The 144179-nt window shown below is 42.0% G+C and overlaps 2 protein-coding genes across 13 annotated transcripts; both read left to right on the top strand.

Moving 5' to 3' along the window:
- Window positions 1-3702: 3702 nt before the first annotated feature.
- LOC144604827 (carboxypeptidase A1-like) lies at window positions 3703-22759 on the top strand. Of its 2 annotated transcripts, none has more exons than XM_078419538.1 (12): window positions 3703-3807; window positions 6455-6525; window positions 10422-10503; window positions 12201-12335; window positions 13319-13417; window positions 14380-14481; window positions 15803-15901; window positions 16323-16433; window positions 17558-17648; window positions 18296-18495; window positions 20643-20727; window positions 21570-22759. In XM_078419538.1, the coding sequence occupies exons 2-12, from the start codon at window positions 6458-6460 to the stop codon at window positions 21755-21757; spliced, it is 1260 nt and encodes a 419-aa protein (XP_078275664.1). In that variant the 5' UTR covers window positions 3703-3807; window positions 6455-6457; the 3' UTR covers window positions 21758-22759. The 2 variants fall into 2 exon arrangements, with proteins under 2 accessions (XP_078275664.1, XP_078275665.1); XM_078419539.1 differs by lacking the exon at window positions 3703-3807 and adding an exon at window positions 6259-6314.
- Window positions 22760-23701: 942 nt separating this feature from the next.
- nrf1 (nuclear respiratory factor 1) lies at window positions 23702-87148 on the top strand. Of its 11 annotated transcripts, XM_078419552.1 has the most exons (14): window positions 23702-23789; window positions 35605-35854; window positions 39042-39156; window positions 39438-39524; window positions 40893-41019; window positions 42390-42530; window positions 47803-47961; window positions 53163-53348; window positions 57074-57211; window positions 59098-59255; window positions 64234-64358; window positions 73562-73684; window positions 83387-83499; window positions 86757-86921. In XM_078419552.1, the coding sequence occupies exons 2-14, from the start codon at window positions 35629-35631 to the stop codon at window positions 86775-86777; spliced, it is 1719 nt and encodes a 572-aa protein (XP_078275678.1). In that variant the 5' UTR covers window positions 23702-23789; window positions 35605-35628; the 3' UTR covers window positions 86778-86921. The 11 variants fall into 11 exon arrangements, with proteins under 11 accessions (XP_078275678.1, XP_078275674.1, XP_078275676.1 ...); XM_078419548.1 differs by lacking the exon at window positions 83387-83499 and having other exon boundaries at window positions 86757-87148; XM_078419550.1 differs by lacking the exon at window positions 83387-83499 and having other exon boundaries at window positions 59107-59255; window positions 86757-87148.
- The last annotated feature ends 57031 nt before the right edge of the window (window positions 87149-144179 follow it).

Here is a 144179-nt window from a genome sequence, read left to right on the forward strand (position 1 = left end):
GGAAGGTTCATATTTCTTGATACATATCAATCCACGTTCCTGGGTCACATTATATTGTGATATTATTGTCAGTTGTGGCAAACTCCAGATCATAAGGAATTTGGAGTCGGGTTGTTGAGGATGGAGGAGGTGCAAGTAACCTGAAAGGACTGTCGGGGTCCCTGGACAGAGTTAAGGAAGGAGGTATAGGGACAGGTGTTGCATCTCCTGCGGTTGCAGGGGAAGGTACCTGGGGAGGGGGTGGTTTAGGTGGGAAGGGATGAGTTAACCAGGGAGTTGCAGAAGGAACGCTGTGGAAGGCAGAAAGAGGTTGAGATGGGAAGATGTGACTATTGGTGGGATCCTGTTGGAGGTGGCGAAAATATTGGAGGATTATGTGCTGTATGCGACAAATTTCGCAATCCAGAATGATTGGAAAAGTGAACATCTATAGAATCCAAGATAGGATAATGATATTTTAGTGGTTTTATATCTAATGCAATCAAATTCAACAGGGAATAATACAAAGTTCCCTGCTTTTTGGAGTACCTCTTAGCGATTTAAACTTGAATATAGTTATGAATGAAAAGAATATAAGAATCAATTAACATAATGCAGCAAATGGTCTGTATTTTTACATTGCACAGTGTTCTTAATAATCAGCAATTACAAAGATAGAAGTGAAGACATAGAAGTTTTTAGAAATAGGAGTTCATCATAATCACCAGCAAAGTAATGATACACATCATCAACAGCACGATCAAGCATATCTTACTCACCAATAACCTGATCACCAATAATCTGATTACCAATAACCTTGATCACCAATATCCCCAATAACCAATAACCCTGATCACCAATAACCCCAATTAGGTCAGCACAGTGGTAGAGTTGCTGCCTTACAGCGCTTACAGCACCAGAGACCTGGGTTAATTCCTGACTACGGGTGCTTGCCTGTGCAGAGTTAGTACGTTCTCCCCGTGACCACGTTGGTTTTCTCTGAGATCTTTGGTTTCCACCCACACTCCAATGACGTACAAGTTAGTAGGTTAATTGGCTTGGCATAAGTGTAAATTGTCCCTAGTATGTGTAGGATAGTGTTAATGTACGGGGATCGCTGGTCGGTGCAGACTCAATGCGCCAAAGGACCTGTTTCCGCGCTGTATCTATAAACTAAACCAAACTAAAACCTGATCACCAAGGGGAGAAATAGATGTGAATCCAGATAGGGCACAGAGAAGAGGAAAGGAAAAAATTCATTAATAAATAGGTGGGGGGTAGAACTAATGTGAACGGGTGGCCTATAGTCAGCATGGACTTGGTGGGCCGCAGGGCCTGTTTCCACGCTCTATCATTGAACTAAAACAAAATAACATGTTCGCACCAATTCCTAACATAGATGGAGCTGTAAATGCCTTTCAGACATGTACAGGCATAAATTACCACAGAATCCTCTATAGGAAAGAACTGTAATTATAAATTCAAAATCAGACCTGGAATGAAATGTCGACATGTTGGTGCATATTTATCACCTGCAAAAACGTCAAAGTACAGTGGCCTCCATAACGTTTGGGACAAAGACCCATCATTTATTTATTTGCCTCTGTACCCCACACTTTGAGATTTGTAATAGAAAAAAAAATCACATGTGGTTAAAGTGCACGTTGTCGCATTTTAATAAAGGCCATTTCTGCACATTTTGGTTTCACCCTGTCGAAATTACAGCAGTGTTTATACATAGTCCCCCCATTTCAGGGCACCGTAATGTTTGGGACACAGTAATGTCATGTAAATGAAAGTAGTCATGTTTAGTATTTTGTTGCATATCCTTTGCAAGCAATGACTGCTTGAAGTCTGCGATTCATGGACATCACCAGTTGCTGGGTGTCTTCTCTGGTGATTCTGTGCCAGGCCTGCTTTGCAGCCATCTTTAGCTTATGCTTGTTTTGGGGGCTTAGCCCCTTGTTTTATCTTCAGCATATAAAAGGCATGCTCAATTGTGTTCAGATCGGCTGATTGACTTGGCCACTCAAGAATTTACCATTTTTGAGCTTCGAACTACTCCTTTGTTGGTTTAGAAGTATGTTTGGGATCATTGTCTTGCTGTAGAATGAACCGCCGGCCAATGAGTTTTGAGGCATTTGTTTGAACTTGAGCAGATAGGATGTGTCTATACACTTCAGAATTCATTATGCTACTACCATCAGTTGTATCATCAATGAAGTTAAGTGAGCCAGTACCTTCAGCAGCCATACATGCCCAGGCCATGACACTGTGTTTCCAGATGAGGTGGTATGCTTTGGATCTTGAGCAGTTCTTTCTCTCCTCCATACTTTGCTCTTGCCATCACTCCGATATAAGTTAATCTTCATCTCATCTGTCCACAAGACCTTTTTCCAGAACTGTGGTTTCGCTTTTAAATACTTCTTGGCAAACTGTAACCTGGCCATCCTATTTTTGCAGCTAACCAGTGGTTTGCATCTTACAGTGTAGCCTCAGTATTTCTGTTCATGAAGTCTTCTGCGGACAGTGGTCATTGACAAATCCACAGTCAATGGACTCCTGAAGAGTGTTTCTGATCTGTCGGACAGGTGTTTGGGGATTTTTCTTTATTATAGAGAGAATTCTTCTGCAATCAGCTGTGGAGGTCTTCCTTGGCCTGCCAGTCCCTTTGCAATTAGAAAGCTCACCAGTGCTCTCTTTCTTCTTAATGATGTTCCAAACAGTTGATTTTGGTAAGCCTTAGGTTTAGCTGATGTCTCTAACAATTTTATTCTTGTTTCTCAGTCTCTTAATGGCTTCTTTGATGGTGATGGAAAGACTAGATGCTGAGAGCTCTTTTATACCTGCATTAAGGAGGCATTTAAACACACCTGAGCAATTACAAACACCTGTGAAGCCATGTGTCCCAAACATTATGGTGCCCTGAAATGGTGGGACTATGTATAAACACAGCTGTAATTTTTACATGGTGAAACCAAAATGTATAAAAATACCCTTTAATAAAATCTGACAATGTGCACTTTAACCACATGTGATTTTTTTTTTCTATTACAAATCTCAAATTGTGGAGCACAGAGGCAAATGAATAAATGATGGGTCATACGGTTAAGTAAGCGATGTTCTTCAGAGTTTTGTTCAACGTGAGGGAGAAGTGGGGAATACCGCAAAATTCCTGATAAATCTGACCAGGGTGACAATGAAAGCGCTCGAACACTCAGAACAACATACAAAGGTTTAGAAATAGTTGTAGGAGTAGGCCATTCGGCCCCTCGAACCTGTCCCTCCGTTGAATAAGATTACGGCTAATCTTTTACTCCACTGTCCTGCACTAACGCTACGGTCATTGATGCCTTAATATTTAAAAAAATCTGCTGATCTTCCACTCTGGGTGAAAGAGTTCGTTCCCATCTCAATCCTAAATGACTGGAGCACTTATGGCTGGAATGATTAAATCCACTGGTGGACTGGGAAGAGTGCAGAAATACACTCAAGAGAGGAATTAGTAGGAATTGGTACAGAATTTTCGAAGGCTTCATAAATCAGATGCCACACCTTTGGGCAAAAAACAAAAACAAAACCTCTCTGTACGCGGAATGAACTCCTGCAGCCGTCAGGCCGTGATGATTTATTGCATTACCTCAGTAAACTTGTTTTTGGGAAATGCAAACGGCAAGTTTGTCAAGCGCCGTGGTGTCCGCCCCCCTCTCGGCGTTGGGCAAACAGCCGTGGGACAGCGCGAAGGCAAAGCTTCCCTCCCACGCTGACGGCGCGAACTCGCTGCTTGGACCTTCGCTCTGCTCAGCCCGAAAGCTCCGCTTGACCGAGGTGCTCCTTCCTACCAGCAAGTTCAGGGATGAATGGCTTTGTTGCTTTGTACAGGCGGCTCAAGGGGGAGGTGGGTGGGACCTTGGCGGCGAGTTTGGGTGTGTAGTGGGTGGGGGGGGGGGGATGTTGTTGTTGGTTGACCTTTATGTGGCGACCTGCTCGCTCGCTTGGAGGTAGGTCCCATGTCCATCTGTGGTGGAGGAATTTCTTGGCCTGTGCACGTTCGACTGTTGACCTGGGGGGGGGGGGGGGGGAGAGAAGTGCCGGATTAACTCAGCAGGCCAGGCAACATCTCTGGAGAATGTGGATAGATGACGTTTTGGGTCAGGACTTCTTCACACTGATTGTGGTAGGGTTGGGGGGGAGGAGGGAGAAAGTTGGAAGAGTGGAGGGACAGGTCAAAGCTTGGCAGGTAAAAAGGTAGAAACTGGCGAAGGAGTTTTCTGATAGGCAGATGGTGGGCAAAACTACAGCTGAAAAGACAGAGGGTGTCAGACAAAATGATTGAAGAGTCGTGAACTGTTTAGCTGGAGAAACGAATGTAGGTGGAAAGGTAGGGGGGTAGGGGAGAAGTAGGTGCAAGTCCAGGTGGAATGTTCATGGCATTGGGTTGTCAGGAACTGCACATGGTATGTACAAAAAAGGAGACAAAGTGCTGGAGTAACTCAGCGGGTCAGGCAGCATCTCTGGAGAACATGGATAGGTGATGTTTTGGGTTGAGACACTTCCTCAGACAATTAAGAGCCTGTGTTTCTTATATTCATCTTGTTAGCCAGCCCAGATCCCTCTACTCTACAACACTCCCCAGAATCCTGCCATTCACAGTGAAGGTCCTGCCCTGGTTTGACTTCCCAAAATGCAACATCTTGCACTTATCTGCATTAAACTCCATTAATCATTCCTCTGCCCACTTGTCTAACTGATCAAGCTCCCACTGTAATTTTTGATAAACATCTTCGTTATCTACCACACCACCCACTTTAGTCCTCTGTAAATTACTAATCATAGAAACATAGAAACATAGAAAACAGGTGCAGGAGGATGCCATTCAGCCCTTCGAGCCAGCACCGCCATTCATTGTGATCATGGCTAATCGTCCCCAATCAATAACCCGTGCCTGTCTTCTCCCCATATCCCTTGATTCCACTAGCTCCTAGAGCTCTATCTAACTCTCTCTTAAATCCATCCAGTGATTTGGCTTCCACTGCCCTCTGTGGTAGAGAATTCCACAAATTCATAACTCGCTGGGTGAATTTTTTTTTCTCACCTCAGTTTTAAATGGCCTCCCCTTTATTCTAAGACTGTGGCCCCTGGTTCTGGACTCGCCCAACATTGGGAACATTTTTCCTGCATCTAGCTTGTCCAGTCCTTTTATAACTTTATATGTTTCTATAAGATCCCCTCTCATCCTTCTAAACTCCAGTGAATACAAGCCTAGTCTTTTCAATCTTTCCTCATATGATAGTCCCGCCATCCCAGGGATCAATCTCGTGAACCTACGCTGCACTGCCTCAATTACAAGGATGTCCTTCCTCAAATTAGGAGACCAAAACTGTACACAACACTCCAGATGTGGTCTTACCAGGGCCCTATACAACTGCAGAAGAACTTCTTTACTCCTATACTGAAATCCTTTTGTTATTAAGGCCAACATTCCATTAGCTTTCTTCACTGCCTGTTGTACCTGCACGCCAACGTTCAGTGACTGGTGTACAAGGACACCCAGGCCTCGCTGCACCTCCCCCTTACCTAACCTAACACCATTGAGATAATAATCTGCCTCCTTGTTTTTGCCGCCAGAGTGGATAACCTCACATTTATCTATATTATACTGCAATCATTCTCATTCTCATTCAATCATTTATATAGAGAAAGCAGAAGGTGTGAGACTGATTTGCCGAATACTAGAATAGTCGAAGACACACAAAAAGCTGGAGTAACTCAGTGGGACAGGCAGCATCCCTGGAGAGAAGCAATGGGTGATGTTTCGGGTCGAGACAGGAACAGAGATGCTGCCTGTACCGCTGAGTTACTCCAGCTTTTTGTGTCTACGGTTTAAACCAGCAACTGCAGTTCCTTCTTACACACTAGAATAGTTGAGTCTGAAGATGAAAGGCATTGAAACGTTTCAGGCAGTGGCAGAGAGCAACACGTTTTGGCAGTATAACTCAATGCAATGGTGAAGGGGAGGATATGGGGCCAGAAGCCTAGCTCAAGACCAAACAGGAACCCTGAACTCAGTTACTAGGAAATTGACTTTAATAAACAAGTTGTTGAAAATTATTTTAAAAAGATGCGTATGAGTATTAATGTGTCAACAAGTATATTGCGGTGAAACTTCCTTTCCTGTTGGTGAGCACCATTGAGCAATGGCTTTTCTTCCTATTTATGCAGTGGATGTGTCCTGGTCAAGTGAAAGAGGTTTGCCCAAACTCCATTGATTGGTCTTACAATCATCCCTGAATTCTAACATTTTTAAATGGAAAAATGGCAGGATTCAAGATCAGGTGATCAAGATCTTGACTCCACTAGAATTGTAGAAACCCTGAGAAGGGAAACTAAACTAATGATAATAGTGTCCAAATTACCAAGAGAAAATATGTGAAAAGGTTTAGTAATACTGCTTTCCTGTTCTTTATTTTCTCAGACAATGAAGACATCCTGGCTTTTACTCAACATTGTTCTTGTGGCTGCTCACAGGCAGGTGACTTACATCGGGTAAGTAATTTCCCTTGATCATTGAATTATCCTGATCCATGATTGTTGATGGACAATCATACCCTCCCTCTTCTAGACCCTGCTCATAAGTTTTACCTCCCATGTCCTCCTCCCAGGTCTATATCCTCTTAAGAGGTAGTCTGGTAGTCAGGGTTGACGTAAAAAATCATTAAGGACATTAAGCAAGAAATTAATGCTTTTTGATAATCCATATTTTGTGAGAGCATGAGTGCATGATGACTTAGGCATCATGGCCTGGCTTTGGACTGAAGAAATTAAACATTTTAGAAAGATTAGCAGTGGAAGAAAAAATGAACTAGGATACAAGCCTTGTTTTAACACACTTCATCTTAGAACACTAATATTGCCTGGACTTGTCTATCAAATCTCACCTCACTGTGTGCGATGTGCAAGATACATCTTCTGGATGCACTGGGACGCATCCTCAGTGATGTGACCTGGAGTCATCGGGTGTTTCGGGTCTCACAACATCAGACACCCTCGCCCAGGCGACCCAGCCGGGGTTGATTAGGCCCCGACTTGCGTCCCAGGAGTAACTGCCCACGGATCAGCCCTCTTAATCCAAAGCCATCTAGTGGCTTTCTCTGCGGCTTCGCTTGCGGATTGAATGGCCCTCTTCTTTCATCATCATCATCATATACATACAGCCGGAAACAGGCCTTTTCGGCCCTCCAAGTCCGTGCCGCCCATTGATCCCCGTACATTAACACTATCCTACACCTACTAGGGACAATTTTTACAATTACCCAGCCAATTAACCTACATACCTGTACGTCTTTGGAGTGTGGGAGGAAACCGAAGATCTCGGAGAAAACCCACGCAGGTCACGGGGAGAACGTACAAACTCCTTACAGTGCAGCACCCGTAGTCAGGATCGAACCTGAGTCTCCGGCGCTGCATTCGCTGCAAAGCAGCAACTCTACTGCTGCGCTACCGTGCCGCCCAGCCCCGTAATGCCCAATTGGTTGAGGACTTTGCAGAGTGAGCGTCCTGCAAAGCCTCTACAGCCCACCGCTATGGGTTCACTGAAGAAAGCGATAGAAAGGCACTTAAACATAATAACAGGATTGAGCAAAGAGAAATAATCTATATTTTACTAAAAACTCTCATCTTGTATATTTGTGGGTTTGTGGATATATTTGTTTCCAAAATACAGCCAAAACAGTACACGATAGCGTGACAATTTTAGGCCCACCTTACTCACCATTGTCCTGGGGTTCAAATGGTTGTCATATTTCAAATGTTTTTCACTTTTTAAACTTTAAAAATCACTTTTAAAATTTTAATAAATCCCCTTTCACTTATCCTGCCCGTCAGCCGCACCTGCCTCTGTTTTCGACGTCATACTGGGAGAAGGTCCACGCGTGCGCAGTTGGGAGCTCGGAGGGGGGCAACCCAACCCACCCGAGTGATGGGAATGGTGGCCAATCAGGAGGGGGGGGGGGGGTGAGGAGAGCGCTCCTACTGCTGGGCGCCGGGACCGGAGTGAGTGGCTCCTCTCTCCCCTTTCCTCTCCCCCCTCGCCCACTCCCGCACCCGGGGGAGTATTGAGGGGTGGGGGGGTGGGGGGTGGAGTGGGTGAGGGAGAGGGGAAGAGAGGAACCGCGGGGTGGGAATGGCAATCAGGAGAGGTTTGGACCCAATGTGCAGTTGGCAGCTCGGAGGGGGGCGGGATCCGCCCAAGGGACGGGAGTGGCGGCAAATCAGGGGGAGGTGACGAGCCGCGCTGCCCGCCGGGAGGTTTAGTCCACGCTCCCGCCTGGCCCCAGCACCCCGGCCCATCACCGGACTACAACCCCCATCGGGCAGCACGGCACACACACACATACCTCCAGGGTAATAATAAAAATAATAATGACATAATATAATAATAATACAAAATATAATAATCTAAGAATATAAAATATTATATTGTATATATATTAATATATATGGGGGGTGTGGGGGTCTGACTGATGCCCGGGTTGAGGGGGGGTGGAGTGGGTGAGGGGGTGGGGGGGGAGGAGCGGAGCGGGGGATAAGAGGGGTTGAGGGGGTATGGAGTGGGTAGGTGGGTGAGTGGGGGGGAGGAGGGGGAGGGGGAAGTGGGAGAGGGGAGGGTGTTAGACCAGTGCAGGAGAGCTTTGGGCCCAACGGGTCCACCCTATTCTAGTACGATAAATACAGCAGCATTTTTTTAAAGTTCTAACCAGTGGAATAGAAATGGGGAAACCAATGAATGCGATGTATTTGGACTTTAAAGTGGTCATTGCTAAGATGCCATACAAGGATTGTTAAATAAAATGAGAGTACATGAGATAGGGAGTAATTTACAGGCATGGATCAATTAATGGACAATATAACAGTTGCAATAAACTGATAATTTTTTGGTTATGAGGTTGTGGGATGTCACCAGGTTCTGTGCAGGGATCCAGGGGTCAAGATGTCTATATCAATGATTTGGGAATCTTGAGAAAAGCACAGTGTTGAGCACCTCCATGTTTGACAATTATACTAAACCTAGTGATATTGTGAATTGTGAAAATTATATAGATAAGTTTTAAGAGTTTTAATCAGTGAATGGTTGAGGAAATGACAACTGGAATATAACATGGAAAAATGACAAGACTGTCAATTATATTCCAGGTGAAATTTTGTCGAGGGAATAGAAAACCAGAGTATCTTTCAAATGTAAAATTGAAAATCTAGGAGTTTCAAAGACCAATGAGTCCTTGTAATTAGATCATTTCCAGAAAATAGGCATTTAATTGAAACATACACCATTTTTATGAGGCTTGTGAGGGTAGGTACAGGAATGGTGTTTTCCCTTGGTGTCACAATTTAAAAATAAGGGGAATAAGAACATTCTTCACAGAAGGGCACTGAATTATTTTACCCAAGCAGTTTGTGGAGTTCAAGCCCAAAATATATTCAAGACGGATAAAAACAGAAATGCTGGGAAAACTCAGCAGTTCAGGCTGCTGAGTTATAACACCTGCAGCTTATTTTATTTTCAAGACTAGGAATCTCAGTGATTCTCTTGCCTCCACCCTACCACCGATGGGTGTCCAACATGCCATTCGCACACGTTTCCATCCCAATCAGATTTTTGCTAAGCTGCTCTTTCAGAATCCTACAGTTTCTTGCAGCAAAGTTGTCTTTAATACTTGGAGTCAGTCCAGGAGAACTGTTGAAAGCAATTTTCCTGGGTGTGATGTGGAACATGGCATTTGTTAGATTGCTCTCTTTTTTTTCCAAGAAAGACAATAATTGTCACCAGAATCCCAATTATTTAATTTGTTCTCAAGACCTGACCTTTTCTGGCAATTCATTCTCTCCCATGGGCTGAGGCAGCATTTGGTTAAATGCCAACTCTCTTTGTTGCTGAGAGATACTTTCTGATACAGAGGATAAGGTGCCAATTAGGTGCGATTACAAGGCATTGTGAACCGCAGTTCCTCCTGCCTGGCTTCTGGAGTTAGAGAAAGCCAATAGTTTGGCATTTAATGCCAATTCTTAATTGACCTGAGCGGGTGGCCAATCTTCAACAGTGTAGTATTCGCTGAGACATTACAGAAAAAGTATGAATGACTTCAACGAATGCTACTTTGCTCTGAAGAGCCTGTTCCAATGACTGGCCTCTTATTCACTGATGTATTGTTTGCATTGATTAGTTTTTAGTACTTACCTTCTTTCAGCACAAGTTGCAAGTCTAATGATCCATTTATCAATATTAATTGTGAAGTTAAGAGCCAAGCTCTCTATTTTATAAATTTAATAGCTTTGAATGGCATATGGCTGTCCTCACTGTTTTTGATTTACACATCTATATGTGGTGTAATTTGATTTTTATAACCTTTAATTCAATTTTTCTTATTCAAAACCCTACCTTTCAGTGACCAGGTGCTCCGGATCAGTGCTAGCAGTCAGAAACAGCTTAATCTGGTGAAGGCATTGGAACAGTTGCAGCATCTGAAGGTAATAGAACCCTTTTATAATGTGGCTTTTGTGTCATTGATTGTGACTTTTGAAGAATCTGTAGCCTAAATCCAGAAATGAATACGTACCGACACATGCAGGAGATATCACCACATCTTTATGTCTCTGCCTTGCCGAACTATCCTGGCTCCAAATCTTTAACAACTTTTACGTGGGTCAGGCGTTGGATGGGTCTTGCTTGTTATATGATCTCTTAAAAAACCAAAATCATTGCCTTGTACTAAGAGCATGTCTTCTGTGATCCAGGCTGAAGCATTGTGGTGATGGAATAAAGAACTTAAGCAGTCATGGTTTGATGTGGAAGAGTAAGAGTCTTCCTATAAAGGAACCGGTGGTAAAGAGACTTGTACTTAAATGATGCCTTTCATAACCTTACCATGGCAATTCATGTATAATAATGCACTCTGAAGTTTTCTAACTGTTGTAGAAAATACAGGAGCCAATTTGTTCAGAATAAGGTAGTATCTTTAGGAATATTTCACATCCAACGGGAGGTGAGAGGGGTTTCATGTCTCCTCTGGAAACGAGGCTTCTGGGAGTGTAGGAGGACTCTGAGATGACACCATTGATTGCCCTAGGTATCACAAAATGCTGGAGTAACTCAGCGGGTCAGGTAGCATCTCTGGAGAGAAGGAATGGGTGATGTTTCAGGTCGAGGCCCATCTTCAGACTGCCTCCCCGGGGCCTCCACTGTTGCTGCCGCCGACTTCCAAGGCCTCTTCGCGGCCGCTGCCACCAACTCCCACGAGGCTACAACCGCCGCTGCCGCCGACCCTCGCTTCCACCCCAGCCATCCGCTGACCGGGCCGACTGATGCTAAGACATCAGTCTGAAGAAGGGTCTCGACCCGAAACGTTACCCATTCCTTCTCTCCAGAGATCCTGCCTGACCCGCTGAGTTACTCCAGCATTTTGTGATACCTTCGATTTGTACCAGCATCTGCAGTTATTTTCCTACACCATTGATTGTCCTAAGTCTATGCACAGCAGCACACTGCCTGAGCTTTCCCCTCATCCACCAATTCAACCCAGTTACCTTGAGTAGGTCTCACAATGCAAATGTCCTCCTGGAAATCTCCACTTGCATGGATGATAAAGCCATGCCCCCAAGCCAAATCAGTGGGCAAAGAGTTTGAACTTTTAAGAGCACCTCTGTCATTCACAGACATTCAAAAACTTCCAGAATCTGTTGGGAAATATTTTAGTAAATAAAATTAACAATAAAATACTGAAAATATGTAATTACACACATGTACATTAATTCAAAACTCAAAAATTGTAAATTACTTAATATCCCTCTCCCTCCCTGATATTTCTCTCCATTCAATGAATGGGCTCTCAGTTCCTGCATGGGTTCATCACATAGATTTCCATTGTATATTCACATGAAACTGCCAGCATTTCTGCAGATGGTTTAGCCATTATGTTAAGACTCTGGAATGGGACTTAAATCTATAACTTTCAGATTCAGAGGCAAGTCACCTGAGGGGTAGTTGATAGGGATATGGAGAAAATTGCAAATGGGATGAGAGTAAATAGGTGTTTGATGGTCAGCAGGGATACAGTGGGCTTGGATCTGTGCTGTAAGACACTTCATAAATGCTTTGATAGGCTCCTTTCTGCAACACTTTGTATGGTACAGACAATACTAAACTTCCCTTTCGATCAACTTTGCAGCTTGATTTCTGGAAAGAACCTGTGAGGAGCTCCCTCCCCATCGACGTACGAGTTCCTGCGAAGCATGTCAGCACAGTCAAAACATTTTTGAAGACTAACAACATAGCACATTCCGTCATGATCGAAAATCTGCAGGTAATCTGGGAATGGGTTGGGTACCTGATCCATGCTCTGCCTGTTGTCAGGGACTGAGTGCAGGAGTGAACTGATGATGGAGAATTGTTTCATGGGTCACACACTCATGGCAAAAACTAAATCCCTAACTAAATGCAAAGACGGATCAGTAAATGTCAACGCAACGTGACTAGGCTACTTGGTCAACAAACAGAACAATGTGATGCATAACATCAGATATAACAAATTCCTTCATGAGGTCAATTAAAAACTGTATTTTGCCTCTGTTGCGAACCAGTCTGGAGCAGGTTTGGTGGGCCACTATTAGGATCAATCTCTATAGAACGGAAGGTTAAGGGGATATTTAATAATGGTACTCAAAATTAAATAGGATTTTGATAGAGTACACACAAGAAAATAGGAACAGAAGTACGTTGGCAGGCCCTTCATGCCTGCCCCATCATTTAATGGCTGATCTATGCTGGCCTTAACTCCGCTTCTGAATCATTTCTCCACACGCCTCTATTTGATTTATCAAATATTTTTCCATCTTCACTTTAAATACTTTTAATAATCTAGCTTCCACCACCCAGTGGGACAGAGAATTCAAGAGATTCACCACCTTCTGTGAGAAGATATTTTGATGTTCCACAATTCTAAATGACCACCCCTTACCTTCAATTTATTTTCCCTTGTTCAAGACTCCCACTAGTGAAAACAGGAAGAAACTGTTTCCTCTGATAGAGGGATCATTAATCTTCAGCGGTGTGGCCAACACTTCACCTCAATGAATACAATCTCATTCACTGCTGCTCACTGCTGATCACCAGAATGAACCGATGCAGAATGATGCAATGATTTACTAGATAACATGAGCAACTGAGATTCAGCAAGCAATTTGTCAAGTAAATAGGGTCTTCACAAAAGTGATGTTCATAATAAATGAATCTTTGGTCCTGTTTATGTTTTTTGGAAATTAATATGCGTCCAACTTTATTTTTCAGTCATTGGTGGATGAAGAGCGCATAAGCACATTGATTTCTGAGCTGAGACAAAATGGCACCTCCAGCTTTAACTATGGGATCTATCACCCGCTAAAGGAGGTGAGATATATTGGTTCGTTTGCAGTGTTGGCTGCCCTGCTGTCAGTGAGGCATGTGTATCCACTGGGGTGACAACATCCTGCTAGGCCTGTTCTGATCAATGTACAATTACACAATTCACAGGTTCAACCAGTCTCATTTTACATAGTAAAATACCACACATGTTCACTGTAGCATTATACACAATATTTGGACATAGAGGAGATCATTTTTAAATTACCACAGGAGGAGGTAATTTTAAGTATCTTTGATGGGAAGAGAGATTTAGTGGAGAGGTTTAACATGCGAAATTCAGGTAAATTATAAATAATCAAGAGGAAGAATTGCAGAAGACAGAGTGTTGCGCAGAAACAGGGAGAGGAGAGAACAGAGAGGCACAGGGGTGGGGGGGGGAGAGGGATGTGAGCACATGGCTATGAGCCAGTATACATCACTGGATCCAGGGAAATGGGTGAAATGGACTTAATATATGTTTGTATGTACTATACAACATACTAGTTGTCAGAGCCAGAGATGCTACCTGTCCCGCTAAGTTACTCCAGCATTTTGTGTCTATGGTAGTTGGCAGTCTGTTTTGGAAAACATTGGATTATTGTGTATGGAGGAAATAAAGACAAGACCTGACATGGGCCAGACACAGTGGATGTCACAAAGACTGAAAATGGCATCCTTGGTAATATGAAGAATATGGGGGTCAGAGGTTCTGCTTGGGGTAAAGTCAGATACCAAATGGCCCTTGGGAAGCTTATAGCCTCATGACAGTGAATAAATAAATGCAGGTAGTTGCCATTCAGAGTCTCCATTTACCACAGTGGTGCACAGCACCCTGCAAAGTGTTGATAAATCCTTAATCCGGTGGGTTCACTGTTCTCCCTGGCAACCTTATAACAGACATGACGCTGCATTACCATGGTATAAGGGAGCATATATGTGATTTACACATTTTCTTGCTACTTTCACAGATTTACAAGTGGATGAAGAATCTTGCTCATGAAAACCCACGGTTGGTCAGGAGAATGAGGATCGGTAGAAGTTCCCAAGGTCGGGCAATTCATGTCTTGAAGGTTAGTCAAGAAATTGAGACATTTAATGCACTCTGCTGGGTATATTTTCCCAATTAATAGTTAAACAATGGCCTTTGAACAAATTGTTTGTTCATCATCCAAACCCCTTCCCTCGGGTGTTCCATTATAATGGCCAACTGTCGCCATTAATTTTTTAGGCAACAGTCCCTGACTTCTAACCATTGGATTTCCATGGATATGCGTGCTATTTGCTCAGAATGTGGAAACAGGACAATTGTCCTTAAACCATTTCCCGCTGCCCATCATTCTTTTCCAGAACTGAAAGTCTGTGAAGGTTCTCAATTTCTTCAGCCTTCTCTTCCTAGGAATAAAGCAAATATTATTTTTGATTTCTCTTGACTTTTCCTCTGCTCTGCTTCACATTTGTGCTATCTTGTACTTTGAAAAATGTACAAGTAGACATAAAAGCAGATGTCTGATCTGAATGATTTATATGGCATATTATTATATATCCTTCATATGATGGTATTAGTCTTCATAATCTAATACAAGATTGAAGATTAGACATCTGTAAAATACCATTAATTAATTCATGTCCATAAGCTAGCAAACCATTCATGCAGTGCCTATAAAATAAAGATACCAAAACTTGGACACAAATCAAGGACTCATTTAGCATGTTACAAAATTCACCTCGGCTGTTTACATAAGCTTCTGTGAAACTAGATTAGACCTCTTGCATGCTTCTAAATTGCTGCAATTTTTTATATATTGTTGATATAAGGCAAATTAAGTTAACTTAGTTAACACTATTGGTTGTGCATGACTTTGGTGTGTCTTGCCATTTCAGACATTCACCACATGTGCTGCTCAGCTTTTAAAATCTGATGGAACCATTGTTGAATGGGTCTAAGTGTGGATGTTTTCTTTAGATTTAGATTTAGCGATACAGCGCGGAAACAGGCCCTTCGGCCCAGCGAGTCCGCGCCGCCCAGTGATCCCCGCACAATAACACTATCCTACACACACTAGGGACAATTTTTACATATTGCCCAGTCAATTAACCTAATTACCTGTACGTCTTTGGAGTGTGGGAGGAAACCGAAGATCTCGGAGAAAACCCACGCAGGTCACGGGGAGAACGTACAAACTCCATAACAGACGGCGCCCGTAGTCAAGATTGAACCTGAGTCTCCGGCGCTGCATTCGCTGTAAGGCAGCAACTCTACCGCTGCGCCACCGTGCCGCCCCTTGTTATTGTTATTCTATGTGATTTGTCTGCACTTTTCCATCGTTCCTTTCCCCAATCTGCATCGGAGAACACTTAATGGGTATTGTTCTGTATTCCTCATGGGGACAGTTTGGCACGGGGCACAGGCGGCCTGCCATATGGATCGATGCCGGTATTCATGGCCGCGAGTGGATAGCACCTGCTGTGGCAATATGGATGGCAAAGAAGGTAAGTGACATTTCTGAAACTGTTTCACTGACCATTTCATTCCATTGTATGCCTTAAGGCTCAGCTCACTCCAATTCATACTGGTACATATGAGTAGAATCCTACAGTCTTAAAGCACAAAGGAGGACTGTTCATTTAATTCTGCTTCTGCTGACCCTTTGGCACAGTTGTCCAGTTTCGTCCACTCCCAACATTTTCCCATAATCTTGTAAATTCATTCCTCTTGAAATAGTCCCTTGTAAACCACAAAGAAATTCAGATTAGTTTATTGCCATATACACTGGGGTGCAATAAAATTCCTTGCCCACCGGCTCGACAGCAGAAACAACGAATAAACTTAAACCTGTAAGAGAACCAACTCAATAAATGCATGAGAATCCTCAGACATCTGAATGCCGTACTTCTTACTTTATTTCATTAGATTACTATTGACTATGGAAGTGACACTTCCATCACATCACTGTTGAATAAAATGGACATCTTCATGGTGATCATGGCGAACCCTGATGGATATGTTTTCAGTAAAACTAAGGTATGTGGACCAAGGTTTGGCACCTTGCTATTTCATAAGTTGTACAGCACAGAAATACTCCTTTTCAACCCACCTATACTGATACAACCTTGCCCTTCGCTCTTTGTTCCCTTCTCCCTAAATGCATCAAAAATACCTTGCATTTCTGTAGCAGCTTTTCTGTGTTAATAAGCGAGTTCGATATCTCCACCGCGCATGCGCAGGTCATAGGTCACGAGCGCTAAACATTCTCGCCGGCTGAGCTGCCGCTTGTGTACAGACCTGCATTTCATCCATATTTTCCAGTTTTGCTTTTTCGAGGTAAGAAAATACTGCTTTCAAAACTATTTATTAGGTGTATTTATGGTTAATTTGTACAAAACTACGAGAATTTTGTAGGTTTTATTACTTTATGCTTCGGTGAGTGAGCGAGATCGTGACGATTTTCTTTTGCATTGTAACTTGTACTGGAGCTGCTCCTCAAGCGGGAATATGTCGCACTTCCCAAACCAGGAGTTATTCATGGTTTTCTCAATCGTTCTTGGATTGACGGCGATGCAAAAGAAAAACAAACGTTTGAGTGAATGAATTGCAGCTTTGTGCGGGCGGGCGGTGCAGGCGGTGGCTACAGTCCGGAATGCTAATGGATAACCACTGTAAATATGAAGCTGCTGTCCGTGCAGCGATTAGACAGCTGCAGAGGTCAGCATCCAGTGGAGCGGTTTGTCTGATCAAATCCTCCCTACAATATCACCCAGAAACACATCATTCCGGAAGACATGAAATGCTGGAGTAACATACCGGGACAGGCAGCATTTCTGGAGAGAAGGAATGGCTGATGTTTCAGGTCGAGACCCTACAGCTCAGCCAGCGAGAATGTTTAGCGCTCGTGACCTATGACCTGCGCATGCACGGTCGAGATACCGAACTCGCTTATTGGGGCAATGCCCTGTTTCTGTGTTGCAGGGTCTCAGTAAAATAATTGCTTTAATGTAATGAATAGGGATCTTTAATCAGAAAAGAACTATAACTAGAAATTGTAGATTAATCATTTTTCTTTCTGAATGCTGATGGACTACTGTGCATTTCCAATAATATTTAGTTTCAAAAACTGAATGAGCTAATTGCAACTTTTTTCATCCCAGAACCGCATGTGGCGGAAAACCATGTCCAAGAGGCCTGGATCTCGTTGTTTTGGAGTTGACCCAAACAGGAATTTTGATGCAAACTTTGGAGGTGGGAAATTGCTTCTGGTATTCTGATTCTACAATATTCACAAAAGTTTCTGAGATATTGATTACCTAGAGCAGGCACCTCAAAGCACTGGAGAGATATCACCAATACTATCTCCACAATATCTTACTAATGAGGGTACGCAGACTAATACCTTTTCCCAGGCAACATCCCCAAGATCAAGGTTCCAATTGCACTTAATCAACATTGATTGGATGGGCTATTCACCATGGATGGGGGACGGATCGGGCTATGTGCAGAAGGGTGAGTGTACCCTCTTCTGTTCATGTTCTCGTTGTCTATGAGTTTCCTTTTCCATTAGTGCCCAACCTGCTTGCTTGGCTCAGTGTGCCCCTAGCTCCTGACTCATCTTGCTTGTCATCATCCTTTATTTGGAAGTTTCTTTGTTCCTGACTGGAAGTCAAATTGAAATTTATCACATCCTCTAAAATTGGGAAACACTGTGAATGGAACATTAAATATCAATAAAGTATTTGGAACTCTTATTAGCAATTCCGCTACAACAGTCTGCATGGGTGTATTTACAATCGATTTGGAAATTGTTTGGGAATCAGATATTTTGGATGTGAAAGGGACAAGGTTCAATAAACCCAGTGGTAAATGAATAAAGGCTGTTTTTTCATTGGCAGGGAAAGGCAGCAGCAGAGTTCCATGCTCAGAAAGTTATTGCGGGCCACATGTGCACTCCGAACCTGAGGTCAAAGCTATTGTCAATTTCATCAAGAAGCATGGCAAGTTCATAGTGTTCCTCACCCTCCACAATTACTCCCAGCGCTTGATGTATCCTTATGGATATACACAGGAAACTCCAGAAAACGTTGAAGAACTGGTATGATTCTCTTTTTTTTACAGTAGTTTAAAATCCACTCTTCTTCTGAAGGCATTCATGAGTATTGACGTACACCAATACACTAAGGGTTGGCTCACAAAGCACTTGGCATCTGTGAGTTTATCCCCACGATTCACTTTAATCAGTGGGCGGTTCCACGTGTGCCCCAGACAGTTCATATTGATCTGCAAGTATCAAGTTCAGAAGACCTGTAGGAAAGCAGAAGTCCCAAACTTGTATGAATTCACATGGAGGTTTGCTCAATTCCCAGGCATACACTGTGGAAATCTGCCCACCAACTTTCACTAAGTCAACCCTGAACAGCCTCTGCAAGCCTCTTTATTTGAATGGAAATTAGCATAAAGGAAGATAGGTAAGAGGGAAAAGGTATAATAATGCAGATGACAGATATCTGAAGTAAAAACAAAAAATGCCAGTGATACTCAGCAGGTCAAGCAGTGCCTGTGATGAAATTTATAGTTAACATTTCAGGTCAGGAGAACTGTTAGTAAAAGTAAAGTAAGCTATTTTCCTTTAATTTTGTTTTCTTTAATGTTTTTTTAAAAACTATTTCAAATGCCTTTTAGGTGATTTAATTATTTTAAATAATATTTAGATATTTGAATTGTTTAATGGAATTATTTGGGAATAATTCGGATTGGCAGGAACAATCAAAAACGTGACAAATATGTGATAAGCTAGGAGTGTGAGTTTGTTGTCTGTCAAACATGTTCCAGCTGGGCTTATATGAAGGGCTTGTTTTGAACCATTAACATAATCACAACACATCATACAAGCCATACGCAGGCTCACTATCTTAGGAACCAGGCATAGCCTTTCACAAACAAATAAGGTGAAGATGCAAATAATTCACAGAGTTCTGAGACAATGTTTCCTGATCGAATACATATAGAGGAAGGTCTTCCTCTTTTACACTGAGGAGTCAAACTCTTGTTACAGAATTCAGGAAGGAAGATCAGATTGAGAAAGGAATTCCCAACAAGAGAGATCATTCAGATTGGAATGATAAAAATAATGTTTAATGATAATTAAGAATGTTTAAGAAAGTAGCAATGAAGGGAGATCTGAAGGGTACTGAAGTTGGAAGAAGATTGGATTGAAAAAAGGAAGTTCTGTAAGATCCCCCACGCAAGAATTTCCTTTCTTTCATTTGCCTCAACCATGAAGATCAAATTCTACCCCATTGTGTTCAGCCCATGCGTGATGCCCGTTAGGTAGATTGGCAAATTGTTCTTAAATCTTTGGGGTCTGAGCTTCAAAGTGTACCAAGATAGGAGAGTTGAAAACCTGTATCTGCCGTTTTATGGCGACTTGGGCAAAATCTCACCATCATGTATGTGTCTATACGTATGTGAGCACGAAGATAACTGTCAGTTGTAAGCTGCCATTGTCAATTCAAAGATGGGGAAATCAAGAATAAATGGATTGGAGCTCAATTCCCTGGTGTTTATATTATCTGCTGAATTTAACACAGACCAAACTCCACTGTTAAAACAGGGAAAACATTGCAGAACCTCAGCATTTTAATGGACCTAGCACAAGGGAGTGGACCTGAAAAGTCATTTTGATTGTTGCTTACATAAATTTTCTCACTCTATTCATTTCCATTTTGATCTTGGATCTTTCATAATACATTCTGTAGCTTTTCTGGAAGGAAAATAAATAACATAAAAGGAAAGGCTTGCATGTACATCTGGACTTTTGTGATCTCAAAAGCACCTCAAAACCAATAAAATACTATTGAAATGTTGTGATGGAGGAAACAGTCAATTTGTTCACAGTGGTTTCCCATAACATCAGTAAGAGTTAATGATCAGATTTTATTTCTAGCAATATTTTAATTTATTAGCCAGAGGCACTTCCTGTTCCAACTGAGAAAGCAATTAAACCCTTGTTTTAAAATCTATCTGAAATGAAGGATTACCAGCAGTACAGCACTCCCTCTAGAAGACACTTGCGCGTACATCTTGGAGGTAATACTCTGATTTAAAACCAATGCTACCACCATAGCTGCAGCTAACAATTCGCCAACTTATGTAGATGTTGTTCTAAGCCACGAGTTTATTCCGAATGAAAGCAAATCACTTTCATACTTTGATGATTTTCGTGATCTCTTTCTGCTACAGGATATGTTGGCTCATGAGGCCACTGAAGCTCTGACCTCCCTGTACGGCACTCAATATTCGTGTGGAAGCATTGTACAAATGATAAGTAAGTAATCTACCAGAAACAATGGTGCATTGTGATATAATCAAACTCTTGCAAAGTCCAGCTGCAATTGTAGGGGTTTCTCTGGCATAGCTGAACAGAACAGAAATAGCTGAACAGAACAGCAAAATGCAGGTGCACCCTGAAACTTGCTTGACTGTTAGAGAGTACTCTAAAAAACCTTTGGGATAATGGAGAGCAAACTCCATTAAAACACTGAGGTTTTAGTTTCACTCTCTTTCTCACCCTAACAAGTGGCAGGAAACTACAAACCTATTTCAGTCCGTAAACCCATCAAAAGACAAGTAGTCTTGACTCAAGGTCGCCAGCTTCAAAGGGCCAGGCCTTCTTGGGTCCAACCTAAGATACTAGAGGAACAAGATGGACTACTCCATTGAAATCGCCTATACTGAAGTGTAGTACGCAACACAGCCATTTTAGTAGGCAAAACCTGTTGTTCGCTATGCCTCTCGCAGTGTAATCAGTGTTTTGGGGGGACAGTATGTGTGATGATACCATTAAAATGCAGAATATATCTCATCTATCAATTCACAGATTTTTGTTATTTTTCTTTTTAAATGTTTCTGCAAGTTTCTGCCTACTAAAATGGCGCAATGACATACTACGGTTTTTAGGGTCGAGTGGTCTATCTTGTTCCTCTAGTATCTTTGGGTCCAACCCTGTCAATGCCACATTATAATTCTGCTGTCTTATGAAACATCGTATGATTACATAAATAATGCCACGAGTTACCAGTTGGCTTCAATACAATTGACATTGCAGAATAGTTAGATATTTAGACTCTGCGTGATCTTCACATGTACTTTTCTTCCTCCCACCTTCAGATGAGAATAGTGGAAACAGCATTGACTGGAGCTATAAACAAGGTGTTAAGTACTCATATGCCTTTGAGCTGCGTGATGAAGGTCAATATGGCTTCATGCTTCCACGGAGTCAGATTGTCCCGACTGCTGAAGAAACATGGTTGGCTGTAAAGAAGATAATGAAACATGCCTGTAATCGCTTGCCTTAACTTTGCATATGTTGCCATGTTGATTTACCAAGACATTCTTGGTGTTTAACTGCTGTGTCGCTGTACTGTTCTGAAAGCCTTGCGCATCATGGTTATATATTTTTACTGTATTACGTAACACAAAAATTAGTGCAAACTTTCTGCCTTACATCTCTACCTTTGAGAATTTACTGTAAACTCTGTGTTTGTCAATGTAAAAGCAAACAAAGAATTTAAGACCTACCCCAATCTAGATGTGTAAGAAGTAATTGCAGATACTGGTTTAAACCGAAGATACAAAAAGCTGGAGTAACTCAGCGGGACAACAGCATCTCCGGAGAGAAGGAATAGGTGATTTCTCGGGTCGAGACGTCACTCATTCCAGACGTCACACATTCAGACCCAGAGTCTGAAGAAGGGTCTTGACCCGAAACGTCACCCATTCCTTCTCTCCAGAGATGCTGCCTGTCCCGCCCAATCTAGATGTGTTAGCTACCTTGGTCACAGAGTCAGGAGGTGATCCCGGTTCAACATGTAACAGTTTGAACATTGCTTAGACTGATGGATTGATTGAGGGTTAGAGTGAGGTTATTTGAATCTGAGTGTAGGTTGCTTGAGTGAAAAGTAACTCTGCTCTCCGTGAAAATTATCCTTAATTGAGGCCTTACTTTTACCCTCACATACATATTACGTTAATCCCGGAATTAGGGATTACTCAGATCCTTGAATGAGGGTTTACTCTGAACCACGAATCAGGGGTTGCTTCCCTCTCTGTGTGAGGGGTTAGTCTAATCCTCGAATGAAGAACTACTCTTACCTCTGAAAAACCTCATCCTCAATTAATTGATCCGAAAATGAGCGTTTGCTTGGACCCCTGAAGGAGGATATGTTCTAACCCCTCAGCGAGTGACCTCGAAAATAGGACTTTCACTAATCACCGAACACTGGGGTTAATCTCAATCTCCAAGAATCTGTTATACACATACCTCAATCTGAAAGAAAATTTCAATTTCTTGATTTATACTGGTACCAATTTCAGGTATCACAAAATGCTGGAGTAACTCAGCAGGTCAGGCAGCATCTAGGAGTGAGGGAATGGGTGACGTTTCGGGTCGAGACCCTTCTTCAGACCCGAAACGTCACCCATTCCCTCTCCTAGATGCTGCCTGACCCTGCTGAGTTACTCCAGCATTTTATGATACCTTTGATTTGTACCTGCATCTGCAGTTATTTTCCTACGGTACCAATTTCAGGTTAGGAATCTACCAAGTTGTAAGGTGAAGATAGAGACCAAAAGCTTGAGTAACTCAACGGGTCAAATAGCATCTCTGGAGCAAAGCAATAGGTGAGCTTTCGAGTGGAGATCCTTCTTCAGACTGATAAGGTGTTTTGCACATGACTTGGTGTACAATGAAGCGAAGAAATACAAATGGGTGACGTTTCGGGTCGCGGCCCTTCGTCAGGGGAAAGGGAAACGAGAGATATAGACTGTGATATAGAGAGATATGGAACAAATGAATGATAGATGTACAAAAAGTAACGATGATCAAGGAAAGGTGGCTCCTACAATGGTAGGGAGAGGAGGGGTGGGCGGACGGTCGGTGCCGAGGCGCATGCACGAGCGTGCTGTGCAGGAGGAGGTTGTGTAGGAAAATAACTGCAGATGCTAGTACAAATCGAAGATATCACAAAATGCTGGAGTAACTCAGCAGGTCAGGCAGCATCTGGGAGAGAGGGAATTGGTGACGTTTCGGGTCGAGAGGGGCGGGCCGGCAGCGTAGCGCCTGCGCGGTGGGGGTGGGGCGGGCCGGCAGCGCAGCGCCTGCGCGGTGGGGCTGGCAGTGCAGCGCCTGCGCGGTGGGGGTTGGGCGGGCTGGCAGTGCAGCGCCTGCGCGGTGGGGGAGGGGCGAGCTGGCAGCGTAGCGCCTGCGCGATGGGGGAGGGGCGGGCTGGCAGCCCAGCGCCTGCGCGGTGGGGGAGGGGCGGGCTGGCAGCGCAGCGCAGACACACAGAGACAGACCGAGTTCCAGGCCTTCGGCGCAGCCGCTCTGAGGTTAGTGCGCACCGCGCATTCTCCACATTTCGGCCCTGGCGCAGTCGCAAATCGGATCCCAAAAGTCGCCCGGTCGCGCAAACGGGTGTTTTGCTTCATAAAAGGACGAGAAAGAGCCGCCTAACCGAATTTTAGACGGCGGGGAAGACCTTAAAGTGCAATGCGTGAGGGCCTAGGCCGCACTAGGCCCGCCTGTTAGCAGGGCTGGATTTTGGCGGGACTAAGGGAGGAGGAAGAAAAGGGGATTCGGGGGTGGAATAAGCTCCAGAGCATTGAGCACGCTTTGGAGTAGGAGCAGGTTCCTTGTCCCTGCCACGGGCCCCTGTGCCGAGCCAATGCTCCCCTTTGGATGTTTTATAAACCGGTTGCCGCTTCAGGACTCATTCCTGTAGCTTTCAAACTACTAAGTATTTCTATTCAAAATGGGTCCCAGGGCGGAGTTTTTGAACGTCGTGTATTTCCAGGTTTACCGAGTGATTGGTAAACGGTTGTATGTTAAAAAACAATGATAAATCGGGCAGGAATTCAGTAAAAAAAAAAAAAATCAAGGTTTACGCGCGTAGCATAATTAAGCAGGAGGATAAACAGCCTCGACTTTGCAGCGATTTTGCGTTTGGATTTTTTAGAGGTAGAATTGCAAGATTCACTATTATTTAAGTTGGACTAAAATATTCTTCTATGTAAGGTTGGAAAGAATATCAATTTTGTCAAAATCAATTGGAATGTTTATGTGTATCACATGTTACATCTGAGTATCTTGAGTGTTTATTTAAAATAAAACTCCCTTCTCAATGTGCATTAGAAAGTTTTTTTTAATTAGTTTTAATGCTTTTTGGGGGATAAGGTTTGTATAAGGACACAAGGTTTGTATTGTGTTTGGGGTCCTTACTGTCCTTCATCAGAATTTTCGAAATCGAATTTTTCTTGTGATGGGCAAGCAATTTTGTTAACATAAAACTTTGATTTGAAGCACTGAAAACAAATTGGAGAGGGGCAATTTAGTAAGAACGGTAAAAAAAACTTGTGGTTATTTGAAATGGAGTTTTAAAGTAGGTGCAGTTAAGGAAAAGGTTTATTCTTTAAAGTATTAAAATGGGAAATATAGATTTTAATAATTACCTATAAGTACTGATTAAACCATGATTAAAAGAGTACCAGACAGCCATAGTTAGCCACTGTTAAAAAATTGTCTTCAAAATGGTAGTTGAAAGTAATCGGTGAATCTCCAGACATAGAAACTCTGGATTATAGAACACTAAGTACATGTACTTAGCTTAGAGCTTTTGGAACTAACCATTTCTAATTTTACCCAAGGACTGGAATTATATTTGAGTAAGCTTATATCTTCAATTATTATCTAGAATAACTGAATTTATTGTGCAGTATAGTGTTGCATTTAATGTACCTGTAAAGCTGCAACATTGTTGTACAGATGAAATAAACACTCTTTGAAGAAGGGCCTCGTGCTGAAATGTCACCCATTCCTTCTCTCCAGAGATGCTGCCTGTCCCACTTAGTTACTCCAGCTTTTTGTGTCTATGGTTTAAACCAGCACCTGCAATTCCTTCTTACACACTCTTTATATCTTGATTAGCACCATGTATATTCAACATTGCAAATGCATCCTTAGGTGTATATGAAAAAACGCAGTTGCTGGGCCTTTGAACTACAGAGATATTAAGACACATAGCTAACTGAGTTAGATATAGTTCTTGGGGCTAACAGAATGAAGGGATATTGGGAGAAAGTAGGAATGGGGTACTGATTTTGGATGATCAGCCCTGATCATATTGAATGGCCTACTCCTGCAGCTATTTTGTATGATTCTAACCATGACTGAAATAGGACTACTGAAGAAGGAAGAGAAGTTATTGATATTTAAGGCAGAAATTTCAGTTTATTGCCTTTACACCTGAAATTCAGGGCACTTGTGCTAGTGTGATTGCATTTGGAAATTTTGTGGGCAGCCAATGTTCTTGGGGGTTATTTGAAAACAAAAATCTGAGCTGTAAAATCGAAGTTACCATGAACATAGCTTAAGTACGCATGATGAGTGAACGTGGGTATGTTTTGGATGATTTTGAAGTGAATAGAACTCGGAAAGCTAGTTGGAAATGTTTTTGATTAGTCATAATTCAAGGGAGCAAAGGCATAGATGAGGATTTAAGCAGCAAAGGAGTTTAAAGCAAGGCTTCAGTAGTAATGTTATGGCGGTGGAAATAAATAGTTTTGATAAGGGCACAGATGAGTTCCAAAATTCAACTCTAGTAAATATTAGATCAATGTTAGTTTAGTTTGGTTTAATATAGTTTAAATATGTTTAAATCTGCACGATCAAAGATGCGTATGCTTCGGAACTAAGCTTTTGAAGAAGTTGGGGAGAAAATGTCAGTCTTTCATCTGAATATTTATTTGGAAGCTATTTCAATTCATCCAACACTTGTCTCAGGCAACCAGTTGAACTGTTTAGAGCCATTTATAGAACTTGCAAGAAGTGGATGGGAATAAGCCATTGACCCCAGAGCTACAAGCATAAACAATGCTAGACATACGGACTACCTCCAGCAGCATCAATGGAAATAAAAACTAATTTAATATTTCAAGTTATTGCCAGAACCAGAGGTAAAAATTAGTTCTAAAGTGGAGAGAAGTTGAAAGAAAAGATGGATACAACAGAGGGTGTTGGAATAAGTTGCTGTGAGGCTGAATTTTCAGGGTCTTCTGGCAAATTTGGTTAATGGAGACATTTGATAGTGCTGATATGGACAAAGAAGAGTAGTGCTTTGCTAATAACAGGACTCGGGAATATGCCAATAGGTCAGACCGTATTAATGGGGGATAGAAAAACAGATAACATTTCACAGAAATAGCCAGTTCTGATAAAGATAGAGAATTTGAGTTGCCAAAAGTTGGAAAATTCAATATTGGGTCAGGAATGCTACAATACATGTGACATGCTGTTTTCAAGTTTGCATTCTGTCTCATTATAACAGTTCAGGAGGCCAGAGACAAGTAGGTCAGAGTGGCATGGAGAATTAAAGCGGTAATCTGCAGGAGGGTCAGGTTGACTTCTGTGGAGAAAGGATGTTTCACAATTTGGTCAAATGTAACTTATAGTGGCCCTGCAAGCACTTGCATAATGAAAGGCTCACTGGGAAAAGTGTGTCTAGATGGCATAGATTTCTCAAATAAATGTATTTGACTACTAAATGGCCACTATTAAAAAATAAAAAAAAGAATTATGTGGATATGTTGGCCATTTTTTTTCAACAAGCATTAGCAAAGTACTGTATTTCTTTTGCACGTTGTGGAATCTTGCTGCTAATAATTTGCACAAGTCTATCTTTGACTTTAATTCAGTGTAATTTACTTTAGTACACTAATGACATTTTTTCTCCTTGCACACTCATCATTTGGATGAAATTGGTATCTGAAAAAGGCAGGTGTGGAGGAATTAATTTGACCAGTAGTTCAGTCCGTAACTAAAAGACAAATGTTAAAGTAATTGGACATTTACACATCAGTACAATAAAAATATTTTTCACTTGAGTTAACATCTGCTATGCATTATTGAAAGGGTTACATTACATTGAATTACAATTTCCAAACCGAATAAGTTCATAAGTTCTAGGAGCAGAATTAGGCCATTTGGCCCATCAGGTCTACACCATTCATTCATGGTTGATCTATCCCTCTAAAACCCATTCACTTGCCTTCTCTCCATAACCCCTGACACCTTTACTAATCAAGAATCTGCCAATCTCATGATATATTATTGAAAAAGGGAAATTGCAGAATTAATCTGGTAGGAACACAAAGTTGGATTCATTGGGCAATAAAATGAGCTAATACACAATTTCAATGTCATACAACAGTTCTAGCCCGAGATCTGAACTGGAACTTTACAGAATGTTGTTTAGACCACTGTTGGAGCACTGTGTACAGTTGTGGCTATCTCTATAGAACAGATGTACATCAACTGAAGACAATGCAGAGGAGATTTACCAGGATGTTGTCTGGGATTAAGTGCTTCAATTATCAGGAGAGAATAGGTAGGATTAAATTTGTTTTTCTAGGTATGGAAGAGGCTGAGGGGAGATCAGATCTGGAGTTATGAGACGCATAGGAAGGATATGTATTAAGAATGTTTTCCCCATGGTAGAGAAATCTAGAACTAGAGGATGTAGGTTTAAATAAGGTTTAGAAGTTTAAAGGTAACCTGAGAAATAAATATTCTTCCCAGAAGATATTTGGAATGGTGGTGGCAGGCACTCTTGCAACATTTAAGAAATATCTAGATGGCACAAATTGCTGCAGCATTGGAGGTCATTGGAGACTTAAACATAGTACCAATCAATGTGAGGATAACATGGTATGACAAAAGGCCTGTTTCTGTGTTATATGATTTTATGATGCTGTGACTTTATAAGGACCTGACAGTATTGTGGTTCAGCTGAGTCAGTATGGTTTAACAAAAAGGAACTTTGGTTGTTTTCTCAAATGTTCTTTCCAGGTGCAACTAGGAAGATAGCTAAGTGAAAAGGCACGAATAGAATACTTTTGGATTTTCAGAAAGCATTCAGTAATGCCTCAAATGTTAAGTGGGTTAGGGCTTAAAAAATTAGAGATGATGAATTGCAGATTGGTTAGTTAATATAAATGAATAAACTGGTAATTTTGGAATACTGTGACATGACTTATGAGGACCAAGGGTAAGTGGCTTTTACCTATGTTCAGTCTTAATCAATAATTTACAGGTGACCTAGTGTAAGATATCCAATTGATCTGGCTGAACTTGTGTACGAATTGGAGACTGCACTGTCAGAAAAATGGCAAATGTGGGAAAAGTATCTGCATCAAGCTTGTCCAGTCCTTTTATAATTTTATATATTGTATAAGATATATTCACTAGGTTAATTCCTGGAATGGTGGGACTGTCGTATGTTGAAAGACTGGAGCGACTAGGCTTGTATACACTGGAATTTAGAAGGATGAGAGGGGATCTTATAGAAACATATAAGATTATTAAGTGATTGGGCACGTTAGAGGCAAGAAACATGTTCCAATGTTGGGGAGTTCAGAACCAGGGGCCACAGTTTAAGAAAAAGGGGTAGTCCATTTAGAACAGAGATGAGGAAAAACTTTTCCAGTCAGTTGTAAATCTGTGGAATTCTCTGCCTCGGAAGGCAGTGGAGGCCAATTCTCTGAATGCTTTCAAGAGAGAGCTAGATTTTTAGATTTAGAGATACAGCGCGGAAACAGGCTCTTCGGCCCACCGAGTCCGCGCTGCCCAGCGATCCCCGCACATTAACACTATCCTACACACACTAGGGACATTTTTTACATTTACCCAGTCAATTAACCTACATACCTGTAGGTCTTTGGAGTGTGGGCGGAAACCGAAGATCTCGTAGAAAACCCACGCAGGTCACGGGGAGAACGTACAAACTCCGTCAGGATCGAACCTGAGTGTCCGGCGCTGCATTCGCTGTAAGGCAGCAACTCTACCGCTGCGCCACCGTGCCACCACGAGCTCTTAAAGATAGCGAAGTCAATGGACAATAGACAATAGGTGCAGGAGTAGGCCATTCAGCCCTTCGAGCCAGCACCGCCATTCAATGCGATCATGGCTGATCACTCAATCAGTACCCTGTTCCTGCCTTCTCCCCATACCCCCTCACACCGCTATCCTTAAGAGCTCTATCCAGCTCTCTTGAAAGCATCCAACGAACTGGCCTCCACTGCCTTCTGAGGCAGGGAATTCCACACCTTCACCACTCTCTGACTGAAAAAGTTCTTCCTCATCTCCGTTCTAAATGGCCTACCCCTTATTCTTAAACTGTGGCCCCTTGTTCTGGACTCCCCCAACATTGTGAACATGTTTCCTGCCTCTAATGTCCAATCCCCTAATTATCTTATATGTTTCAATAAGATCCCCCCTCATCCTTCTAAATTCCAGTGTATACAAGCCTAATTGCTCCAGCCTTTCAACATACGACAGTCCCGCCATTCCGGGAACCAGGGGGTATGGGGAGAAGGCAGGAACGGGGTACTGATTGTGAAAGGTCAGCCATGATCATGTTGAATGGCGGTGCTGGCTCGAAGGGCCGAATGGCCTACTCCTGCGTCTATTGTCTATAAGATCCCCTCTCATCCTTCTAAATTCCAGTGAATACAAGCCCAGTCTTTCCAATCTTTCCTCATGTGACAGTCCTGCCATCCTGGGGATTAACCTGGTGAACATACGCTGCACTGCCTCAATAGCAAGGATGTCCTTCCTCAAATTAGGAGACCAAAACTGCACACAATACTCCAGATGTGGTCTCACCAGGGCCCTGTACAACTGCAAAGGGACCTTGTTACTCCTATACTCAAATCCTCTCGTTATGAAGGCCAAAATGCCATTAGCTTTCTTCACTGCCTACTGTACTTGCATGGTTACTTCAGTGACTCACCTCCTTCAGGGAAGGTAACCAAACTGCATTCAATATTGCAGGTATGATCTCTTCAAATTAAAGCAAAAATTCTTTGAGCCCTTCCAGGCAAAAATATACTAAGAATATCCAAGGGACATGAAATATGCTAAAGATGTCGACGGGATGTTTCTTGCATCACAACCTTCTGAAGTTTATTTTACCTTGAAATATAGATCTGAGGGGCTACATTTAATATTTTTACTTATAATTTTTTAATTATAATATTTTACACACATTCTTCAATTTGGAGTATGCCTCTAATGTAAAATGTCATTTCTCCACGGTAGAACAACTTTTATCTACATAATGCCTTTAAGAATGTTGTGGAGTCATTCAACATCGAAATAGGCCCTCTGGTCCAACTTGCCCACGCTGATCAACACGCCGCATTTAAACTAGTCGCACCTCCCTGTTCATTGTCCATAACCCTCTAAGCCTCTGCTGTCCATGTATCTGTCCAAATGTCCCTTAAATGTTATAGTGACTGCTTCCACTACTTCCTCCGGCATCTTGTTCTATATACTGGCCACCTTTTGTGTAAAACAAAAAGTTACCCCTCGGATTCCTATTAAATCTTTCCCTCCCTCCCCCACCACAAACCTGTCCCATGGTCCTCCGATCCCCTATCAAGGCAAAAGACTCTGTACATTTACCCGATATGTTCCCCTCATTATTTTGTACACCTTTATAAGATCAGCCCTCATCCTCCACTCCAAACGAATGCAGTCCTGGTCTACTCGACCTCCCCTGTATCTCACACTTTCGAGTCCTGGCAACATCCTCGTAAATCTTTTCTGTATCAGCTTGGCAAGATCTTTCCTATAATTCAGTGATCAAAACTGAACACAATACTTTAAATGTGAATTACCATTGTCTTATATAACTGTAACATGTCCTCCTAACTTCTCCACTCAATACTCTTTCTGATGAAGGCCAATGTGCTAAAAGCCTTTTTGACCACCTTATCTACTTGTGATGCCAATTTCAACCAACCTGTACTCCTAGGTCCCTCTGCCCTTTAACCCCCCCCCCCCCCAGAGCCCTACTATGAACTGTGTAGGTCCAACCTTTGTTAGACTTCCCAAAATGCAACACCTCACAATTCTCTGTTAAATACTATTAACCATTCCTCAGTCCACCTGCCCAACCATTCAACATCCTGCTGTAATTTTTCACAACCGTTTTCACTACAGTACCTCCCATTTTAGTGTCATCTGCAAACTTGGTAATCATGCCTTCTGTGTTCTCATCCAAATCATTGATATAGACGACAAACTGCAATGAGCCCAACACCGAACCCTGAGGTATACAGGCCTCCAGTCCAAACAAAAAACAACCTTTCATCATTACCCTGTGCTTCCTTCCATGAAGCCAATTTTTTCTCCATTCAGCTATCTCTCCTTGGATTCCATGCGATCTAACCTTCTAGAGCAGTCTACCATGTGGAACCTTGTTGAATGCCTTGCTGAAATCCATGTGTACAACGTCTATGGCTCTGCCCTCATCAACCTTTTTGGTTACATCTTTAAAAAAAAATCATATTTGTGAATCATTTTTGTGCACAACCCGCAGGCATTGCCACTTTCATTTCACTGCACATCGTGTATGTGTATGTGACAAATAAATTTGACTTGACTTGACTTGACACTTACAATATTTTGTTTGAGCAAGACTGAGTTTGGAGATAGTTCCATATTATAGGACTTGAGGTTACCACTCGTAGAGCTGTGGTAATAGTTGAGAGTATTAAACAAGGCAGTAAACTGCATTTGGTTGGCTGTTCCCCATGAAGGAATTTCACTTCCAGGGTGCGATTGGCAATCATTCTGGTTGAGTTGCACAGCATTGTTGTACCATGGTGCATAGTTTCCCATTTATAGACTGCGCTGCAGCATCTCTTTAAATACACTGCCAGTGACTCGCTGATTCCCGGCAGCATGTGCTTGTTAACACTACTGAGTTCCACCTGTACCTGAACTGTCCTGACAACCACATTCATCAACTGTTTTTCAACAGGGTTGGGTGAAAATGCTGGAACATCATAAGCTCCTGGCAGTACCTTCAAGTGAGCTGCCACAGTTTTCAATCAAGGGCTATATTACAACCAATAACCTTATCCCCAGGATTAAACAAACAGTGAGGTTCTTGCACTTTATATTTACATATACACTTTACATATACATTTCCCTTCTCACTTTGTTCAATTCAGCTTCTTGCGCATACTGAAGGAACAATCACTCGAGTCTGATACAGGGTGCCACTCTGCATCCAATTTTCTGCCATTGGCTTCTCAAGTGCAGAATAACAATACCAGTTTGACATGTCACGGTGTGCGACGGTGTTGGATGTGGTCATATATCTGGTATCCCTGAAAGGAAAAGGGCCTGTGTCTGAGCCTCTTGCGCTGGTTTCTGTTAGGGTTGTATCTTGGGATGATTATTCTATTGTAATTTCAAGTGGAAAAATCACTGGGTGTTTCTACTGCAGGAATACCTAACAAATTGTGCCCATTGAAGTGGTTAGTTACAATTCCAATTTCTATTTTTTTTAAAACCATATAAAATCATCCCCTCTAACTGCAATCAAACCAAACTAATTATTTCATAAAGATTTGTGTTCATTTGTCCTGTCAAGAAGTATTCCTTGCTGAATCCAAGTGATAATCAAGTGTACTTTTATTAATAAAGATTGAAATAATGATTAAAGTTTAATGTTGTCCAATCCTTGATCAATAACCAACTTCACTTAAGATCATTGGAAATAAATAAAACCAGATAATGCTGCAATTACTCAACAGTTCTGGCAGCCTCTGTTCTCACAGAAACAGAGTTGATGTGTCAGGTCAATAAACATCCCTTAGAATTTTAAAATGTGCAGATTGAAAAAGTTTCAACTTTGATGGCTCGGTCTGTGCTAATTGAGTTCAACTATGCTTCACTTTGCCAATGCACCTAGCTGCAAAATCCCTGATTTAAGGGGAAAGAATATTAGTAATTTGAATGACTGGCAGGCAGACAAGAACTTGAGTTTAGGTACAGTGAAAAGCTTTGTTTTGCATGCTATCCAAACGGATCAGTTATTACCATGCATAGATACGATCAGTTCAAACTCAAGTACAATAGATAGAGCAATGGGAAAGATACACAGTAGAGAATATAATTATCAGCATTATGGTGCATCAGTTCCTTGGTCAAAGTCCAATCTCCTGAATAGGGTGGAGGGGAATCATTCACTACTCTAGCTTATGGAAAGAAATCTATTCAAAAGCCTGATAACAGGGGAAGAACCTGTTCCTGAGTCTGATGGTGCGTGCTTTCAAGCTTCTGCACCTTCTGTCGTACAAGAACAGGGAGAAAAAAGAATGACCGGGGTGGGACAACCCTTCGATTATGGTGGCTGCTTTTCTGCAGAAGTTTGTATGCGTCACTGGAGACGTGCCAAATATCCTCAGTACCCTCGGGAAGTAGAGGCATTGGTGTGCCTTCTTGGCTGTTGCGTCATTGTAAGTATTCCAGTATTTTGCATCAATGTGGTTGGTCCATGGCAGATCGTTGGTAATATTAATGCTGAGGAACTTGAAATTCTCAACCATTTCCACATCCATACCTTTGATGCTGATGGAGGCATGTACTCCACAATGTTTCCTGATGTCAATAACTAGCTCCTTCATCTTGCAAACATTAAGGGAGAGGTTACACCATGTCATTAAGTTCTCCATCCTCCTTTCCGTACTCCATCTTGTCATTTTCTGTGGTGTTATCTGCAAACTTGTAGATGGAATTAGACCCAAATTTAGCTGTGCAGTTGTGAGTATATAGGGAGTATAGGACTTCAACCAGAAACGTCACCTATCCATGTTCTCCGGAGAAGCTGGAATTTAGAAGACTGAGGGGGGATCTTATAGAAACATATAAAATTCTTAAGGCGTTGGAGAGGCTAGATGCGGGAAGATTGTTCCCGATGTTGGGGAAGTCCAGAACCAGGGGTCACAGCTTAAGGATAAGGGGGAAGTCTTTTAGGACCGAGATGAGAAAACATTTCTTCACACAGAGAGTGGTGAGTCTGTGGAATTCTCTGCCACAGAAGGTAGTTGAGGCCAGTTCATTGGCTATATTTAAGAGGGAGTTAGATGTGGCCCTTGTGGCTAAAGGGATCAGGGGGTATGGAGAGAAGGCAGATACAGGTTACTGAGCTGGATGATCAGCCATGATCATATTGAATGGCGGTGCAGTCTCGAAGGGCCGAATGGCCTACTCCTGCACCTATTTTCAATGTTTTCTAAGCTGCCTGACCTGCTGAGTCAGCATTTTGTGTCTTTCTTTGGTAAACCAGCTTCTGCAATTCCTTGTTACTACTTCCACCAATTTACTTCAGCATTCAAGAACAAAAAACGGATCCATTATTATATACCTCAACAATTGAACAATAACAATATAATTTTTATTCAACTAATTTTTTTGTTCTCCCTAATCTGCTGTTAGGTTATAAAACACAGTCATAACTGTAAGGTATTTTGGATTGCCCCTAGGTGCATTCTTACCCATTCTTGCTTCAGATTCTTTATCGCAGCGGGCCTGAAGAAAATTCCAGAACCATTGCTAATAGCCTGGTTGAGGTCAGCTAACTAAAAAAGGCTCCTTATTGGACACAAGGTGCTAGAGTAGCTCAGCGGGGCTGGCAGCATCTTTGGAGAACGTGGACAGGTCATATTCAGGTGGGACAGTCCCAACCCGAAACGTCACCAATCCATATTTTCCAGAGGTGTTGCCTGACCAGCTGAGTTACTCCAGCACTTTGTGTCCAATAAGGAGCCCTTTTTTGTTAGCTGACCTCAACCAGGTTATTTGTGAATCAGCATCTGCAGTTCCTTGTTTGCAGGGCTCCTCATTCAATATGGATATCTTGTCTAAATGGCTCAGTAATTCACTGCTTTGGCTCACTGAGTTGCAACTTCATACTTCCTATTTCGTGCTGGTGATTTTAATCAATAATTGACTATTTCAGTTAAAGACTGAGAACAAGATAATTTTTCTGTGCATTTGCCTTCCAATCAACAGTAGTAACTCAATCCTACAGCAGTTCCTCCATTTTGTTGCAATAAACTATTCAGAAGTCCACTCAGACGTTGAAAAACCTGATCAACCTCATTGTTCTAGTTGAGATTTTGCTTTTAGCAAAGCATTTATTTTGAGATTCTCGCAAAATATTCCTGTGTTGCAAGCAAGGAGACTATTCTGCACTGGTTAATGGATTTGAGATATAACAGACTAAATTTTAGATTACCTTTAAGTTTTGATGTGTTTCTATTCTTACTATTCATCTCTTTGAATCAATCGCAGTTCCAGCCTTTTGCAGCATTGTTGATGGAAGGACACGAAATAAGTCAAAATCACGGACACATGACAACCATCGAGGCCCACGCGGTTGCCCAGCAGGTCCAGCAAGTACATGTGGCCACGTACACAGACCACACCATCCTTAGTGGGGAGGATGACTCGCCCTCGTCGCCCGAAGAGACCTCCTTTGACGATTCTGACATCCTAAATTCAACTATCACAGATGAGGTTACAGCCCATCTTGCTGCAGCAGGTGAGACTCTGGAGTGTATGGGAGTAGGTGTTTACCACGGCTGGGTGGTAAACTCATAAGGTCAAAAGCGATAGGAGAATTAGGCCATTCGGCCCATCGTCTAATCTGACATTCATTCATGGCTGATCTATCTCTCCCTCCTAACCCCATTCTCCTGCCTTCTCCCCATAACCCCTGACACCCATACTAATCAAGAATCTATCTATCTCTGCCATAAAAATACCCTTTGATGGCCTCCACAGCCGTCTGTGGCAAAGAATTCCTCAGATTCATCACCCTCTGACTAAAGAAAATCTTCCTCTAATTCCTTTAATTCTGTCGCTTTGACCTCTAGTCGTAGACTCTCCCACTAGTGGAAACATCCTCTCCACATCCACTCTATCCAAGCCTTTCACCATTCTGTACGTTTCAATGAGGTCCCCCCCTCATTCTTCTAAACTCCAGCCAGTACAGGCTCAGTGCAGTCAAACGCTCATCATATGTTAACCCACTCATTCCTAGGATCATTCTTGTAAACCACCTCCGGACCCTCTCCAGAGTCAGCACATCCTTCCTCAGATATGGTGCCCAACACAGAGTGCTGCATGTTTTTGTTTTCTTCATTCAGAGTCATACATCATAGAAATAGGCTAACTCATCCACACCGATTAAGATGCCTGTCTAAACTAGTTCCATTTGTTCAAGTTTGGCCCATAACGCTCTAAACGTTTCCTGTCTGTAGCTATCCAAATGCCCATTACATGTTATTGTCCCTGCCTCAACCACTTCCTCTGGCAGTTTATTCCATTTACAAACCACCCTCTGTGTGGAAAAGTTGTCCCTTGGATCCTATTAAATCCTTCCTCTCTCATCTTAAACCAATGTCTTCCAATTCATGATTCCCCTACTCTTGGAAAAAGACAGATAGCATTCACCCTATCTCTGCCCCCTTATAATTTTATACACCTCTATAAAATCACCCAACAGTCTCCAGTGCTGCAATGAATAAAGTCCCTATAACTCAGTCCTTCAAGTGTTGGCAGCATCCTTGTAAATCTTTTATACACTCCTTCCAGTTTAATAGCATCTTTCCTGCTGCAGGGTAAACAAAACCAATCACAATATCCTGAGAGTAGTCTGCATAACTGCAACGTAGCACACCAACCTCTCCACTCAATTCCCTGATTGATGAAGGCCAGCAATGCAAAAACCTTTCTGAAACTCCATTTGCCATTCATTGGCCCAGTTAACCAACTGATCAAGATCCTGCTGTACTTCTTGATAACCTTCACTGCATACAATACCACTGTTATCTACAAACGTACATACCTTGTACATTCTCAACCAAATCGTGGATATGGATGACAAACAATTTCCCGTTACCTTTTTGCATTCTTCCCCATTGTCCTGTACCTTTTCCCAATTCCTTAGTTTTCTTCTCTTCCAGACACTGATTTTTCAATGGACTGCAGTTTAACTGCTATCTGCAACCCTCCATCTCATGGTTCAGTAGGTTAACCTCTCCATGCACTTGATAGCACAGTCCAAGCACTGCCTGTGAGAATGTAAAAGATTACATGGAGTTATTTTGAAGTAACCTGATGATGGCTCGGGCGTGTCCTGGCTAGTATTTCACCCCAATTCAATTCTTGAAACCGGTAATCTGATTATTAATGTTGTTGCAGTTTGTGGAAGCTTACTCTGTGTAAGTAGCTTGCTCTTTTGTTAAGCAATAGTGGCAAAGTTTATCTGCTATATCTCTTTACACATGACAAGAATATACCAATACCAAACTCTTCCCTGCTTCTCTAAAATACTATGCACATTGGCTCACCGCCTGAAAATGTTTTGTATTTTCACAAATGGAAGCTGGCCACTTGAATGAAGCACTAGAAAGGAACCGATAAGAGTTCATGTCTCAAGAAGGGGGAACAGAATTGTGCTGGCATAAAAATAAGTTTGTATAATGCATTGTATATCAGGGCCAGCAGATGGTGCTAAGAAACCACCAGAAAATTAAGCCAGCTACCTTGGCGCTGCCTCGCGTCAGCCAGCTTGGCCACAAGAAGGTGCAAATCCGGTTCTGGAAGTGCTCACTGCTACTATTTAAATCCTTTTATATATATTTGGTTTCCTGTAATTTTCCTCCTGAATGTCATTCCTTTTCCCATTCTAAAAGTACCAACTCAAACTAGATACCCAGTCATCATATAGAAATCTGCCTAGTGAATGTGGCCCTATCCTGTGCCCATTTAATGTTCACTTACGCCATGCAGCAGAGCTACTGGATAAAAGAAAAGGGGGTGAGAGTGAGTAATGGGGAGGACTCCAATCTTAATTTCTTTTTTCCCAGTGAATATGTGCTCCCCTATTGTCCAAATGTAAAGATTCTAAGGATAACTGGAATTCTGCATCACTCAGACTGATGTCTGCTAACAACGCAGTGGACTGTAGCTTGTTCCTTGGAACTTCATGATCTTTATTATTCTGTAATGAATTAACTACTGAGATATTAGGCCAACTATGGTTTCACGTTCTCTTATTTCTTTGTATGTTCACACGACCTGTGTCTTGTTAAGTGATTGATGTAACTGCATCTTTGGCAATCCCAAACACAATGAATTTGTTTAGCTGTTGGGTCACACAAACCAAGGAAGCCTTCTATTCTAGTCTCCATTTCAAATTTGTGTTGCAGGCAGACCGCAGGCACTTGTACAGAGGGAAGTACAGTTGATTGGAGTGGCCTTATTTAACAAAAGGAATATGTTCCCAATGATCCCACTCCTGATTACCCTGGCAGTCCCCTCATCTTCCCACTCAATAAACTCCTGCGGTTCATTTCCCCCTTTATCATCGCTGCAACACAAATGCATTTGCCACCATGTCAACCACTGAAGATCTCTTAAAGTCATATATTTTCTAGCACCACCTCAACTAATACACCCAAGGCAGTCACAGAGAGAAATACTAAGTTGGAACATTAAGCTAAGTGTCTTTCTGCCTTTTTTATATGTGAAGCTTTTGGTGGAATTGTGCAGAGTTGTAACTTCAGATTCAGGGATCTGCTCTATGATCTGTGCAAACTAACAGGTACAGTCTTGGCTGACCCTTTGCCCAAAGACCGGCACAGTGACGAGTGGCATCACAGGTGATTTTCATTGCCGGGAAAGCTGTGGGGCTTACTGACCTTTCCACTCTTTGCTTTCAGGTCCGGTTGGAATGGCAGCGGCTGCTGCCGTGGCAACGGGCAAGAAACGGAAACGCCCCCATGCTTTTGAGTCCAACCCATCAATACGCAAAAGGCAGCAGACACGCTTGCTACGGTGAGACTACCTCTGTGGCTCAGGAGCCCCAGCCCAGAGCACCAGCCACCATGTATAAGTTACCTGTTCGTAGAGATACCAGATTAGGGCATCAGTACTGGCCCCATATGTAAATGGTTGAATTGAAAAGAAAAAGGCCTAGAAAGAATGTGGGGAAAAAGGGGGGAGAGGGTTCACTGAGAATGGAAACTGTTCAATAAATGTTATAGGTTAGGTTAAACAGTAGATTTAAATTTCAAAACATAAAGCTGATGTAGAATTTCCCTTTTTTTTCAAAGCAGCCCCAATGGTGTAGTTAGTAAATACACTGCCCAGAGCCTGGCCGTGCATCAGGAAGATCCCTGCTTCAAATCCACGTCTGTAACTGAGTGAGTTGATCTTCTGAGGTTAAGTCACATTGTTAGAGTGGAGGAAGTTTCACACTCCATCTATATTCAAGCCTGGGAGTGAAATCAGACAGTGAAATCATACATAGAAAAGTGTTATTCTCGGGGTGAGGGACTTGGGACTGAACATGAAGCAGTAAACTAAGCTGAATGGTGGGTTTCTTGCAATGATTTGATCTGAGAAATGGCAATTTTCATAGCCGACAGATGAAAGGGAGCTGGTTTATCTGTTGATCAGTCCGTTGATTAATTTGACCTGGTGCTACTCAGTTTATTTTATACATTACAGAGAAATTCTTACTGGCCACAGGTTAAACAAGATCTCTTTTTGTGTATTTACGTGCAATAAGCAAACCTCGCAACACATGCTTGCTTTCCATCATGTTTGACTTTCCTCTGGAGGGCTCAGCTTTTATTTTCCACAAAGCTCCCTGAGCCTGTTGTTTGTGTGCTTTCCACCTGTGCTGCATCATTCAGGAGCCTTGATTATTCCCTCTATCCTATGTTTGGGGACAATGACCTCAATTATATTTGCCACACCACACCTCCAGTAGCGATCAGTCTATTCAGCACAGATTATGGATCAGACCTGGGATTTTTCTGACCTCTGGTTACATACCACACTGGGTAGTACATTTGTTAACTGTTACTGGAGAACCTTGTGCTCTATGAATGGTTTAGAGGTACAGAGCTTATAGGGGATGAATTCAGCTTCTAACTCCACCTGCCTCCAAGTTCAATATTTTGAGATGCATTTGAGACTTAAATGAACCCAGTTTGAAAGCCACTCCTTTCAGTCAAATCTATAGCTGCGGTATAAGCTCCAAGCCGTTGCAATATATATGTTGACTAACTGAGAAGGATTATTTCTCTAGAGAATGCTTTACATTGGTCCTGTAAAAAAATGTATTACATTGACTTAGAATCCATACCCAATAAAATCTTCTTTTCCTGATGGAGCTCTTCCTGAAAAATATGGTAATCTGTAATTCTTCTATAGAAAGTTCATTGTAAACGTTTGGAGTGTTTTAGTCATTAAGTAAATGTTTTTTTGTGATCATTGGATGACAGAAGAATTAAGCTGAGTAAAAATATAGTCTTTCTATTTGTGTGCTCTGGGCTTGTTAGGATGAGAGAATTAAGGGCTTGGGTGTCTCCAAATGTTAGGATTTAGGACATTGAAAGGCAGCATCTGCAACTTTCACTCGAGTATTTTTATTAGATGATAGGATTATAGCATGGAGACTCAATATCCCAAGTGAAGCTGGTGTTGAGTTCTTTACTTCAAAGCCAAACTTCCATCATCTCATCTGAGTTTCTGTTTTCTCTCTCTCTCTCTCTGCCTCACAGAAAACTACGAGCTACTTTGGACGAATACACAACCAGAGTTGGTCAACAGGCGATCGTGCTCTGTATCTCCCCATGCAAACCAAACCCAGTCTTTAAAGTGTTTGGAGCTGCTCCTCTGGAGAATGTGGTAAGCAACGAATGACTGTTGGTTTTCAATATTAGTTTTCTTCTGTTTCTACCTCATTGGCAGGTGGCAAGTTTAGCTGTAATTCACATGCAAAGGCCCTCTAGTATAATTGGGGAGGCTCACCTTCATGGGTATGTTTAGAGCTGATTCCTCAACAAACAATTCTAGCCTGCAATAGGAACAGCTTTTTACCTATTTCTCCACATAAATCCAATAGAGAAGGTTGACCTTTAGCTGAAAAATCCTCCCGTATTCACAAGAGCAGGTCACTGGATTGTTGTGAAAGGTAACAGTGAGTTGGGGGAGGGATGGATTAAGCGTGGCTGGACTGAAGGCTAGAGGGTTTATTTGGTGCTGAATGATTGCATTATAGAAAAAGGTTATGTGACGTGTAGGTCAAAGGTAGGACTGCGCTAGCAAATGCACAGGTGGATGTGAATTTAGTTGTTAGGGAATTTCCCCTGGGGGTTGAGGCAAGCATCTGCTTTTGAAAAAAAAAGACTCGGCTTTGCTATTAATTGGGGTGTGGTTAAGGTTCAAGTACAGGCTATAACTAAGTATGAAATCATTGCTTATTTTACTAAAAGGTTTTTTTTTAAGCCTTCCCTTCAATTTCCTTGCATTGGTGTAAATGTCAGCTGTAGTTACCACTCTATATTTGAATGCGATCAAAGCTTCACTCTGGGTGTTCATACAGTAGGTGTAATTAGTTTTTATCTCTCAATGTTAGTTAGTTCAGTATTATCTCAATTCTGTTCTGTACAATTCAGCACTGTTCCATACAGCTTATTTTCCATCACAAGACCATTATAAAACATTATTTCTGTTTCTTTTTGAGGGGACATTGCAGCTAATGAGGCCAATTGGGGACTTTCCCCATGACATCTGCTGATAACTGTTCACTGAAATAATCTTAAACTATCCGCATGGGATACTCTGTTCCCTTTGACTGACCCTTGTGATCTGGGTGCAGTGATTTGAAACAATGAGCATGGACAAGTCAATAAGCAGCAAATAACTTGTGATGATTGATCATCCACATGAAAAATCCACTCACAACATGTAATATTGGATCTTGGGCAAGGCGTATTACCTGCCGTCTTGGTGATATTTACAACATGTTTCCCTTTACATTGACGTGGCTATTTGGTTCTCTGGCGGTAATTTCTCATTCCTGTTTGCTTGATCCAGTTAGCAACCTGTCTCTCCTCTCTCACTGCATTCCCTCTGAAGTACAGAAGCAGATGCGACCATGTTTTGCTAACACAAGACAGTGCCACAGAGCACCTGGAGCATGTTGTTGCTTCGCTGTAGTTCCCTTTGGTTGCCACTTTACAGATTGTTTACCTAAAACCTCTGCCTTTCCCTAGGTACGCAAGTATAAAAGTATGATCCTGGAAGACCTGGAGTCAGCACTAGCAGAGCATGCTCCCCCGCCTCAGGAGTCTAATTCCGACCTTCCACCGCTCACCATTGATGGAATCCCAGTCTCTGTAGACAAAATGACACAGGTGAGCCAAGCCTGTGTTGCACTGATGATGCATATGGATAATGGAAAGAAGGAAGCAGAACAGTCTACTGAAAGTTTCATCCTTGCCCTCTATTGCATATTCCATACTCCAAAATGCTCTAATTACTAGTAATCATTTGTTTCCTCATATATTCTGCCTCAGGCCCTGCTTAACACTTGATCTTTATTCTGAGCGTTGCCAAGTATGGATGGAGTACTTTTTGAGCTAGGTTTTAATTTTGTTTCGCATACAAAGTTCACTCTTATTACAGTGAAATAGTAATCCAGTTGTATTTATCCAGAACTTTCAATGCCATTTTTGTTTCACTTTCCAGTAAAAGGTAACAATAATCTGTGTGATACTTCACGATTTAAATTCTTGGAGTCAAAAGAACAGTAGAAAGAGTAGGCATTTTAGCCCTTCACACCAGCTCCATTGATCTTTTGCCTCATTACCACTTCCCTGTACCAGTTCGATGTCCTTTGATATTCTTAATATGAAAAAATATTCAGCAAATGAACCTTCACAACCCTCCTGGGTAGCAAATTCATAAGATTCAAAAACCTCTAGGTGAATAAATGTTTTCAAATCTCAGTACTTGTATCTTGCGACTGTGACCCCCCCCCCGATTCTAGACATCCGAGCCAGGGTGATTATCATCTCTGTATCTTGCCTGCCAACCCTGAAAATCTGTGTTTGTTGCAATTGGATCATCCCTCACTCTTCTAAACTTGGGAGTATATCCTCTTGTCCTTTTAACCCCATGTCTTTGCATTCCTGGAATCAAACTCACGAGATTTCATTGCACACAAAACGCTGGAGTAACTCAGTGGGACAGGCAGCATGTCTGGATGGAAGTAATGGGTGATATTACGGGTTGAGACCCTTAGTCATAGAGTGATACAGTGTGGAAACAGGCCCTTCGGCCCAACTTGTCCACACTGGCCAACCCTGTCACAGTTACACTAGTCCCACCTGCCTGCGCTTGGTCCATATCCCTCCAAACCTGTCCTATCCATGTACTTGGCTAATTGTTTCTTAAACGATGGGAACAGCCTCAACTACCTTCTCTGGCAGCTTGTTCCATACACCCACCACCCTTTGTGTGAGAAGATCCTATTAAATCTTTTCCCCTTCACCTTGAACCTATGTCCTCTGGTCCTCGATTTCCCTACTCTGGGCAAGAGACTGTTCGTCTTCTGTGCACCCATCAGAGTTTCGTGTGTCGATACATGTGTCTAGTGAAGGCACAATCTGGCTTGATTTGATTATTTCCCAACTCTTGCCAGCACAGGTCACATGTGGAGAGGGACTGGATAGATATTAACATGCGGCTGCATCCTAATGTGACCAGGTGCCTTTAGGATTATTAGGAAAAAGAATGTATTGTTCGGATGCTTAAAAAAAATCAACGATCAAAATATTTCCCCAGCTGCCATTATCTCTCTTACTCTTCCTGCACAAAGTAAATAAAAAGTGCCAACTATGTAGGGACTTATTTAAGAATCCAAAGTTGTCACCAACACTAGTTTCATTGGGCAACACACAGCTGCCTCAATTGAATCACGCCGAGCTGAGTAAATGAGCTCAGAAGAAATGAATGTCTTGCTTACTAATTGCACCTAGGGTCCCATGGGAGATAAACTTGTTGCTGGTTGCCATTGCGTGGCACTTGTGAGCAGGTGTGACGTGCGCTTGTGTTGGTCCTAATTTCAGTAGTTGCTTGTGTTTAGTGAATGCCAGCATCACAAGTGTATGTGTTTTATTTTCCTTGTTAATGAATGAGCCAGGTGAGACTGCCGTGCTGTGAGCTTCTAATTAAACTTGGGCTGAACCAGGTATGAGGCTGATTGTGTCCCCTGTGGATTAGAAAAGGACCCTCTTAACAAGGGCGTCAAGCTGCTGCAGCCCATGTACACTCCCAATGCTGTAATTAAAACCATCTGGAAAGTGGCCAAAGGATCCCAGGAGAAGATAGGGGGAGGAAGTTTGATTTTTTGGGGGGGAAAAAAGAAATGCATAAAGCAGGTAACTGAAGCTAAAATCTTGTGTTAGAAATTAAGCTTTATTAATCCAATGAAATTACTATTTTATGCCCGTAATTGCTAAACCAGATTCAAATACATATTAAATTGTCTTTATCCCACTCTCACCTGTCTTTCCGTCTGTAGCATTTTTTGCCCTCGATCGCATATGCTTCACATATAATGTGCTACCTCGAAATACATGTGCAAATAGTAAGCGTGGTTGCTAGTTTGAACCCTGTTGAACACATGCCTAATAGAAAACAAAAAAATGCTTGCCCATGGATGTCCAGGTCTGTTGTTGCAGACATTGTTTCATGTTTATAGTAACAAGACGAAAGAACTGGAGTAATATAATGACTATATACTGAGCTATTGTGTATATCATTCTAGACATACTATTTTTTGCTTGGCGTGTGGGTTATGCTGGCAAAGTTATATTTATTAGGCAATACCTAATTGGCTGGCTACTTTGGCTAACTGCAAACACAAGTGAGTGGTCAGGGGGATATTCAGTAAATGGCGACTAACACTAGATTGACTTAATTTCAAAGGTGAGAATTATTTTTTTAACAAGAGTTATTTGGGACAACTGTCAGACTAAGTGGAATTGGGTCACTGATTGGCCGGGACTACATTGAAAAATGGAATAAGATAAAGATTAAATGTCCTGCTTCAGTTTCCGTGTTTTGTATGGTCCCTGTGAAGAGTAGTGAATGTCACCAGTCCACATAAGAACTAATCAGAGCCTCATATTGTCCTTTTGTCAACTCCAGAAGAATAATTTGTTTATTCTCCTGCGTATTCCTGCACACTCAAAACTCAGGAAACTGAGTTGAGTTGTGCATTAAAGCATAACTATTGTTTCAGCTATTTAGTGAAACCAAGCCTCACAGCGGTCTTGAATTTGTTTTTCCAGAAATCTGTAGAGCAACTTCCCTCTTCCCTTCCTTCTGTCTAAAACATGACATCTTTCCATCATATGTTTCAGATCTGTTTATTTTGCAAATTTGCGACAAACTCTCCTGAGCCGTCAATTTTAGTTCCTGGCCAGCATTTAGTTGTCATTGAAATGTTTTGTCTGTGTCCTTTCCTTGAATTCTTGTTAAATGTCTGCACAGTGACTCAAACTCAGAAAATATTCTCGTCTGGTGTTACCAAAACTTCCACGGCGCCACATAATCAGAGTTTAACTGTTATTGTGAATCGCAAAATTGAGAGTGATAAATTGTAGCAGGATGTGAACTAGTGGTTCAATGGGCAAATATAACAAATGAGGTATAATGCTAAGTAATGTGAGGTAATGTTCTTTGGTAGGAAGGAGGAGGAGAAGCAGTATAAAAAATAAATTATACTGTTCTAAAAGGGGTGCGGAAGCAACAGGAACTCGATGCGTGTCATTGGAAGTGGCAGTTCTGGGCTTTATCAATGTAGGCTTCTAATACAAATGCAGAAGTCCTTCTGAACCTTTACAATTGAAAAACTTGTAATCTCATCTAAAGTAATATTTAATTTTGGTTGCCTCATTATAGGAAGGATTTGAAAACACCGGAGAAATGTTCCTGGGACAAGGCATGATGGTTATAAAGCTGGATGGGGCAATACTGGAACCAATGCTTTGGGGCCATATTTTCAAATTTGCAAATGACACAACATTTGAGGAGAAATTAACTGTGATGTTGAGAGCAATAGATCCCAATTAAATGTTGACGGGTTATTGAAATGGGGGGGATAGGCCAAGGACAGTATGAGTGAAAAATTCCTCTTGGACTTGACAATCCAATGCCAGGAAGAATGGTCTTGACCCAAAACGTCACCCGTTCCTTTTATCCAGAGATGCTGCCTGTCCCGCTGCGTTACTCCAGCATTTTGTGTCTATCTTCAATCCAATGTCAGTTTGGTTACTGTGGAGTATTGTGTTCACTTTAGAAACAATGCACAGGCTTTGGAGAGGGTGCAGAGGAGATTAAGCACACTGATTCTACAAATGAGCGATTTTAGTTGAATCGATGCACTGGAGAGGTTCGGTTTGTTCTTGTAACAGAGAAATTACAAGGGGATTTGAAAGAAAATTTTAAACCAAGAAGGATATAGACATAGATTGAAACTGTTCCTTTTGGCAGAGGAATCAAGGAAACATTGAATGAAGATAATTGGCAAAAGAACCAAAGTGATATAATAATTTTTTTTTACCACGTTGAGTCATTAGAATGTGGAATGCACTGCAAGGAGTAACATTGGAGACAAATTCAATTGTATTATTGAAAACAGATCAGGTAGGTATCTGAAAGGAAGGAATTTACAGTGCTAGGGAGTGAGGGCAAGGAATTGGACCCGTTGAATTGTTTTTACTCAGACAGTACTCGACTGGCTAAATATAATCATTGTATGGTTTGAACAACTAATCTATCTGATTGGACACAGGTGATCCAATTCTAATTCAATTGGTGCTTTAATCCACTATGAATGTAATTAATCTACTTCAATCAATAGATGAGATACAATTCGTTTCAAGCCCTGCTTTGTGATGAGAAAATTGAATTCAAAATAATGTGAACTAATTTATCGTGTGCTGTAGATGCTATTTATATCTAAAATTGTGAAGCTTTCTAATTCCCCATACTGGCATCTGCATGGAATCTCACAAAAACAACGGTAAAGTTAGGAATATAGGTTGATAACACCCATATATTGCACAACCTCCAGTCTTAGAGATTTTGACACCATCTAGCTCAATAAATAAAGCATAGGTGTCCTTCCAACCCCACCTTCACTGCATCTCCTTCACCAAATAGAGTCAGAAACAGAGAATAATTTAATGAGCTGGAGTCAGTATATTTGTCTTAGTTGGCAATAAGTGTGAAGTGCACGGGGCAATGCAAAAGGATTTGCAGATGCTGATTTACACCAAATGTAGACATAAAATGCTGGAGTAACTCAGCGAGAAAGGCAGCATCTGGAGAGAAGCAATGGGTGATGTTTTGGGCCGAGATGCTTCTACAGACTGAGAATCGGGGAGAGGGAAACTAGAGATATGGAAGGGCAAGATGTGAAATCAGCAGATCAAAGCAGACGATGGCCAAGGAAATGTAGAATGGTTCAATGCTTGTGCTTGTGCAATTCCATTTTTTAAACAAAGCATTGGCTATCTCTTGGGTGATGTATTTCCCCTGTAAGCCTGGGAATCTAATTATTTTCAAGTGTCTTTTAGGTCAGATTCCAATCTCTCTCCATCTTGCTTCTTGTAGGCACAGCTCCGAGCTTTTATTCCAGAAATGCTAAAGTACTCAACGGGCCGTGGGAAACCTGGCTGGGGGAAGGAGAGCTGCCGGCCTTTGTGGTGGCCTGATGACATACCATGGGCCAATGTTCGCAGTGATGTTCGTTCAGAGGAACAGAAACAGCGGGTAAGGAGGTTGTTAGAGGGGTGCTGGACCGTATTATATTAGATAATGGAAGTTTCTGAAATGAGTTGAATAGTAAACTGCAAGATAGCGAAAACCTCTGAAATATAAATAACTGCAATCATTTGTTTTCCGGCTGTTAATTTTCCATTCCATTGTGATTCAGGTGGTCTGAAGCTGCATCTGCTCCTTTTCTTGTGGGTTAGATATTTATACACAGTGGTGGGTGTCCGGAATGCTCTCCTAGGGGTGATGCTGGAGGCAGATATAATAGCGGCATTTAAGAGGCTGTTAGATGGGCAAATAGATATGCATGGAATGGAGAGATATGGATCGCGTGCAGGCATAGGAGATTAGTTTCATTTAGCATCATGTTCAGCACAGGCATTGTGGGCAGTAGGGCCTGTTACTGTGTAGACACAAAGAAATGCAGATGTTGGTTAATGCATAAAAGGAGACATTAATGCATAATGCACAAAAGGATTGCAGTTATTTATGTTGGAGCAACTCAGCAGGTCAGGCAGCATCTCTGGAGAACATAGGTTGGTGACGTTTCTGATTAAGACGTAAAGATGCAGGCACAGCAGGCAGTGAAGAAAGCTAATGGCATGTTGGCCTTAACAAGAGGATTTGAGTATAGGAGTAAAGGGGTCCTTCTGCGGTTGTACAGGGCAGTTTTGGTCTCCTAATTTGAGGAAGGACATCCTTGCTTTTGAGGGAATGCAGCGTAGGTTCACGAGGTTAATCCCCAGGATGGCGGGACTGTGAGGAAAGATTGGAAAGACTGGTCTTGTATTCACTGGAATTTAGAAGGATGAGAGGGGATTTTATAGAAATGTATAAAATTATAAAAGGACTGGACAAGCTAAATGCAGTAAAAATGTTCCCAATGTTGGGGGAGTCCAGAACCAGGGGCCGCAGTCTATGAATAAAGGGGAGGCCATTTAAAACAGAGATGAGAAAAAACCTTTGTACCCAGAGAGTTGTGAATTTGTGGAATTCTCTGCCAAAGAAAGCAGAGGCCAATTCACTGGATGAATTTAAAAGAGAGTTAGATAGAGCTCTAGGGGCTAGCAGAATCAAGAGATATGGGGAGAACGCAGGTACGGGTTACTGATTGAGATGATCAGTCATGATCACAATTAATGGTGGTGCTGGCTTGAAGGGCCAAATGGCCTCCTACATCTATTTTCTATGTTTCTTATGAGACTGAAGATGGTTGAGAGTCTGAAGGGTGAATGAAAATACATGGCAGCCAGCTCATGATTTCTCTGACTGGTTGGGGTTGGGGGGTGGTAGTAGCCAAAAGTATGTGGAAGCTTCCATGTTGAATTGTTAGTCTGTGTTGAAATTGATTTCTGTCAGACAGGGCAGGAACTGCATTGAACAATCATGAATTAAATAAGAAGTCATTACATTTAAGATAGCTATTAACAAACTCAGAAAGGTGTTCAGGTAAAACCTTTGTTAGACAAAGAAAGGTTCCAAAATATTAGCGTTCACATTCTCACATGTTATCCATCTTTTGCTACTCACCTTAACAACTGCATGTGGTAACAGGGTTCACATTCCAATTACACTCTTTAGTTAAAGATATGTCTCTAAGGTTCTCTGATTTATTAGCTGCTGGTTATAATTGGAAATATCACTATTGCTAACTTCAAACACATTCAGAATCTTTAAAGGTTACCAGCAGATAACTTGTCTTCTCCTGGAATGCAACCTTGACATGGTGGAGAGGCTTGCGTACCTCCAGTGATCCTGTGAGCTATGCCGGATGGGGTTTTATATCCTTGGCAGGTTCAACCAAACCTGACAGGTCATGGATGAGGAGGCAGACGAAGCAGTCCCTGGTCCTCCAAGTTGGGCGGTGGGCATGGGGTTAACTACCCCACCCTGGTAAAAAGTATGAGTTACAGAAACTTTGACGATTGAAAACCAAATTATACATTTGGTTGAAGAAGGTGCCCCAGCGATGGGGAACATGACTCTTCCCAGCCAAACCCGCAAGGGCGCTGGGAAGATGACACCCTTGTGACGCCAAAGAAATCCATCCTTGTGGGGACATGGAACATCCAAACCATGTTCCAGGCTGCCACTGTTGCCAAGGAAATGGTGCGCTACAATCTCTCAGTCCTGGGCTTGGCAGAAACAAGATGGACACAGTCAGGGGAGATCAAATTGGCCAGTGGGCAGTCCATTATCTACTCTGGAAAGGAAGATGAGAAAGCGAAACATACAGAGGGAGTGGTCACTAAGACACTAGAAAAGCTCTAACGCCATCCGCTCCAGCCTCATCTCCACAACCTTCAAAAGTAACAACAAGAGAGTGAAAGCCCACATAATACAATGTTATGCACCCACCAACAATGCACAGGAGGAGGTCAAAGACAGGTTCTATGACAGCTTGAACCACCTACTTGGTAGTATTGGAGCCTGAGATCTCATTATCCTGATGGGTGACTTCAACGCCAAGATTGGAGACCAAAACGAGGGATATGAGGCAGCAATAGGAAAATGGAGTGGGCAAAATGAATGAAAATGGCGAGATGTTTGCTGAGACCTGTGTTAACAATAACCTAGTGATTGGGGGAAGTGTATTCCCCCATAAAACAATCTACAAAACAACTTGAGTGTCATTAGATCATGTCACAGAAAATCAAATTGACCATATTTGTATCTAAAAAGTTCAGAAGGTCCATGGAAGATGTCAGAACAAGAAGAGGAGCAGATGCAACTTCAGACCACCACCTCCTGGTAGGGAAATCAAGCTAAGGCTGAGGAGACACTACCGGGCCAAAAGCCAAAGAGCGAAATACAACACTGAATACCTCAGCAGTGCTCAAGCGGTGAAGAAGTTCAAGGATATCCTCTCAAGGGAAAATACAGAACTACAGCTGAGAAGGAAGGAAGGATGGACAATAAATGAGGAGTGGGAACACCTAAAAACTGCTTGGAGCTCAACCTGTGAGGAGGCCCTAGGGAGAAAAGGAGTGGATAACACCAGAAACCTTCAATGCAATCCAACAGAGGAGAAAGTTCAAAGAGGTTAACAAATCAAGAACAAGAGCTGAAAAGGCTTTGGCTCAAAAGGAGCACAACAGATGCCACAAAGAAGTGCGGAAGAACATCAGGAGGGACAAGAGAACACAGGTGGAGAGGCTAGCCAAGGAGGTCGAAATTGCGGCGACTCAAAGGAACATGAGGGAGTTGTATACCATCACAAGGAAATTGTCCGGGACATACCTGCACAGTAATAAACCAATTACAGACAAGAACGGCCAACTGCTCTCAACCCAGGAGGCGCAGCTCGCCAGATGGGTAGAGCATTTCGAAGAAGTCCTAAACAGGCCACCACCGGCAGTGCAGCCACATATTCCCCAAAACAGGATATCACTACATATTGAGTGTGATAGACCAACAAAATCAGAAATGAAGGCTGCAATCAATCAACTAAAAGCTGGCATGGCTGCTGGCCCTGACAATATTCCACCTGAAGCCCTTAAAGTAGATATAGACTCATCAACAGACATGCTCTACGGCTTCTTTGGGAGAATTTGGGAGGAGGAAAAGACACCCACAGAATGGGCAGAGGGATACCCATTGTGAAACTGCCAAAAAAAGGTAACCTAAGAAAATGTAACAACCACCGAGGGATCACCCTACTTTCTGTGCCCAGTAAAATTCTCAACCGGGTCATCCTCAACCGTCTTCAGGAAGCTGTAGACGAGAGGCTACGGGACCAGCAAGCAGGAAGGGTCGCTCATGCACAAACCACATAGCAAAACTACACATCATCATTGAACAGTATTGAATGGAACATGTCCCTGTACATCAACTTCATCGACTTTGAGAAAGCGTTTGACAGCTTAGACAGGACAACACTATGGCGCCTAATGGACCACTATGGAATTCCCACCAAGATCATAAACTTAATCAAGAACTCGTATGAAGGAACCTCATGCAAAGTTATGCATGCAGGCCAGCTCTCCCAGAGCTTTTGTGTCAAGCAGCGATGTCTACTGTCACCATTCCGGTTCCACCTGGCAATTGACTGGATCATGATGGAAACAACTGAAGGGAAAAGAAATGGAATTCAGTGGACAATGTGGGAACAGCTAGATGACCTTGACTTTGCAGACGACATAACTCTCCTTTCACACACACAGATACAAATACAGGAGAAGACGGACAGACTCTTACAAAACTTGGTCTTACACCCAATACAGCAAAGACACAGGTGATGAAGACCCACTCCAAACCCAGCAACCCTATCAACATGCACAGCACTGCCTTGGAGGAGGTAGAAACATTCACATACCTAGGCAGTGTTGTGGCACTACTGGAGGGGCTGATGCAGACATAAAAAGCAGAATCAATAAGGCGAGGGTGGTGTTTAACATGCTCAGGAAGATCTGGAGCTCAAAATACATCTCAATCAACACCAAAATACGCATCTTTAATTCAAATGTGAAGCAGGTAATGATATATGGATCAGAGACATGGAAACAACAAAACACACAACAAACAGGCTGCAAACATTAACAACTGCCTCAGGAGAAAACTAAACATCTGGAGGAGAGACAAAGTAAGCAATGTGGACCTGTGGAAAAGAACAAGCCAGGATCCCATTGACTTACAAATGTGAAAGAGAAAATGGAATTGGATTGGACACACCCTCAGAAAACCTGCCACAAACATCACCTGGCAAGCCCTGAAATGGAACCCCCAAGGAAAAAGGAAAAGAGGTTGTCCCAGGAACAGCTGGAGAAGAGGTGTCCAGGCAGAAATGTCTGGGAGTGGGTTCAACTGGGGAGATCTCGAAAGAACCGCCAACAACCGAGTGAGTTGGAGGACATTTGTCAATGGCCTATGCTCCCTAGAGGAGCAAAGGGCTTGAGAAGAAGAAGAAGAAGTAAGAACCAGATAACTTTTGGGAAGCTTGTAAATTCAATGAAAAGATCATCAAACAATCCAGTCAGGATGTGCCAGAAGTTTCTTTACTCAAGGCGTGGTGAGAATGGAACTTCCTTCTGCCAAGAGTATTGAAGCAAAGAACTTGGATGCATTTAAAGGGAGGGTGTTCAAGTATATACAGTAAGTGGGAATAGACGGTAATGTTGGTTGGTTCAGTGAAGTAAAGATGCGAGGAGGCACATGATATTGTATATGATTGTATGTAAAGGTTGAATTTGTCGCAATAGGTATCCTGGACACAGGCGCTGCGGACGATAGTTAAGAACTGTTACAAACAGCATGGAAGAGAGGATTTGTTGTATGCTTTTGAAGATCAGCAGACTCATCCACAGACACACATTGCCCATCTCGTCCCTTCTCAGACCGTGGTACAGACAATCAGTAACCCAGATGGGACAGTCTCCCTTATACAGGTGAGTTTAGAGTTTTATGTTGCTTCTCACAGAATCATACCGTATTATATGTGAGAAATAAATGCAGGAGTTAACCTTCAATCCTACTTCCCCATTCATCAAGATCGTGGTTGATTTTCTATTTTCTATTTTGTGAGGAAGGGCATCCTTGCTATTGAGGGAGTGCAGCGTAGGTTCACGAGGTTAATCCCCGGGATGGCGGGACTGTGAGGAAAGATTGGAAAGACTGGTCTTGTATTCACTGGAATTTTGAAGGCCTCAAAACAGCATTCACCCCCAAATCTGTGCCCATCAATTCTGCAACTCCTTTTTAAAAAACTTTAACAATACTTTGGCCTGTGCTGCAAAATAGAAATAATCTGCATCACCATCCTAAATTGTTACTACTGTGACAATGATGCTCTGTCCTTTGTAGTTTAGTTTAGAGATACAACGTGGAAACAGGCCCTTCAGTCCTCCGGGTCCTCATCGACCAGCGATCCCCACATATTAACACTACCCTGCAAACACGAGAGACAATTTTTACATTTACTAAGCCAATTAACCTACAAACCTGTACATCTGGAGTGTGGGAGGAAACCGGAGATCTCGGAGTAAACCCAAGCAGGTCACGTGGAGAACGCATAAACTCCATACAGACAGCACCCATAGTCGGGATCGAACCAGAGTCTCCGGCGCTGCATTCGCTGCAAGGCATCAGGCGGCACGGTAGCGCAGCGGTAGAGTTGCTGCTTTACAGCGAATGCAGCGCCGGAGACTCAGGTTCGATCCTGACTACGGGTGCTGCACTGTAAGGAGTTTGTACGTTCTCCCCGTGACCTGCGTGGGTTTTCTCCGAGATCTTCGGTTTCCTCCCACACTCCAAAGACGTACAGGTATGTAGGTTAATTGGCTGGGTAAATGTAAAAATTGTCCCTAGTGGGTGTAGGATAGTGTTAATGTACGGGGATCACTGGGCGGCACGGACTTGGAGGGCCGAAAAGGCCTGTTTCCGGCTGTATATATATGATATGATATGATATGATAACTCTACCGCTGCGCCACCGTGCTGCACTTCTTGACTTGACTCCAACTGTTGATCACAGCTCCTTCTGCAATATCTGTCTGCGATTTGGAACAATTGGCCCCATTGTTACCAGTACTAATGTTCCCAGAGAATCTCTGCAACGGCATCTTTTCCTTCCTGCTCTTTAACTGCTTCAGTTGATTGTGGATTTATCATGGCTCCTTCATGTTTCTGAACTGCATACTGGCTCTCAGTGATATTATCCACAAACATAATGAACCACATATTTGCTGCTACTAATCATCTGTACCTCATCACCATTCATCTTAATCTCTCCACATTCTCTGATTTGTCACAAGTGTAATGTCCTTTTTGGAGGGAGCTGATTTTTTCTCCATTTAAAAAGAGCAAACCCATAATCTTCAGCCTTATGTTCATTAGCTACCTTTATCTTCTTTCACTGTCACTCTCTGCACTCAAGTCAAACTATTAACATTTCCAACATCCTACGGATCCCATTCGCTCTTCATCGCAAAGGTACTGACTAATAAGATGCCTGTAATATCATCTACCTTCAATCCTACAACATTTCATCTGCTGCTGAAACTCTCATTGTATGTTACCTCCAGATGCAATCATAGTTCTCCTGGGCTCAAATTTCCCACTTGAGTTCATCAAAAACTCAGTTACTTGTAACTATACAAGTCCTCTGCTTGCTGACTTTGGCTTCCAGTCCAGAAAAGCCACATTTTTTAAATTCTTGCCTGTAATTTAAATCTCTCTAGCTCCTTGCCCTATATGTTTCCTAACTCAGTTGGCCTATCTGAGAACTCGTTATTCCTCACACCTTGCCCCCTTTTTGATATACCTCACCTGTTTCACCGTGCCGTTGGTTTTCATGCATTAGCGAGATGATATCGAACTCTTTCATTTTCAACCCTTTGTCTCTTTCTTAAAGAAATTCCTTAAAGCAATTTCAGTGATTAAACTTTTAGCCTGCTGGTTTGGTATCTCTTCCTTTGCTTTGATGCCCAATTTCTGGAATTAAAGTATTCCCATGAAGTTCCTTTTGGACATATTACTATCTCAAAGAGGTCTATTAAGGCCTGTTGTGTAAACGAAGAATAACCTTGTATTTCAGTAGTCCCTGATTAAAATGATGTTCATTTTATGTTGTGAAATAATGAATTATGTCAGAGCAGCCTTTGCAGGGTCAAGGGCAGGGTTTGTCTGTAGCTGATCAGCTTTGAACTGTCCTTTGTGGTTTATGTTTCGGTTTGGGCTAGCTGTAAATGTCTGTTTGCTACTTTGAAGAAAATATGTTGGTTGAATCTGTTGCTCATATTTTGCTTGTTACATTTCTTCCCAGTTCTGTTGATGATTTTGTAGAACCTTATCCAAAAGTCATTCTTCATTTGAGCCATTTCGCAAATCTCAAATGCTTATTTGACAGTAAATAACCGTGTTATTACAAACCTCTTTAAAATGCATTTCATTTGTAGTAATCAGACACTACTGTCTCTTTAAGAACACAGGTTGCTAGTTAAGCTCAGGGAGGCCACTGAAAATGACAAGCAATTGCTTCTCGACACTGGGGCAATGGTATTATATTAAACAATGATCACATTGAATGGTGGTGCTGGCTCGAAGGGCCGAATGGCCTCCTCCTGCACCTATTGTCTATTGTCTAAACTGCCATTAGTATTTTTTAGCATGCAGTGACAAAAATATATTTTTAGCTATTAAAATGAACTTTGTACTTGAAAAAAACGTTATTTCACGAAGTGACCACTGGTTGATTGGAGTAAATCCCTTACTCTGTTACAGTGGACAGTTGGCAATAACGAACTCCATTCCCCCCTCCCTCCCTCTCCCCCTCCCCCCTATGGTCGGTTATAATAAGTGTTATCTGTATTAACAAGTATTTCGTTTATAGTATTCTCTACTCTGATTTTGGGGTTGTGAGTTCAAGTTCATGACAGATACTTGGACACATTATCCTGCCTGAATCTCCAATGCAGTACTGAATCTGTGCTGCAGTTTCAGAGTTACAGCTTTTGCAGGGAATTTTAAAGAGTCTTGGTTTGCCAGTTAAAATGTAAGATATAAAAGATCCTCTGGTGCAATTTAAAGAAGACTGCTCTTGGTATCTTGCCCAATAATTGACCTTCAATCAATGTCCAACAAGGCATTTATCACGTCGCTATTTGTGGAGGTCATCAAATTATTTATTGCACGTATTGCGTTCTTACAATAACTATTCTTTTACAATTATAATTTAGGTGTAGAATAGAGAAATGCATAAAATGCAGTTCTTTCTTACTGTCTCTCTTTTACAGAGGGTGACACATATGTTTCTGATCCTTACTTTCCCTGATCATTCACTCCTGTCCTGTGGTGGGGTTGTGGGTTTATATCCTGGAACTACAGATGATTTTTGTTTACTCACACTCTCTATTTGGCTCTCTATCTATTAATAGAAATGTGTTGATTTAAAAGGAACCTCGTCTCATTCCCCCACCCGGCTCAGAATAAAGATGGGAAATAAGAATTTCCCAGATTTTGCAGCTTTGCGCCAGACCACATTCACTAAGTGGTCCTGAGGCACTGATTGATTTATTTTTGAAGAAGGAACAATTTTTGCAGCAAAATGTGTAGGGAATACAGGTGCCTGCTGCACATTAAAGTGCTCTTTGTTCTTGTTTGCCCTTGTTTGCAGGTTGGCACGGGTGCAACAGTTGCGACTCTGGCCGATGCATCTGAGCTCCCGGGAACGGTAACTGTTGCTCAGGTGAATTATTCCACTGTACAGGATGGAGAGGTGAGGGCAGCAATTGCTCATGCGTTCTTGGGGAAGGTGGGTGAGATATTGTTTCCAACCTCCCATTGAGCACCACGCATTCTTAGAATCCCTACACCATATTGGGTGGCAGCCATAATCTCCACTTAGATATACTGAGGGTTTTTTAGAATAGAAAGGCATTGGACAAAAGGGTAAGAATGGAATAAAAGATGTGAAGACTACTCAACCCCCTGAATCTATCTTGCTTTTCATTCATAATCATGAGCATACGAATTAGGAGCAAGAATAGAACAAACTGAGGAACACAAGCCAATCCAGCCTCCGTGGATGGTGAATTAATTATTGAAAAGGTTCTGAAGAATAAGATGAGCGATGTAGAAAGGGACAAATACAGCAAGAGCAATCAGGGTGTATCATACCTAAAATATGGTAATGAAAATTGCTTGCAGTACTATAGCTGTTAGTCATCTCACATTCTGTCTTGGCTGTAATATTAAGTACTGCTTTTGCTGTTTAATTACCTTTTCTATTTATGCTGCAATCTTCTGAGATTTTGGCCATATACTGTAAGGTACCTCTATTCTTCAATCATTTTTCAGTGACCAACTATTTGATGTGCATTTCCTTGCAATGTTTTAATTTTCCAAGATTAAATACCTCATTTAATTATCTCAGATTAATTATTTTAGAATTGATTTCTGGCTGATCATTTCCTGTATCCCAGACTAGGCCATTGATATCTTCTTCCAGCTATCTTCCACAATTTCTCTCTCTCCATGTGTTGGATGATTATTGTAGCATTGTTTCTATATTGATTAGTCAACTATTGAAGTTAAGGCACAGGAATTATTCATTGAAACCAATTAGCTTTTGTTGCAAATATTTAGTCATATCGTCCATTATTGCAAATTTAGTAAGGAATTATTTTTGCAGCCAATGGTATCTCTCATTTTTCCAGTCGGCTCTATAAATCGTATTAGTGCAAAGGGGCATTTTTTTAATGTACAACCCGACAAATGCTGTGCGCCCTTAGCATAACGGCTTCTAATCCCTTGAATGTTCTTATCCATGTCAGGCAATTTGCACTGTGGTGCAACATATGCAAGAAGGAGAATAGTGTTGACTCCAGATATTATATGAAGCTTGTAAATTGAGGAGGCTGCCAACAGCATTTGTGTTTGGATTATAAATGATTCCAGCAGAGAAAGATGAACGAATTCAACAGCAAAAATAAACCATCATAAAGAATGCTTCAAGTCATCATTGGTTCAGGAGAGGAAGTTATTGAACTTGGCTCTTGAATTATAGCTGTTTGTGTTTCTGATACAAAGTAGATGATTGGGCAAGGGAGGCAGAACTATAAGAAATAGGCTAGCAAATTATATTTGAGGATTGAAAATAATTTTAATGCTATTTCTTTCTTATTAGGTGTTCCTACCTGAATCATGCCCTGTTTATCCATGCCGCCATTATTCTCTGACCTGAACTAGCTTCTGGTCTGGAACTTGCCCTTCTTTATCTCTAACTTCCTGCAGCCCTACAACTCTGAGAACCTGCATATTTGCGTATCCAGTCGAGCCATCCAGAAATATGTTCTGATATTAAACATTTGGGAGCTCGATAGACTATAGGGCAGCTTTTACTTTTGCTTAAGTGTTTCTTTCAGATCTTAATTTTTTTTTATATTGTCACTGCTTCAAGCTGCTTATTAAGGTTCTAAAGATGAGCTCTCCGAATCTGTATTAATTCTTAACCAGTGCTCATTTGGTGACAAACTGCACATTTGCATCATCCTTCCCTACCTCAGAATAATAGTTTTCAGAATAATCCAAAATAACTCCATGTGGAGGAAGAGGTGTTCGTTTTTGTTTTGCATTCTGTTCTGTACCTTTTTTTGCTTGGTTCTCCTCTCGATGATATTCTGCACTTTCTTTGTGCAGGTTGAGCAGAATTGGGCCACGTTGCAAGGTGGGGAAATGGCGATCCAGACGACACAAGCTTCTGAAGCCACCCAGGCTGTGGCCTCTCTGGCAGAGGCTGCAGTGGCTGCATCCCACGAGATGCATCAAGGAGCCACTGTTACCATGGCGCTGAACAGGTGAGTGTCAGCCAGAGGTGCTCAAAGATAACATTACAAATTGTTCCTCTCCAGTTCCCGTTGCAAGCTCGATAATATCTGAGACTCCTTCAGTAATATACTTTAGTTTTTAATTTTATTATTTTAAAGAATCTCTCATTCTTGCAATTGAATTGATGTGCCTCGTTAATTTTTAAAATTTGGATTAACTGGAAGTAAATAATTCCTCTTGGCACAATGCCAGTTTTTCCGATTCATCCACCAAGTCACTGATTCTGCTGATTTGGGGTGGTGTGGAGGGAATGTTGACTCGGGGAGGGAGAGTCTGGGTAGATTGAAACCTGAGCATTCTTTTCAAGATTTCTTCAGCCCACTTCGGAACCAACTAGATTTGGCACTGTGGCAGAAATGGTGAACTTCTAATCTTGACTATATTGCAGGGATGCAGCACTTGAGGTTACTGGGAGTGTAATTACTTAATTTGGCTGGAGTGGTCTGCTTGGGGTAAGGCAGGCAGAGAGAATAATAGCTTGGGATGAGCGGCAGTAAACGGAGAAACAAACTTGTGAACGTGTCCGTTGGCCACAAGCTCTTTCTTGAGAGGTTTATTTGCAGCAGCTCAGGACAGAAAAATGTAAGTTTGATGCTTCCATTGGTTGATCTCAGTTGGAGGAAGCCAAATAGGGACCTGAAGATAGTTTTTGGACCTCGGGCAACATTGGCTCCTACCCTTAAAATGATTACAGTAGAATTAATAAGATAATTCAAAACACAAAGTGCTGGAGTAACTTTGTGCTTTCCTCAAAATTCCTGCATCTAAATTTCAATGTGTCTTCTTAGTAAATTAATTGCCTGAAACATATGTGTACTCTTTCTCTTTGTAAGTATTGACCAATTGGTGAGTGTTATCAGTAGTCTCTGGTTGTGACTCACATTCAGTTTTTGTTTCATTGCCTTGGGATTTTTCTGGATTAAATTTCTGGAGTTTTTCCCCACAAATGTGATTTCCCCCCCCCCCCCCCCTCTCCAGAATGTATTGTGTTACTCCAGCAACTCCTATGTATTGAACCGTCGATGGGGTCATGGGATACTCCCTGATTCTTCGTCGATAGCTAATCACTGTTCATGAACATCCGCCAAGATTGCAGTAAGATGCTGAGAAGTGTTGAACAGTCTTTGTCCAAATTTCATGATCAGAGGTCAGATATTCCTCTGTGACATTCCCATTAGAATGTCGGTTACAAATCTCAAAACAGGTACTCCCTGAGACACCTACTCTTAATTATAGATTAAGATTTCCTGGTATAATGTGAAGAGTAGAGATATCCTGGTCAACATTAATCGCTCATTCAGCCTTGCTGAAACTAATTCTGGTTACTACCATGTTGCTGATTATGAGATCTTTCTGGGTGCAATTTGGCTGCGGTACTTCTTACTTTGTTGGCTGAAGCACAATCACTTTGGCTTGGGAGGGCCTGTGATTTAACTCATCATTTGTCCATGGATAAGGAATCATGTACCTCTTGCTGCTGTTTGACTATGATTCCTTAACCATGGACAAATGATGAGTTAAATCACAGGCCGAAGTGATTGTGCTACTCGTGACTAAACTTGGTCATCCATCCAAGTACATTCAGTCATCTTTCAGCAGAACAAAACAAAACTCTATTTTGGAATTCAGCCGTAAAGCATTGAGATTTTTAAACATGTAAACTGCTGACAAGATAGTCGCTTGTGGTTGAGCCCATAGCATGTTTTTCGGTTGTGTTGTTCAAATCTCATTATCCAAAATAACACCAGCTGGGTGTGTTTTCGGAAACTGGTTACTGAGGCATGTGTTAAGTAGAATGGATGGGGTGGGTACATAAGCAGACTGGATTTTAACCATACTACTTTGATCAGATAAAGCAAACCTTAAGTAGACGTCGAAGATAGACTCAAAAATCTGGAGTAACTCAGTGGGACAGGCAGCATTTCTGGAGAGAAGGAATGGGTGATATTTCGGATCAAGACCCTTCGGACAGTCTGAAGAAGGGTCTAGAGCCGAAACTTCACCCATGTCTTCTATCCAGAGATGCTGCCTGTCTCACTGAGTTACTCCAGCTTTTTGTGTCTATCTTCAGTTTAAACCAGCATCTGCAGTTCCTACCTACACACTTAAGTAGACTTCCTCTGAGCGTTGAAGCTAAGTAAAATAGTAAGTGGTATGTCTTGGTTTCTAATGACACTGAAAAGGAATAGACTAAAGTACTCTAGCCAGAACAACTAGTCCCTTTGCTATTGATACTGGGGAAACATTAGTTATGGAAGTTTAAAAAAAGGGTGTGAGACTGGTTAAATGCTAAAATTGTAGTGTCATATGGCACGGAAACGGGCCTTTAAGTCTAACTTGTCTATGCCAGTCCAGATTTCCCGTCTAACCTTGTCTCATTCAGCCATGTTTGACCCATATCCATTTGCAGTACTTTATTTTGCGTTGGCTGTGACCAGTCGACTAAATGCAGATAGAGGAACGAAAGTGCAATAATTATGATGATGGACTAAAAATGTTTTTAAACAAAGATAATTAGCCATGGATATAAACAGTTACTTCATTTTGTGTTCCAATCTTGATGGTCCCTAACTTTAATCACGGCAGACTCACCCCATGCTGAGATCCTAAAACAATGCAGAGAAGTAATTTCTAATTTGCAGACAGACTACAATTAGAAGTGGCTTAGAGTCCCCTTCAGGGGCATTTATTGAAAGTACTGCTACTGGACAAGCATTCTTATTGGGGCTGCTTTTTGAGTTTCCCTGCAGATTATTATGGAACAAAACCTAGAGTTAAATACTACGGATTTTGCAATTTAACGTGGATGTTGAACACATTTTGTTGGTCAATATTAAAAAGAATGAAGTAACAGCGATCCTATGATGTCTCTGCCTTTGAATAGATCAATTAACCACACTGCTTTGCTTTGCACAATGATCTTTGTACTTAGCACACAGGTTAATCTTTCTGCATTCTGTTGTTACATAGTTTGAAAGAAATATCACTTTATTGCTCTGGAAGGTTTGTCATTGAGTAAGAGTGCTGTTAATGTTGCCTGGATGCAACAGTTATTAAATAGAGTTGTATTTCAAGACTTTTGTTTCCCTTAGGTAAGCTACATCAGCTGCAGGTAGCCTTTGTTGAGGGGCACACATATCCATCGCTGCTAACTTTTGACCAGCCACTGTCACCACTCGCCTGTCAAAGCTAATACATTTAACAATATTCTCTTGGATGCAACTAAAATCAAAAAATTCCTGTGACATAATTTTATACAAGGATTTACATGATGTCAGGTGTTGGTGACAAAGTATATTAAAACCTCTTAGCTTATCTAGAACTTCAAAAGAAATATTGGTCTCAATAAAATCTTCAGTCTGTTTTTCTTTTTAAGAAATTCTTTTTCATGGAGCCATTAATTCCAGTAGATGGCAACACTGACTGGCATTTTCCAGCCAGCATGAGGAGTTTCATTTGAAAGTACAAACCATTATGCACATTTATTGTCACAGTATTCTTCCCTTTCATTACAGTAAGAGTCTCACGCATTTAAAGCATGATCCCTGGTGGTGATATTACAAAGAAGATGCATACACTCCATAAAACATACTGTTTCTCTAAACCATTTATTTCCCCAATTCGCCCCATCTTGCTTTTTATCTTAACTGAATCTGAACTGTGTTACAGTCCCAGCACACGCATGCTGTGAACTGAGGCTCAGAAAGGCATGGCATAGCATGCTTTTTTGGGTAGACTGGGAGATTAAGAGATTTGGTTCAAGTGCTTCCTGGTCTGTTTTCTGAATAATACCTTGTCATTTGTGACATTTGAAATATTTCTTTCCTGATGAGAAACAAGTTCGACATACTCTTGGAACAATGCAGCACAGGAACAGGCCCTTCTGTGCCAACCATGTTGTCATGCCTCATATTTTGCTTGGGCAAATTACATCCCAGCAATATGAATATTGACCTCTCTAACTCTGTAGCCCTTGCCTTCCCTCTCCATCCCTCCCCCTTCCCAGTTCTCCAACAAGTCTGGCTGTCCTCATTTACATTTTTATCTCTGTTTGCTTTGTTGTTACCTTCTCCAAGCGAACAATGATCTATTCTACATTTTCCATGATCGTCATCCCCTTTGTCTTGTTTTCACGCCATACACTTCCTTATCTCTGTATCTCCCTCTCCCCCTGACTCGCTCTGAAGAAGGGTCTCGACCCAAAACGTCACCCATTCCTTCTATACCAGAGATGCCTGTCCCGCTGTTGTTCCTTCCTACAACATGTTGCCAATATAAACTAATTGCATTTTGCCTTCTCATTGTCCATATCTCTCATTGGCCTGTCCATGTACCTGTCCACATGCCTCTTAAATGTTGCTACATCTCCTTTCATCACCTCCCCCGACAAGGTGTTTCTAAGCACTACCATTCACTGTTTAAAAATAAACTAGCCATGTAAATTTCCTTCACATTTTCCCATTCTCACCTTAAATTTATGTCCTCTTGATTTTGATATGTCTCCTGGGGGAAGGGGGGGGGGGGTTCCCTTGGAGCACAGGAGCTTAAGATGCAATTTAGTGATGGTGCTCAAATGATAGAGCTTAAGGTACAAGAAATGGCATCAAACTGTTACTATTGGCCATGCAGATTTAAGATATTTGGTAAATTAACTGAAGATGATGAGAGAATTTTATGTAACAAATTGTGACCTGGCCTGCACTCTGGAGAGTGCACTAGGGGCATATAATAATAAATTAGAAAACTGCCACCATCTTTATGCTACTCCCTCCACCATATCAAGTATCTAACCGATTCCCTTTTTTTGACCACTGCCTTTGCTATGTGCTTCTGTATGTGGATATGTGCTTATTTGTATTTATGCAAGTATGTTTTACTTGTGCTGGCGGTTGTCAGCATTAAGAAGCCCATCGTGTGCCCAATACGTTTTCCCTTTCTCTGTTGCAGTGAGGCTGCTGCTCATGCTGTGGCCACGCTTGCAGAAGCCACCCTTCAGGGCGGAGGTCAGATTGTGCTGTCGGGAGAGACCGCTGCAGCTGTAGGTGCACTGACTGGGGTTCAGGATGCTAATGGTAAGAACTGCTTTTATTTTTATTGTAAAGTTTAATTTAGACTGGTTAAGTTTGAAGTTGCACCAGTCTTACTACCATTGACGTTTAGTATCAATAGATAGGATTTTGTCCCTTCGCCTTGTCCCTCCCTCACTCATACAGCCACATTTCCACGGGCCACATTCAGTCTCTCAACACCAGCTTATGGCTTGTTTTTTTTACCTCTTCTGCTTCTCTGTATCGTTTGCTCTTTCAGCATTTTATTCTTCATTTTCTTGAACTCTCGACATCTCCATGTCTTACGTTTAAGGTCCTCATCAAGACCATTTTCTTTGCAATGCTTTTGCCTGCTTGCCTCCCTTTCTTGCCTTTGTTCTGCAGAACTTTCGGAGATTTGCCTCTGCACGCTGAGTGCAAAAGAAATGTAAGTTAATTTTTTTATTTGTAAATAAAATCCTTTACGGCATCTGTAGATTCTTTTCCTGCCAAGTTAGGTGAGCACAACATTATACCCAAGATTGCAGACAAAGAATAACGTAGAAATAAAATATTTCAATCCATTGCTTCTTACTGATACTGGAAAGTGCTTCAGATCCAATAAATTGTTTTAAGATTATAGTTACTGCTGATATGCACCAACGCAATGAATAACTTTGAGCAGCTTAGAAACTAAAATTGACTTCAGGAGTTCAGCTCCTTAAGTCAAAAAGCTCCTAGCGTGGATTCCAGCTGGGGGTCAATATGGATGTTCCTCGACATAATTGTAACTGCAACTGTGCTTCACATGTACTTAATTGGCTGTAGAGTGAAAGACACTAAATCCAAATCTTAAATCTATTTTTGGCTTTTTGTGGTGCGCTGTCCAACGATTAAAATTAATTAATTAATCTCTATGGGATTTATAGTTTCTTCCATGGTTACATTGTAAGGCAAAAGTGTGCCCCTGTTCAATTTAGCAATATCAAACTGTTTGCTGTACAACATCCATTCTTATATGGACAAGCCTAAACACCATTCCAAATAAATGGTAATTGCTAGTCAACTGCATATTGAAGTCTCTCCTAAAATTGGTTTCTCCAGTCCTTCTGCCTAGACATAACAAAAGGTTGTTCAATGTTTGCTTTCTAGGTCCTGTTAAGTGACTTATTTAAGTATATGCCAACCTTTTATCAAGAATTCGAGTTTATTATATATTGCTCATCCATCTGGCACAGGAGATTAACAAACGTAAAGATTTGGATTGAATTGAGTGGATCATCAGTATTTATATTTGTCTAAATAAATCAAAATGCTGTGGCTATTTCTGCTGTAAATTTAACTGCACAAATATTGGAGGCTGTTACTTCCATTCTCTAGGCAATCCAGGACCTATTGGTCCTGAACTGATGTCTGAAGCATTACCGGAATAAATATTTAAAGACAACAAGCTGTCATGAAAGTTTTATGACCATATCATCATAACGTGATTTAAACTTAATTCATAAAAACTCCTCAACATTTCAACGCACACATATGTCTCAAGTGTGTCCGGCACTTTAGTCAGCCATAACTAATGAATGAAGTGCACTAGGTTCAATAAAGATAAGTGCTTCTAGAATTTGACTCTAGGAGTTTGAGCTGGAAGGGGAAAGAAGGACTGGAACTATTAAGTAATTAATGCAACTAATTCACTCAAGGAGTTGGCTTCTAGGAATTATTATGATAGGTGCGAAACCTTGTTTTAGTGTAAGATTTATTGTGGTGTTTAATGGAATTAATACTATGGAATAGTATTTTCCACTATCTTCCATGATCTGGTCCAATATTGCCCAAGAAATCTGCCTCTTAATGAAAATATCAGCAATATATCCATGTGAGTCTTGCTTTATCCGCACCCTCTGGTTTAAGCAGAGGTGCCAATATATGCCAGGTTGCATGCATTTAAAATTGGTTTGGTTCAAACCAATTTAACAATACGTTAAATTGAGCATGTGAGGACCCCAGAGATGAAAAAATGAATTTGTTAAACCCCTGTAACCTTTCATTCTCTCATTAGTGGACCTAAAATAAATCTGCTTGGTTAATGTTTGTGGATATCAACATCTCTGAAATTCTGGGCTACATTATTTGGCTTTTTTGGAAGTACATTGATTTAGGATCTGGAACACTTGCCTTAAAAGTTGGTTGCAATGACTTGCAAGCCCATCAAATTAGCAGTGGAGATTTCCCAAGAGACTGCCTTAATCATATTCATCTTTACACGTGCTAGAGGGAGACGGCACAGAGTAGTGGGAACTTTTGTATATGTGTTCCTCCAAAGCAGTGCTGCCTTCCATTGCACAACATTTTGCCATATAGAAACAGTTCTTGTCAATTTTTCCACTTGGGATTGCATTACAAGATGCAGCATAAATTATGTAATTGAGTGCAGCAACTGTTCTGTAGTGTGTACCAGCACCACCCTATCGATAGCAGTCACTGTATTTAATGTTTTATTAAGTGCATGTAAGAACGTCTGGGTAAATGCTGGTTTGTCACTTCCCCTTCAGTGCGACTCAGCTCTGCGATTCTTTTATAAATGTTTTACAAGGTTCTCACAACATCCTTTTATGCAGCTGCACGAACAACACAATTTTATCTTCCTTTTCACATCTGTGTGGCCTTGAGGTTAGGCAGTCACCTACCCATCCTCCAGATAATAGTGTAGTGTGGTGTCATGACCTTTTAGTTACTTGAATGTAATTGAAGAAATATTGTATCAGTGAGGAAACAATTACTTATTTTTCTTAACCTCATCTTACTCCCCCTCCCTCAGACTTATTCCATCCAAAAATAGTTGTCTCTCCTGAGCGGTTTTAAAGAGCTTTGATGCAATCCATTAACGGTCACTAGACTCAGCAGAACAGCTGTCACGGGCAGTTTTGCCTGGCCCTGAGAAACAAACGCATTCTGTGATTCCGGGCAATGGCTAGAAGAATGCACGTAATTGAAAAATAAATCTGCTCAAGAAAACTAACTATGACATGCAAGATACATTGACTTTTTTATGCTAAATTCTGGAATCTTTCAAGATGTGAATTCAATGTCCCTTCTATGTGTACGTATGTCTCTATATCTGGTCATTTTGACATCTCTCTCTTCCCTCTCTCTTTTTCCCCCTCTTTCTCTGCTTGTTGGTCTGCCTTAAATGTGCAACGGTTTAAGAGACGATGGTTCTTATTATGGGAATCTCACATTTAAAAATATTATGTGCTTTCAGTAAAGGTTGTAGTCTCACAGGTTTAAACAGATTTTGGCTTGTATGCCTGCTGATGAATCTCAAGTTGCTCCCTGTGGTACACTAAGCATTTATATACTTGGAACAATAGATTGGGCATTTGAGGGGGTAAGAAAAGACAGGTTTGTGTTGAACAACATATTCTTTGTCAAAATCTAATAAGCAGACACCAGCAGGGAGCCAGCAACCATGGAAACATACTATCACCAATAGAAATCCATGTCAACAGGGTGTCAGTGCCTGTGGAATCACACCACAACAGGAAGGCAGCAATAATGATGATAACTCCATGCCGGTATGTTACTACAGGTGGTGTGTGATTCCACAGTTGCTAACTTTTTGTTTAAAACACAAGTAGTAGGAGCAGGGTATTCCATGTGGGTACTTGAACTCGTTGGTCATTGAGTAAGATCAAGGGTGATCTGACCTTGGTCTCATCTCCACTTTTGACCCCTTCCCATAACCAACAGCACTCTGTAGATCAAAGCCAGAGAATCATAAATCCTGAAGCATTTACCCGAGAATGATCTTGTCACCGTGACAGCACAGAGCACGGCAGGTAATGATACTTCCGGGCAGTTTTGGTGACCTAGGTTTGATCCCAACCTCTGCTGTTACCAGTGTGGAGTTTCCACTGTTTCTCTGTTACAATGTTGGCTTTTCATGGGTGCTTAGTTTTCCTCCCATATCCCAAGACATACAAATATATGTGTCACTTTTTGTGAAGATTCTTAGGCCTCAGAAGAAGAAAAAAATCCTTCTCATCTGTATCTTAAATGTCTTCTGAAACTATGCCCCCTTGTTCAGGTTGTGTCTCAGCTTTGATCTTGTCATGGTCCTTTAGAATCTTGTATATTTCATAACTCTTTCATATATTGTCCTCAACTTGTCCTCACAAGACGAGCCCTTCATTCCCAAGTATCAAATCTTGTTATACTCCATCTTCTTTGCAGTGAAGGTTAACATTCTGTTAACTAATTACCTGCATGCAAACTTTCTTTGTTTTGTCTATGAAGGCATGCGGATCCTTCTAAACTGCAGCATTCTGAAGTCTCTCTCTGTTTAAACAACATTCTGCGTTCATGTTCTACCGAAGTGCGAAGTTTCACATTTTCCCTCTTGCCACGTTTTTGCACTTCACTGATCTTTACCGCTCCATGCTCTTTGCATCCAACTCTCAATTTAAAATTTTCTCTGCCCACCTTTCTTTGCATTGAGAAAATGTTGTTTCAATCCATTGCCTGACTATAATTCTACAGTTCTGAGATGGTGGCTCCCCATTACTATATGTTACCATGGTGTGTAAGATTGATTATTTTTCTCTGCTTGGAAAGCATTCAGAATGAATTGTTTTCTCCATTGCCTCATTCCTTGCTCCCAGTTTCACACTATTTTGTGGATTTTCTTCTTTTTTAAAATTGAATTTGATACTACTGGAGTGAGGGGGCTTCCAATTTCAGTACTGGCTGCTTCTGCCAGAACAATCAGAAATAGTCATTCAAGGTCCAACAGGCTTTCCAGGGCCAGCATACAGACTACATTATGTCATCACCATTAAATGGGTGTGCAATGACTATTTGCCTGAGACTCTTAAAATATGGTGAGTCCAAAACTGAAAACACATTAGGAAAAAGGAAAACATGCCAATGAGCGTGCAGCATTGACACACAAACAAATGACAAATGAGAGGGAGAAATGGAACTCTATTTAAAACAAAAACAAATAGTGATTTTGGTTTGGCATAGCTATTTAAGATACGAAGCCTCTCAGCAATTTAACAGTGTGCACCACTATACAAAAAAAAAAACATGTGAATGTCCATGGTCCTCAGCATAAGAAGTTAAATAAAGACTTTGTGTGGCATCTTTAGTATAAGATAAGAATGAGGGGAGGGGAGGTGATCTTTGGTCGAGAACAGTAAACAGCAACTTTGAGACCAACATTATAGAATCATGTTGCAAGGAGTTATTTATCTTACCAGACAAGAAGAGCTAACTAGCCTAATTCCATCTCCCAAAGCTTGGTCTGTAGCTCTTCAAATACGCATGCAAGAACTTTTTACAGATATGATAAGTGTTCTGCTTCTACAGAAAATAAGTTACACCTACAATCTTTGATGGTAGAGAAACATTGTCATCGTCTTCCCTCCAATTCTCCTCCTTTCCATTGCATTAAATCTGACTCCACTAGTTTTTGCCTCCTCTGCCAAAAATGCATCCTTGTTTGTATGGACCTGAGAGATTTTTACATAACTCAGCTAAAGAAGACAATCTTAATCTTTCGAATCTTTTCTAAGCACTAAAATCTTCCAGTCCTGGTGACAACCACATATAGATCTTCTGCATCCACCCTGCATTATTCACAATGTTGTGCCAGCTGTATGTTTTTACTGAATGAAAGATGGGACAGTCCATGTGTGACATTTCTCTTTTGCACTGAAATGTCATCAGATTTTGAGTTTGGAATTTTTAAATAAACTTTTAATTATTTGAAAACAGGGATACTTAAACTAGAAAAGGAAATCATGAGCTTCATTTCAGCTTCAGAGAACAGAATTGTGTAGGCTATCTTGTTAGAAGAAAGTGCATTCATAGAATCTTGCAACACATCTGGTCGATATTTATTTAATTGTCTCTGTGCCAGCTCTTCAAAAATGATGTCTGGTGAATGACTCTTCTATCATCTTTCTCTATTTTCAAAATCCTCCTCTTTAAGATTTTATTCAGTACTTTTTTGAAGTTACTATTGAATGTGCCAGGATCACCCTATCAGACAGCGAAATCCTGATTATAACTTGCTGTTGGAGGGAAAAGTTCTCATCTCTATTGTTCAGCAATTTTGGAGAATTGCAATCTGCAAAAAATTCAAGAGATTTCTTCAATTATTTACTAATCAGAATATAATCTCTGAACCCCACACCCAACTGAGCACTGACTCTGTTCCAGTAAAACTGTCCACCATTAGCTTTGGCGTGCCACCAAGAATTGAACCTTGTATCTACTGGCATTTATAATTTCTCATTCTTCTTATGTAATCCAAGAGAATGTGGTACATTGGATCCATCTTTTTGTATTTGTGTCAGATAGCAGAAGATAATGATTGATATGTGATGTGACTGGATGGTTTCTGCCAAGGAGTTCCACAGGGCTTTGTACCTAGTCCCTTGCTTTTTTGTAATAATCCTTATTGATTTTTGATCTGAATGTAGGGAGTATGATAAAGAAATTGCAGGTGTTGTAAAAAAAATATCCATGTAACTGGCAGTGATGAGGAAAACGTTGACTGCAAGAAGATGTGGATGCTCTAGGCACAAGGAACCGAGTATTAATTATATCTAAATATTGGTTAAGCTGATGCTGTTTTCCTCAGAGCACAGATGGTTGAGAGAGGATTTAATGAACTATTTAAAGTAAGAGTCCTAGATAGGGTGATGTGGAGGTTTGGGAGGATGTTGTCAGAACTAGGAAAATTGTGGTCATCAGGATGTGGGATTGTTTTCTTTGGAACGTTGTCCTCGTTCCCTCTGGATGGAGAGGAAGTGGGAGCAGAACTATGGGACGACCGGTGTCTCTTCCATCTATGACAGCAGGATGGAGCTTTGTTTACAAAAGAAAGAGGACATCTTGGATGTCCTAGAATGGAAAGTCTCATCTCGGGAGCAGATGCAGAGGAGACGGGAGAAATTGCGAGTAGGGGGATAGCGTCTTTGCAAGAGGCAGGGTGGGAAGATAACTATCGGAGTCAGAGTTATACTATGAATGGCCTGGTTACAGAAAAATAAGATGGACCTCTTTTCCTTAGAAGAGAGGTCAGGTGACAGGCGATGTAGATTGAAAGTCATCAATAGAAGGTTTAATAATTTTCACTTAGAAAGTGATAAGGATCTGCTCGAGGTAGAAGCACCTGATCGCATTTGAAAGGCACTTTGATGTGTACTTGGAAGAGGTGTGACCTACAAGGATTCTGGATCATGCGCAGGAAAGTGAGGCTTAGCTCTTTTTTAATATGCATTGGCAAAATGGGCCTAATGGCCACTTCCTGTGTGTCATAAACCTTCTTTGATTAAATTTACTCTGGATTCACATAGTTCTTTGATTTTACATCTCTTAAAAATCACCTTGCTTTGCATGCCATGAGTGTGTGCATGTGTATATGTTCCAAGCTTGGCTATGCATGAATTGCATGTTACTTTCTTGTATACTCACATCTATGCGGGTAATTTTTTATATATACTACTGATACAGGACTATTTTTCTTCGAGGTTGAAATTCACCAGCTTCAATCTAGTACAGCGTTTCCAACAGCTAATCAAAATCCTGTCCCATTTATTCCATATGTTTAAGCAATTGTACATCCTCTATTATACATCTCTTGATTTGACACAGTATTGGACCCATTTGACACAGGATTATACTTACAGTTTTCGCTGCTGATATTTTGCCTAAGACCCAGATCATTTTGGTGGGGGGGGGGGGGTTTCCCCAGTTGCTGCATTTCCCTGTAGTGCAGAAGAGTAAGCATAGATCTAATTTCAATTCCAGCACGGACTTTGTTGAAGCTTTGTCTGGCCTTTTCACGTGGAAGAATGGGTGAAGTGTTTAAGTAATGGTTAAATTGCTCCTAGGCCAGAACTGGGGGGAAAATAATATTAGACGCCATATTTGTCACTTAGGCACAGATAAGTCCTTACAGTGTGTTTGTGTGTCTCTGTGCTGGAGTTGTCACTGGGAATGTTCAGATTAAAGTGTACAGTGCAGTACATTGATCAAGTGAAAAAGAATAGGAAACATTGGGATGAGTAGAACAACCTGGCCACATCAAATGTCAATTAAAATTCTAAAAATTGAATGAGGAAGAGGTAAATGACTGTGGAACATGTGAACTGCACTTTGGCAGGTTAAAGACATCAAAAATAGATGAATCTGCCCATTCTATACCTCCGATCTTTACTCAGCTTTGCATAGAAACCTCACGCTGACTGTAGCAGTTCCTGACAGCTTGCCTTGTTCTAAGTATCTCACATGACCACATTAATCTGCAGCCTGTAATCACCAGCAGCAGAGCTGCAGAACAGATCACCCCTTTGTCCCACACTGTAGATATTCAATTCAGGCCCCTACTCTGGCCTTCTCCTGGGTTTTTTTTCTGAGCTCAGTTGCTGTGGAATTAAACAAATTTTACTTTTGAGTTTACTTTTTTTTAAAAGCATATTCCAAAAACCTTACAAGTGGCTGTGAGTTTATCCAGTGTAGAGTTGAGCCAAGAAGGTTTGGGGTTTGATTCCTATTTTTTGCTGAATTACCTAGTGTCAGGTCAGTGTGACGCATTTAAGAAGGCAATTTAACAAAGCTTCTTGACCCTAATGGATATACCGACAGTCCCACTTGTCAAGTTCCCTGTTGGAATGTGTCCTTGATTTGGCTTGCTTCCACACTGAGTAATTGGTGTATTCATTCTGTGGGCTAGCGCATATCACTTGGCTGTTTGGGTGGTATGTCTCCTTAAAGAATTGCCTGGTGTTTAAAAGGCAAGCTTTCTGAAGAAAGTATACCTGGTCATGGTGGCAAAGCATAAACTGGTAATACCTGACCCATTGTAGAATGTCCTTGAGGTACGTAGATTTTGCAAGAAAGCTGCAATGATGATCTATCTGGAACGCATCAACAACTTGCATTTATATGGGCTCTTTAAATTAATAAACATTGTAAAGCATTATACTATTCCTGTGTTATCAAACAAAGTATGATTCACATAGGACATAATTAGGATGGCTGACCAAAAGCTCAAATTAAAGGGTAATATCAGTAGTGCAGAAACGTTTAGAGAGGAAGCTCTAGAGGTTAGGGCTTTGGTAACTGAGGGTGCAGCAAAAGATAAAGTCAGAGTGCTTATGCTCGTGGTGCTGGTTTCATTTTGCGTGTGTCAGTGCCATTTCCATCATATTCCCCTCTCATTTTGCAATTCACAGTGGCCTTGTACGTTCCTGTAAAGGTTGCCGCTTCCCAGTTGACCGCTGTCTGCCGCAGTTCCATGGGCAGCAAACAACAGAAAGCCCATGAGTTCAACAAACTGGATCGAGAAATCAGTGTTGGTAAAGATTCAAACCTGTGATATTTAGTTCATTTTGAAAATGCTGAATATAAGAGGTGCCATGCTTGGATGGTATCACCAAAGTTAGAGGTGCATGATCTAGTGAAGTGCCCACAGTATGAAAAGGGAAGATACTGAATGTTAGTGCGATTTCTCTAAATTGGTTATGACCTGTCCTGTAAAAGAAACATTTCAGAGATTAACATATCCATTAACCAGCACCATACAAACAAATTATATGTGAGCTTGACCTAATGGTTGCATTCTTGCCTCTAAGGTTTTAAACACGGTAGGACGTTAAAAGAAAAGGTGCATCCAGGGTACTTTGACGTTTTGGAGGCATAAGAATACAAAAGCAAGGAAATAGTGCTAAAACTAATAAATTGCTGATTAGTGGAAGTGTTGGTTTCCACTCGTGGGCACAACACTACAGGAAGTATGCAAAGAGGATTCTGGGGAAATTTAAGAAGACACCGTTTTAAGGAAGGAGAAATGAGAAGATGGGGTTGTTTCTCAGAAAGCAGGGTACGGTTAAGAGACGATTTAATGCAGGCTGATAAAAGCATGAATTGTTTAGATAATAAGGAAAATTGTTTCCAGTGTCAGAAGACTCACCAACCAGAGGAATCAGATTTAAAGTGTTGGCAAAAGATCCGGAGGTGAGAGGTTTTTTTCCCAGAACAATCAAAAATTAGTGTCACTACAAGAGCTCCCTGGACTTTTCAGAAATATCCCATAAATGGTTAAAGAAATTTTCAATGTAGTAATAATGTTTTATGGTATTTATTAACAATTAGATACATTATTTATTCCATTAGTTTAATTATGGGTGGTGTTAGGATGAATATTCAGACCGTCATGAAAAATGTGGGGGAAATCAAGGACAGGAACAGCAACAATTAAAATTTTCAAACTGCAATCACTTTAATACAGCATGTCTGGTGATGTCTGTAATGGAATTGTTAAATTAAAATGACAGGAATGAAGGCTGATTGTCGAGCAGAGTAATTGAAAATAAAAAAATGCCAATTGCATTAAGACAGATTTTTTAAATCCATCTACACATCTGAAAATAATTCCAAATGGAGACAGGTGATCAAGAGTGACAGATTTAACTGCTTTTCAAAAAAAAATGATTAGCAGAGGAGTGATTATTATAATCAACTCATCTCCAGATTGTGTTGCCTGGTAATCTTTTGCAGGCTAGCTACTGTCAGCCATAGTTTAAGATATAGGATAATGAGCTTTGGAGCAGCAACAGCTGATGGGCTATTTGCAGCCTGGTTCCCTCATAGCAGGGAAATCATAAACTGAATGAGCCAGTCCTGATAATATTATCCTTTGCAGCAGAATATATTGATGTGGGATGAAATGTTGGTGTAATTTGACAAACTTAATGATTTTTATTTAACCAGAAAGCACTTTCAGTCCCATTAAACATAAGTTTTATTTTGCTCGTTTGGGCAGCCCTATATTTATTGAGAGCATGGTGTTAGATTTGTAAGGGCACATGTTAAAATCTAGAAAGAATGAGAGTTTTATGGCATTATATAGCAATTTATATTCGATTTTTTTGAATATTGCAATTTTTGAAATAAATGTGACCATTAAGCTGCTTTAAAAGAACAAAACTAATGTACATTAGAAAGGAAGTCTTCCACCCTAACCAGTCTCGTCCTGTTCCGGACCAATGCAGTTGACTTTTAACTGCCCTCTGCAGTGTCCCAGTGAACTATTAGTTGTGTCATACAGCTTCAGAGATTCACAAACACAGCCCATCACCGTCAAGAAACTCTGGGTAAATAACATTCTAAATTTTCCCAAAATACCACATTCCAAAAACATGAGACATAACCATATTAGGCCCTTCGATCTTTTGGGTGTAAAGGAACGTGGAACTTGTCTACTCAATCGCTTGTCACAGAATAATCCCTCATCCCAACAAATCAGTCTACAAACCTTTATTGCACTCGCACGAACGTAAAGTTATACTTCACATATGGTCTTGCCAAGGTGCTATTAATTATAGTATGATTTATTTGCTCTTGTACTCAATCCATTTATAATAATGACTAATATCACATTTGCACTTTTACTCATTGTATCTGCATGTGATTTGATTTGCTTGTGATTTGTGTCCAGGACATTCAGGTTACTGTGTATTTTAAATTTCCTGTTCTTTTGTTATTTTAAAATAATCCTGCTTTCCTTTTACTCCTACTAAAGTAGATAACTTCAAATTTCACTGTAATGAGGCAAAAGTTGCTGGCTAGAACTGCCGACTTTCAGCCTTGAAATTTCAATCACATGCTGAGGTGTGAGACTTGCTGAGTTAGAGATTGTGCCACCATGAGGTATCCAGCAGTGAACCACTGTCTTACTGGGGAATCACCTCTCCAAACTTAATTTGGTTTAAATCTGAGGTAGGATCAGAGACCTTGTTGATGTGAATGGGGATTCCAATCCACTGGATTAGAAGGGAAAGTAAGTAATTTATCAATAATTTCCCGTGAGCCGCTTGTTTCCTCAGGACAGGTACTAATGCCCTATAAAGAAAAACTGCTGTTTTCCCACATCACTCTTTCAGTCACTTGTCATCTGTTTGGCAAAAAAAATCCAGATTTCCTGTGCTTCCATTCATATTTCTTTCAGGTCACTTTCAGCGTCTGCAATTTCAACAATTTGTATACCTCGTTCAATAATTCTTTTGCTCGTTTCTATCCACTCCTTTCTTTCCATTTAACAGAACAGAATTCCTCAACCTGTCTTTTACCCCAAATTTAGTCTGCTTACTAATACAATTAGTGCAGTATTTTCTCAGATGTTGTTTCTCCACCAAATAATGAGTATTTGTGGGTTATGGTTGGAAGTTCTCTAACTATCTTCAGTTGTCCACTTCGCAGCACAGTCAATTAAGCACCTTGAGAGTTGATGAACTCCCGGTTGCAACTCTGTGAGAAACTTACCAATTCTGCACCTGCATGTAAACCTGGATGTGAAATATTCTGAACAGTTAGATGTAGGTGTAACGTTAGGTTTCAGTAAACATTATATTCTGACTGGCCTCATGATATTTTTCCATTCCTGTGGTTTGCTAGCCTGTGGAAAGCTTTGTTTTCGCACCAATAAGATTGTATTTAGGATAATCTGAAGGTAACCTTGGATCTGGAATTGAAAGACAGTCACTCAGCATTTATAAACTAGATAATAAAGTGATCATGGGCCTTATTTCCAAGGGATAGAGTGCAAAAGGTGAGATTTTGCTAAATCTGCGTTAAACACTAGTTCAACTCTAGAAAGGATATTGAGAGGCAATAATTAAGCCACTTGTGACTAGAATAGACCCCCAAAAGGCTATTCTTGATACTTGCTGACGGGAATGACATCCCTTCACTGTTAAACATCCTGTACCTTGGCAGGCCGTTCCCTTTCTGTGCAACTTAAGTTTCTCTGAAAGCGAGGATGGTTTAATTACTAATTAGCTGAATGGTCAAGGCAAGTGCCTCAATGCTAATTTTGCCCCAAGCTCTATCTCCAAGTTCTTAAATACAAAGAGAGCTAGCAGTGTTTCTGCTGCCTGTTGCAATAAACAGTTTGCATTTGTACAATCCTTCAACACATTGTAATGTCCTAAATCACTTCACAAAAATATAATCGGCCAATATTTACCAGCAAGCCATATAGAATGGTGTCTTGTGCAAAGGTAGGTTTTGAGGATTGTCTTAAGGGTTGCAAGCAGTTTAAGGAGGAACATCCGGAGCTTAGGGTTTAGGCAAGTGAGGATACAGCTAGTGATTGGCGCAATGACCAAACTGGGTATAGGCACGGTTCAAGAATTGGAAGAGCAATGAGGCAAATGTAAGTGGAAATTGAGGGATTTGAATACAAGGATGCAAATTTTAAGATTGTGGGATTGCTTGATTGGGAGTCAGCAGGTATGGGCCCGATGGGTGAGCAAATTAGGATGCAGGCGGCTGCAGTTTCAGATAATCTCCAGTTTATGACAGATCGGATTATACTACTAAGTATTTTATTTTACTCCCTTCTTTATGTTCACAGATTTTATATGGTACTCATTCTGGCATATCAACTACAGTACAGTCAAATTGACAAATCTGATATACAAACAAGTACCTGATAAAGCATATGCTTATCAAAGGCCCACTTTGGCTGCCAGAAGTATGTTTTTCAGTATTCATCATCAGCCGGCCATTAAGTCTGTTTGGTTCTCTAATGTTTCAGAGCCATACCCTGGTGAAATTCACGACATAGAATGAAGAAATATTCTCCACTTTCTGATTTTTATATGATTTTTGCAATACCGTCCCCTCCCCCATTTTCAGTGATTAGCCCCAACCCCTTTCTTTTTAAGATTCAACTAGAAGCTTTGTTGCTGAGCACTGTTATTGGGTGAGTGGGTTTAATAAAAGTACTGAATCCAAGTCAGTCTAGGAGTGGAGTAATGAGCTTAAGTGCAGAGCTTATGACGAGCCAGTGGCTCTGTCCTATTCACAGTCTGGCATGTTTCCTTGTTCCTTATAAAGTTGGCCTAAGTGCTGTGCTCCTCACATCTGGGGATTCCAAAACATAGTGACTTTTATGTCCAATAAGGAATTCCATAGAATTTGTTTTACAGTGCACATGTTGAAATATAAGGCATCCTTTCGTAAGGGGTAGCTGAAGTGATTAATGTTGACACATTCAAGGGGAAGCTGAATAATCGTTTAGGGAATAAAAGGATAGGCTAATAGTTTCAGATGAAGAGGGATGGGAAGTAGCTGATGTGGAGCGTAGAACTGCATGGGCCATATTGTCATGTCTAGAATTTTATTCTTAAGTGGTAAAAATGTTCCTGGTTACGATCTAATTTGTTTTTGCTGACATCCAGCATTTCAGTAAAATTAGAGTTTGACAGGACATGTCTGGAAATAATGCTCTTGTAATCATTCATCCTCAACTGCTTCCATTTTAACGATTCTTAAACTATAGTGGAAGCTTACTGAGTCAATGCTGGCTCTTTGAAAAGCAGATGTGATAGGTTACATTTCATTACCCTTTATACATAACTCTGTAATATTCCTGCTTCTCAAAATCCTCACCAACCACTCTTAAAAAAGTGTTTATAGAATCAGCATGCAGCACCCATACAGATAGAATGCTTATCTGATAATTCCGAATGGAAAACATTCCTAGTTCACTTCTCATAAGATGTTGGGATAGTGATCTTGCATCCATGATTGTTGATTAGTAATCTACTTGTCAAAGGGAATGCTTGCTATCTATCATTATATCCCTCATTGTCTTGATAAACCTCTATCAGGGCATCTCTTAACCTCTCCTCATAGGTGAGCAGTTCTCCCCTTTCCAGTCTTTCATGGTGGTTGTCTCTTATCCTTCGTGAATCACCCCGTACCCCGACATTACTTGATTTGGTGTCCAGAATTGTCCTCGGTAAAACAACAGGTAAACCCATTACTACCTTTTTCCAGTAGCCACAGGCGATGGTAGGGTCAGATCTTACAGTTAGGAGAACCAGGAGTAATCATGCTCCCTATTCCCCAGTGTGTGTATGTCTATTAATAGCTACTAATTATGTCCACTTCATTTCTTTTGAATGTTGTGCTTTGGTTGTGTATGAGCGTCAGGGTGGGTAAGGGGGATTGTGGATAAGAGATTTTTAAAAAAATATACTTTGAAAGCTTGTCATCTCATGTCAAGGTGAAGTTGTAAAGATTAGCTTAATTTGTGGTTGCTTCTAGACATATAGACAGAAGTACTGAAAAAAAACTAAAAGCTCCGTCTGTTTACAAATTAATCATCAATTATATAACCCGTAGGATTAACTCTGCTAAATCATTCACATGGCTAGGTCCTCCAAATCTTTCAAAATGAATTAAAAATAACTTGGCACGGTAAAACCATGCAGACGTAGCTCAGCATCTAACCTTATTACACAAGGAAAGATATTTAAGTATAAGAGATTTTGGCAGACTACGATTTCCAGAAAAAAAAATTTGCCCAATAGTGCAGCCAAGACAATTCACAATACAAAATGTTGCAATGTACATCTATGCTGAACCTTTCCCACTCTCCAGATATGCTGGTGCCTCTCACCGTCTAGCAAATAGTTTAGTTTAGAGATACAGCACGGAAACAGGCCCACCGAGTCCATACCCACCAGCGATCCCTGCACGTTAACACTATCCTACACACGCTAAGGATAATTTACACATACACCAAGCCAATTAACCTACATACCTGTACGTCCTTGGAGTGTGGGAGGAAACCGAAGATCTCGGAGAAAACCGAGAGAACGTACAAACTCCTTACAAACAACACCCGCAGTCGGGATCGAACCCGGGTCTCCGGCACCACAAGCGCTGTAAGGAAGCAAGTGTACATCTGTGCCACCGTTCCGCCCCATTAGCCATTTGGATGAGAGGAGAAAGATTCTTGCCATGGGCGCAGCAGTAGAGTTACTGCCTTACAGTGCTAGGGACCCAGGTACGATCGTGATTACGGTTGCTGTCTGTACGGAATTTTTATGTTCTCCCTGTAATCGCATTGGTTTTCTCCGGGTGCTCCAGTTATTCTCCCTCATTCCAAAGGCATGCAGGCTTGTAGTTTAATTGACTTCTGTAAATTGTCCCTAGTGTGTAGGTTAGAACTAGTCTACGGGTGATCGTTGGTCAGCGTGGACTCGGTGGGCTGAACGGCCTGTTTCCACGCTGTACCTCTAAAACTAAAACACTTACCTAGTGCCAAACAAGTATATTCACAGTTCACAGTGCCACCTGTATCCATTACTGTACACATCACTCCTGAAGACTTCACCTGTTTGCTGACATTCAGTTATGCAGCCCTGTGTCATCAATTGCCAATTCTTCACAGTGAGTAACAGCTGGCTGCCTGACCTCTTAGATAGCTCAGTTGAACCGATGAATACTACCCATGTTCAGGGCTCCATTTGGATTGTCATCAGAGACAGATTTTTTAATCTCCCTCCTTTCCTGAATCAGATTGACAAATTTGTTTTGTTCAGAGCTGACCATTTATAGACCGTGGGCCAAGGTGCCATTTCATGTCATGACCCACATCCCATATCTACCTGTATTTATTACATATTGTGTACAAATATTATAGAAATTATATCTGAAAATCATCAAGAACAAAACATATTTTTAAAATATGGAAAAAAACTCCAAAATCTTATTAATTTTCTGAGTAGTAATTGTCCAATCAAAGCACATTTGTCATTGAGTCGGACGCTAATTGACCAATCAGGCTAGCTAGGCAGGGAGCCCACAGGGATCATGGCGGAGAGTATTTTGTCCATATTCGGTTTAAACCAGCATTTGCAGTTCCTTCCTACATACTAGCACAAAGGAAGATGTTGTGGTGACTGGTGGTCATCTCAGCCACAGAACATCTCTGCAGGAGTTTCTCAGCTTCGTGTCCAGGGCTCAGCCACATTCAGCTGCTTCATCGATTACCTTCAGGTCAGAAGGAGGGATGTGCGCTGATGATTGCACAATGTTCAGCACCACAATAGGTGCAGGAGGAGGCCATTCGGCCCTTCGAGCCAGCACCGCCATTCAATGTGATCATGGCTGATCATTCTCAATCAGTACCCCGTTCCTGCCTTCTCCCCATACCCCCTGACTCCGCTATTCTTCAGAGCTCTATCTAGCTCTCTCTTGAATGCATTCAGAGAATTGGCCTCCACTGCCTTCTGAGGCAGAGAATTCCACCATTTATGACTCCACAGATACTGAAGCCATTCTACGTCCAAATGCCGAAAGACCTGAACCATATCTAACAATAGGCTGATAGGCTGCAAGTAAGATTCACCCACATAAGTGCCAGGCTGTGACAATAACAAACAAGAAAATCCAACTATCATCTCCTGACATTCACTGGGATTTACTTAACCAAATCTGCAATATATAAACCAGAAACTGAACTAGATTAGCTATTTACACAAAGTGGCTAAAAGAGCAGGTTAGGGGCTAGTAATCTTGCAGCAAGCAGGGTGACGTGGTGGTGCAGCAGTAGAGTTGCTGCCTTATAGCACTTGCACTGCCAGAGAACCAGGTTCAATCCTGACGACGGGTACTGTCTGTACGGGCTCCCCGTGACCTGCGTAGGTTTTCTCTGAGATCTTTGGTTCCTTCCCAAATTCTAAAGACGTACAGGTTTGTAGGTTAATTGGCTTGGTAAAAATGTAAATTGTCCATAGTTTGTGTAGGATAGTGTTAATGGTTTGGTATAAGTGTAAATGTAAATTGTCCCTCGTGGGTGTAGGATGGTGCTGAGGAACGGGGATCGCTGGTCGGTGCGGACTCGATGGGCCGAAGAGTCTGTTTCCACACTGTATCTCTAAACTAAATTAAAGCAAGCAACTCCCCTCCTAACTTCCCAAAAGCTGTCCCCCATCGACAAAGCTCAAGTCAGGAGCATGATGGAATACACTCCATTTGTCCAGATGAGCACATCTTCAACAATACTCAAGAGCATATGATACCAAACAGGACACAGTAGTTCTCTTAATTGACACCCATTCACATTCATCCACTCACCCCACCCCTGACACAGAGTGGCAGCAGTTTGCACCGTCTACAGGATGCTCTGGAGCAAGTCATTGAAACTCTTGAGAAGGCACCTTCCAAATCCATAAGATGGACTAGGGCAGCCAAAGCATTTAGACACCACCTCCTGGAAGTTGCCCTGCTAGCCAGACACCATCCCCACTTGGAAACATGTCGCTGTTCCTTCACTGTTGATGGGTCAAAGTCCTGGAACTCACTCACTCACAAACAACACAAGGATTGCAGCGATTCAAGAAGGCAGCTCACCTGCACCTTCTCAAGAGCATCTAGAGATGAGTAATTCAATGCTGGCACAGCCTGTGATGTTCACATCCCTTGAATGAATGTTTTAAATAAAGAGTGCATTCACTGATACCAATTTAAGAACGCGAATTCACAGGTTAAGAAGTTCTCTGTCCAATTTAGTTTTCATATCAACACAAACAGAATATATCTGCAGTAAATCCTGGCAAAACCCTGCAGTGCGTGTCCAGAATTCTCTCTCTGAGCTCCTGGAAAGTCGCGGAGAAGCCGGGACCGGAACAGGCCAGAGCGCGGTCTCACGGATCGACAGAGCCTGCGTCTGACTTTTTCTAATTAGCTTAATTAATTAGTGTGCAACTTTTTGCACCGACGAGTTATGAATTCCTTCTCAATTATTTTTGTAATCTAAATCTGTGCCAAATTTCAAGTAGATGGGTCACGAAAGTCAAAATCTAGACACATTTTCGATGTTTGGCCCGCGGTCTATTAGTAAAGAAGCAAGCTCTTCTTGACACTGCTACCCAACTATTCTTATGCTGAGGGGAAATATCCTCTGTTCCTCTGGCAACAGAAATGCTAATAGTTATTAAAAATAGTTAACAGAGGATAACCTTTGTTTCTTTGAGTCCAGCAAATCCCATCTATGTCCACCAGAAGCTACATGTGAACCATGACCAAATTGAATGGGAATTAATTTTGCTTTGGTTTAATATTGTGTTTTAGTTTACTTTAGTATTTTAAAACATTTAAATTATTTTATTTATTTATTTAGTTCAACATTGGTAGTTTTTAAAAGTCTCTGAATGTTAGTGACATTTAGGTATTGTTAAAATGCGTGACAATTTTTATAGCTGGTGAGGCCCAGCTCTCCTGGTTGTTGGAAGATGTTGGGTGTGTTTTGGGCACTGCCCCTCTTCACTGTGCCACAGGAGTCAGTGAGAGCGGCCCTCTGCATTCAGCCCAGGTAAGTATGAGTGTGGGTTATATTGCGGGCATCTGGTTCCATTACATTCCTCCTATGTACTTATTCATAATGGGGGGAGGTTCCCAGGAAACATACTTTCAGAAAGCATACTTTCAGAAAGCTCGGGTTTTGTCAGAAAGTCAGAAAGTGATTGAACAGCATCTACATAGCACGTACTTCAGAGCATTTTCCCGTCTGCTTCACAGAAGGGAAATGCACATCAAGCAAAACTGGAGTAATTAGAGATAACTCAAGGCAGGAACCAAACCTACAAGATAGAGGGGGGGTATTCTAGAAGAGAGAACCAAGTTGGCTGAATGTTCAGCCACTAATTCTAGAGGAGAGGATTAACAAGTAATTAGCCCTGGAAAGCAGAGGACGGATTAGAAATGAAGGCTGAGGAACATTCCATGCGGAGGTTTATGGCAAGGAACTACCTGGTTAGGAATGATGATAAAAGTGTAGATTGCTATATTTGAATCTATCACATCGTAACTTCTTGTCTGAAGGGAGTTTGAATGTGAATGTCCGAGAAATGTAATTTTTGTATTGGAATTGAGGAACTAATCCAGAATGTTAGAACATAGAACAGTACAGTACAGGAACAGGCCCTTCAGTTCTGTGCCGAACATGATGCCAAAACCAACTTTTATCTGACTGCACATAATCTATATCTCTCCATTCCTTGCATATCCATATGCCTATTCAAAGTCTTTTAAATGACACTATTGTATCTGCCTCAACTACCACCCGTATTGCAGCCGTTCACCGCCCACTGTGAAGAAAACATATCCCACACATCGCATTTAAAGTTTGTCCTTCTCATCTTAAACTATGCCCTGCAGTATTTGATTTTTACATCCCAGGAAAAAGATTCCAACTGTCTACCCTACCGATGCTGCTCATAATTTTTTATCAGGTCACCCCACAAAAAACAATCCAAATCTGTCCAACCTCTTCCTATACCTAATAACTCCTAATCCAAGCATCATTCTGGTAAACTTCCTGTGCATCCATTCCAAAGCATCCATGTCCTTATAATGGGGCAACCAGAATTGACGCATTACTCCAAATGCGCCCTTAACCAAAGTCCTATAAAGCTGCATCATAACTTCCTAACTTTTATACGCAATGCCCCGGCCAAGGCAAGCATATCATATGCCCTCCTTACCACTCTTTCTACTTGTTTTGCTACTTTCAGGGAGTTATGGACTTGGACCTCAAGATCCCTCTATACATCAATGCTGCTAAGGGCCATTAATTGTATATTTTCCCATTGCATTCAACCTCCTAAAGTGGACAACCTCATACTTGCTCAGATTAAACTTCATCTGCCATTTCTCCACCATCTCTTTCTCACTGTATACTGACTGCCTTCCTCACAATCCGTGACCCCAGCTATAGACCCACTAACCAACCAGTCTACATTTACGTCCAAGTCATTAATATATATCATAAACAGCAGAGGTCCCAACACAGTTCACTGCAGAATTCCACTGGTCACAGACTCCATCCTCAGTATTGTCCTTTCACTGCAACCTTCTGTCTTCTATCAGTAAGCCAGTTTTGAATCCACATGACCAAATTACTGTGAATCCCATGCACCTTAATCTTCTGGATCAGCGTACCATTGGGAACTTTATTAAATCGCATACTAAAATCCCTGTAGACGATATCCATCGCACTACCCTCAATCAAAATAGGAAGGTATGACCCGCTGTGTACAAATCCATACTGACTGTCCCTAATTATCCCATTCTCTTCCAAACGGAAATAAATCCTATCCCGAAGAATCCTCTCCAGTAGCTTCCCTACCATTGATGTGAGGCTCACCAGCCTATAATTCCCTGGATTCTCTCTACGTCTCTTAAACAAAGGAGCAACATTAACTACTCTACAGTCCTCCGGGACCTCGCCTGTTGCTCGAGAAGATGCAAAGATTTTCATGATGGCTCCAGCAATCTCCTCTCTTGCCTCTCACAATAACCTGGGATAGTTTCCATCAGGTCTTGGGGATTTATCCACCTTAATACTATTCAAGAACCCCCAACACCTCCTCCACGCTCTCAAACTGCCCTTGCTTTTCTGTTTGACGCTGCCTTTTATTAAATCAAATAATTATTCATTTCGTACACTGCACTGTAACTTTTATTCTTGCATTTTGTACCTGTTTTATTTTAGCTTGTTTTTATTTTCTATTCTCTTTAATGACTGTTTTTAATTGCTTTTAACTGCTCTTTAATGTTTTATGTAAAGCACTTTGATTTGCCTTGTTGCTGGAATGTGCTACATGAATATACTTGCTTTGCCTTGCTTAGTAGTATTCTCCACACTGATCTCACTACCCCCTTGTCTTGCCCCTTGAAAAAAGATGCAAAGTACTTATTTAGTCTATCACCTACACCCCTTGATTCTAAGCACAAATTCCCTCCTTTATCCTTGAGTGATTTTTATCTTCTCCCAGGTTGCTCTCTTATTTTTAATGTTGGTATAAAAAGCTTTTGGATTTTCTTTAGCCTGACTTCATTACCTTGGAAATTGGGAAGTGCTTATCTTGAACTTTCTCTCAGATGAAACCATTAATTGTATAGGATAGACAATAGACGATAGCATGTATGTGTCCATGTCTATGAGTGTGTGTGTTTTTTCTGTCTGCTTGGTTTTTGTTTTAGAGATACAGCGCAGAAACAGGCCCTTCGGCCCACCGGGTCTGTGCCGACCAGCGATCCCCGCACATTAACACTATCCTACACACACTGGAGACAATTTTTACATTTACCAAACCAATTAACCTACAAACTTGTATGTCTTTGGAGTGTGGGAGGAAACCGATGATCTCGGAGAAAACCCATGTAGGTCACGGGGAGAACGTACGAACTCTGTACAGACAGCCCCCGTAGTCAGGATCGAACTCGGGTCTCTGGCGCTGCAAGCGCTGTAAGTCAGCAACTCTACCGCTGCACCATGTTCTCCTATAGCTGCAGAGATACACCCTTGACTCTTCAGTGTTCCAAATAACATTTCATGATCACCATCTTTAAAATGAGAAAGAAATGGGTTTTTTTAAAGAAAGGGAAGAATAAAATGAAAGGAGATAATGTTTCAGGTGGCTTTCAAATGTCCTATTGGACCATAATTGGAGTTAACAACCTATTTGGTGATATTGACAAATTGAATTGCTTCTTCAGAGGGAAATGTTGGTGCAAGGACTCTTGTCTGCATTGTTAACTTGCTCTTTCCCTTTCCTTTATTTTCAGGCCTGGTGCAAATCCCAGTGAGCATGTACCAGACTGTTGTGACCAGCTTGGCCCAGGGCAACAGGCCCGTGCAGGTTGCAATGGCCCCTGTCACCACTCGAATGACAGAAATCCAGTCGTCTGGAGTAACAATGGACGGTCAAGCAGTGGAGGTGGTGACACTGGAACAGTGAGGACTTACCAGTGGCAAAACAACTTTTTGTGTACTTCAGAAGTCCAGCTTTGGAGTCCTGCAATCAGGTGTCTTGTGTCTCAACAGTTGGCCATAAAAGTAAAAGTAGGCCATAACTCATGTGGCTTTAGTGTTTGAGAGAGAAAAGGTAACGGAAGAACCTATCTCTAATATTATCTTCAAAGAGATTTCAAGCTCTTGTATTTACTGTTTTATATGGGGTGGGCGGGTCAAGGGAAGGAAAATGAAAAATCAGACCTATTTGTATGCGTTTCTCTGTATTTATGCACAAAGTGTTTGTGTCTTTGACTGAAGATGGCGAAGTTGTCTTGTTTATTAGTGATCTTGATTGGGGAACTTTATAATTGTGGTTCCAGAGGTTTGGAATGACATGTGGAACTAGGGGTGGATCTCAGCATTTTCCATCTTAATAAAAGTTGGCGCAGAACCAGAACAACAATCCTTTTACATACTAATCTCTGATTGGTGTGCAGATTTTTACTTTATTGCTCTTTCACTTGTTTTAAATATTCAAATTAAAGCAGAAAGTTTTACATCCCTTGTCTCCGCTGTGTTCAACTCCACAGCATGGGAGTGGGTTAATCACAATTCTCCCTTCCTATCACTCCCCAGTGACCCTGTTTGTGTGTATAAAAGTGTATATCTATCGTATGTTATATACATATATACATACATAGAGCAGTAGGAGCAGGCGAATGTGATGCCAAGACCAACAATATCTGCCTGCACATAATCCATATCCCTCCATTCTCTCCATATCCATTTGCCTATCCAAAAGTCTTTTAAATGAAGGTATCGTATCTGCCTCCACCACCACCCCCAGCAACCACCATGTGTGTAAAAACTTGCCCCACACATCTCCTTTAAACTTTGCTCCTCTTACATTAAAGTGGAGCCCTCTAGTATTTTATATTTATATCCTGGAAAAATGGATGTCCTTTAAAAGCAGCAGGGAATCTAAGACGTAAGTAGTATGAGGTTGAGTTAATCTTTTGATCAGATTCTGCTCTGGATTCCCACACAAACGTCTTCAGGTTTTGGGTCCAGGAAGGCCACTTCTTTGGCCAGAGGGTTGAAAACACCAACCAGAACCTTTGGGGAAAAGAGAGGGGGCTAAAAAACTGGTAGGAGTTTGAGCAATGTGAAGACAGGCAGGATCCATACGAAGGGTCAAAACAAACTAGACCAAGGAATTACTTTTGGAGACCATTGGAATTGCAGATGCTGGAATTTTGAGCACAACACAAACTGTTGAGAGAGCTCTGCAGATCAGGCATCTATGGAAGGAATGGACAGGGTCCTTTTTCAGACACAGATTACTTTTATTGATTTTCATTTTCCATAAATTTAATTCATTTCCCATCAGTTCCACAGGCAATAGACGTAAATAGAAAATAGATAGATAGAAATAGAAAATAGGTGCAGGACGCCATTCGTCTCTTCGGGCCAGCACCGCCATTCATTGGGATCATGGCTGATCGTCCACAATCAGTAACCTGTGCCCAACTTCTCCCCATATCCCTTGATTCCACTAGCCCCCTGTGCTCTATCTAACTCTCTCTTAGATTCAGTCAGTGATTTGGCCTCCAATGCCCTCTGTGGCAGAGAAATTCCACAAATTCACAACTCTCTGGGTGAAAAAGTTCCTTCTCATCTCAGTTTTAAATGGCCTCCCCTTTATTCTAAGACTGTGGCCCCTGGTTCTGGACTCCCCCAACATTGGGAACATTTTTCCTGCATCTAGCTTGTCCAGTCCTTTTATAATTTTATATGTCTCTATAAGATCCCCTCTCATCCTTCTAAACTCCAGTGAATACATGCCTAGTCTTTTCAATCTTTCCTCATGTGACAGTCCCGCCATCCCAGGGATCAATCTCGTGAACCTCCGCTGAACTGCCTCAATTACAAGGATGTCCTTCCTCAAATTAGGAGACCAAAACTGTACACAATATTCCAGATGTGGTCTTACCAGGGTCCTATACAACTGCAGAAGAACCTCTTTACTCCTACACTGAACTCTCGTTATGAAGGCCAACATGCCATTAGCTTTCTTCACTGCCTGCTGTACCTGCACGCCAACTTTCAGTGACTGGTGTACAAGGATACCCAGGTCTCGCTGCACTTCCCCCTTACCTAACCTGACACCATTGCGATAATAATCTGCCTCCTTGTTTTTGCCGCCAAAGTGGATAACCTCACATTTATCTATATTATACTGCATCTGCCACGCATCTGCCCACTCACTCAACCTGTCCAGGTCACCCTGCAACCTCCTAACATCCTCTTCGCAGTTCACACTGCCACCCAGCTTTGTGTCATCTGCAAACTTGCTAGTGTTACTTGTGAATTCCTTTGTCCAAATCATTAATATATTTGGTAAACAGTTGCGGCCCCAACACAGAGCCTTGCGGCACTCCACTCGCCACTACCTGCCATTCTGAAAAGGACACGTTTACTCCTACTCTTTGGTTCCTGTCTGCCAACCAATTCTCTATCCATGTCAACACCCTGCCCCCAAAACCATGTGCTCTAATTTTGCTCACCAAGTTCCAGCAGGGCTAATATCTATAAAGAACGGTGTTGCAGTAAATATTGGACACAAAGGTACCAATTTGCAGGTTTTGAACACTGTCAAGGACTAAGGCTCTAGGTCAGAAGAGAGGGACAGATTCCCAACCACTCTCTCCCGTCATGTTCACAAAATGAGCAGTCAAGATATAAGTTGAGAGTATTTGCCTTTAACATTAGTACATAAACCAAGGAAGAGAAAGTAGGCAGCTAATCAATAATGGAGCCTTGTGTTAACAGAATGCTCTCACTTGTACTATTTAGGAAAATCTGGCTGGATTCCACGCAAATGAATATGCAGTGCAAAATTGTTCTATCCCATAACCCACATATTCATATAAATTAATGTGATACATATTTTAGATTTCCATTGAAGCACATTTGTCAAACAACGTGAATGGTAAGCTGGCTTTTCAAAGCCATGGTATTGTGGTCTGCAACATGTTCCTGGTGTTTTTCTGGGGGAAAATAACTTTCGGTTGTGGAATTTATTTTCTAAATGAATAGACAAACACACATAAGTAAAATTAGAAGTGAAGCTAAGAGTTAAATATGGGCTTTATTTTGGCATTGTCCAAAAGACCTGGACAAATGAGAGACAATATGTTGCATTAGTGACTGGGGCAAGTGATGGAATTGCTCTCGCTCATCCTGACATATCAGAAGCAAAGATATCGATTATCTTGTTGCATGGTGTAGATGCTGTTGTCCATACCTAGTGATGCATGCAAGGTATTGTGACACAGTGATTAATTCTCCTCTGTCGTTATGGGTAAGTGAAGAGAGCTTAATAAAGTCAAAATACTGTGGAGCTGGATGTTATTTAAGCTGCTTTGATATTCCTTGTCATTAACTTTTCTTGGTCTTGGAACCAGACTGGGAAACTGCACTGCAATGTTGTCACTGGGTTACTTGATGCTTGCCCAATGTTCTATCAGGAAAAATAAATTGCACTTGAGCTAAGGTGCCAATTTGCTTTTTGTGCACTACATTACTTTGTCACTCCTTATAGAAATGACAGACATGTGCCACAACCAAGCTTTTTCACCTTAGTGTTGAGAACCATTCTCCAGTTCAGTATTTGGAAGGATAGAAAATCTGCAGTGAAATAGCTGGATTTTGGATGTAGAGCATGTGATGGTTTTCCACAGTTATCATCACAGTTTATTAAAATAATATTCAGCATAATTTCTTAATTTCCCATTCCCCTTCATGAAGAATCGATGAATCACTGTGGCACAAAGCTATTTCATTAGGTTTATTGAGACTATAACAGCACTAGTTAAATTCCATACAAAAGCTTGTTGACTTTGTTTCTGGATAGTGAGTGGGATTATTAGGAGAAGAGGCTTAGGGCATAAGTTGGTATCCACATAAATGTATTCCAGTAATTGTGAAAAGCAACCTTAATCAACAAGCTGGAATAGATTGAAAATTACTCCTATAAATTTTGAAAGATTGGTTCCTATTTGTTCACTGATATTTTATTCAATTAGTAAAGTCGACCAATGGTTACTGCAGAAGGTGGCCACGATATTATAAGGTGACACATTGCAAAGATTGAATCTTCATGTAGATATATTGTATATATGATAAAGAAAACATTCTTTTAATTGCTGAAAGTGACTGCAGGTCGTAGAAGTACTGTGGTTTGTTTGCTACCATATTTATTCCCCTTGGATACTCTTGAAAATGTAATTGAATGAAGTAATTTGCATTTGATTTTGTTTGCCATGTTACTTTTTTTTTTTTTGGGAAATGTGATTTGCCAACTAAACACCGACAGCTTTTTTATGGACTTAGCAAGTTCATGGTGTGTAATAAAGTTGTGAATAATCCTGGTAAGTTGGAGGTTGATGGCCTTTGCTTCGTTTATTGCAGTCACACAATCTCTTTGCTGTAGCGCCTTTGGCCAAGAAACATATAGTGAATAAAGTAGATATCCAGCCTTTGTTGAGAACTGCTGATCCTTTACACCAGGACAAATAACTTCATTGGGGATCAGAAAAAATGGCCAATGTTCAGCAGGTTAACTCAACCCCCCAAAAGTCCTATAATTGTGTCCTCTTTGATGTGCCTGTCTCTCTTTCTTGTTTCCTCTATCATCTGTGTTTGTTCCCCCCTCTTCACATCCCATTTGTAAACCTTCCAATTACTTTTTCTCCTCTAAATGGTCTCATCCCCTTTCATCAAGATTATTCTTGCAACTCTTTATCTCATCCCATGCTGCTCTCCTCTCCAATTCTTTCTTCCATCAAGGTTCAAATCCTAAATTTATCTGGATGTGAGATGTATAGATTTTAAACTTTGCTCTGCTTGCATTGAATTATTTAGTGGGACTAACCATTGCTGTGTGTCCTCATTTATTTCGTAAAGGTACTGAATCAGTAAGAATTTTTTGCCCCATTGGTCTATAATTCCTCCCTCCCCATTCTCCCTATATATCATATCATATCATATATATACAGCCGGAAACAGGCCTTTTCGGCCCTCCAAGTCCGTGCCGCCCAGTGATCCCCGTACATTAACACTATCCTACACCCACTAGGGACAATTTTTACATTTACCCAGCCAATTAACCTACATACCTGTACGTCTTTGGAGTGTGGGAGGAAACCGAAGATCTCGGAGAAAACCCACGCAGGTCACGGGGAGAACGTACAAACTCCTTACAGTGCAGCACCCATAGTCAGGATCGAACCTGAGTCTCCGGCGCTGCATTCGCTGTAAAGCAGCAACTCTGCCGCTACCGTACCGTGCCGCCCATATATAATACTATTATGATTGTTATTTCATGTATTTATACTGGTCAGACTTAACACAAATCCCCATAGTTTATGATTGACTGATTTGGCACTTCTTGAGTGTCTAACTTAAAATATCATTAAGTACATATAAAGTACAAGAGATTAAAATGTTAAAGTGTTATTTTCCATTGGGGATCATTAAAGGAAGATTTGCATTTCTATAGTAATTGGATGATCGCCCATTTTAATGAAATTCTGCCTTTTCTGGAAAAAACAGACAACAGCTTTGCTCTGCACCTCATCCACAATGCATCAAAACTGACCGTCAAAGGTAAATGCGCATTACTATTGTGCCTTCTAGAGTGCTAACATCCTCATCTCTGCTCAATAGTATCTCTAAGATAAAATAGACTGCTGAATTTTTGAGGTTTTTTAATTATAAATTAAACCAACAAGAAGTGCAAAGAGTTTGTTCAGTGATAAAACTGGGAAGATTCTCTATTAACGAAAGAGGTATGAAATCAATCAGTGACAGTGCTCCCATGAGATGGCGGAGTCTCTTATGAGATGGTGGACTCCCAAGCATGGTGTTGAACGCTGAGCTATAGTCGATGATCAACAGCCTGACGTATGTGTTTTTATTATCCAAGTCGTCCAGTGGAGAGCCAGCAAGATCGCATCCCTTGTTGATCTATTGTGGCGCTAAGCAAATTGTAGCGGGTCCAGGTTCTTGCTGAGGTAGGAGTTGATATGTGCCATACCCAACCTCTCAAAGCACTTCATCACCATGAATGTTTGTGCTACCAGTTGGTAGCATTACTCTGCTTGGGCACTGAGTATTATTGATGCCCTTTTAAAGCAGGTGGTAATCTCAGACCTCAGTACTGAGAGGTTGATGATGTCCTCAGAAACTCCAGGAGGTTGGTCCACGCAGGTTTTGGTAACGTGAGCAGGTACATCATTAGGTCCAGACGGTTTCTTACAATCATGTTTAGACAAACAAAAAGGTACAGATGTGGGTTCCAGGTGCAGGTGAGCTGAGGCCAGAGGGAAAAGGGAATGTTAAAGAGGTAAAAGTGGATGGTGTCGATGAGCGATGAGAAACTCATTTTGGAATTAAGTTGACAATGGTCTAGTTCGGCCTCAGCCTTGGTAATCACTGGACTATCGTGCCAAGATAATGGAATAAAGAAACAAGTGGCAATAAGAGGGGGAAATGGCAAACTAATATTATTAATGCAGTTTGTGCTCCGTGAATTACCGCGTGTTCATTCAAAAAATTCTGGCTAGAATATTTTCCATTTTCAGTGTACTTTCCAAAATTATGTTATTGGAATAACAAATTTTTGGAGGTCATATATTCATCAAAGAAAACCAACAATAGCTTTTGTGAAGTGAACTTTACTTAATTCCATTAAGATTTAAAAAATATGTGCAACCCTTTGCTAAAGTCCTACATACTTATGATATACTTGTTTCCTGAGTTGATGTTTAAACTTTGCTAAACAATGAAATTTGAGAATCTTGCATTCCTCAATTCGCATACATTTTATATAGCATCAGTCTTATCCTGTGATGGTACAATTTTTAGTTTTTTGAAATTCAGCATGGAAGCAAGCTTTTTGGCCCACTGAGTCCACCCCAATCATTGATCACCCGTTCGCACTAGTTTTATGTAATTCCACTTTCTCATCCACTCCCTGCATGTGAGGGACAATTTACAGCAGCCAATTAGCCTACAAACCTACACTTCTTTGGATGCAGGGGGAAACCAGAGCACCCGGAGGAATTTCGCGCGGTCACAGGAAGAATGTGCAATCTCATCGCAGACAGTACCTGAAATCAGGATCAAACCCAGGTCTCTAACACTGAGACAACAGCTACCAACTGTGCTGCCCACTGTACTGCGTGGTGAATCCATTTCTATGGTTTTTGAACCAAATTTATGGAATAATTTGAGATCCGTTTATCTTTCCAAAACACTCTACTTGATTAAAAAAATTGTAGTGAAATATTTAGAAAGCAACTTTGCTTCTCGAAATATGTTGAACTTCATTTATTTGCCCTTTTTGTCATTAAAAGTAGAACCTTTCAGTATCGAACTTCAATTGCCCAAGGGACCACCCTTGAGATTGTGGATTTGAAATGTGAAAATATTACTTGCACTTACCTCCTGCTTCTTTATTCCAAAGTGTCCAAAAGTGCTTTACATCCTACAAAATATATTTTAATATTTAGCCACAAGTAATGTAGGAAATTTAGCAGCCTATAGAAAACAAGGAGCTGCAGAGGCTGGTTTACAAAAAAAGGCACAAAATGGGAGTAACTCAGCGGTTCAGGATGCATCTCTGAAGAACTGATGGGTGATGTTTCAGGTAGAGACCCTTCTTCAGACTTGGGCACAGCAAGCTCGCAAAGCGATAGAATGATGGTGGGGTTGATTGTTTTGAGTGAAGTAATGCTAGTTGGATAATAAACATTGTCTTTGACACTGGGGGTGTCAAAACTTTGTGCTCATCAATTCCACCTTTGTCTTGAAGTCATCTTTAAAAAAATATCTTGTAACTTTTTTTGTTAAATAAGGTAATGTGCTATTGAACTGTGGATAGGGTAGGGACAGGGGGTCAGGGGAATGATGTTTGAATTACAGGAGCTTAGAGAATATGTTTTACTTAAGTAGACAAACTAATTAAGGCTCATGTCCACTTGGTTCAGCTGTTATGACCAATAGTGAGAAGAAAGGTTTATCCTATTGATCTAAATCTGAAACATGAGTTCTGATGCACGTCATTCAGTCCCACCAACCAGAGTCATACTTTAAACTCAGTTCTGCGGTCTTGGATGCAAAATGAAGCTGTGTACACCTCTGGTGCATCTGTGCATGAGTTAGGCAGTTGGCCTGTTTTGTGTAAACAATCCCATCATTTAAACAGCTGCCTCAACTTTTTGTTATTTGTTTATATTAAACAACCAACGTCTAATTCAGCCTTTCATCCATGGAGTTGAGCTTCCTTCACTTTTAAAGGGGTGTCCTTTCCTGCACCACAAGCCCCACCCTTCATCTAGAATACTTAGCTGAAATTAGTGGATGTACTGCGTGACCCTGCGAAGCTTCACCTAGAAGTTAATATAGAGCGATTATGTGAACAAAACAAAGTGCCAGAGGAACTCAGCAGGTCAGGCAGCATCTGTGCAGGGGACAGGGAACCAAATTTCAGGTTGGGACCCTACAAACTGATTGGATGGGGGGGGGGGGGGGGGGTGGAAGGGGAGGGGAGGGTAGAAAGCTGGAAAAGTGGTGGGGGCAGGATTGTGGCCTGGCAATAGATAGTAGATACAAGTAAGGAGGAATGATTGACAAATGGGTGCACTAAGTAACAAAGGCTAAAGTTGAAAAGGAGACAAAGGGGTATTGGGCAAGGTTTAGCTGTCTGAGATACCAATGGTGCAAAGGATTGGTGGCAATGAGAAGCACCATTTTCTACCAGACAATCATCCTCTGGCAAATTTCCCCAATGCCGAACAAAGTGCTGCTTTGAGCAGACTTAGTTAATGGCAGACAGACACAAAATGCTGGAGTAACTCAGCGGGACAAGCAGCATCTCTGGATAGAAGGAATGGGTGACGTTTCGGGTCGAGACCCTTCTTCAGGCAGATTAATTTTTGTGGTGATTGGAAGTGTGATTTTGAGGTGGAGAGACATTTGATACGATCTGGCATACCTCTTTCCTCTCCCCAACCTGGGGAAGAGGGTTCCAGGAGTTCAGATTGTACTCGGCTTGTGTACAAACAGCACCAGCAGGAGATGGACCCATACTCAGGTTAGCAAAGCAAATACAAAGGTCCAACCGTTCTGTTTCCCCAGCAACTCAGCTTGTGGTTGGAAATAAAAAATCCTTCCCTGATAACTGGAAATAAACATACCTCAAAATTCAAGCGGGTGCAGTTAATACAATCCTGTTCTTTCCTGTTTTTACTTCCCTCAGTAACAACTGCTGGCATTTACAATTTTTTTCAACATCAAGTGGAATCTTGGCAGCACTGTGCAGCACAGTGACACAGCTGGTAGAGCTGCTGCCTCACAGCGCCACAGACCCGGGTTCAGTCCTGACTATTGATGCTCTCTGACCTCATGGGTTTACTTCGGATGCTCTGGTTTCCTCCCACATTCCAAAGACTTGCAGTTTGTAGGTTAATGGGCTTCTGTAAAAATATCCCTCGTGTTCAGGATAGAACTAGTGTATGGGTGATCATTGGGCGGCATGGAGTCGATGGGCCGAATGGCCTGTTTCCACAATGTATCTCCAAACTAAACTAAAAAAGGACCGCATGGATTTCCTCCGGATGCTCCAGTTTCCTCCCACGTCCCAGAGACATGCAGTTTTGAAGGTTAATTGGCCTCGGTAAATTGCCCCTCTTGTTAAGGAAGTGGATGAGAAAATGGGATAACAGAACTAGTGTGAATGAGTGATCCATGATCAGCGTGGGATGAAGGGCCTGTTTCCATGCTGTATCTCTGAAAAGTGGCTAGAACCTGGAATGCATTGCCAAGGGAGCAATGATGGAGACAAAATCAAATTATTTGAGAACTGAATATGTGTTTGAAAGCAAAAGATTGGTAAGTCTCCAGGGAAGAGGGCAGGTGGCCTCCCCTTACATAGAGCAATAAGATGGGTTGAATGTCCTCTACCTCAATAGGACATGCATTTCTGTATGTTTGTGAATCTGATTCACTTAGCACCTCAAATGTAATAAAATACGTTGAGGCATTTCACAGGAGCATTAGTCAAAGAAACCTTGACATTGAATCAATATTGGAGACATTTGGGTAAGTAACTGTAGGCATGGTGAGAGCATAGAAACAGGCCCTTCAGCCCACTCAGTCCATGCTGACCATGGATCACCCATTCACACTAGTTTTGTGTTATCCCACATTCTCATCCACTTCCTTAACACGAGGGGCAATTGAGGTGCTATTGAGGGAGTGCAGTGTAGGATGGCGGGACTGACATATGATGAAAGAATGGGTCGACTGGGCTTGTTTTCACAGGCATTTAGAAGGAAGAGGGGATCTTAGAAACATAGAAAATAGGTGCAGGAGGAGGCCATTCGGCCCTTCGAGCCAGCACCGCCATTCATTGTGATCATGGCTGATCGTCCCCAATCAATACCCCGTGCCTGCCTTCTCCCCATATACCTTGATTCCACTAGCTCCGAGAGCTCTATCTAACTCTCTTAAATCCATCCAGTGATTTGGATTCTTATAGAAACAGAAAATTCTGAAAGGTTGGACAGGCTAGATGCAGGAAGAATGTTCCCGATATTGGGGGAGTCCAGAACTAGGAGTCACAGTTTAAGAATAAGGGGTGGGTCATTTAGGACTGAGATGAGGAAAAACTTCTTCACCCAGAGTTCTGAATCTGGAATTTTCGGCCACAGAAGGCAGTGGAGGCCAATTCACTGGATGTTTTCAAGAGAGAGTTAAATTTAGCTTTTCAGGCTAAAGGAATCAAGGGATATGGGGAATGGCAGGAATGGGGTACTGATTTTAGATGATCAGCATGATCATATTGAACGGTGGTGCTGGCTCGTAGGGCTGAATGCACCTATTTTTCTATGTTTCAATGTAGGTTTTAAGCAGAGAAATAGATTGTTTAGGGAGTAAATGGCAGAGCTTAGAGTCTGGGCAAATATAGGCGGCACAGTGGCGCAGCGGTAGAGTTGCTGCCTTGCAGCACCACAGACTCTGGTTCGATCCTGACTGGGTGCTGTCTGCGGAGTTTGTATGCTCTCCCTGTGATCATGTGGGTTTTTCCCAGGTGCTCTGGTTTCCTCCCACATTCTAAAGACCAACAGGTTTATAGGTGAGTTGGCTTTGGTAAATTTGTCCACAGTGTGCAGCATAGTGTTAGTGTACAGGGATCGCTGGTAAGCACAGACTCGGTGGGGCCGAAGTGCCTGTTACCGCGCTGTATCTCTGAAACAAACAAAACTGAAGGAGTGTTTTGATTGCATGATTGTTAACTTAGCCTATTGCCAGTGCTCCCCTGAACATTCAGGAGTCACTAATAGCAGGCTTCTGCATCTAATGCATTGGCTTAACATAATTCAAATAGCAGGGCATCAAGCAAAAAATTAAAAAGTATAAATAGCCGATTAGTTGAGCATGGTACCAAGCTTAGTTTTCTTTAGACTTTTAGAGAGTAGAATAGGAAGATGAAGAGAATGGAACAGCTCGAAGCTCCTTCAGAAGATCCTAACAAATTAACTAAATGGATCCATAACTGGGGCTGTGCAGGCAAGATGAAGATGACAAATTCCTATTCCTAAAGCACTTTAATAAATAAGTTTGGGTTTACATCAATTCAACAGCTCACAGTCACTTTTGTTGTTAAAATGTTTATTGGTCCATAGTTTGGTTTCATTTTCACTCATGAAATATTAAGTGCAGATTTTCATCTCTTTTTTGCCATCTCTGAGTGAGTCAAATTCTGGTTTTCTCAATATTTTCAGGAACTGGATTGAATCTCCTGTAACCATTTTATTCTACAGCTGACAACAGACTGATTCTATGAGTCCTCTCCATGTGGCTCGGGTTGACCCAGAACCACCTGTCCTGCTACAATATACAAGCTGTCAAGTGCTCTGAGCCTTTGTCTCTGTACTGATGTTGAGCCCATAATGATAGCCCTGAATGAAGAAAGTAAGCGCAAAGCTATAATTTACTTTTAAGACCAGGGTTTTTTAATCCACATTCAGAATGTCACTCTGATGATTTATGATATCATTGTAGTAAAATAACAGCCTTGTTGCTCATGTCTTTCCCTTTCTAATTGGACACTGCTTTTTCTTTTTCATCTGTTTCTATTGTCAGTAATGATTCGTTTGATCCTGTTTATTAACCCCATCCCCACCTCTATTTTATTATGGACTGCTGCACTAACAAACACAACAAATTGCATTAATATTGTATGAATATAAAAATTTCCAATTTCAGGTAACCCAAACTCTCACTGCACACCTCTCACACATTCGCCTGTCCACCTGGTTTTCCTCTTCCTTTGTTCATCCTTGCATTTACTCTTCCCGCTTGGTTCCATCTGCCCATCATTCCCACCCCATCTGTCTCCACTGATCATCCACCAGCTTCTGCACTGCCCCCACTCCCCCACCTGCCCATCACCCCCTCCGCATCTGATTCCACCTATCACCTAACAATCTCTCTCCCAACCCGTTATGTGCCACTATCTACCGGCAATCTGTCCCCTTCCCTTTCAGTCCTGATGCAGAATCTTGACCCAAATCGTCGACCTAAAGCTTTTACCTCCACCGGAGCTGCTTGACTCGCTGAGTTCTTCCAGTCTTCTGTTTTTGTTCTACATCCATTAACCACTCTTCTAACTTTGTCAGCTCTAGACCCTTGCAAACAATCAAGGATGATGCCATAAATATAAGGAATTGCCAATTTAGAAACCTGCTCACAGAAGATCTGTGAAGATTAGAATCGGTTTCAGGAATAAATTGCAAGAACTTTGCAAGAATTAACTGTAAATGTGAGTGTAAAGATGTTTTTATATCTGGCTGTGGAGATGCCGTTATGGAAGGATGTGAGAGTCTGTGGCTTGGAGTGAGGGTGCGTCCACAGCTTCGAGTGTGAAGGGTGTCTATGTCTAAGAGTGCGGCAGATGTCTGAGTTTAGGAATATGAAGATATCTGCCAGGGTCTGTGGCTGACCATGCCTCGACATAGTAGGCGTTCCTGTAACTGGAATAGACGGGAAATTTAATGTCACTTTTGTACGATTAATGATCCGCTGCAGCAACAGATCATCATCTCCTTAAACCATTTCTCTTGTCCTGACGCCAGGAATCCAGTGCGAGTGATATCATCCCTGCTCATGACCACACACAACATCATGCACACCACAGGTGTGTATCTCAGGATTCATTGCATGTTATATGGGTCTATATTTGTTTATGATTTTACATGAATGGGTTCATTTGTGTAATCAAGTATATCAGTGTGTTTTAAATGAGTGCCTAAGTGTGTACATGCTCATTGTGGAACTGTGCCAGTGTGCAAGGATCTGTTCATATATGTATTTATAAATATTTGTCTTTTACATGTATGTGTGCAAATTTATACATTCAGCTGTGCGTTGCACCTGTACATTGTGTGTGCATACACATCTATATTTGCTTTTCTGTACACGTATTTGTGTGCATTCATGTTTGTTCTGTGAGAGGTAGATCAATAAACCATTGTCATTTTTCATGAATGTACTGCATAGCATTTGCAAAATATTCATAACTCTGACACAGTTGGAGCTGCAGTTGGTGAATGTTTCATGGTAGTAGTTTATTTAAGTTTAATGCAGGTGCAATATCATGGAGCAAAGTCACAGTAACTGACACACAGTGAGCAGTTACTGGGTTGAATACTGCTTCAGGGTGCAGAATCATAGTTAATCAGAAGAACAATGTGCACAGCATTCGGAAGACAATGTCCTTCCTGAACCAAGCCTACATCTACCTGCATAGCTCTATACAACATCTCAGCTGAAAAAAAATCCCTCCATCTCCCAGTTTAATAAGTGGGTAAAGACACCAACTGGGGTAAAACTAATCTAAAAAAAATTAGCTTCATTTCATAATTGGGGTTAATTAGGTGATTTCAACAACGGGAGTAATTTTCTTGCTGCCTTCAGTGTCGGTGAGCCAGAACCAGCCGGGACGCTGCTGCTGGTCCAGCGATTAATCCCCCTTGTTAATCATCCAGAGTACTTCAACCCACCTGGCGGGGATTATTGAGAGTTGCCAGAGAGGATTAACTTGCTTCATAACTCCTGTCACAGACGTGTCTGGAGCTAATCCAAGATTCCCAGATGGCTTCCCCCTCGATAACCCTAAGTTTAAGGGAAATGCATAAGAGGTTCCAGGGATCAGATGAGAGGCTAGATATCTGAAACTGAGTTACTCAAAGGGGAATACAATAGTACAGTGTAATGGCTCGTTTCCCATTGATCTAAATTCTTCCATTAAGTTTATCTCTACAGGGTGTTGTCCAAAGACCCGGATCATGTCCTCTGAACATTTAGCTAATTTGCATCAAGCTGCTATGACCTGGAATGTGATGCCTAGAAAAAATATGGAAAGGGAAATACTGAAATGAATAGACTTGGTTTATAATAATTTTCAATGATTCAGTGAAGTAATTTCCTGGGTGTGGTTAATATTGAGATATGTGGTGGAAGGAGGGAGACACTTGGGGGATATCTTCAGAAGGGTCTCGACCCGAAACATCACCCATTCTTTCTCTCCAGAGATGCTGCCTGTCCTGTTGAGTTACTCCAGCATTTGTGTCTGTCTTCAGTTCAAACCAGCATCTGCAGTTCCTTTCTGCACGAGATACGTGGGGGCATGATTGGTGCATTGAAAGATATGATGCAAAGGTAGAGGATCTTGACGAATGTAGTGAGAAAGGGGGTGGATTTGAGGAATATGTTGTGAGTTTGGGTGGTGTCTACCCATTTAAACAGAGTGAGCCAAACAATCTACTGTTGCTTTATTTTCTCCAAGGGCCAGACTCTCTCCAGAACTCTGGTTGGGGAGAACCGATCACTGAATGTGCAGACAGCTGGGACCAAACCTTTTGTTTGCTGTACTGGAATTATTAAGATTGGTTACGAAAAGACTCGAGTAAATTTCACACTTGACACAGTCAGCAAATTAATATTTTATTTTAAATTATGCCAGCAGTTTATAACTGGATTTGTGAAGTTACAAACATTCAATGTTTCTGTGTAAACCATGACTTTATTTACTATAACCTTCGCTGGCAGTTTTTTCAATAATATTCCCATGTCTCACTAACACACCTGGAGAATATGCTTGCATTGCATTAACTCACCTGATGTGTTTGTCCTCTAACACACTGTCCAACACACTTGATGTTTGTGCTTTCCTATGGCACACTGTCGAACACGCCTACTGTGTTTCCTGAAACTGCAGCCTGTACCTCTACAGGTATGTGTGTCCATCTACTCTAAATTGTCTATATACTGCGTATGTGTGCAATCTAATGTCACATCATCTAATGTGTTTTCTCATATCTTACATTATCATATGTGTCTCATATACCAGGTGTGTCTATGCCTTCATGTCGCACACTAACACATCAGGTGTGTTTTCTGATATTGAAACCTGTCTAACTCAACTGCTACATGTGTCTTTGTGTTGTGTATTGTACATGCACCCGGTATGTGTCTATTCTCGTGTTAAACATTGTCTAACATCTCTGGTGAGTGTGTTGTATACTATATCACACTATCCTGAGTGTTAAAATCTAAATCTGATTATCGACAGCCACAAAGAGGCTTGATGCTTTGTCTTTCAATCTAGTTGCAACAGTTGATCTCTTGGAGAAACTGCTTTCAATCCCATCATGGTAATGACTACATTTATTGGAACAGGAATGTGCCGTGTGTTACAACAATATAACTCTGTGTACTGGGGACAAGGTGTAGAAGCAATCACTTCACCTGTGATATTATTTTCTTTTAGCCCCAGAAAGAGCGGATTAACTCTGTGATACTTTGCTAACTAAATGGTTTGAAGATACCATGCTTTCAGCAATTTGAGTGCGAACTTCCATTCTCCATTCCTCCCCCCCCCACTGCCAGGTTAGTGTGTATGAGAAGGGGCACTAACTCCTACATCAAATAATTAAACCAATGCTTACTGACCATGTGGCGTCCAAATAGAAGAGATGCTCTACCACCGGTGCAATCTTCACCTGTTTCCCTCCCTGTTGTATCTGCCAAATGTAGATTCTATAGAAATCAAGAAAACATAAACTTAGGATTGGGACTCTATTCCTTGGAGCGTAGACCCTCCAAGAGGGGTGATCTTATAGAGGTGTATAAAGTCATGAGAGGAATAGATCGGGTAGACGCACAGAGTGAAAGATTTTTCAAAATATGTTCAGCTTTTGAAAAACTTAATTCGTGCTGGGAATTGAATTATTAATTGCACTATGAATCTAATATCGGTACTAAAATCAGTCTGAAGAAGGGTCTCGAACCAAAGCATCACCTATCCAGGTTCTCCAGAAAAGCTGCCTGATCCTCTAAGTTAGTCCAGCACTTTGTTTTTTTTCTCAAGTTTCCAACATCTGCAGTTCCTTGTGCCTCCATCCACCACTACTCTCTGTCTCCATCACCAAGCCAATTTTCATCCAATTTGCCAGCTCGTCTTGGATCCCATGTGCCTTGACCTGGACCAACCTGCCACATGGGACCTTGCCAAATACCTTACCGAAGTCCAAGCAGGCAATGTCTACTACTCTGCCTTCAACTACCTTCTCAAAATACTCAATCAAATTAGTGAGAAAAAGGTTATATGCTGCCCATCCCTGATCAGTTCTCAATGTATTTAGATCCTATCATTTCCCCAGTAATGTCCCTGTTACATCATACTCACCAGTCTGCAGTTTACCTGGCTTATCCCTGCTGCCCATTTAAAATAAAGGATCAATATTAGCTATCCTCCACTCTTCTCTTATCTTACCTACACCTAAGGAAGAAGCAAAGATTTCTATCAAAGCTTTATGATTCCCATGACATCTAATGCCTCCTCCTTAATACTGACCTGCTCCAGATTATCCACATATCCTTCCCTAACTCACAATCTTCCAGGATGAGGAGCATAACATATTGGAGGTCATGGTACTGAGCTTCAAATCTCATCAGTTTGCTCTCAAAGTTTTGCTGTGTAATGGCACCTCCAACAGAAACAGAAGGAAGCATCCAGCCTGTAATCTATGTGCAGGCACGGCAGCTGTGATTACTGCTGTCCCACATCTGCCTATTGGTTCTCGGGCAAAATTGGTTTGGAACCTGGAGTTGAGTAACGAAGGATTCTTCTTAAAGAGGCTACGTAATCCGACAAAACAGTAATCTCCTGGGGCCTGTTCTTAATGGTCACTGCCTTTGGAATTTAGTGTCAACTTCACACTGTCAATGTCAGTCATGGAAATCGACGAGGGCATCTCTGGAGAGAAGGAATGGGTGACGTTTCAGGTCGAGACACTTCTTCAGACTGATGTCAGGGGAGAGGGCGGGACAAAGACAAAACCGACATACCTGTACGCCTTTGGTGTGTGGGAGGAAATCGAAGATCATGGAGAAAACCCACGCGGTCACGGGAACGTACAAACTCCGTACAGACAGCACCCGTAGTCAGGATGGAACCCGGGTCTCTGGCGCTGCAAGGCAGCAACTCTACCGCCGGCCCACCGTGGCAGCCCCCATAAGAAAGCCATTTCTAGTTTAGAGGTACAGTGCAGAAACGGCATTTGGCCCACCAAATCTACACCGATCAGTGATCCCTGCACATTAACACACACACGGGACAATTTTACATTGATACCAAGCCAATTAACCTACAAACCAGTACATCTTTGGAGTGTGGGAGGAAACCGAAGATCTCGGAGAAAACCCACGCAGTCGGGCGGAGAATGTACAAACTCCATCCAGACAGTACCCGTTGTCGGGATCAAACCCGGATCTCTGGCACTGTACGTGCTGTAAAGCAGCAACACTGCCACCATGCCGCCCTACATTTTTGAGAAGAACATAAAGATCCCTAAACCCTATCGGTAGCCTTTACATTTTTCATGAATTCTGGCTTAGAGTCATAGAGTATAGAAAAAAAACCTTCAGCCCAACTTGCCCATGCTGACCAATATGCCCCATCTAATCTAGTCTCACTTGCTTGCGTTTGGCCCATAACCCTTTAAACCTTTCCTATCCATGTATCTGTCCAAATGTCTTTAAAATGTTGTTCTCGTCCCTGCCTCAAATACCTCCTCTGACAACTTGTATCATTTACCCACCACCCACTGATTGAAAACGCTTCCCCTCAGGTTCCTATCAAATCTTTCCTCTCTCACCTTAAATCTATGTCCTCTGGATCTTGATTCCACTAATCAGGGTAAAATGCTCTGTGCATTGACCCTATCTATTCCTCTCATGATCTTATATATAAGATCACCGCTCAGCCTCCTACGCTCCAAGGAGTTAAGTCCTAGCCTGCCCAACCTCTCCCAACAGCTCAGGTCCTCGAATCTTGGCAAATTCCTCAGCGTCTTGCAAAGGTTCATGCCGAGGCTGTCATTAGATCTCCTCTCCCATCTGGTTACTGCAGTACAGCTTGGTCATTACCTGGAAATCCATGTAACTGTGCAAAGTGGCCTAGTCAAGACAAGTAACCACATGTAGCCACTAGTTAGCAGCTGTGGGCAGGAGCACTGGCTGCCTACTTACTGGGCACTGGGACTATTTATAAAGCCATCTGCTTGCATAACCGGGGGAAAGCATGCACTTGAACTGTGGAGCTCAGCTTTTGACCAGCTGCCTTGTTACCCATCTCTATACTTACATGAATGAAAGCAAAAAAAGCAAAAAACACCAGCACACCAGCAGGTCAGGCATCTGTGGAGAGAGAAACCAGAGCTAATTTTTCAGATTGTTGGTTAGATTCTGCCTGCACTACTGAGTATTTCCACCCTTTTCTGTTTTAATTTTTGATTTTCTGAATCTTTTAAATTTAAGTTGCTAATCCTCTTATTCTGAATGGCCAAACCAACACCTGCCTAACAGCCTCAGAATTGTAGAAGTTAAGAAGACCCAACCCATCTCATTAAATGAGCAGATGTATTTATTTCCCCTCAACCTGCACTCTAATACATCTAGATTATTGAACATGAGACTTTTTAATCGTTCATAACATATAAACAAGAACACATATTCTGGCTACATTGTTCACTGTGATAATAAGTGTTGATCGCTTCTCAATGAACTTGTACCAGTGACGCAATAGAAGTTAATTTCTCTATAACGTTGTCAACACTTCAGTACACAGAGAATTGCAGTCATTGTGAAGCACCTTTAATAAATTGAAGGTTGCCTCTTTCAAAGGAAACTTAAGTGCAAAGTGCCCCAGATGTTAGCAAAACAGTCCTTAACTGTGCATTACAATTATAAAATTGTCCCACAAAATTGAAGGATTGTATGACCTATCTAAGCAGCACAGAGAGGATTGAGTTGGCAGAGATATGGATGAGAGCTTGAGGGTTTTGTTGTGTTGTAAACGCAAGTACAATCACAACCTGGCAAACCAGCTGTCGATGCTGAAGTAAGGGTTACCAGGAAAAGGAAATTTCATGCTCTCCATGTGTTTACTCAAAATATTGGCTTTTTATTTTGATACCATTACATTCAGTTTAGGACTTGCTTCAAGGTTTCCTGCAAGATATTTTCTGGCCAATTTATAACTAGCGTCAATTAGATCAACAGATTGTCCCATAGCCCTGAAGATCCTTCCTTTTCAAGCATCTATCCAAATTCTTTGTTGTTGAATCTTTGCACAAAGCACGGGCTAATCATAAACATTCAAGATATAACGAGAATTTCATCCTCATTATCCTTCGATTTGGTAGCCAATTCCCTTTCTGCATTCCTGTCATTTTTAGTTCTGTATCTGATGATTAATTTTCACTAGAATCTATTAAGTTATCTCTGACATAAGACACCTTTCCTCCTTTAAACCCTTCTCAGAGTTGCTGGAGTTTTGTCAGGTACAGCTTTGTTATATCAGCTTCAAGGCTCCAAAGATGCACTACTGACCCACGCTGAAGTCAAACTAGATCTTACTAAATTTTACTGTCTACCTCTGTAAAAAAGTCATAGTGCTATGCTTCTTTGTTCATTGTAGGAAGAAGTGCTCAGCCCTCTGGCTGTAGTTGGCAAGTCTAGAACCACCGGATCCCTCTATCTCACCAGTGTGAGTTCTACCATTGCCAAAAGCAGCCAGAGACTCGCTCCTCCCACTATATCAAGACAAGAGTCCTTCTCAGATAAAGTGACTGCGCTACATTGGTGCAGTGAGAGAAATCCATGAAGTCTTCCTGCACCCTGTCTCTGTAAGCAGACGGTTCAGCATTAGAAATAATGGATATAAAAGGAGTGAGACAAGAAAATCAATACCATTGATACAGCTCAGTTACCAGTGGAGAAAAGAAAGCAAGGTCACAAAATACAAGGAGCACCTCGCCAACATTAACCAGTCACGCGGCAGAGAGTGAGATCACAGATGTGCAGGCAACATAATCACCAGCCCTGCAGGGAGCAGGGAGGATAATAGAGATAAAATACAGTTTGCAGAACTGTTCACAGCACCCCTGCCCAAACAGATCTTCTCCACAATTCCCCAATTGTTCCCATCCTTCCACATTCTTCGCCAGTCCTTTGGGGCCAGGTTCAGTGTCCCTTGTCCTTTGCTTCAGTGCTGTCCCATGCCATGGACATTTCACCCAAGGCACTGCATGGTGTGTTGGGTCGCATTCTCTCCCAGGACCATGGTGGTTGCTGTGTTTCCTTGTCCTATATTGGCACTACACATAATTGCTCAAAGTCCATATACAAAAGCAAAAATGTGCTAGTGCCAAAATGGGCAAAGGAGAGATTCCTTTTCTTTCTGCCATCTCAGTTCTTTTCCAAAGTATCCTCATCAGTTCCAATCCTTTGAAGAACTTGGATGACATTTTCTTGGCATGGAAGTAGCGTATCAAGCAATTAGTTGATTCATGTATTCTTACTCAATTTTGAAGTAAACGTAACTCAATGTAATGGAGACACAAGGAACTACAGATGCTGGTTTACAAAAAAGGAAACAAAGTGCTGGAGTAACTCAAATGGTCAGGCAGCAGCTCTAGGGAACATGGATAGGTGACTTTTCAAATCAAGATGCTACAGTCTGAAGAAGACTCCCAAACCAAAACGTCAATTATCCATGTTCTCCTGGACTGCTGTTACTCCAAAACTTTGTGTCTTTTTGTAATCCAATGTCATGGCTGGGGTTCAGGCTTTGGAGAGATAGTTAAAAAGTAAAATATTGCCCAAGATGTTTGACTTGATGTAACTTGCAAAAAAATTCTGCCTTAATAATTGATAATAATAACTCATTTATCTTCACAACCTCTGAGCTATCTTATAAAAACAGAGCAAAGTATTTAATTTCACATCCTGCCTGTGCCTTTTAAACTGAAATTTGAACACACAGCTTTCTAATTCAAAGGCAAGAGAACTATCCTTGTGCCAAGATATACATACACCAAGCAGGTTTTTGACTTTCAGGGGAGCTTCCAAGTGAAAGATTTAAAGTGTTTGGGGAAGAATTTTGTCTTTGGCTCTCAGTGGCAAAACACATATGAGAGTATCAATCAACAATTTTTGATTGACTGAAAGCTACAGCATGGAAACAGGCCCTTCGGCCAAATATCAATCACCCGTTCACACTAGTTCTATGTTATCCCACTTCCACATACATTCTATACACACTGGGGACAATTTACAGAGGCCAATTGACCTACACAACTCGCACGTCTTTGGGATGTCTACACGGTCACAGGCAGAATGTGTAAACTCCACATAGACAGCACCCAAGGCCAGGATCAAATCCTGGTCTCTGGCGATGTGAGGCAGCAGGCCTATCAACTGCACCACTGTGCCACACTCAAAGTTGTACTCATAATACTTACCTTCAGTCCTACTCAAGTCAATGGACACAAATTCAGTGTGAGCTTCACTGGTCACTGAGAAAGTTTCTGCTTTGTTCAAGTTATAAGCAAATGATCAATAAATAAAAAGCAAGGGTGACATTTACCAACAGGACAATACTCATGTATGCATTCATCACCATAACCTAAGACAAAGTTCTCCCTTCTTTGTTATTTTTTCCAGAGACTCCTGTGGCAAAAGATTAGGGCGGCACGTTTGAAAATTATAAAGTAACTATAGGATAATTTTTTTTATTTTATTTTTCAAAAACCTGCACATGTTTTCAGCAGTTATCTTTAGCACAGCACTTGTGTCAAGTTGAGAAAAATGTGTGATTATCTGAGAATATCTTCCAAATATGTGATATTCTTGACTGGAAAAGACTTCGGTCTTTCTTGCAACAGAAAACGGACTGAAGAAATTTTCGTGGAAAGGCTTTCAAAGGGACTCAGCAAAGCTTTGAGCTGCTCTGGTTGTGTACAATTACTTTGAAGAGTAGATGCAATGTGAAACTGACTTTCTTCATAACTGTGAGGCTCAGCCTCCTTATTATCTGCCATGCCCTCATGGCATAAACCATCTCTATCTAGCCAGGCAGAGCAGTGGCATAGAGTTGCTTCTGGTCTGAATGTAGCTCAATGTATCCTTTGGCTTATTGATCTGCTTGTTTTTACAGTGTTTCAGCAAGAGAGAGAGAGAGAGAAAACAGAGTTGCTGATGTTGGCTCCACCTTATCAGAAGACCATGCCTTCCTGCACCAGATTATTGTCCTTGCAAAAGTAACTATTTCAAGGTCGGATTCAATGGACCACGATACACCTGTCTCAACTGAAGAGATGAAAAAATAAAAACAAGAACAATCTAACAATATAGATGATGACAAATTCCATAGCAACTGGGAATGATTCTTACTGTTCATGTTCTAAAGGAGAAAAGAGGGTGTTTATACGTGAATTTATTAAAAAAAAGTTAAGTTTATTACGGAAATTGTTCCAACCCCCTGTGGTTTCAGCGAGTAGGTATTGAGCTGTATTGACCATGAACAGCTTACATGCCAAACACCTGCCTCTTTGACATCCAGAACAGAAGTATGGGGTACCAGAACTGACTCACGATTCCTTGGTTAGAGAAGGGAAACCTCGCTTGTATGCCTGATCTCAATTACTATCCATTGGTTCAATACCATCTCTCTCCCTCATGGGCAGATAGTCTCATGCAACTGTGAGTAGCCCAATGGTTTTGTGGAGGGCAGTTGGGCAAACTGCTGAACCCTCATGAGAGTGATTTACCAGAATATTGAGTACCTTCAGGACTCGGGGAGAGGAAATAAGTAGTCAAGGGGAAGATGTTACGGAAAGAATGTATAAGAATTATTTGCATTAAAATCAGTGGATCAACAATTATTGTTGCATGAACATTCCAGGTAAACAACCTTCTTTAAATCAATGGACAGAGGCTGCCAGACAGAAATGTGAATTATTTGTCTGCTATTATCACTAAATGTAACTGAGATATTACCACCTTCCTTCTCCTATGGAGGAGTGCTGAGTGATGTTTTTCCAGCAGAAACACTTACCAGACGCCTCTGAATGGGAAAAATGCTGTCTCCCTCTTTTGGTAGCTTGAGAGATTAGTAACCATGGCCTTAGTCCAACCAGGTCTTGGCAGGGATTTCTGTTGCTGTGTTTGTTGCAATTGATTTTTCAGTCCCTGGCTACATTTACAACAATTCTGCGCTCGTTAAGAAAGATTCTTGACTTTAGGTCTGGCCACAGTCTCTCTTCTGTGGTCCACAAGACAACCTCTGTAGTGAACACAGGTAAGGTTATTTGTGTTGGGGACTGGGGGAGGGGTTGGGTGGGGTTGGCAGGGCTAGTGTCAGGGAGGAATTGTCTGACCCAGCTTCTGGAAACAGTGGCTGCTTTGTATTTTGCCTTCCTTCTCCATTTCTACTCAATGGACAGGCTCACATTCATTAACAAAGATCGAAACACTTTGTTTTTTTGAAGAGAAAGATTAGAATTGCCTCCCCGGTTAGCGATCATGAGCAGGCAGCGAATAAATAATGCCTGATTTTGTAAAACAGGTCAAAACCCTGCACTTTAGAACAATCTGCTGAGAAAAGCATTTTAAAAATTGAAAATAAATCACGTTCTTTCACATTGACGATGACCAAAAGTCTCTGTGACAGAAGAACTTTGCTGGTAATTCGGAGTTAGAGTCCACCTGCCCCATTTGCTTTCAGTTTGCCTTGAATGTAACGTTGCAACACAACATGTGGGCAAAGGAGCAGTCATTTGCACAAAAGGACTAAAAGTGATAATAAGCGCTACCTACATGCACCATGTAACTCACTTCAAGGGTTTATTCCGAGGCCTTTGACAACATTTATTCTGGGGACAATGGAATTAAAATAGCTGTACACTCTCTTGGTCAAGATGACTCCATGCAGATACATTGCATCATTGTGTCAATAGGTTGTGAGGACATGGGAAAGGTTTTGCCCATACAAACGTCTATGAAGTCGTTTCCTCTCTAAAGCAGAAAACTCATTCAAAATGCATTACAGTGCACCCGTTAATCTGTGCAGTGCAATGCATGACAGTAAAATAAACTGGAGAAAGATTTCTCAACATGTAATCTTAAACAAATGCGGCTTCTCCATACAATTCCTTAAGGAAACAATATGCATTGCGGAGTTGATAGTATCTAGTTGCGTTGTATAGTCCAGGTCTGATCAGGGCCCTGGGTATGGCACCTACAGGAAGGGTGTTTTTCCAAGGTCGGCATCGTGGCATTTGGTTATTTCTCTGCTCTGTTTATGGCCCTATGGTAATTCACTGATTGTGTGTTGTCACAGTGAATTCTACCAGTGCCATACACAGAACAGGAGTCAGAATCACCCCCAAGCAATGTCAGGACAACTGAGGGTAAGCCTCGGACTTGTTTTTTTTTTCCATTGGAGTAGAAAGCGCGATTCAAGGTTGGCAATTGTTCAGGTCAGCTCTACCGGGTTCCTCTGCCGTTTTAAATTAGTGATACATGATACACAGAAGAGCCATTCCTGTAAAATATAACCTATGCTGCTGACACCAATCTGCAAGACTGGGCATCAACATTAATAGCAAATTATTCAGAGACCTGGAGCAATTAAGTAGAATTGCAGCAAGGTTTTTAAAGCCAGGTGAATCCAAGCTCCAATGCACTTGAGCAAGGACCATGGAAGAGTGTTGCTGATGAAAGGGGAACCATTAACAAGGATATGTTTGCCAATGACAATAAGGTACTGGTTGCTCACTTAACTCTGATACGTTATAGGACTTTTGTCCTTCACTATGAACACACACTATTATGTACCGCTCCATACCTTGAAAAGAATCTGACAAACTGCTCGATGTTGCTCTGGGTACCTGGTGCGAACTCCTGCCTTCCCCCTGGCAGTGCACTGCTCCACCAGGATCCTGGGTGCTGGGAACTTGCTATGAATCCCTCCACTCTGCTGGCACTCCAGCACCAGTGAATCACCCCCACTATTTTAATTTTTTATGTCACAGAAAGAAACCATTCTGCCCTACAAGTCTATGCCATCACTCAAAGCAATCCTACCATTCCCCATCCCCACTTACCTTCCCATTCTCTCTCACATTCCCATTGACCTCACCCTACTTCTCCCACCACTCAGCCACACACTAGAGGCAACGTACAGTGGCCAGTTAACCTATCAACCCTCACCTCCTTGGGATGAGGGAGGAAACCGGAGTGCCTGAGGAAAACCTTCAGGGTGAATGCGAAAACTCCACACAGACAGCAGCAGAGATCAGGATTGAACCCAGGTCACTGTGATTGTGGGACAGCAGCACTACCTGTGGCATTGAGCTTGGGCAAGAGGGGCAGCCACGTAATGCCGAGTTGTGCTGATCAGGACTGCATCCTGATCAGTTCCTCAACACTTCTATGAACAGCTGATGTAATTGTACATCAGATGAGTGCAGAGGTAAGTGACCCAGTATCTACCCTGTAAACAGCAGTCCCCCAACAGGACTAAGCATGGCCAAAGTCCCACCAATGGGGAAATGTCTACCGATGGAAAAAGCTCTACCAATGGGGAATCCTGAGATTACCAAGACTCATCTTCATGACAATGGTTGATTGTCCCTCCTATGTTGAGGAAATACTGGATAAATAAAACTAAAGTAGAAATGGACCAGCTACTGACAGTCCCCAGCTGTGTAAGAGGTAAGGGATCCCACCACATTCCCAGCAAAGCAGCATGGAGCAGTGTAAGGGCCAGGACTCAAGTCAGATTCCCAGAGTAACAGATGTACCGTGAGTAACACATCTCTCATTAAAGAATGACTCCTGGTTTCATTCTGGGGCAGCCTGAACGCTAAGCAAAGTACCAGTGTAGTCAGATGAAAGGGTTAATGCTGACGAACAGCAGCGCACGATTTGACAAATAGTCAGAGGTTTTAAATCAACATGAAACTGCCAGCCAAACATTGCTTGATGGATTGTGGAAGCACCTCACTTGTTACTGGAATACATTATTCTAACCTTGGACTGTTGACTACTGTATTTGCATTGAAGGCATAAAGTTTGCAACCCCTACCGGCAAAGTACTTTGAAGGAGATCCACAGCAAAGGAGATTCCACGACTCAATCTCATACTTGCGAAGAGCAGATTACAGAGTTCAACTGCAAAAGAAGGACACGTGAATGTGAACCAAGGGTGAAATGGTGAAAAATTAAAGCAATCGTAGACTTTCTCTTGAATCTGAACTCAGAACTAAGCAAAGGAATAAAACAAAACTAAACAAGTGTGAGGGAAATCCAGACAACTGGGAGATTGCATCTGCAGTTTGGGACATCAAATATAAACAAGCCATATAGTAAGTTGCAGGGACCTCAACAGTATTGATACACTGTTCATAGCACCTGAAAATGGACACTTTAGTGAAGAGGGCATTTGGTTTGTTTGCCTTCATAGACATTGAGAAAAAAGTAAGGACATCATGTTAACGAAACTTTGGTCAGGCCATACTTGGAATATTTTGCATAGTTCTGGTCGCCAGATACAGGAAAGTTGTGGTAGCATTAGAAACTGTGCAAAAGAGATTCACCAGGATGTTGCCTGGAATGGAGGGCTTTAGTTATAAGGAGAGCTTGGATAGGCTGGGTTTACCTTCTCTGAAATTCAGGAGGCGAGGTGTGACCTTTGTTTGTGAGCGGCATAGATAGTGAAGATAGTTATAATTGTTTTTTTCCCATGAAAGGGATGTCTACAGCTACAGGCCAAAGTTTAAGGTGAGAGGGGAAATTCGAAAGCAGATTTGATGGGCAATTTTTTTACAGAGAGTATGGTGGTTATATAGAATGAACGAACATTGGAACAGGCAGGTATCATTGCCAAGTTTAATAAGCTTTTAGACTGGTACGGATCGGAAAGCAAAAGAAGGATGTGGGCAAATGGCATTAGCGGAGATGGGAATCAAAGTCAGCATGGACAAGATGCGCCAAAGGGTGTATTTCCGTGCTGTATAATTCTATCACTCTATGTCTCTAAACTTCAGGCGATGCTACAGATCAGTTTTCTACTCTCCCACCCATGTGCACAACAGAAGTGCCCATTTACCACAATTAATATTTCTTCATTAAAGAAAATGATTAATATCTAGGCAGCATGGCTTTAAAATGGTATGGAAATGAGATAGCTTGGGAGTTGGTGCAGCTAAATGTTAGTTGATTAAACTCTTCAAAGAGGAGTTATAAAGATATTTGTTTCAAATGGAGAGAAGTGTATTCTACAGACAATACATGGCCATGGCCGATTTAAGGAATTCATGAGAGTGAACTATGCAGCACAGAAACAAGCCCTTCAGCACATATTGTCCATGCCAACAAAGTTGGCACATTAGGCCTCCTGCCTGCATTTGACCAATAGCCCTCTAAACCTTCCTTATTGACATATGTGCCCAAATGTAATAAAAAGGAACTGTAGATGCAGGTTTCTAGCAGTTTGTGCCTTTCCATGTGTCCAAATATCTATTAATTCCTTCATTCTTAAGAACGAGGCAATAAATATGTTAATATCATAGATTAAAGCATTTGTATTTCAATCAAATGATTTAGGGTGATATCCATTTAAAGGACAATTCAAGAGGTTTGGCACAATGTAAAGTGCAGCATACCTGGAGAAGGAGAGAGAGCTGAATCAGGGGGAGAGGGTGCTGTGAGACAAATGATGGAGGAGAGAAAAGGACATACTGATCTGAGTATAAAATTACCACGGCCAATTTGCAGTCTCAAAAATGTTACATGTTGCAAATAATTATACAGAATGGACCTGCAGTGCCTTTGTGGACACTGCCTGTGTGGCATGCTTACATATGATGCTGCATGATCATAAGGATTAACAACTGTGATTTCCTTCCTGTTGGTCAGTAATAGATCTGTTTGGTATTTACGACTCAAAGTATTCAGATTATTATAAGAGTAACATAATAACATAGATCAGAGTATAATGACAGTAGCAAGCACACCACGCATTCATGTATATATAAACACAAAGGGAAAAAGAGAAATATTGTTCTAACTTTCACCACCCTTCCTCCATACACACCCCACCACTATGACCAGTTAATCCCTTTCTTGTCTTGACACCTTTTGTTCCTCCCATAAATTGCTCAATATTTTTGAATGACACAGGAACAATCACACAATGATACATTTGCATTCTTACATAGTCACGGGTGTGGTGGAAGCCCCCGTGCAAAAAGCTAAATATTTGTTCACCCAGAATAGAAGTAGAATACCAAAGGCAAAATGCTTCTGCTCCATAATATTCACACAGTCTCTGTTTGTATCACTGCTACGACAGCCTAACCTGCTTTGAGAATCTCCAGGCTTCCTATGTACATCCTTCCCTGAAGTCAGTGACACACCTTATGATCCACATAATAAATATCGCAGTTAAAAGCACTGAAAGCTATTGTTGGGGAGTAATTAATAAGCACAGAAAACATGGCAACTCAAACCTCTTTTAATCCAAGACTGGCATTGGCACCTATCTGGTTGGAAAAAAACATCATTTTGCTCGTGTGACTAAATTAGGTCAATGGTCTGATATGCTAAACAATAGATATATTTGGAGGCAGAGCCAGAGATTGTTGGCTGTTTTGGGAAGCTCTGCCAAGAAATTAGTGTCCTTATTCTATTTCCCTTGCCAGCTATCCTTCCAGAATTTAAAATATGTGAAAATAACACTGTTCTAAAATTGCAGCTTCCATATGTGGGATTCCGCTGGGAGAGAGGGGAAGATCTTTGAGCCCAACATTCGGGCAGTTGTATGGAATAGCCAACCAACTAGTGCCTCTCTCCTGCTTTCCCCACACCCCTACACATATTTAGTTTTTTCAATATACATTAATTATCTTTGTAAAATACTGATTAATGACTCATTTCTTCATGCAGTTAATTTCAAACCTTGTGTCAGACCAACTTCCATGCACCATTTTATAGTTGACATGAAATTCACTTTAAATTCTTTGAACATTCTGGCATCAAGTAAGAATATAAACCTTGAATTAATTGACTAAATTAATTAATCTGCCTGAAAAGTTAGAATGTTTTACCTGCTGCAAAACTGTACATTTATCTTCACATTTATTGTCAAAAAATCAAAAGGGGTAGCTTAATCCCTTTTGCAGATTGATAGTAAAGTCTCTTAATTGGCTCTTGTGCATTACATTGGTAGAATTTTGGCTAAATTACAAGTCTAGACTGTTTGCCTCGATTAACAATCCAGACATTTAACTACAAATCCCACAATGTTGCCTGCGAAATTCAGTTAATAAGATGATGTTAACAAAAAAATCTGTAGCAATGACATTCACACAACTTCTGAAATGTAACATTTCATTCACAATTGCCATTCCAAGGAGGAAATCTATCATTCTTACTTCATCACTCTGGCTGAGCCTGGAGTAACTTCAGACAATGTGGTTGATTCTGTAAAGGCTAGGTAAGCCACTCAGTTCAAGGGCATTTAGAGATGTATAAGAAATCCTTGCCTTGTCAGTGACATCCCGATGCTAAATATACATTTATTTTATCCATAACTTCCTGTGCATATATTATTGCAACCAACCTAAGTTGGAAGTTGGATAATAAAAGCATTTTGATTTGATTTGATTTGAAAGATTTAATCTTAGAAGATTTTTTTTTTGGGGGGGGGTGGTGGGAATGTGTCGAAATGATCTACGAGCAATAAATATAAAGAAATGTAGTGTATGTAAAGTGGGCAAGTCACCTAAACACTCAGGGTCTCCGGACTTGCAGTTCCATAACACCACTGGATATAGGGAATGAATCCCAAGATATTTAAAAGACACTTAAGGCATGTACATGGATAGGAAAGGTTTAGAGGAACATGTGACAAATGGGACTATGATAAAGTGGTCAACGTGGATGAGTTGGGCCGAAGGGCCTGTTTCCATTCAATGGCTCCATATGGTGCAGGGGTCAGGGTGTGGTAGACAGTGAGGAAAGCAGGAGATGTCTATTGGGAGGGGTGGCATTTCTCAAGAGATACCCAACTCTGCTGGTAGTCAGGCAAGTGCGACACTCGATATAGAGATAAAGCAACCTCATTCCAGGTAGAAAGAATGAGTGAAATCAGGTAAACAGTAGAAAATAGAACAACTTAGAATATAGTGCAGTGCAGCCTGGGAACAGACCCTTCAGTTCACAATGTCTGTGCCTAACATGATGCCAGGATAAACTAATCTTATCTTTATCTCATAGAAATGTGGTCACCAGAGTCTCTCAGAGTGTTGGTGGCACTAGGCTCAATCTCAGACTAAGTCAACTACATTTGTTTTGAGGCTCAAAGTGTAAAAGGTCTGAATCACAATGAAGATGAAAATTGTGAGGGAACATTTGCAGAGAATTCTTAATTTGGTGGTTGACTGAACCAAAGCAAAAATTCTCCAGAGACTCAAAGGGAGAGAGATTGGAAGGCAGAAAAGTCAAGTCAAGTCAAGTCAATTTATTTGTATAGCACATTTAAAAACAACCCACGTTGACCAAAGTGCTGCACATCTGACTAGGGAAAAAAAAAAAAAGAAACATACAGTGGCAGGCAGCCAAACACAACGGCGCGGCCATCTTGAACAAAATGTTAATTCAATCACCCACAGTCCAACAATAAAAGCACTAAACAGGCACCCAAATTACCCAACCCCAAAAACCCCCCAAAACACAGTCCAAAAGGAAGGGGAGCTGCCCTGCCAGCAGCGTTACAGTTGATCAAAGGCTTGGCGTGGCCAAAGATACTGCCGAGACATCAGAGGACACGGGCAGCTCAAGGTGACAATGGAGGAAGTGGAATGCAGCCCGACTTGCAGTGAGAGGAACAGCGGAATAGTTTGACACTCTCCTGACTGAATGCCCAGCCAACAATTTGGTTCGCAGTCAGACGGACCCCTGTTCTGGGAACCAGTACGTGTTTTCCAGGCGAGGGTACCTGGTGAAATCAGGCGGAGGAGTCGCAACATCAGTGGCGCAAGTGAAGTAGAGACAGGAGGGGTTGCAAATGCTGGAACCTTGACCAAAACAGTGCTGGAGAAGCAAAACTCAGTCTGAAGAAGGGTCTCGACCCGAAACGTCACCCATTCCTTCTCTCCTGAGATGCTGCCTGACCTGCTGAGTTACTCCAGCATTTTGTGAAATAAATACCTTCGATTTGTACCAGCATCTGCAGCTATTTTCTTACACAGTGCTGGAGGAGCTCAGTGGGTCAAGCAGCGTCTGTGGTGGGAATGGACAGTCGACGTTTCGGGTTGGGACCCTTCTTCAATAAAGGAGAACTCTGTCACGAACGAGAGTCGCAGAAGAATATTCAATGACGGGCAATACAATTTATGAGGATTGATGGATCCACTGATGACCGAAAGACAATAGAGGGGGTGTGGTGTTTGAGACAATGTTAGGGGGTTGGGAGGCGCCGTGTTTTGTCGGCGAGTGTATTGGTGCGGGCTTTATTGAAATGCGGAGGCAGTGACTGGTGGGGGGGGGGGGGGGTGTGTGTGGAGGGCGGTGCGCCGGAGGTCGGCCCCTAGCTCAGGGGTGGAGTAGCAGCGGACTGCATTGCACCAAACGCAGCCTATTGGCGCCATCTACCTAAAGACAACTTTGATGTTCGACCTTGAGTTGTATTTGCCGCTTCCCCGCGCAAAAGGGAAAGTCGCAATTAAACGAAATGCAACCAACCCGCCTCCCTCCTTTGCTCATGTTGGTGCAAAGAGCAAATGTACCGAGTTCAAGATTTGCAGAATATATCAGAATATATATCGTTTAAAAGTCAAAGGGAAATTATGGTAGCGAAATTAAGGGATGGGCGGGTTAAATCTCAATGTTGAAATTTTGACGGTTTGCCCAAACATTTTATCTCGACCTTCTGAAGACGGATTTATATTTACAAAATTTACAGCTTCATATTTACAAAATGCAAAGCACGGTTTTGTTTTGTCTGTTAAATGGTTTCTATCCGTGAACCGACGGATCGAAGCGGTTTCCTCGCGAATACGTTTAATCGTTGTTTTTTGTTTTGAAGGACTTAAATCAGCTACATTGCTTCGACCAAAACTCGGAACAGCCTAGGAAGCCATGGAAGGGCTAATAAACGACCTAGTTCCAATTACACACTTTCTCACGCCAGGGACCCGATTGTAAACGTACATAAAAATATCAATCTTTCAATGAAATAATAATTTTAAACGGATAAAGATCTGGGAAGTTGGCACGCCAGATTTCTCCCGTTATGATGTTTTTTTAAATCGTTTTTGTCTTGCTAGTTTTAGATGCAATTGGAAATATTAATCTCTCACCCAACAAGTGAGTAATCCGCTGTCTCCGGATTAGCCAGACCTATCTGCGTGTCCCTGGATTTTAAATCTTTTTTTGTTTAAATCCTCTAGGATTCCGGCGCCCTGCCTCTCTTCCCAGCTGTCCCGACTCATTTTGACAATGCATTCTGATCTAGCGTTTAGCGAAATATTCTAATGACATCAAGAGCAATCAATTACGGATTCCGACCTCCTCAGAAAAGTATCAAACTCAACAAAATACGTTGACATTTCATGTTTTTTTGTTTGCAATTTCTATCTGGGATTTTAATCGATAACCTCACTGCGGCGGCCATTATGTTCGCTGCCCCCTTTGGCGAGGATCTGATATGTCTCCTGGTTCTGCGACCCTTTCAGTTTGGAAGAGCAGGGCTCCCTTCGTTCATCTGAAATCTGCATTCGTTAAATGCACCAGATTGCAAACTCGGCCAATTTCACCTAGAATAATCTCGTTTTATTTTTTATTTTTTAAAATATTAATGTTTGTATTAAATGCACACTATCTCCCCACATGCAATAAACAAACATCCGATTCCAGCTCTTCAACGATGCGCACAGTCTATGTAAACTAGAAGGTGTGGTCAAAACGCAGCCCCGAAATAAAGAGATCGCACAAATAATGAGGGCATCCTAGAACAACGAAATTTCAAGAATAATAAGTACAGGTCTGGAATAACGGCATTCTAAGATTACTACATCGCATCCTTATATTGGCAGGGTTCCATGAGTTGTTAAAAAGGCCTGGAATATCGGATTTCCAGGGAGGACGCAATGCAGATTTGGAATAACGAAATTCCAGGAGGAATGTTACGTACTCTAAGAATGAGATAATCCCGGGAATAATGAAACGAAATAAAAAGATAAATAAAAGAGAAGGGGGGGGGGACACACACACTAAATAACCGATCATTTAATTCTGATAATTCATGATCTGGTTTACATTTTGCTTCCCAGTTAGTCAGAGTGGGTTCTGATATAGTTGTTACTCAATAGCATCAGAGTATCCATGTGTTGAATGCTGAATTTTAATTGTTTGTGTACTCTGAATGCATTCGAATAATCAGCGCCCGTGCGAACGATCAGCAGGGTGTGTTTTTTGTGTGTTTGTTTGTTTAATGGGATCGCGTGAGAACGGATAATATTATAACACGACAAACCTATGGTTTGGCCATGGATGTCATTGTCTCCATCTGCACCTCCCGAAATGGAATCGCACCTGTCCTTGCACCTTTCTAGTCATCTGCCTATTTTATTTACCTTTCTATCTTTGCTCTCGCTGCATTTATTTAGACAAACCTGTCTTTGATTAGTTCATATTTGTAATAATCATATCACTTAAACTTTTCTTCAATCAATCTAGCTACATGCAGCCGAAGATCCGTTGGTAATTTCAAAGATGCATTTGCACAGAAATAGTAAGAAGGTTATTATACGTCTTCTTTATTCCTAACAATCATGACAGAATATGTATTCACTTGGTGCAAGTGAATTCATTTCGTCTACCCTTGAGTAGAGGGGATGGCTCCTTTAATCTATAATCTCTCTCTCTCTGTCTTTCCACTGTACTTGAAATAACCCGGCATCTGGAGTAACATATTGACAAGGATATGCCGCAGTATTGCGACACACATTGCATTAGCCCCCGCCCCTCCCCCAGCAGGTTTTGTGTATGTTTTGAAAAGGCGAAGTTCAAAAACGATTGATCTCACGCTGCAGGGATGCTTTAAGTGATTTTTTTTTCCGACGCCTAAATGGCTCACTAAGCAGCACTAATTTGTCGCATTTCCTGGTGTAATCGATCTCCTTAAACTGGGATCAGAGCGAGAGGAACATAAAGATGCAGGGGAGAAGGACAAATGGGTGGGGTGGGGAGGGGGGGGGGAGAAATAAAGAAATGCACAAGAGGTAGGGGAAAAGAAAAGATAAATTGACAAAGCGAAAAAAACATGGAACAAATAGATAAACGTAAATAGAAACAGGAGAGTGGGGAACACAGTGGGGGACACAAAAGAGAGGGACATAGAAAAAAATAGAATGAAACCGAGAGATAGATGAACGAATGAACCAGAGGGACTGAGATGCAATGAAATGTGAGATGGGCGACAGATCGGCCGTCAGCGATGTAGCGACTCTGCTCCAAAGCATCTTTCTCTGCCACAGAAGGCAGTGGAGGCCAATTCACTGATGTTTTCAAGAGAGATAGATTTAGCTCTTAGGGCTAAAGGATTCAAGGATATATGGAAAGCAGGAACGGCGTACTCATTTTAGATGATCAGCCATGGTCATATTGAATGGCGGCGCTGGCTCGAAGGGCCGAATGGCCTCCTCTTGCACCTATTTGTCGATGTTTCCATCTTATCTTGTGAAACTATGGTCGATATTTCATTGCTTATAAATAAATGTCGCGGTTCAGAGGGAACATTCTTTGCGTGGTGACATTACTTTTGATAATCAGGTTTACTTAAATATTGTCAATAGGATGCCTGGGAATTTCGTTCAATATATAATTTAGCCAAAAATGACTGATCGGGGAAATGTCCATGGATTCTAAAATTACCGGATTAGGTAGGTAGCTGATGTGAATTCAGATTTGTTCTAAAAATATATTTGTTACCATGAAACCACTGTAACTACAAATACTGGATGTCCAAATTTGGTCTAGTGTTGAGGATCCGTGATTTATGCAATGTGTTATTTGAACGAAAGTAAAATGTAGAAACATATCCGCATTTTGGTTTAAAAAAAATAATATATATCATTAAATTGCTCTGGTTTGAGTGTTTTGTGCGTGTGTGATAATTATGTGGTGAATTAAGAAGACTGCCGGTTATTAATAAGCAATACAGCCGGAGCCATACGCTATTGTTCTGACGTGAGTGAGAGAGAGAGAGAGAGAGAGAGAGAGAGAGAGAGAGAGAGTATTTAAGGACTGCTGGTTCATGTAAGATGTGGAGGAGGAGACAGGAGTGGATGTCTAAACTAGTAGCACTTTTTCACCAAAGATTGGAGAATATGATTAGATGCCTGAGCTTAGGACCATTTCCTTCCCATGTTGTTCCATCTTCGTGCTACGTAAATATCAATACTACGACTATTTAAGTATGAAACATCGGCGACTATAGTACACCCCTCCCACTTGTGAATACGATGATTTCGGATATTGCCGAAATTATAAATCATTTGGTTTTAGAAAGGTTTTTTTCCAATTTAAGTGTCCGGTTTCAAATGGGAAAACAATTATTGTATTTCCCCTCCTGAGCCCGCGGCATTGACTGGGAAGACAGACCCCATGGGCAACGAATGGGCCCCTGATACAATACCCCTCAGCAACGTGAGAACCAATATCGCAGCCAGGGGAAGCCATTCGGCCCAACAACTCCGTTCTGCCCTTAAATTAGAGGCACACGCAAATGGAATATTGAATAAAACACAAAATGTTGGAGTAATTCAGCGGGTCGGGTAGCATCTGTGGAGGTAACGGTCAGGTGACGTCTGTAGAAGGATTTGGGCTCCAAATGTCGCCTGCCCATGTCCTCCAGAGACGCTACCTGACCCACTGAGTTACTCCAGCACTTTGTTTTTTTATCCGCCTTAAGTTATATCGTTCTTGATTCGATAACATCTTTGGTCCCCTTTCCCCAAACAGATAAACATCTATCAATTTTTTTTTTGAAACACTTCAATTCATCTTTTTGGGAGATATATATATATATATATATATATATATATATATATAGAGAGAGAGAGAGAGAGAGAGAGAGAGAGAGAGAGAGAGAGAGGGGGGGGGGGGCTTCGGTTTTACCGTCCGGAATGGCGATTCGCCTTAACACCGAAGAGAGAGAACGGGCATGTTATGTTTGGACAGCTGTTTATCACTGGAGGCCAGTGCTGCACTGTTCAATTATCCATAAACTGCATCATCGGATTAATGTTTTCAAACCGAGTGCGGAAAGAAGGAGCTGCTTACCTTGTAAAATTTAAGAGGATGAAATTGATCGCAAAACAGAATGCCTCTGTGAGGATCTCCAATTCGCTGACGTTTGACGGACACTGGTTACCGGCAGTAATAGTTAATTCCTAACAACATGGGCCGGACGCGGTCTCTGCTCGCCGATAAGTGCAGACGCAGTCATTTACAGCTCACGGGGCTAAAAAAGAGGAGACATTTGAAAGAGAAATTAGGTGTGTGTCTAACCTCGGCGGAATTGCAGATGGTTGCTAACATCCCACTCTGACCCAGTGCCCCATTACTGCATCGTCCACGCGTGGCATTGCGAATATTATTGAACCTGGCCTCTCTATAAAACTAGGGGATGCGACGAAGTTAAAGGTCGCAAGAAATCAAACGAATTCCCATGAATTTATAACGTATATGAGCTTCGGAAACGCCACCATGTGCTGTGTCTAAACAGCCTACTCTTGATGTTATTGTACAAATGTTTACATTGCTGAAAGTGAAGTTGTCCTCTAAATGCCAGTGTTTAAAGTATCCAGCAATGTCAGCGCGGTAACAATGGTGGGGTCTGTAATTGTCTACGGCTCCCGCCCCACCCATGGCCTGCGATGGCGTTACATCACTGAACAACTTCTACCCAATGTTCGGCCCCTGCATACCAAACACGAGCTTTGGCGACCTCCAAGCAAGTTTACGCCTTTATTCTATTTCCACAGAATATTGCCAAAAGATGAAATGGGTTGTTTAGACTTAAAACAAAATCTCAACCTATTTTAGAGGTATTGATTCACAAAATGCTGGTATTTATTCACAAAATGCTGGAGTGACTCAGCGGGTCAGGCAGCATCTCAGGAGATAAGGAATGGGTGACGTTTCGGGTCGAGATCCTTCTTCAGACTTATTTTCTTACACAGCCTATTTTAGATGTCGCTTTAAAACCGAAAATTCGTTGCATTGGGAATCTAAAATAATCTGGCGGGGACGAAGCAGGTGAATCAGGCCCTGTTTTGCCTCTATTCACAATGCTGTGGGATAGTTGTTTAAACATTTTGTTCCGAGTCCGGTTCTCACCCTTTTCATTTGGGATTTCGTTTGATCAACAGCCCGGCTTGCAGGCACAATTCGCCCACTGGAGAGCCCCCCTCCTCTTTATCAAGAGACCCAGACGAGCCCTTTCACAAAGAGGAGAACCGGCAGTTTTACACAGACGGGAGAGGACTTAGAGCAAAGGTGCCGGGATCTGGGCGTGAAATACCGCGGAAACCGCGAATTTTAGGTCTGATTTCAAGATCTGATTTTAGCCCATTTAAAGCTCCCCTTTCTTTTACGCCGCTCCAGCGATTCTGTGGGGTCTGTCCCAGTGTCGGAGACAGCCTGACCCACCCCCACCCCTACCCTTCCCTTTGTCGGGTTTTGCAGAGGCTTGGGCAGTTTGGGCTCACAACGCCGAGCAGTGAAACCACTTCACTCTTACTTGGGCACTTTGGTTCCTGCTCCACAAACGCTGCTGGACTTGTGGAATATTTCCCAGTATTCTGCTCTTGTTGTAGATGCCGGGTGGGGGTGGGTCGTTATGAACGGGTTAAAACCTCGTGACAACCTGCCGTTTAAAATCCCCGAGACTCCTCCCGATAATCTCATCTGAATGGATGATCAAACATGCTTCACTGCAGAGGGATGCCGAGCGGGCGGGGCGGGGTGCGTTGATGCAGGGCAGGACTGTAGGAAGCTGGAGCACACAAGAGATGTACCGACAGAAATGCACAATGAAGGGGTTTAGGTCGGATGTCGCTCTCCTTCTCTAGTTACATTCCTTGTCTCTAGTGACCAGAGCAAACCCAATCCACCACCCCGGCCCTGCATTCACATGGAAATTATACACTATTAAATTGACGTTATGTTGCATTCCATTCCACCACTATTAAATAATTTTGTCTTAATTTTTCACTTAAACACGATTTGTCCCGTGTTCTGTCAAAATATTTCTGCAGCAAATAGCACCAAATCCCCCTCGGCAATATTTGCGTCCTTGCCCCAACGAGAATAAATGCCCCATGTTCAATGTTCGACTTGTCTCTGTCACTGCTTTTACTGGTCTGTCACAGAGCAAGTGTTTTGTTAAATTATATGTGGCCATTTTCCAGCTCTCGGCTCCTTCGCAATCCTGGTCCTTTTTGGAGAATTAAAAAGACCCTTCAGATTTCAAACGTTTTCGAGCTCTTTCGCGAAGGGGATCAATCGGGCCCCGGCCGGACCTGTCAGGTACAAGACCCGACCTCGCCCGTGCCCGATCGAAGCCCAGACACTTACAGAATAAGACTGATCTCCAAACTCCAGTCAGAGACCGAGATAGGGAGGGACAGACAAAAAGAGACAGGTGGGGTTGGAAGTGGAAGCGGGGATATTTGATGATAGGGTGGGAGGGGAGGGACAGGTAAAGAGAGAAAAGGGAAGACACAAAGAGTATAAAGGAAACACACTGAGAGGGAACAGCCCGGGTTCGGTAGACAGACCGGGTGAGTGGAGGATGATGAAGAGAAAGACGATTTAAATTCTCGTCGTTCAAATGTGTAAATACGGTGTTTTCACTGTGAAAAAAACCCGATACGGCAAAACAAATATTTGCGATTTAAAACATTAGAAATTGCATTAAAAGCAATTCCCCCCAACCACTTAAAGTACAATTTTCATTTATAACTTGGTAGAAGACTTGGCTAAATAAAGAAAAATATTTTGAGGGGAATTGTATTGATTGACTACAGAATTTATTCAGTTATCAATGTGAAAGCAAGTATTCAGAATATCTATGAACTGGGAGACGGCTGCCTCGGTAACATGCCCGCAGCTAGTCAGTGAGAAACCAACTCTTTCACATTGTGAATATCTTCACAAAACTCCTCTTCGTCTTCAGACAGGACGATTTCCAAAACTGACTTTACAATTTTGATTCATTTTCATGGTGCTTTCCTGTCACTTTAACTGTTATTGCTTCCGATGTTATTTTTTTCTGATAAGACGTCATGATTTATCTGCATCTATGTATTGAGCTTGTCAAAGTCTATATCCAGGCTTGGTTTATGGCCATTTTGTGTGATAGTGCAGTGGACGTGCAGTTATTGTCTTCATGATAAAGTGCACTTACTGCACTCTCCGATGAACCGCAGAATTTCGAGGCGTGGGGAGGGGGTGGGGTATTAATCGAAGCAGGAATGCACACATTATCGAAGAGTGGACGGCGATTTTGCAGTGTTATATCAATCTGTAGTTTAAACGTACCCTCACGAACCAACACCCTGTGAATTGATCTCAAGATGTGGCGGTGAAACCTTTAAAAAGGTTGAACTATTAACAAACCAGACGAATACTTGTGTCTTTGAAGAAAAAAAATGACAAAGAAGCATTTTTTTGCTGCTTCAGCCCAAAGTACAAAGCCTCTCTTTGTCTCTTCGCCTTTAATTTATCGTAGCATCGTAGGAAATATAGGGGCGCAGCGAATGGCCATCTGAATATTCAAATGATGAATACCTGAAAAGATCACTGCTCTAAAACTACACTAATAAATATTATACACCGTTAGGAAATGCAAGCAAGCAATGTACGTTAGGGTGACCTTTTGTTTCAAAACACAATTTCAAATGGTTAAAAGAGAGCGTCGACCATCAGGATTTAATGTCCCCTCATTTAATCCAAGATAAAAGTGTACGCTCGATTTCTTCTTACTAATTTGTTCTGAATGTTAAGTTTTTAATTGAAACATTCTGTCCGGTAATGAAACCATTCTGAATTATCGGTTGTTTTTGTACATCTATTTTCTGTTCAGTTACAACATTGGATAAATGGGGGAATATTCTGCTTTTAATATTGTTATTTACCCCTCTCTCCCCCCCCCCCTCCCCCAAACTCAAGATAAGGCGAGGACGGTGCAGCTTTGGGAGGACGCATCAGATAATATTTCCCACTTCACCGTCTGTCTTTCTACTGTCATGTGGATGCGTTCGTTTTACGCTTTAATCGGGTCTCGGTCGGCGCGACCTTACAATTTTATGCAGATTATATGTTTGTATCTCTTAACAATATGCAGGTAGATCTGGAATAATAAGGGGCAAGAATAAGGTGGGAATTGGTTTGGAGACAAGACCTTTAAAGAAAACAGTCTGTGACTATACCTTTGTCTCATTCCCCGTAAAGGCGAGGTTTAACGAATGTACGCGGGGAAGTTCCCCCCCCCCCCCCCCCCCCCAGCGATTAAAACAAACCCCTGGCTTCTGATTTTGGCGCCTAAAAATTAGGTGCAAGCGACCTCTGTAGCAATAGTGAACGCTCGTGTAGATAAACTCTACCGAGGGTTGCGAGGTTTCGCTTTAAAAGTCGCCAATAAAACATTAGTAAATTTGGAAAAGGAATTCCCTCCGCAGCCAGGAATAATTTCGCAGCAAAAAAACCCCGGGGCCTCCAGTGTCTTATTCACCATTCCCTATCCGGGACAATGGTGCCTTGGATCCACAGGCGGGTTGGGACAAACTGGTTCTGATCATTAACATTTACAATCACTCCAAACCGCTCCAACAACCTCCGTGTAAAACGGCAAAAAAACTCGAATGGGATATTAAAATATATGATGTTATTTTTTTTCCAATCAAATCTACGATTCCGCTGAAAGGGCGAACAGAGAATGGTTGGGTGCCACTTACCTGCAATTCGCCGCGGGACCTTCGCCATTTTACAGCCGTGCTTTTATCCTTCTGGTTCTGCAGCCGCTCCTGTCTCAATGGAGTCTAGTTTTTAATTTTTTTTTAATCAAATAAAGACAGCACCGACCTGGGCCGCTGCCACAGTGTGTGGGCAGGAGGGAGGAGACTGGGCGACTGAACGATACCTAGCTACATTCGTTACTGTTCCGGATGCCATCAACTGACCCGTTTAAAGAAAAATGTCTGGGACGCCGTGCAGATATGTACATCGGTGGAAATTCGTTTCCTCTGCGGCTCTAATGTCCGTAAAACCCTCCCCTCTCCACAACCGGCAACGACCTGATTCTCTCCGCTGCAAAACCCTGATCCCACCCGCCCTTCGTTGGAGCCCACCTGTATCATCCTCAACAGATACACAAAGGAAGGAGCGAGGAGCCCTCTTTGCTACCTGACTTCCGTGATATTGGATCACAACTTAGCCCCAGCCGACTGTCTCTTCACACCGTCAGAAGCAGCAAAACGCCGCTTCCCGCAATCGTTTTCTCGCTTAAAAAAATATTTTCTCGTTCATATTTTCTTCGTTCTCCGGCTTTCGACTTCTCTCCCCGCTTCACACGCGCCCCTCTACCTATACCCACCCATCATTCTTGCATTCTCTGTCTTTCTCACCCCTAGCTGCCTCCTTCCCTTTTTCTCTGTTCCCGTCTTTCTCTCCCTCGCCCGTCCTCTGTGATCCTCTCCCACTGAGCCAGATAAACCAGACGGCGCCCCAAGGCAGCTTTGTTTTGTGGTAAGACTGTAAGCATCTTACCCCTCTGGTAATCTCATCCCAGCCTGCCGCCAATGTCACCAGGTCCTCTCTCTGCCCAGGTGCGCTCTAAGGTGGTTTAGAAATGAATCAAACTCACCTTAAGAACCACAAGCGCATACCATTCCCATCAATTAGCCCGGATCTACCATCACGTTTGGACGGCAAGGGAGGAGTTATGTTGCAGGGGAGGGAAGGCTGCCACTATGCAGAGGGGTGGAAGGTGGGGGGTGGAGAGAGGGGAGGGGAGAGGGGGGGGGTGGAGAGAGGGGGGGGGGGAGGACACATGTTAATGAGAGCGCTGCCTGTTTAGGAGATACTTTGGTTTTGTACGCATAGCTGCTCTCTAACTGGTCGGGGAAGTTCTGTTGTCAGAGCCGAGCGAGGGGATTCAGTTCCCTAATGACACACCTTCATGCTTTACGCCGCAGGGCCTTCCGATCAGTATCTACGGTTAACAGTCTCTGGCTGGCCTGGCCGTCAGTTCTGCCCTTCACCCCCTCCTCCCCCTTCCCGGCCTCTGAAACCCCCTTCCCCCACCCCCCCCCCACCCCCCTACCCCACCGTGCATCTGCACCTGGCTGCACAAAACCCTCGGTCCTCCCGAGAGTGCGAAGCAACCCAACCCAAACGTCATAGATGTTTCTGCACTAGCTCAGTTTGCGTTCCTTCTCGGCTTACAGGGAGACCCCAGCAGTGTGTCTCGCCTCGCCTTGAAGGGACGGAGAATGGCAGCACTCGGCTACTCCGAGTCCATATCCCCTGCCCGACTCAGGAGAAAGTGAACTTACATTTGTGTAGTATGTCTCTATGTGCAACATTTCTCAGCCACTTAACGCCCAGCTGCGCTCGGCCTCTGACCCTTCTGAATTCTTTGCCGCAGGCATCCCGTTCAGCCTGATGTTCCGTCATAGATGTTTCTGCACTAGCTCAGTCTGCGCACCAATTCAGCCTTTGCTGCCCTGTTTCTCAGCTACCTCCGTATCTTTCGATCTCCCTTTACTCCGATCTTTCTCGCCGACCCTTTCAATCTTACTGAGTTGTACCACAATATCATTGTTCTTTGTCAACCTCCCAGTTGTCCATGTACCTGTCCTCTAGGTTACTGTTCCTAAGAACTAATAATGTTCATTATAAAGTAACTGCACCCCACCCCAACACAAGGATACCGATCATTTATTGGATGAATTGCCTCCTGCATGGACAAAAATACAATTTTCTATCCACCACCAATCTACCATTCTTCAGTCAACTCCTGACCACTCTGATGCTGCATAATTTAAGCTATTTCCAGCGAGGCTGTGAGGTCAGCATAACCTCCACGCTAGTGTCTAACCCAAACAAAAAAAGATCACCTTGTTCACGTCATCCCCATGAGCCACCATGAGGGTGAAGCAAACACTTAGGAATGTACATGATATATATATATATATATATATAAGTGTATTATACAGATACACTTATATATATATATATATATCTGTATAATAAAGGGGATTTGAGTGGAAAAGTAAAAGATGACCACTGCAACAACAAAAAATAGCAGAGAAGGGTCCGACCCATAATGACACCTTGTCCATGTTCCCCAGAGATGCTGCCTGACCTGCTGAGTTACTCCAGCACATTGTGCACTTTTGTGCAAACCACGGGGCCTAGGTGATGTCACACGCAGAATATTGTGTACACATTGGCATCCTCACTCTAGAAAGGATATACATGGCACAGAGAATGCAGGGGAGATTGTCTCGACTGGTTCTGGCAATGTTGTGCTTGACATATGAGGGGAAATTAGACAGAGTAGATTTGTACTGTCTGGAGTTTAGAAGAACAAGGGCAGATCTCATTGAAGATCAAAATCCTGCCGTGCCCAGCAGGCTGGATGTAGGGAGGATATTTCTCCTGCTCAAGAATTTAGAAACAGGATTTGCAGTCTCAAAAAAGGGCTAGGCCCTTTTGGATTGAGATAAAATCAAATTTATTCACAGACACTGGTGAATGTTTTGGAATGGTTCATCCCAGTGTGCTGTGAAGACTCAATCAGTGCATTCATACAAAGCAGAAATCAATGGATTTTAGGGGAATGAAGGGGCATGTGTTCAATGCAGGAAATGGCATTGGATCAGCTGTGATCTTTTTGAATGGCAGAACCAGCTCAAAGGGCCAAATGGTCCAGTGGTGATATTATTTCTTCTGTTCTTGTATAACCTTCTTTTGAAACAATTTTGACTTTGTAAACCTATTTGGTCAACTTTTATTTCTACGTGGTTTTTGCTCAATTCTAATTTACTCAACTCACCCTAGCTTAATGAATCAACAAAATGTATTGCATTTCCAGTTATTCTCTGCGGAGCTATGTGTGTGTCACTAAGTCTGCTGTAGTGCATGGCTGTGTGGTACATTGTCTGTGTTGCTGTGTACAGATGTGGTCTTACTTGTCATAAAGTCATAAAGAGCTAGGGCATGGAATCATGCCCTTTGACCCTTCGAATCTGCACTGATTATCGAGCACCCATTATGACACGAATCCTACCCTAGTCCATTTTTATTCTCTCCTCATTCTCAACCATATTCCTCTTCCCCCATATTCTACCTGTTATTAAACACAAGAGACAATTTACAGCAGCCAACAGCCTACCATCCCGACCAACTTTGGGATGTAGAGGAAACTGGAGCATTTAAAAGAAGCTCACATAATCACAAGGGGAACATGCAGATTCCACTCAGAGGGCAGCCAAGGATAGAATCGAACACAGGTCAGTGTTGCTATGAAGCAACATCTCACTAGCTGTGGCACTGTGCCTCCTCCCCTTGTGTCCTTGCACATTTATGTGTATGTACCCATGCATTTATTTCAACCTATCTTTACATGTGTATGCAGGTCTTTTTTTTTGTCTTTCCTTGTGAGAAAATGCACATGTATCTTTATGTATCTGTGTATCAATATATTAACATACAAAATAGGTGCAGGAATAGGCCATTCAGCCCCTTGAGCCTGTGCCACCATGCAACATGATCAAGGCCAATATTCTCCTTCAATAACATTTCCTAACCAATGCTTGCATCCCTCGATTCCTCTAATAAGTAGAAAAATATTGAGAACAAATTTGAATCCAATCAATAACTAAACCTGTACAACCCTCTTGAGTAAACAATTCTATAGATTTGCTACCCTCTAAGCAAATAAATTGTTTCCTTGTTTGCCCTTATTTTGATACCATGAGTCCTAATTTTAGACTGCTCAGCTAGAGTACTCTCCTTGCATCCATCCCAACAAGCCCTCTATGAATTTGTTTGTTTGAATTAGGTCATTTCATATTATTATTATTTCTGGAGAACAGAGGCCAAACCTTACAATCTCTCCATCCCTCTTTATGACAGACCTGCTATCCTAAGAACCCCCGGTGAATCTAGAGCAGTCTATCTATAGCAAGTTTATCCTTTTTTAAATAAGGAGACCGAAATTGTACACAATTAGTGTGGTATCAACTAAGCCCAATTTTGTAAGAATGTAAGAATAGTGGGAGTGTCACAATCACTGTGTACAGCCTGCATGTGTTTGTGTGTGTTTATTTGTTTGCAGGTCCTTCAGCATTTGTTTGCCCTTCTGTATTTATTTCCTCTATGCATTTCTGTTTGTGTGCATGTGTGTGCGTGTGTGTACCTTTGTAGGTGGTTTTGTCTCCCTCTCAATGTGCTTCGAGATATTACACTGTGTATGTGTGTATATGTTGCTCTGTAGATCTGCTTGCAAAGCAATTGATATAGGTGCAGTAGAAACCTGCAGAAGCTGGTTTACAAAAAATGACAAAATGTTCTGGAGTAACGTTCTTTGGTCCCTGAATGGGTTCTGAAATCGTGTGCCAATCAACTGACCACGTGCTTTGCTGATCTCTCGTTTCCACAGCCTACTGTTCCAGTTGCTTCAAGAAAGTCTCCATCATTCCAATCTCCAAGAAAAATAAAATGACCTGCCTCAATGATTACTGCCCAGTAGCTTTAATATTGATCATAATAAAGTGCTTTCAAAGACTAGTAATGACCCACATCTGCACCATTCTTCTGAACAATGTTGCCCTTTCACAATTCACGTACAGGAATAATAGGGAGGATGCTATCTCTCTTGCCCTACACCCAGCTCTGAATCATCTTAACAATAAGAAATATGTCAGGATGCTATTCATTGGCTAGAGCACAGCCCTCAAAACTCTTAATACCAAATAAGCTCATCTCTAAACTCCTGGTCCTTGGCCTTGGGGCCTCCATCTGCTTTGGCTTCTGAACCCTTTGACCAGAGGACCACAATCAGTTAGAATTGGTCATGACATTCCTTCCACCCTGACCCTCAGCACAGGTGCTCAGGCCCCTGCACTACCTACTGTATAACCATGACTGTGTGGCCAAGTACAGCACCAGGCTGATATGTAAGTTCGCCAATACCACCCTTGTCCCTCAGATCAACAACAATGATGAGATGAGGTACAGGAAACAGATTAGGAACCTTGTGGCATTCGGTCAGAACACAATGTGGCCATTAACATCAGCAAGGCCAATCAATTAGTTGTTGACCTAAGGAAGCAGGGGAGTGAACATAAATCTGTCCTCATCAAATGAGCTGCTGTAGAGATGGTTGACAGCTTCAAGTTCCTAAGCATCCATATCACCAGCAATGTAACTTAGTCCCTTTACACTGATGGAATGATCAAGAAAGCACATCCCCATATTTACTGTCTTAGGCATTTGAGAAAATTCAGCATGTCCATGAGGATTTTCTCAAACTTCTACAGATTCGCTATAGAAAGTATTCTGCCTGATAAAGCAACTGCTCTGCACTTGACCACACAACTCTACAGAGAGCAGTGAACACAACCCAGTCCATCACAAGCTTGTCACTTCCTATGATCCGAGCTATCTTCATCGTGCATTGCATCAGGAAGGCTGGAAGTATCATCTACAAATGCCCACCCTATCCATTCTCTTTACTCTTTTCTACTTTCTGGAAGAAGACACAGCACATTGAAAGCTTGGAGGTCCAGATTAAAAATAGTTTCTACCAAACTCCTGAACCATTCACCTTTTTCACATCCCCTTCCCAGAGATGCTGCCACATACTCTTACTCTTAACTCTACCTCATTCGGTTATTCAATTATTGCACTGTAGTATTTTTTTGTACTATTACAAATTTCACTGCAGTTTTTGCACCATTCTACTGTTTAGCATTTGTTATTGTCATTATTGTTGTATCTATCGGCACCATATTACCGAGTTACTCTATAAGGTTCATGCAAACAATTTCATTGCACTGTGGTGTGTATGACATAAGCTAATCTGATATATGTGCTTGAGTAGCTTTGTATGTCTATAAATGCATTCCTCTATGTTTTTGTGTGAGTGTATATGTTGTGTGTATATCTCTGTATATTTGAATATGCAGTTCTCTGTATACCAGAGTATGAGTATTTGTAGATGTGAGTGCATGTGTGATTGTGTGTTTGTGTAACACAGCTGATCTGCAAAGCAAGTCACCATGCATACTTGTTTTGCAACACTTTTACCTCCCTAGCTTGGCAATCTCTCAGTTCCTGGGTGTTTTCCTTCTGTCTATCAATTCATAAAGATTGCATGTTCTGGTCCAGATGGTTTTATCTGTACATGGCTCCATAGTTATACCCGGGTTAATGTCACCCCACCATCCTTGAACCATAAACTCTGTTTTCTGGAGGTTCTTTCATTTACATAGGTAATCCTGCATTCTGTATACTTGGCATATATTTATACATAGTGGAAACATGCTCCCAGCAAAGATCAAAAGATCTGTTGCCGATTAAACCTTTTCTAGATAAAATTTGTCTTTTGCAAGCTTAACATTATGTGCACCATGCAAGAAGATTTTCATCATTGTGTAAAGAGCCTAAGCACATTGTATGGAGTGTTGCATGAATTGTACTCCCTGTTACAAGCTCTGTACAATGAATATTGCAGGTAGAATGTAAGAATGCTACTAACACACTATAAATTATCACATGTGCAGTGCAAATTGTTACAAGCTAATGTATGACTATTACATGCATAGTGTAAGAAAAGTAAATTGACTGTAAGAGTGTTACAATTACAGAGATAGGTGTCAGAAGCATAGTAAGAAGTGCAGTGTGAGACATTATGAGAACAGTGTACAAATGTCAACCAGCATCTAGAAGGAGTGTTGCGGGCACTTTATATAAATGCTACATAATGAAAAAAAATCACAAGCAGCGAACAAAAAATGTAAAGTCAGTGTAAGGATCCTTAGCACAATGTAAGAATCCTACAAGCACAGAATAAGGAGTTTTGCAGGCATTGTGTTAGGAATTGTGCACAGTAGCACAATGTGCATGTTCAACATGCATTGTAAGAATGTTACAAGCATATTTTCAGAAATCTAAGTAGAGTTCAAGAGTGTTAAAATCATTGGGTAAGTTATTACAGACACAATGTAGGGAATATAAGCACAGTGCATGAAATCTAAACACAATGCAATAATGGTCTAGATGTTAGGTAATTAACTCAAACGCCATGTGAGAAGGTGCCACAAACACACTCGAAGAGCATTTCATGCATGGTGAATGAGTGTTACAAGCAAAGTAGGTTCAAGTACTTTGTAGAACACTTCCAAATACAGTGCAAGATTGGTATAAGTACTGTTGAAGAGTATTATAAACAACGTTTACAGAACATTATAGGTACAGCAGAAAAGGGTTACAGGCATGGTGTGAGAGTGGTAAGTGGTATAGGGGTGCTACAAGCACAGTGTAAGAAGCACTGAAGGACAAGGTGAGGCATCATGTATGGAAGGTAAGCACAATGTAAAGCTGTTACATACCGTGTGTAAAGAGCATTCCAAACACTCTCTAAAGACAATTCTACACTATCTATAATGTTGTTCAAAATGCGTTTATAATACTTGAACTACATTATATATATATATATATATATATATATATATATATATATATATATATATATAAATAATCTTGTCCTTTAATAAAGTAGTCTGAATATATATATTTATATAAATATATAAATATACATTAATATATATTCTATTTATATATAAATATATTATATACATATTCAGACTAGTTTATTAATAGAACAAGATTATTCATACACTAGCTGTTATATATGTTTGAAATAATCCAACTTTAACTCGTTCAGCTTTGTTCAATTGTTGCAACTCAGTCTTAATCGGCCTTAAAACACTAGCTGGCGTATATACATATATATACAGTATATCAGCCAGTATTACAAATATTGTCCCTTTAATAAACTAGTCGGAAGCACTCCGTCCATATTGGATCAAATTATAACTCTCTGCTAAAAGAACTCTTTAAATCCAATTACATGTTGACCCTGAACGGGTTTGCAAATTCCTAATGCCCACAACCTAGTTTGAGCCAATGCTCAACAACCATCCTCGCAGATTTACACCCAGTTTCCCCATTCTCTGTCCATAAACCAGCTTTGGACCCAGTTTCTCAGTCCCTGGCCTTTCGCCAGTTTGAAGCCGCTCCCTGTCCTTGAACGGTCTCTGGTCCCTTTGTGCCCTGAACTAAGTTTGGATGAATTTCCCACTCCTTCCAGACGGGAGAAACCTGCACAGACAAACTCGGTACAATTCCAATCATTCTTGGCATTCTCGGAACTGAGAAAATTGCTGGTTAACATTAATCTGGTTTAGTTTTTAAATGTATGCATTCATTTCGGTTACATGAGTCTAGCCTGAAGTCGTTTACACAGAGCGTGGTAGCCGGAGGCAGGCGGAAAGTAAAATGATTTCACAGAGGCTCTTCGTATATCTTTCAACGCAGGATGTGTAGACTCAACTCACAAAAAGAACAAGCTGGATTGAAGTTCAGTCCTCTCTCCCAGTCCCACCCCCACCCCTACCTCCTACCGCCTCCCCCACCCCCACCGCCTCCCCGTTCTCCCTGAGCGCTTTGTCTATTCATATGTGTTACCTGTCGCTTCTCGGCCGCAGATACTTCTCTCTCTCTCTCTCTCTCTTTCTCCGTCTCTTCATCCAGTCGCCTCTGAGCCAGGCAGCATCTCGCAGATTCGTAACTCCGCTCCGGCCTCTCCAGAGAGAAAAACATAACACAGAATGGAATGACAAACGGCTCCAGGCACCGGTTTCCTCCGGCAAAGTCAAAGTGAAGGGAGGGAGGGAGGCTGGCGAGAGTGGACTCGGGAACAGAAGCCGCTGTGGCTCTCGCTGCCAAATTGGCACTCCCTTTATACCGTTCCACTGCCCAAGTCCCCCTCGGGTCACTCGGCTAGTTTTCCGTCCTCTCATTTACCTGCTGTTGACAATTAGATGGATACTATTAGAACCCCCTTCTTCCATATTTTATGTAGGACTTGAGTGTGATCTTGTTTCAATGTCCTCAATCTCACTCAACCAGCCCCCCCTCGCTCATCCACCAACCCCAGCACAAGCTCATTGAAATCCTTTTGTCTCCCACCCTCACGTGTTAAACCCGATCCCAGAAATACTGGAAAATCGACTCGCCTGAACCCAGGCCAAGACTGAAACCTTAACTCGCCGGCCTCACAAAGGGAGGCGGCCGGAGATCGGGCTCCAGCGGCTGTTGAATATTTAACGCGCCAGATTAAACTACACCCGACACCGGCAGGCTCCATATGACGACCCGAGCCAGTCTCTGTGCTCCGCCAGGTGTAAGACGAGCTCACCTGGGCGGCGTGGAGGCGGCTCCATCAGTGTATGTAACCTAAGCCCCGCGAACAATGAAGCTGCGCTCAATTCAATGCACCCCCTCGCTGTTTAAAGTGTTGCACTGACTGTGCAGGTAGATGTTATTTTTTCCATGTGCGCACACACTTTAACATCGCAGAGACCAATCGGTCATGTTTGCGTTGTGCCGCTTCGGGAGAATCACAGAATGGCTGGGAAATGTGGCTTCACATACGCAGCCCAAACTCTAACTCGGCGACCAGTGTTAGATGTTAAATGGACATTCAGAGGGGTATTCTGTATTGTAGGCACAAGGAACTGCATGTGCTGGTTTACGGGGGGAAAAGGGCACAAAGTGCTGGAGTAACACTGCGGCCAGACTGCATCTCTGGAGGATGCTGCCCATATATTTTACCTTGTTGCGTTAAAACTGGGCATTAAAGTCTCTGCAATTTACAACGCGTGGATGCAGTTCATAGATGTCTGACCTAGTTTGTATGTTTACACATGTGATTCCAGCGTGTTTGCACATTGCGTGCCTACATCTCTGGCATCTTTCTCCGTGTCTCTCTCCCTTCTCTCTATCCATAGATTCTCAGGTAGTCTGTGTGTGTGTGTTCTTGCTGGGTTCCAAGGTGCTGCTCCGCGGGAAGATTGATTGGGATCATGCGGTTTTTCCCGTTCCTTACGCCAACTCTCTGCGTGGTTTGTGTTTTAGCGTCTGCTCCGCCACTTTACGCGGCTGACTCCCTACCCTCAACTACATAATGCAGACATAGGAGATTCAAAAATACTCAGCAAGTCGAGCAGCATCGGTGGGGACAGGGGCGGAGACGAGGTTTCAACGTGTGACCCTGTGAACAGCCATCCATCCCGAAACACCAACTCTGTTTTTACGGAGACACAAGAGATTGCGGGTGCTGGAATCTCCAGCAAAACACAAAGTGCTGGAGGAACTCACCGGTTCAGGCAGTGTCCGTGGAGGGAATGGGCGTCTTTTCAGGAAACCTCTTTCATATCCACAGATGCTGCTTGACCTGTTGAGTGTTTCAAACACGAGATACAAAGTGCTGGCGTAACTCAGCGGGTCAGGCAGCGTCTCTGGAGAAAAAACAAAAGATGGGTGATGTTTGGGGTCGGGGACCCTTCTGCAGCATTTAATTTTTATCTTGTTTCCAGCATTTGTACTCGAGAGTGAAAATCCACGGAATTAATGCTCCATGTTTATTCTGTTTGTGAAATATTGTGTGTGAAATATTATTGGGGTGTGAAATATTATTTTAAAACGTTGTCAGTGAATGTCATTCAAAGCATAAAACTCATCCAATCTCGCAGGTATTTATTCACAAAGTGCTGGAGTAACTCAGCAGGTCAGGCAGCATCTCGGGAGTGAAGGAATGGGTGACGTTTCGGGTCGAGACCCTTCTTCAGACCCAATCTCGCCATTGTTCCCTCCCGTCCCAACTGCATTGGCAGCACCAGTGAAGGCGGTGGGATGCGAGGAGAAGGTGGTACCCTACCGAGAGGGGGGAACTTGTTCAACCGATGGCGATTTGCTTCCATCCCGAGGCGGCTACTGCGGCAAAGCCTCCCAGTGATGGGGGCAGAGGAGACACGTGGTTTGTGAGGCTGTGAGCATCTTTAGTTTAGTTTAGAGATACTGCATGAAAGAGGTCCCTTCGGCCCACCGAGTCTATACTAATCATCCGTCACACTAGTTCTGTGTTATTCCACTTTCTCGTCGAAGGGTCTCGACCCGAAACGTCACCCATCCTCCTCTCCTGAGATGCTGCCTGGCTCGCTGAGTTACTCCAGCATTTTTTTGTCTACCTTCGATTTATACCAGCATCTGCAGGTTTTTTTTTCCCCCTACACCACTTTCTCGTTCACTCTCTACACACTCGGGCCAACTAACAGACCGTGATGTGGGAAAAACCAGTGAGCCCGGAGGAAACCCAACGCGGTCACAGGGCTAACGTGCAAACTCCACACAGACAGCACCCGAGGTCAGGATCGTACCCGGGTCTCTGGCGCCGTGAGGCAGCAGCTGGACCGGCCACTTCTGTCTACATGGCCCCGAGGTTCCCAACTGCTCCTTCAACGCCGAGCGGCTGAAACTTCGGAGCGGCCATTCCTGACCAGCAGAAGATTAAATATGAAACTGAGATGGAAACTCAGCACATCTGGTGGAAGTCGCTCAGCTGATCCGTTAAGCCGGGTTCTCTCACCACACGAAATGTGTAGGAAGGAAATGCAGATGCTGGTTTACATCGAAGATAGGCACAAAATGCTGGAGTAACTCAGCGGGACAGGCAGCATCCGAAGAAGGATATCGACCCGAAACGTCACCTATTCCTTTCCCCCAGAGATGCTGCCTGACATGCTGAGTTACTCCAGCATTTTGGTGTCTGTTTCTCTTAGTACAGATGCATCCTGACATGCTGAGCCTTCTCCGTTGTTATAATTCGATACAGGAATGAATCTGGATATCGAGATGTTAACACTCAGCTGAGAAAACATCAGTTAGCGATGGATAATTAAATTATATCGAGAAAACCCTTTTTAAAGCAGGAAAGACGCGGTTTGCTTTCTGTAAATCGTTTGATACCAGTGTTATAGTCCTGGAGCGGTCCAGCGCGGAAAAAGCCCCTTCACACAACTGAACTGCAGGGGTCGATAATTTATATAGAAAACCTAAAGTTAATATTTCCCTACATAAATTGTTAATAATTTAAATCTTTACCGAACGCCGGGGATGTTATTACCAGGGAAACGCAGATCTACAAAAACAAATATATTGATGTGTCACCATTAGAAAATGCTCAGTTAGAAAATATTTTGTATTTTCCATCCAAGGCCGCAGAAGGTTGAATGTTGGAGTTATTAAACACGAGGCAGGTTTCTGGATACACACTGCGCTCCTCTAATGAATCCAATCCTTCACGTGCAGAGCCGGTCACGGGGGGGGGGGGGCTTCAATAACATTACTAAATTGAGGGTTATTCTAAATATTAATGCCATTATTTACTTCACAAATGTCGACCTACAAATCGCGGCATTGTCTTCCGGAATCATTCCCCAATTCTATCACCTCCTTTCATTTGGACGTGATCTCATTCAAGAGAGAGACCTTCCAAGGGACTTGTCTGTTCCTCGTTTTGTATTTATAGGGCAATGTCCAAAAACAGATATTTCTTTGTAAACGCGTTACTTTGAGGCGATCTTTCCTGTAATATAAATACACACCACAATGCTCAACTATCAACGGTTATTGATTTATTGTATTTCTTGTATTCTCTCTCTATATTATCTATGTGTATTGGGTTTACTGGCCTGTTAGGCTACTACTACTGTGATTGTTCCGTTGACGGTACAAATGACAAATACACTCGGATCTTGAATCGGGAATTCCGTGTAACTAACTGCACGGTGGGAATTGAAACTTCCCAAGGGTGTTATTTTCATGGGAAGATTTTTTAGATTTTACGCAGATACCGATATCCGCTGTTTGGGACAGCGCAGAATAGCCCTGATCCCAACATCCCATCATGTTAAAAAAATTGCTCACGAACTCTTTTGTCTTGTGGTTGTTTTACGGGCGAGACCCCGGCGTGGGGACATGACCGGGGCAAGGACAAGCGAATAGAGAGGGCTCTAACGTTTTGTGCCCAACACAATCACTCCCTTTGTGATTGCAAGGGACACAGAGCGGGTTATTTACCCATTTTAATTTTGCTCTCCAAGTCTCGCCTGTGTTACCCGCGTTCTTGGCTGATTGAGAATGATCAGCCGTGATCACATTGAATGGCGGTACTGGCTCGAAGGGCCGAATGGCCTCCTCCTGCACCTATTGTCTATTGTCTAAGATCGACCCAGTTAGCGGCGATTGTGTGTCGGTGTGATAAGCCAACATTTTAATTCAAACACCCGCATCTGTCGGTGAATAAACCGTCAGCGAAAAACAAAACCAGTGTCGGTTCCGGAAATCAAGAATTCAATGCTGGAAATTCCAAATCCGCAACGTTAATTCTGCTCCTTTCTCCACAGGTGCTGCCCGACTCTCTTGGTATTTACAACACTATCTTGATTCTAAACCTGGCCATCTTTTTTTTATCTGCACGAAAGCTTTTGGGACTAGTGTTGATGGGCCGAAGGGCCTGTTTCCACGCTGTGTGACTCAATGACTGGGTTTATCGTCCAGCTGCAGCCCGGGGGAGGGGTGGGGGAGAGAGAGTTTCTGTCCTCTCCAACATTTCACAAAGTCTATGCGAGCGAGAGTGGAGCCCAAGGCCGTTGGCCTGGGGACTCTTTAATTTGGGGGAATGCCTGGACCGATGAAAGCGTTGTGATTCTGTTCAACGACTCGTCGCTTTGCCCAGAAACATCCTCACCCGCCACTGTGAGTGGTGCCCGCGTTTAAACTGCCTGCCCTTGGCGAGGTTAACCAGAGTGAGGGACGCGGGGGCGAGTCAGGCAGCATCAGTGGCGAAAACAAAAACAAACGTTAACGTTTCAGGCGCCGACCCTTCTTCAGAATTGGGAGCCTTTCTGATAAGATCACGGTGCACCCCGTGCTCTCCACAGGATCTCTCTGTAACACAACACGAGAAGCCTGTCGCAACATTCAATATGATCACGGGCCTCAACTCTTCTGTTGAACCAATTCCTGAATGGCTCTCACTTCCTCAACGTTTCAAATATTTATCTCTTTCCATCTTAAACATGTCTAACGATCTGAACTCCATCGCCCAGGTGACAGATAATTCCAGAGACTCGCTTCCTCAGAATTGTGACATTTCTGCACCTCAGTTTTAAATGTTTGGCTCGTTGTCCGGTAGCCATGTCCCGATGTTCATGACACTTGCACGCGTGAAAGCCACCTCCATTTCTCCCACCTGATTTTGCCCGATTTTCTGATTGCTTGTCTATTTTGCTCTGCTAACCTTTATTAAAATACCTCAGATTTGTTCAATGAATCAAAATGACAGATGGAAATTAATGGCGGGCGGTTCTGGAGACTCATTTCCATAATTCTGTGCTCCATCACGGATCAGTACACCCAAATCTGACCGACCTCCCACTCTCTATCTGCTGAGTATTTTCTATCCTCCAGCTAACCTGCAGATGTTGCGTGTTTAGAATTATGCCAGACAGCTTTATCCTGCAATTAGTTTATTGGATTTGGGAGAAATATCCAATTTGTTATTTAAGTTAAATAAAATAATTCTTAGTGAACAACAGCCATATTTGCTGACATTATTGTTTAGTGGTTATGTCCCATTGCACATGACCCTTCCACGAGTGAAAACCATTTCTCTCACTGGATTTTGCCACCTTATCTGATTGTTTGTTTATTTGCTATTTCTTGTTCATTCTTAGTGTTCAGTATTTGTATCGGCTGACTTCCCAGACCCCTATATTGACAAAACTGTTGTTACATTGAGGTGCTGGTGCAAATGTTTGCACCAAACTCTGACTGCAGATGGTTGTAGATTCCAATCCCGCTCCAGGGGCAGAGCATGAAGTACAAGCCAACAGCTGCAACACATGGGCGGTGTGGCAACGTAAATGTGTTGTCTTTCCATCTACCCATCCAGAGCAGCGACGCTCGAGTTCCCAACTGTAGTCAGACAAAGAGATTCATAAGTTCTCTAGTGACAGGAGCAGAATTAGGCCATTCAGCCCATCAAGTCTACGCCGCCATTCAATCATGGCTGATCTATCTCTCCCTCCTAACCCCATTCTCCTGCCTTCTCCCCATAACTCCTGACACACATACTAATGAAGAATCTATCCATCGGCGTAGCTTCCACAGCTTTCTGTGGCAAAGAATTCCACACATTCACCACCCTCTGACTATAAAGATATTCATCCTCATCTTGTTCCTAAAGGAATGTCCTTTAATTCTGAGGCTATGATCTCTGGTCCTGAACTCTCCCACTAGTGTAAACATTCTCTCCACATCCACTCCATCCAGGATTTCCTGATCAAAGTCATTGATCTGTAACTTTAATCTTGTTTCTCACTCCACCGATTCTGTTGGACCTGCTGACTATTTCCAGCATTTTATCTCTTTATTTCAGATTTCCAGTATCTGCAGTGTTTCCCTTTAGGTTTTCTAGTCATTGTTTGTGGGTGCTTGCTGATCATAAATTGGCTGCTGTAATTACTGTGTTACCCTGTTACATCGAGGATCTGAAGAGGGGCGAT

This window comes from Rhinoraja longicauda, chromosome 23, assembly GCF_053455715.1.
Source record: "Rhinoraja longicauda isolate Sanriku21f chromosome 23, sRhiLon1.1, whole genome shotgun sequence".
In the NCBI taxonomy this organism is placed as follows: domain Eukaryota; kingdom Metazoa; phylum Chordata; class Chondrichthyes; order Rajiformes; family Arhynchobatidae; genus Rhinoraja; species Rhinoraja longicauda.

Bases quoted from the DNA above. Each gene is read 5' to 3' on its own strand.
- LOC144604827 (XM_078419538.1), top strand. From the start codon at position 6,458: ATGAAGACATCCTGGCTTTTACTCAACATTGTTCTTGTGGCTGCTCAC. The intron at 17,649-18,295 runs GTGGGAAATTGC...TTTCATTGGCAG, and splicing joins TTTTGATGCAAACTTTGGAG to GGAAAGGCAGCAGCAGAGTT. The intron at 18,496-20,642 runs GTATGATTCTCT...TTTCTGCTACAG, and splicing joins CAGAAAACGTTGAAGAACTG to GATATGTTGGCTCATGAGGC.
- nrf1 (XM_078419548.1), top strand. From the start codon at position 35,629: ATGGAAGGACACGAAATAAGTCAAAATCACGGACACATGACAACCATC. The intron at 41,020-42,389 runs GTAAGCAACGAA...GCCTTTCCCTAG, and splicing joins CTGCTCCTCTGGAGAATGTG to GTACGCAAGTATAAAAGTAT. The intron at 57,212-59,097 runs GTGGGTGAGATA...TTCTTTGTGCAG, and splicing joins CTCATGCGTTCTTGGGGAAG to GTTGAGCAGAATTGGGCCAC.